We start from the raw sequence: 144,179 nt of genomic DNA on the forward strand, positions 1-144,179 counted from the left end.
CTCTTACCTCACAAGTTGGAGCAGAAGAACCAATCGATTTTATGTAAACACAGTCACCAATATTAGGAGTCACCACCAACTTGCACAGTTCCTTGTTTGCTACATGGGTCCATGGCTTCGTTGGGCCAACACCACATTCGAGCCCCACCATCAACTCTGACCAACTCAGTTCGGGACTCATGTGACAGACCACGGTTTTCCAGTCATCTGGGGTCCAACAGATATGGTCACGAGCCCAGGAAAAGCACTGCAGGCGATGTGTTGTTACCAAAGGCACTCGGGTCGGTTATGTGGTGTCACCGCTAGACACCACACTTCTAGGTGGTAGCTTTAAATCGGCCGCGGTCCATTAGTACATGTCGGACCCGCGTGTCGCCACTGTGTGATCGCAGACCGAGCGCCACCACAAGGCGGGTCTCGAGAGACGGACTAGCACTCGCCCCAGTTGTACGACGACGTTGCTAGCGACTACACTGACGAAGCCTTTCTCTCATTTGCCGAGAGACAGTTAGAATAGCCTTCAGCTAAGTCCATGGCTACGACCTAGCAAGGCGCCATTAGTTACTTCATGAATCTAAAGAGTCTCACTTGTATCATCAAGAATGCTGTATACCAAAGGACGATATAAAAGTTAAGTGTTCTAGTAGCTACGTTCTTTTCTTTATCACATTCATTACGAATTCTGTTCCAGACTTAAGGGGATACGGAATCGGATTTTGGGTTAAAAAATCGAATTTTTTTTTATTGGCGTATTATATTCTGCCATGTTTCCTCTTTAAAATGACGTATCATACATAGCTCTACTACAATTATAACTATTTTATTTTTATATATTTGTGAGATCGGGTATTGCGCTCTTCACAGTGGTATAATGTTCGCTATGTCAAATATCTGGGAGATGGTGACTCTAAAGCATTCAAAGAAGTTTTGGAAAGCAAACCATATGGGAACAGTGTAAATATAAGCAAACTTGAATGTATAGGACATGTGCAGAAGAGAATGGGTGCCAGGCTGAGAAGGTTAAAATCAGTTATGAAAGGGAAAAAACTAGATGATGGGAAAACCTTGGATGGCAGAGGAAGATTGACTGATTCCATAATAGACCACATTCAGAACTGCTATGGCCTTGCAATCAGGCAAAATACAGGCAATCTTGAAGAAATGAGGAGAGCTATATGGGCTTTATATTTCCACACCGCATCCACGGATGAGCATCCACAACATGGTTTGTGCCCCAAAGGTGAAAACAGCTGGTGTAAATACAATAGGGGACTAACAACAGGAGAGAAATACATTCACCACCACAGTCTACCATCAGCCATCATGGCAGAAATAAAGCCCATTTTCAGAGATCTGGCTGACAGAAGTCTTCTGATGAAATGTCTTCACGGAAAAACGCAGAACCCCAACGAGTGCTTGAATAGTGTGATATGGCATCGTCTCCCAAAAACAGTGTTTGTCGGAATTAATACACTACATTTTGGTGTGTATGATGCTGTGGCAACCTTCAATCTTGGAAATATAACTAAATGCCAGGTCCTTCAAAAGTTGGGTATGTGTGTTGGTTCCCGTACGGTACGTGCTATGTTCTTTTTAGATCAGCACAGACTAAGGCATGCTGATAATATAATCAAGACATTAGTGAAAAAAGCAAGACAGGTGCAGAGGGGTGCCAAAAGAAGACTTGAAGATGATTATGAAGACTGTGAAGGGGGTATTAGCTACGGATCAGGAATGTTTTAATCTTCTTTCTCCGTTTCCCGTAAGTTTACTTTTTACTTCATCTAGGAACATTATCTCAGGTACTGGTCAACCTAGAAGTCTGAAATTTTTATGACGTAGTGACATAGGTCCCTATTACATACTGAAACAACGATTTTTTAATTACTTGATTTACAAAAGACTTAGGGGTGATAGTCTAGTAAAAAGCGATGGAAAAAATTTACTTAAAAATAAATGTACAATATCTCTGTAAGAAAATACTTTGACAATAAACTGTTGTTTCAGTATTGTTGTAACATATGAATGCACATACAGTAAAATTTTTACCTCTCTGTCTCCAGTAGTTTGTGAGAAAATGTTCCCTATAGTAGGCATATATTAACATTGCGGGGATAGGTGATTCCGTATCCCCTTAACGCCAGACGGCGTGAGTTGACGCGTGCCCTTTCGGCTACTTCACTGTGGACTGGCTGCCTTAACAGTCCACTACAGGTTATCTGTTACCGCAGCCCACTAACGCCATATTTCTCCGAACTGTTCTAACGTAAACGTTCGTCGTACTTTCTGCACTGATTACTGCGGTTATAGCACGCAGTTTTTCTTGACTGTTAGCACTGATATCTCTACGCAAATGTCGCTGCTCTCGGTCGTTAAGTGAAGGCCGTCGTCGACTGCGTTGTCCGTGGTGTGAGGTATTGCCTGCAATGTGATTTTCTCGGAACACTCTTGACACTGTCGGTGACGGAATAGTGAATTCCCAATTTCCGAGAAGAAATGTCCAATGTGTCTAGGTCCAACTACCATGCCGCGTTCAAAGCCTGTTAATTCACGTCGTGAGGACATAATCACGTCCGAAAACTTTTCACGTGAGTCAAATGAGTAAAAATGACAGCTCTGCCAATGCATTGGCCTTTTATACCTTGTGTACGCGTCATTACCGTCATCTGTTTATGTGAATATATCTATCCCATGACTTTAGTCACCTCAGTGTATAAGCAGTGTCTTACTATGTCCCATATCTGAAGGGAACAATTAATACACAATGGAAGTATGGGGTGCAAAAAATGGATCAAATGACTCTGAGCACTATGGGACTTAACTTCTGGGGCCATCAGTCCCCTAGAACTTAAAACTACTTGAACCTAACTAACCTAAGGACATCACACACATCCATGCCTAAGGCAGGATTCGAACCTGCGACCGTAGCGGTCGCGCGGTTGCAGACTGTCGCGCCTAGAACCGCTTGGCCACCCCGGCCGACCTATGGGGTGCATATGTTCTCATATTGCACTTGTGGAACCCCATATTCTGAAATTTTAACTCACTCATCCGTTGTTGGACTACTGGCGTAGGTTTCAAACAACAATTTTCCGATTAACTTTATCTTTGAAGTCTTTTAGTTGGACCTAGTCTCCATTGGAAAACAACATGAGAACTGTGAGACCGCCTTCATGCATATCACTTTTTGTTATTTATTTACTTATTTATTCCTCAAACTAGTTTCAGCGTCAAATATCGCCATCGTCAGTAGGTTCTTTAAATCTAAAACATACAGAAAATTGCATTGTTATAAAACACTGTAACACAGGTAACAAATTTAAAAAACAAACAGGACAAATTTAATAATGTGTTACAGTGTTTTATAACTATGCTATTTTTTTGCATTTTTAGAGTTAGAGAAATTACTGATGATGGCGATATTTGTCGCTGAAATTAGTTTGGGGAATAAATAAGTAAATAAATAACAAAAAGTGTTTTGCATCAAGGTGAACTCACAGACCATATAATGTTGTTTTTATCAGTTTTCCCCATCAACGGGTCCCTATTTCCACATTTATACCACGCTATTCCTCACTTAACCTCAGTCACTGGAGTCAGTCACGACCGTTAAGTGCCTAGGATTAACTCTTTCGCCACTTAAAACTAGCAACTGGGGCGTCAAATACCACACCAAAATTTATCGGAACGATCTTAGATATTATAGAACACACCGAAATGATTTCTCTAACTAAACATTCGTCGTCTAATTCGTTGACCTAAGATCCGTTACGGGTTAAGAAGACGGATTTGCGTGCATCGTCACGGTTTTGTTTGGTCTTGTCACAGAAACTCTTAAGAAAAAGAATGGGAGACACTACAAAAAGGCGCTTACTATTAATATCTTGAGGGTGTAAAACATGCGACGCATTACTCTATCAATTTGCATCTCATGCAGTTACCGCAATTTCAGAAATCGGAGAAATTTAGGTATATACAAAGGGGCACCAAAATTTTTTCTTCCTGCACAGTTGCGGATGGGACAGGAAGACTGAAGGAGGAGGGGAGCTGTCAAGATTATGGTACTGTGGGTAATCATTAACACAGCAAACTCTGTACGGTGGCTTGTGGACTACAACTCTAGATTAATTATGGTATAGGATACAGCTGTAAATCAGAATCAGATGACCCAAGAGACACCTGTGCTGAGTTACAGGATTCGTCCATTGTTACACAAATCTTAAAAATTACTATCGTAATCCATATCATTTTCAGAAGTCACAGCTGTGTTAACGATATATATTTACGTAAGACATTTCTGTGAACATCAAGGATAACAAAAAATGGTTCAAATGGCTCCGAGCACTATGGGACTTAACATCTATGGTCATCAGTCCCCTAGAGCTTAGAACTACTTAAACCTAACTAACCTAAGGACAGCACACAACACCCAGCCATCACGAGGCAGAGAAAATCCCTGACCCCGCCGGGAATCGGACCCGGGAACCCGGGCGTGGGAAGCGAGAACGCTACCGCACGACCACGAGATGCGGGCCAAGGATAACAATTTGGCTCAACGTGAAGGGGATAATAACTGAAAATAGTAGTACTCTACTGTAGTATAAATTCTACCACTAGAAGTGGTTCTATGTGAAGCGTCCGAGTGCGTTACAAACCGCTGATTGAACAATAAATTTGAGGAAATGCCGTTTGTCCCTACCTATCTAGCACAGAACAGTGCAATGCAAAGACAGCATATATCTCCGGACAAAAGACTACCGATTTCTCTTAGTATTACACCAAAGCCACGAGGTTTCTCCCAGTACGACAGGGAGAACTAGATAATTAATATGGTACCAACGCGCCTGTATATTGCAAGTTATTAGTCACATGAAAGTCTGTCTGTCCAGGACAGGTTGTATTACGATCAGGCTGCGGGTTCGCTGCAAAATTAATTGCAAAGCGAAGTATAGCTGCGTGGTCGTTCCTACTGCTTTCCTGCCCGGAATTCTTTACTAAAGAATCACAACTTTCTTTCTAACCAGATTTGTCTCCTTGCTGTAAATTCCCTGCAAAACGAAGGTAATGACGTGGCACATAGTTTCACTAGCAATAATCGAGACGGACATTACAAGACAAGGATTACAAGAAAGCTCTTTTGCCATTTCAACGCAACCTGATAGAATGAAAAGAATTTAAACAACTTAAAAATTTAAATGCACTCTTGCATGTGTTGTTGAACATATTTTAATGTTATTACTGCTAACAGTTGTGACTTATCAGAGCGATTCACTTTTAGTCAGATGCACGTGATGTTTGGTATTGAAAGTTCTTTGAAAGTTCATTATTTCTCTTCCAACTACGTTATGAAAGTACTTGCCCGAAATCATATTTCCAAATATAGATAGTACAGATTCGGTCACTTTTCCTAAACGCCATGATGCTGTCATATGTCGATTCATCGTTACAAAGAGGTAGGTTACAGTTCATGAAGTAGCAACTGCATAAATCGATGATCACGATGATGACGCTTCACTCGGTTCATCAAAATTTCGGTTCGTAACTTTCACTGTTTGAGTATTGTGAAAATCCCTGTTGTGATGTGGTAATGTCCGGCTTATTTTATGGATTTATTTGGTTTCGATAGTGATATACAAAGAACCAATCACCTAGAAGTTTTAGGGGGACTAGATATACACTCCTGGAAATGGAAAAAAGAACACATTGACACCTGTGTGTCAGACCCACCATACTTGCTCCGGACACTGCGAGAGGGCTGTACAAGCAATGATCACACACACGGCACAGCGGACACACCAGGAACCGCGGTGTTGGTCGTCGAATGGCGCTAGCTGCGCAGCATTTGTGCACCCCCGCCATCAGTGTCAGCCAGTTTGCCGTGGCATACGGAGCTCCATCGCAGTCTTTAACACTGGTAGCATGCCGCGACAGCATGGACGTGAACCGTATGTGCAGTTGACGGACTTTGAGCGAGGGCGTATAGTGGGCATGCGGGAGGCCGGGTGGACGTACCGCCGAATTGCTCAACACGTGGGGCGTGAGGTCTCCACAGTACATCGATGTTGTCGCCAGTGGTCGGCGGAAGGTGCACGTGCCCGTCGACCTGGGACCGGACCGCAGCGACGCACGGATGCACGCCAAGACCGTAGGATCCTACGCAGTGCCGTAGGGGACCGCACCGCCACTTCCCAGCAAATTAGGGACACTGTTGCTCCTGGGGTATCGGCGAGGACCATTCGCAATCGTCTCCATGAAGCTGGGCTACGGTCCCGCACACCGTTAGGCCGTCTTCCGCTCACGCCCCAACATCGTGCAGCCCGCCTCCAGTGGTGTCGCGACAGGCGTGAATGGAGGGACGAATGGAGACGTGTCGTCTTCAGCGATGAGAGTCGCTTCTGCCTTGGTGCCAATGATGGTCGTATGCGTGTTTGGCGCCGTGCAGGTGAGCGCCACAATCAGGACTGCATACGACCGAGGCACACAGGGCCAACACCCGGCATCATGGTGTGGGGAGCGATCTCCTACACTGGCCGTACACCACTGGTGATCGTCGAGGGGACACTGAATAGTGCACGGTACATCCAAACCGTCATCGAACCCATCGTTCTACCATTCCTAGACCGGCAAGGGAACTTGCTGTTCCAACAGGACAATGCACGTCCGCATGTATCCCGTGCCACCCAACGTGCTCTAGAAGGTGTAAGTCAACTACCCTGGTCAGCAAGATCTCCGGATCTGTCCCCCATTGAGCATGTTTGGGACTGGATGAAGCGTCGTCTCACGCGGTCTGCACGTCCAGCACGAACGCTGGTCCAACTGAGGCGCCAGGTGGAAATGGCATGGCAAGCCGTTCCACAGGACTACATCCAGCATCTCTACGATCGTCTCCATGGGAGAATAGCAGCCTGCATTGCTGCGAAAGGTGGATATACACTGTACTATTGCCGACATTGTGCATGCTCTGTTGCCTGTGTCTATGTGCCTGTGGTTCTGTCAGTGTGATCATGTGATGTATCTGACCCCAGGAATGTGTCAATAAAGTTTCCCCTTCCTGGGACAATGAATTCACGGTGTTCTTATTTCAATTTCCAGGAGTGTAGTTATCGATTTAACGTACCAAAGACTATGCTTCTCAGGAAGACACTGTGCCGTGTGGTCAAACATAAATAGTTTGTTCTTTGTTTGAACAAAGAAGTAAAATATTTCATTTAGTGATTAAGCAACTTGGATTATCAGACATAACTGTGATCCAGTGTCTTGGCAATATGGCACAATAGTCCACATCTGTCTCGAACATTCGTCCTGTATCAGCTATGCAATTATGCGAGCGACAGACACTCACAGGTTGGTACTAGACTCTACATATATATCTACATCTACATCCATACTCCGCAAGACACCTGACGGTGTGTGGCGGAGGGTACCTTGAGTACCTCTATCGGTTCTCCCTTCTATTCCAGTCTCGTATTGTTCGTGGAAAGAAGGATTGTCGGTATGCTTCTGTGTGGTGTCTAATCTCTCTGATTTTATCCTCATGGTCTCTTCGCGAGATATACGTCGGAGGGAGCAATATACTGCTTGACTCCTCGGTGAAGGTACGTTCTCGAAAGTTCAACAAAAGCCCGTACCGAGCTACTGAGCGTCTCTCCTGCAGAGTCTTCCACTGGAGTTTATCTATCATCTCCGTATCGCTTTCGCGATTACTAAATGATCCTGTAACGAAGCGCGCTACTCTCTGTTGGATCTTCTCTATCTCTTCTATCAACTCCTAGCGATAAATGGAGGCTCCTCACAATTTGAGGTACGTATCCAACAACGATGGTAGGTCGTGAGTTTCTAATGCTGTCAGTGTATAGTATCGCCATCCCAATAAGAAGTGGCGAAAGTGACACGAACTACTACAGCCGTCCATTTACCATCGAAGAGCAAGAGTCCGCACTTAAATCTCTGAAACCTGGCAAAGCAGCAGGGCTAGACGACCTTAGGAATGAACAGTTCCTTAAATTTGGCGAGTACACGAAAAACTGGCTGCTCCCACTTTTCAATACCTTTGTCCGGCTAAACAACATCCCGAAAATCTGGAGAAAGGGCAAGGTCATAGCCATTCCAAAACCCGGCAAACCATTGGACGAGCCAAAAAATTTCAGACCGGTAACATTACTTTGCTGCTTGTATAAGGTGTTCGAGCGCATGCTGCTGAATCGACTTGTGCCTAATATTGATCATCAGATAATTCCGGAACAGGCGGGGTTTCGCCCTGGGAAAACTTCCACTGGACAGGTCTTGAATTTTACCCAGTTTATAGAGCATGGGTACGAGAACCTTCTAATTACTGGAGCCGTACTTGTCGACCTCTCATCCGCATTCGACACTGTAAATCACAAACTGCTGTTCACTAAAATATACGCTATGACTAATGATTTCGGGCTGATACAAATTATATCAACTCTTCTCAGCAACAGACGGTTCATCGTAAACCTAGGAGGGAAGCGAAGCCGATGGCGTATCCAGAAAAATGGACTACCCCAAGGCAGTGTCCTCGCACCCACTCTTTTCAACATATATGTGAATGATCAACCAGTTGCACCAAGGAATAGGAGCTTTGCTTACGCGGATGAACTTGCAATAGCCGTGCAGGGTCGGAACTTTAACGACATAGAAATTAGCCTTACGAATGCCCTCAACGGTCTAACGCCATACTACGAAGCCAACTGCCTACGCCCGAACGCAGCAAAAACATTATCCTGCCTATTCCATCTTCGAAACCGAGACGCCAAACATACCCTAAACATCACGTGGAACAACCAACGGATCGCGTTCAGCAGCACTCCTTGTTATTTATGCGTCACCCTTTATCGCACACTTACTTACAGACATCATGTAGACAAGGTCAGGGGCAAACTATCAAGAAGAAACAACCTCCTGAGTAAGCTGACCTCCACAAAATGGGGTGCCGACCCACATACTTTACGTACGTCGGCACTTGCACTCTGCTACTCGGTTGCTGAATACGCTGCCCCAGTTTGGGAAAGATCAGCGCATGCGGAACGAGTGGATCCTCTGCTGAACGATGCCTGTCGCGTAATCACGGGATGCCTAAGACCCACTCCGGTTAGACAACTTTATTTGCTTAGTGGCATACCTCCACCCAACATCAGACGAGTTATAGCAAGCGAAGCAGAGCGCCTCAAGCAGCTGCGCGACCGGCGCCATCCTCTCTTCGGACAAAACCCTCCACACACACGTCTAAAATCAAGACAGAGTTTCCTCACCTCAGTTCAACCGCTCGAAACCTCAAAACAAAAGGCCAGAATGTCAAAATGGAAAGCAACACTGCCTACGGGAGACCAGGCACCTCTAATCTCACCCAACGAACAGGAAATGAACTAAAATGACCATTATGGAGAACCCTCAACCGCCTACGAACTGGGGTGGGAAGATGCAACGTAAACATGTGTAAATTTGGATACGGAGACGGGACGGACACGTGCCAGAGCGGACAGACCCAAACAATGGACCACCACCTGGAATGCAGTACCATGTGGGAAGTGTGCAGGAAAGAAGATCTGGCAAACACTACGGCAGTGGCAGTTAAATGCGCTGAATTTTTGCGGGACGTGATATGATATATATACTATGTTTGTCTTTATATTGTAATGTGACTCGCCATTTTGGGTTTGTTTTACTTATACATATGTGTATTGTATTTGTATTTGTGTGTATATGTAATATGTGGGTTGTCTATGGCTTGGACGCGATTAAATAAATAAATAAATAAATTACTGTGTTTGGTTGTCGCTCATACTTATGTGTCGGCTGCAAGTTGGCACGGCAGATGTGACGCAGCAGTTACTGGCGGTGGTAGGAAACTTAAGAATCCCAGATAGTAGATGGCTGTGAATTCAAAAACGCGATATGTTAAAAGTGGCCATTACGGTGCCAAGTTCAAAAATATTCTATAGATCAGAAATTAGTACCATGTTCAAAAATATTCTAGCGATCAATTTTTTTGCTCTGTGTTCAATATCATCCGAATACTTTGAAATTAGCACCATGCTGAAAAATATCTAAATGATCTGAAACCTGCAAAATGTTCAAAAACATCAAAATCATCTGCATTTTTTGCCCCATATTCATAAGTATTTATCGAAAAATTATATAATGGCTGTAACTTTTAGTATTTCCACATCTAGAATACGTAAGTAAACAGTCACACACACACACACACACACACACACACACACACACACACACACAAACCTATACACATAAAAATTGTTGCGTAAAACACGGCTGTGGACTGTCAAATTAAAAGCCCCACATCATTTACCAAATCGATTATGACCACGCCCATAATTGCGCTAAGCACAATTTGGCAGAAATAGTATGCTAAGCAGACAATCACGCAACATATAGCCAGTCTGAATTACTGTCAGCTCCTGGAGGAAAGAATTGAATGTGTGATGACTTAAGGTGACTATGAGCTCTCAAAATAATTGCCAAAACGTTAATTCCAGATCTCAATTGTTCTGCAAAACACATTATGCTTGTCAAGTGTCTCAATAGTGATTCAACACCTAAAATGTCTACAAAAATACATCAGCTACTGGTATTAGAAAACAGTTTTAAGAACCAGCAGCTGACACCATAAACCTTCATAGCTGAGTAATCAGCACAGCTGACTGCCATTTTTATTCCTTGTTCGATTCCTAGTAGTGCCAGGCGTTTTTCTTTGGTGGGGGACGGGAGCGATGTGCACTCAGAGGAGTTACTTGACCAAGTAGTAGCGGCCGCAGGTCACGAAAACTGACAACAGCTGGGAACGTGGTGTACCGCCCCCACGGCCCTATATACCATATCCAATAAAGCCACTGACTTTATGCTTTTGTTAGTAACTCATGCCCCCAAATTTCAAACTGATTGCGTATCTCTGGATTTCCGGAAGGCTCTTGACATTGCACAACAGAAGCGGCTTGTAGTGAAATTGAGTGCTTATGGACTATCGTCTCAGTAATGTGACTGGAGTCGTGATTTCCTGTCAGAGACTTCAGAGATCGTAGTTATTGACGGAAAGTCGTTGAGTAAAACAGAAGTGATTTCTGTCGTTCCTCAACGTAGTGTTATAGGCCCTTTGCTGTTCCTTATTTATAGAAACAATTAGGGAGACAATCTGAGCAGCCGTCTTCGGTTGATTGCAGACGACGCTGTCGTTAATCGACTAGTAAAGTCATCAGAAGATGAAAACAAACTGCAAAACGATTTAGAAAATAGATCTGTGTGGTACGAAAACTGGCTGGCAGTTGACTTTAAATAACGGAAAGTGTGAAGTCATCTACATGAGTGCTAAAAGGAATCCGTTAAACTTCCCTTACACGATAAATCAGTCAAATCTAAAGGCCGTAAATTCCAGTAAATACCTAGGAATTACAATTACAAACAAGTTAAATTGGAAGGAACACATAGAAAATGTTACAGGGAAGGCTAACCAAAGCTTGCGTTTTATTGGCAGGACACTTAGAAAATGTAACATATCTACTAAGGAGACTTCCTACACTACGCCCGTCTGTCCTCTTTTAGAATACTGCTGCGCGGTATGGGATCCTTACCAGATAGGATTCACGGAGTACATCGGAAAACTTCAAAGATGGGCAGCACGTTTTGTACCATGGCGAAATAGGTGAGAGAGTATCACTGAAATGATACAGAATTTGGGATGGACATCATTAAAACAAAGACGTTTTTCGTTGTGGTGGAATTTTCTAACGAAATTACAATCACCAACATTCTCTTCCGAATGCGAGAATATTTTGTTGATGCCGATCTCCATAGGTAGAAACGATCACCATAATAAAATAAGGAAAATCAGAGTTCTCAAATGGCTCTGAGCACTATGGGACTTAACTTCTGAGGTCGTCAGTCCCATAGAACTTAGAACTACTTAAACCTAACTAACCTAAGGACATCACACACAGCCATGCCCGAGGCAGGATTCGAACCTGCGATCGTAGCGGTCATGCGGTTCCAGACTGTAGCGCCTAGAACCGCTTGGCCACCCCGGACGGCTCAGAGTTCTCACCAAAAGACATAGGTGTTCGTTTTTTTCCGCGCCGTACGAGATTGGAATAATAGAGAATTGTGAATGTGGTCCATGAACCTTCGGCTAGGCTCTTAAATGTGATTTGCAGAGTATCCACGTTGATGTAGATGTAAATACTTGATAGACCCACTGCTGCTATGCCCAGTAGTTAATACACCCAAGCTGACACCCCCAGTATCTGACGACACTGTGAACTGACTATCGCTGCGCCCAACTACGTTTTGGGTAATGGTAGTCACCCTGATATTTAACTATCATTGCTCCCGTTCTTCCAACTGGGCTTGGACAATGATATTCACCATGTACGACAGGCGTGCAAAGTAATGCAACACAGATTTTTCCTTGGTAAATTACAGTTGGGAAAATTGAGACTATGTTGTCGGACATCGTGGAAAATTCCCGCTCCAGTCCCTGTAGCTTCATGAAGTTCCGATATGTGGCGCCGCTATACGTTGCCTTCAAAATGGCTTCTGTAAGGAAGGTGCGCTCCAAGCACAGAGCTGTCATTAGTTTCTTTGGCAGAAAACCAGAGCATCATAGATATTCATAGACGTTTGCAGGATATTTACCGAGCCTTGCCAGTTAACAAAAGCACAGCGAGTGGTTGGGAAAATATTCTGTCATCATCCCAACGATATTGCGGAAACCTGTCCCATATCCCGCGTGCTAGCTGGCCGCACACAGCTGTGACTCGCGCAGTGTGGGATAGTGAGGACACATTCATTAGTGGTACAGTCATAGCGACGGTGTTCTGGGACTCTGAAGGGGTTGTTCTGTGTGGTGTCCTCCCTAAAGGTGCAACGATCAACTCTGAATTTTCCCGGGTTCGATTCCCGGCGGGGTCAGGGATTTTCTCTGCCTCGTGATGGCTGGGTGTTGTGTGCTGTCCTTAGGTTAGTTAGGTTTAAGTAGTTCTAAGTTCTAGGGGACTTATGACCACAGCAGTTGAGTCCCATAGTGCTCAGAGCCATTTGGACCATTTTTTGAACTCTGAATTGTATTGTGCTACTCTCACTAAACTGAAGAAACGCCAGCCTCGTGTTCGTCACCACAAAAATGCAAACGAATTTCTCTGTCACAACATAAGGCCTTCTCCGTGACAACGTAAGGTCTCACGCAAATCTGCGCATTCGAGAGGGGCTCACAAAACTTCATTGGAGCGTTCTTCCTCATCCGCCGGCCACGGTGGCCGTGCGGTTCTAGGCACTTCAGTCCGGAATCGCGTGACTGCTACGGTCGCATGTTCGAATCCTGCCTCGGGCATGGATGTGTGTGATGTCCTTAGGTTAGTTAGGTTTAAGTAGTTCTAAGTTCTAGGGGACTGATGACCTCAGATGTTGAGTCCCATAGTGCTCAGAGCCATTTGAACCATCTTCCTCATCCACCCTACAGCGTGGATCTAACACCTTCCGACTTCCATCTGTTAGGCCCAGTGAGGGATGCACTCCACACGAGGCAGTAGGTGGACGTTGGAAAGGTTTTTGATGGAATAGGACAATGGTTCTGACGTCGACAAGTAGAGTGCTACCATGTAGGCATACAGGCTCTCCCAGTAAGATTGTATAACGCCGTTTCATTGAACGGATATTATGTTAAGAAATAGGGTTTTGTAGCCGACAGAGTGGGGCATAATCTGGTGCACTGGAATCCTGAATGAAACCAACCACATTCCACAAAAATAATGAGTTGTATTACGTACTTAATGCCCCTCTTAAACTGTACAATACTGCTCCATTCTGCAAACTAACCATTATTGCTCTAGTACTAGTCACCTTTGCTGTCACATTTCGAGGTGAAGGACAATTTGTTATAATTTTGCTGTAACTTTATGTTGTACCTAAACTGACCATCACTGCCCCCGTTTTGCGCTCTGGGTAATGATAGTCATCCTGTATATTCACCGTCATAACACCCCCTCCTGAACTGCATTCAGGGGGATGATAGTCACCAAAAGTCAGCTGACCATTATTGCCACTACCAGTTGTGCTTTGCGTAACTGAAATCACATTCTAAACGGAGCATCATTGCCCCCAATTGTCTTCAGGGCAATGGAAATTACCCTGTAAATTAAGCATCATTGGCTCCATTTATGTTCAAGGCAATGGTAATCACGACATGTCACCTTACCATCACTGCCCTAATTATATTTGGGGCAATAGCAGTCATCGTATAAACTGACTGTGACTGCCCAAGGGGGATAGTGCTGGTCACCCTGTAAATTTACCATCATTACTCATCAGGCGTAATTGTGGTCGCATGTAAACTGACCATCATTGTATGAGGGGTAATGCCCCCCATGGCATAATGGTGCTAACTCTGTAACCTGATTATCATTGCCCCAAGTTTGTTACAGTTCCGTCTAACAGTGTAGATGTGTGGGCTAAGTCTTGTTACAGTTTTGCTGTAACCATCAATGCTCCAGTTTATTACAATATGACAATGTTTCAAACAGTTCGTTACATTTTTGCTGTGAAATGATGATATAAAAGGAGCGGGGGGAAACACACGAAGTGTCCACATTGTGAGTATGGTGTTCCTATAACGTTTGTCTGATTTTGACATCGGTTTTGGCTGAAGTAAGATGGATAACCGAAAAATTTAGGTCAGTGAATAACATTGTTTACATTGGTAATTCTCGTCAAAAAGTGCACTTTAAGTCTTAAGTTAGATCAGCAGTAGTGCCCATGTGTGTTTTGTAATGATATATAACCCATGTGTGTTTTGTGATGTTAGATAACAAAACTTGATGTACATTTGTTTCTTTAATGGATTGTATGGGAATCAAATAAAACTCATTTCTTAGTTAATAAATTGTTTCAGTTATGTCAATAAGCAAACTCTGTGTATTTTGATAAGTAATACAGACAATCTAGGTGTGGACGTATTTAATTTGAGTGTCCATTGTGCTTGCAACATGTAGTACGGATACAGAACTTAGATCATCAACATGTGCTGCTTGACGTGTAAGTTTTATCGATAGTGTACTCAGCAGCGTATTTGGAATTGCAAATTATAAAATGCCCTTAAAAGACATCTAGTACTCAAAGGCCCAGAAGAATATAAAAAAAATAATGCATATAAAGGACCTCTTAACATTTTAGGCGGGACGAGAGGAAGAACAGTATGTAATTTGTAGATTTCGGGTTAGCCTCGAGCTCCCTCTCGATTAGTAGTCGACGTGTCCCAAAAGAAAGGATTAAGAGGTAAATAAGCGAGGTTTGGTAGACGCCGAAACTGATGTACGTATCCGTGTCACGAAGATACTGCCAGTGGGCAAGAATTCTGTTGCCATCGTGACACAGTGGCCGGAGCGAACGGTGGGAAGTTAAAAGGAAGACGTGAGTTAAAGAGGCGATTGTTGTCCGGACTGTACGAGCGGCGCACGAGGCCGGCGGCGGCGGCGTTGGCGAACATTGTTGGCCGAGGCTGCGCGTGCGCCTGGGGCGGCGGGGCGGGGCGGCGGGGCGGCGGGGCGGCGCGTGGCGGCGTGGCGCGGCGCGGCGCGGCCGGCGGCCGGCAGTCGGTGTCGACATGCCGGCGCTGGTGGTGGTGGTGCTGCTGCTGCGGGCCGCGGCCAGCCCCGGCCGCGCCAGCGAGTTCCCCGAGCGCGAGTGCTGCGACCCCGTGTACCCGCTGGCGGCGCCGCCCGCCTCCACCACGCCCTACCCCTCCGCAGCCACCCCTACCGGACGATCAGGTACGGCCCGCCCCCCACCCCCCCCCCACACACACTATCACACGAGCGCCTCCGCCGTGCACGCTTATGTCCTTTACATTTTTCCCTCAAAGTAGGTGGGGAGTAGTGACGCACCTAGCTCAGCTTCCGCACTCGTTTCCCCGCCACCGGTACATTTTTCCCGCTCCTGTGCAGGGAAGGCGACGTCAACGCGACCTGTCCCGGATCTTATTTCTGACGCCTGCCGGCGTCGCCCTCCGGCCCCACAGGACGCGACACACGCACGACTGCATCCTCGTCGCGACGTCGACGAGTCCCCCAGCCGCCCCGGAGGAGTCGTGCCCGCGGCTCGCGGATGCGCGACTAGCCCGCCTCGCGGCCGCAGCAGCCGCGACACGGAAATCGCGTTTAAAACTCGTTACCTGGCGTCGGCGCGCTCTTAATCCCGCCGCCAGCTCGTCGCTCTGCGATACCCACCGCGATACGTACCTCCTCCGACAGCCGGTGTTTGCGGGAGCGGCTTTCCCTTTTTAAAATGTAAATCGGAGCACCGGCGTCGATTCTTCCCGGATGGTAGTTCTGTCGAGGAAAATTCTTTGCGATATTTTCGTGGTAAATAACGCGTCGGATCGATGGTACGAAAATGGAACTGGTAAATATTCCGGTGGCGCCGGCGGGTCCGCGACTGGCCCGTCCGCCGGCTGATGCGCGCCGCGGGCCTCGCCGCCGCCGCTTCGCCGCCACCGGCCGCGGGACGGCCAATAATGGCTACGTCGTTACTGACACACGTAGTCTCAGAGCTATTCAAAGTAACCTTGCTACAAGTCTCGTAGTTGCCACTATATTCGCATACGCTAAGCTATTAGAAAGCTTCCCACTTGAGCTACTGAAATCTCATCGGCATCTCTAAACAGTCCAAAATGATTTTCCCTACTTTGAACTCTTAAAATAGCTTGTGCCTTTTAAGATACAGGAATACATCTGGTTTATATAACAGATGCAGGTACATAAGCTCCGGAGCTATCCAAAATAATTAATAGAAATTGTCAGCCTGAGACACAAATAACACAAAAGGCGAGAAAACTTGCGAGGTCCCCAGTACGTCCTCTCTCAAACAAGCAACATGGATGCATTGCAAAAGCGGCCGTGTCGACGAATATTTATAATCGCAATATCTTTTTACGGAGATGGCAGAGATTAACATCGGGATGTCCGCGTATTATCCAGGATGACAGTGTCCGGTATCGGGGCGCACAGGCCTCGGGAATCTGACATGCAGCTGTATAACTCATCATATGTTGCAGCCAGATTCAATTTAAGAAAGTAACTCAACAAAGAGCTTCCCTTTAACACTGCCCACATTTCAATTACTTCATTGTCTGACAGGAAGTACGCGAACGAGCGTTTACTTATAACTGGATTGCACACATTAGTGAGATCTGTTTCTTCGTCAAGATCGCTGCAGCCATTGAGAGCATGCAGTTAGCAGATTATATCCGAATAAAACGTGTGGCGATGTAGGTTGTGGTTGTCACTTCAGTGTCGGAGGCAACGCGAGAGAAGAGATGCCAGCGGCTGTACACCGCGCCCCGGTCATCCCCCCTCGCGAAATGAATTCATTACGGAACTTCTTGAGCTCTAAGCAAGTGCTAACGCCACTGCCCGAACTGTGCGCCTGACAAATGGACGCACGGAGTTTATAAAGGCTAATATGAATACATGTCCTTGGAGATAGCGCGGCGTGCATCGGCTTATTAAGATTACATGTATCGGTTGAGCCCAGGGGAGCGGTCAATTCTGCGTACAACTGTCGTGCCAGTACCTGCAGTGCGCCGGCTGTGTCGCCGCCAGCACATCTTCACATTAAAATCTAAATTATGTTTTAATATTCAGAAATCGTCATAGACAGGCAACAAAAGTTAAAGTCTCAAATTCTGAACGTACAGTTTTCAACACCGTATCGCAAAATTAAATTTGTAAGCGAGAAATGATTCTAACGAAAAGAACTCCTTCGGTTACAAATTTCAGTACAGCTACAAATCGTAACCAGTACGCTGTATGCTTAGAGCCGATAGCCTGTACGCAGCATATTATTAAATGCAAATAGGGCAGGCACTGTTACTATGGAGTCATGCGAGTTGTTAAACACAAAAAGAAGATCAGTGATACGTTCCTTCCGTACTTTTGCGATTCCTACTAGAAGGACGATTTGCCCCTTTGAAATACCTCAAATTCACTCGATATTATTGTTATTATACTTTCGAAGTATTATTATCGATATGAAGTACGTAACTCCGCTTTTCTGTTGGAGATTGGTTTGCATATTTCACACAATTCGAAGAGTATCTCCAGCATTCGATGAATACGTAGTTGGAGGTCTTTACCTTTCCGTTATGACACAATTTTCTTACTTAGTTTGTCTACTCCTTATCTACAATATCTGACAAGGTAATCGATTAAAATTAATTCTTCCCGTACAAAAATCCTGTGAAAAACCATGTAAACGCCTTCCTTCTAAATGTGCGTTATATTTTTAGGTGCAGGATGAAATGAAATTAGTTTAACCTTGACGGTATTTGCCGTTTTGACTCTCAGAAGTTGCTTTTTGTAAATGCAATTACGGTGATGAGGAGTACCATCTCTTTGAGTGGTGATGGTAACTTTTACCGTAACAACGTATTTTCTATTTCTCGAAAATTTATATTCGACTTTTTGAGAAAGAATATATATTATTTTATCCACAGATATTTTATCTTCGTGCTAAACGTCAAACAGTGCTGCCCTTTAATAGTCGATTTGATTTTGTGTATGGTCTCGTTTACGCAATTCGATTGTTTAGGCACGTATCCCAAAATTTAGTGCAATTTTCCCAATGGGCAATTTTTCGCTGTTAACCTGAGGAACATTGTCATAACCCGTGCCGCTTTCTAACATTCAGTTCTTTATCAGTTTCTTTAATTGCTGTACGTATTCTCGTCTGAACTATAGACTTCTGTGCTTAAGATGGAAGTGGCAAAGTAAATAGTTTTTTATGTCTGAGCCACACAAAAAAAGAACTAAGTTAATAGTCTGTGTTTAGTTTACAATGAGAGAAGCAACAAGAATGAAAATACATGTAGTCAGCAATTGCCAGTGAATAACGTTTCAGGTTTTACCTCCGAGAAATAAATACTACGCAGCACTACTCGGACACACTTAATAGTGCCAGGTATGGTAATGCGCGGCAGCTCATCCTTAATCATTTGGCCAGGCGTACAGATAATGCGGTGAATAAATCATGTTAAGAGTACAGGCTCTTCCTTTGACGGCAAGATGAAAGAAGCCTCGCGTGTTGATTACAGATTGGTGGCTATTAGCTTAGACCCTAGTCGCTCAAAGGGAATGGGAAGAGACCAGCCTCTCGCATACATAACCAAATGCTCACTCACAATGAGCGCCGACTCCGCCCCTCAGCCACTTCCCTCTGCATTATCAAAAAAAGTCGCACACCCGCAGCATGCATACCAAGTTGCGGGAGACTTCTCGCAAACGCCTTCGGAATTCTTATTTATGCGGCCAGCGGCCAGTGACCATTGTGTGTGTGTGTGCGCGCGCGTGTGTGTGTGTACGTGTATTCGAAAAGAGGAGAGCAGGGCGAGAAACGGTTATTTATGACGATCGAGAGGAGTTGTCACACGCTAAGTTTGTTGTATTCCAGTAGGAGCCAAAACCGGTAGCATACGTAGTCTTAATTCTCTATACATCTGTATTAACACAATTAGCATTTGGGCTTTTGCGAGAGAATCAGACGAAAAACTTTTCGTAGATACTACGATATATTAATTTTTCATTATTTCAGTAATAATGTTTCGTTTAAATCAGCATATTGCTGTAAGTTGCTCGACCACACTAACTGCAAACTACAAAGATTTAGCGGCACTTTATTTTATCACTTAAACAGGAAATAGAGAAACTTGTTTAAAAGCTCTCATACAGTTTGCAGCATTCTTTCCCGTCTCCCACAAACAAACTATTAAAGGTATTTCGTTACTGGTTATGACAACAGGAGAAAGGTGCACTACACGCAGTTTACACACTGACAATGACTATTCACTTCTCAACATCAGTGTTCATTTATTTTAAGTAGTACGTAAATTTAAATGTAATTAGAACTAGTTTTGAGTTTCATCCTTCCTTCTGCTACTACGAAGATAATTACCAGTGGCTATTATACCTGAAAATAAAAACAAAGAAAGAAAGAAATGTAATAACGTAATGTGACAAGACAGACGTGTGTTGATTTCAGAAATATAAGAAAACTCTCAATTCATTACAGTCAGCTTTAAGAATTGCGTATACAATATACGGCAACGCCTATGATGCAGTGCGTCAGCGTGAGGTTTAATACGAGGGCTGTCCAGAAAGTAAGTTACGATTGATCGCGAAATGAAAATCACAGTGAAAATGAGAAATGTTTCATTTGTAACAGTTAGCTACACCTTTCAGCTACTTCTCTACGTAGTCGCCGTTCTGACTCAGACATTCGTCGTAGTGTTGTACCAACTTTCCAATACCCTCATCATAGAAGGCAGCCGCCAGTACTTTCCGCCAATTCTCTACGCTGGCCTAAAGCTCGTTGTCTGTGCCAAAATGTTGTCTTCATAGCCAGCGGTTCATTTGAGCAGAGATGAAACTCAGTGGGAGACAATTACGGGCTGTATTGTGGGTAACCAAACATTTCCATTTGAAACGATGCAGGAACATCTTCATTGCCCCTGCAGAATGAGGCTGAGAATTGTCTTGAAGAAGAAACCGCACGACAGTTATGTAATGTTGGTTGCAGAGCTTCAGGTGAAAATTCTCACCAGGCCCTCGTACTTGGCGGGAGACACTATTTTCTATAACATCTTTACGCGCTCACTAAGAGCTCGGGAACGAAAAGAGCGACATAATTCTACCTAGAGTCATACTAGAGACACTGCCCAACACATCTTTGCAAAGCTTTATCGGATTTTCACAGTCGTTTCCATTTCGCGACCGATCGTAACTTACTTTCTGGACAGCCCTCGTAGAAGAATTAGGACGTTTGGAAGAAGAGTGCCATTTTGGATTGTAGGCAGCAGGAGATAGCCCGAAGAGAGCAGGTTAGGTGGGCGTCGCCCAGATGACCGGTTCAGGCCACGCGCATGCAAAAAATAAGTCGGCCGCCCACTTCATTTATATTCCGCGAGCACGCGTAATTCGTCCTTTTCGGAGTAATGTGTAACTCCCCCGTTCCCGGCACAGGCACCTGCACCGAAACAAATCCGCGTTTCGACACTCTCATTTCGCATCGCTCTCTCTGCATCTCTTCAGGAAGCACTTACCAAATACCGTGGGCGTTACCTTTGCGACATTTTTATTCGCAAATAATGTCTGTTCATTGCTTTCCTCGAACAATTTTTTCTGCAGCCACAGTAGGTCTAGAGCACACCTTAATTACTAGCGCGGTAAATAGCAAACCACATCTGCACACGGAACAGCTAACGTTTATACGAGTAAATTCGGAACTGTTTTACAAACTTGACCTTCATAACAAGTAAGTTTATCGGAAACGAATACTATAAAGCTGCGGGATATGTCACTGCAATTAACAGAATTTTTGTAGTTGTAAGTCGTATAGAAAGTATTCCCCTGAAAACGCGAACAGACGTTATGCCCGATCTACATATGGCGGTTGACGTAGAGGTTGTTTATTATAGCAGTAACATGGAAATATACATTGTGTGTTTGAAGAGGATAACTACTTCATGCATTTTTGGCTACTCAGTGTTTTCAGTAAATTCATGACATGAATTTCAAGAGTGCTTGATACCTGTTTTGGGTTTTCTACTACACGTAAGCTGTTCACTTCTGCAGCCACTGTTTCTTATATAAACCTCAGCAAAACGTTTGAACACACGATTTCTTTAAAGTGTCTGTTAACTCTGAAATACGTCGCACACCTTAATTCAGAATACTGTTCAAATCGAACGTTACTGTGGTCTTAGATAACTGTGCTATGTTTGTTCATCACACATGTAGTACTTATGATGGTGTCAGAAAATGCGAAATATAATATATAATATATGAGGCACCACATTACTTGACGGAAATGCACTCAGTTTCGTTTTAGTTGTACTTCTTTTTTTACTTTAATAATGAACAACAGTAAAGAGGAGAGAAGCGCTGGTTTTTACATATAGGTTGAATAATGGTAGTAAGAGATCGAGTGGAAATTCGTTATGGATAATTATCTTATATTTTCATCTGACTTCAATGCGCGTAAAGAATTAAGGAGGAAGACATTTTCCTGTTCTCACGTAGTTTAATGTACGTAACATTTAGGTACTGAGATATCCTAAGGCGAGGAATTTGTGTCCGTTTACACACTAGTCCCGGTTCGTTACATGCCTTGTTGTCAGGATAGGAAAATCCTCTGTGTCAAGATGATAGATGAGTGAAAGATAGATGACAGCGCTCAAGCATCGTAAGTTAGCACTTCTTTTCACTAAATACTCTGAGACCAATCATGTCAAAAAACTTACAATTAATTCATTATATGCAGCTCTTAAATTTGATCATTTTCACAAACACGTCAGCTTTTAATTTTCTTATATTTAAACTGACCCAGATGTGCTTTCTGTGACAACAGTTTGACACAGTGTACTGTTAATACCGTTAGTGGATCATGCCAGATTTATTCTGTTGTTCAAATTTTATAAGAGGCTAAAAGGAAGAAAATTTAACAGAGGGCAACGAATGCAATGGAATAAAGTATATCCTTGAATAGGGAGTAAGTTGTCCATGGTAGAGTCTTTGTTAACTGTCCCATGACCTAATCGAAACATACGGAAGGCTGAAATAGTCTGAAAGGAAGTATTCAAAATATAATGCAGAATACACAGAAAAATCCATTAGGTATAGTTATGTGCCGAAGATAAACATTCTTAGAAGAGGTGTAACTGTCCGCGTCTTGCCTGAGGAAGTGAGAAAGTAGTGAGATAAGTTAATAATACATCCCCAATTAGCTTCGAAGTAATAGACACTGTGAAGTGACTCCATCTAGACGAACTGTTTGATTACTGCAATTCTTTAGTTAATTTTTTTCTTCGGTCGAATACAAGCTGTATAAAAAATCTTGAATCAAAGTCTGTGACGTACGTTCATTCCCGTTTCTTTGGCTGTCGTCTTCTGGTACCGTGGTTAATTTCTGACAGTAATCAAAACGAATATTTACAAACAGTTATCTTTAAAAACAACTTTTTTGCCGTCTCTGTCCTTTAGAGAGCATTCCAAATGAGGATTCTAGCGTATGATCCACAATATTTTATGAAAATGATACGTAAACAAAAATTAGGTAATTGTTTTTCATATGCTAATCAACATTGCCATTAATAATCCATCTGCCGAACTTTATTCAAACTGGCGACCATAATTCTACATGAACGGAATCTATACAATGAAGGGCAATGTACCGAACTTGCGAAACGCTTCCGGGCTTTGCAATCTGTTTTTAGGGGCTAGATATGTTCTTTCTGTCAACTTTGACGGATCGTTTAATGAGGTTACATGATAATATTAAAAAGGAATTTACTGCTGGTTAGCCCGTGAAAACTAAATTCCAAGTTAATATAAATTATTTAAATAGAAGACTTCAAACTGTAAATTAAAACTCTATATTAGAATTTGAAATCCTATCTCTGAATGCGAATTTCATCATCTGTACCATATGAACTAATAATTTATACAGTAAATAATGAAACTGCAGCAAATATACCTGCAGAATAGCTACTGTTTAACCAACTGCATCTTCATGTAATAAGTAGTCGTCATGAACTCTAGTATAGTTTTATCGCTGTGCAGGGAATATTTCCATAATTTATGTAACTATTCACACTGCGATTAAAGAAAGCCACCAAGAGAGTAACGAAAATGATTTTCTGAAACATGTGCGTAAGAAGAGCAATGCGGTGTTATGACGGTATTTGACGGTACGAGTGAAGTATTGTGTGGTGCTTTCATGTTCCGATATTAAATGGGGGAGAGGCACCGATTGAAGACGTTTACTGATTAAGGTACTAGACTCACATTCACGTTTAGCTCCTCGACCGGCGAGTTTTATTTCGTATTTGCGTAGTTTTTCCAAATTTGTTAGACCAAAATTGGGATGGTTTCTATGAAGACCACACAGTTGTTCCCCATCCCTCTTGCATCCGAACCTGTGCTCCGTCTCTGCTGTCTTTGTCGTTCATGTGACACTAAAGGGTACCTACCTACGTAATGCGTAGTCAATCGTTCCATATTTACATCTATTCTCTCAAAATCATTGTGAAATGTGTACTAAATTAGACGTCATATTGCACCAACGTTGTCGGGAATTCATAGATTTGCACTAAATAACAAACGTAGTATTGATTTTAGAGACTCTATTACAATAATATTTCTCATTTGTGGTATTCTTTACATAGTTTACTAGCTTAGAGAATAAAAATCTATCCTTATTTTCTTTGTGGTGTAGTCGGATATTATTCAGTGTTAAATCCCAGTGCACTAATTACCAGTTTTAGTATCCATAATGGGTTTTGAGAGCCCGGAAAATAGTGCTTTTGAAGGCACGGATGCACTTATCACTTAAAAAACTGATGTAATATGAAGTACGAAATCGGTTGCCCACCGTCAACGGCAACGACAGACTTTTCCTCGCTTCGATATTTTACAGCAACTTGTTAATCCCAGAAGGCGATGGCAACTACTGTTTACACTGTATAACCCGAGGGGTTTGAACCGTGGCGGCTTCTTAAGCCGCGTACACACATCAAAGAAGTTCCGCATTTGAGAAGCAACGATTCTAAAGAGGATGCGAGCGCGTCGCCCGTGGGCGGCTTCTCTACACACTCAGACATCGCAAAGTTTGTCGAGACTCCTGGTCGGCGCCCAGCTATAGATTTTTACCGGGCGGTAGCTGCGAAAATAAGAAAAGCCCGTGAATAGCGTTTAATCTGAACGGCCGGCGCACGCACCTCAATGCGGCGCGTGCGTGCTCGTACAATGAACAGACTTCGACAGCCGACACCGAGCTTTGTTTTCACTTGTGAAAGCATATGCGCCGTGACATTTTTAATTCATGCAGTCCTCCTGTATTGGTGGGCGCAATCGATAGCAAAGATTGCTGCGGAATGGGACTCATGATTATTCAACGAGTCGTTGGCCGGGCTGGCACTTGGCTGTCGAGCTGGCCACGCGCGCATCATCCGCGCATCTTACTCAGCACTAAAGCCGCTCCCTTTGTTTCTGCTTCTCTCCGAGCGTTCCTGGACAACGGATGCCGCCACGTCCTCTGACTAGGCAGAGTACTCCGTGTAGCAGTTTGCCAACTGGGATTGCGCCCCACAGCTCTTCTTAAATCCTCTAGGATTCTGATGTAACACTTACCGTGTTACTGATTTTAGTGGACATTTTACACCTGTTATATAGCATTTAAAATTCTCTCTTAATCAAAGTGAAGCATTATCACCCATTTCTTTCACCCCGGGTCGAGGAAATAGAAAGTAAACGTCTGAACGACTCGGAAACACATCTGGCCCCATTTACTTTTCATCCTTAAGCTCCAGTGGAGCATTTTGTTAAATTAATGTTACAGTTCTCATCCGGTAATCGAAATTTGTGTTGGTTTCCCAAATCGATAAAGGTGACTATCGAGATGGTTCCTTTGGCAAACACACGGCTGGTTCCCTTTCTAAATCGGAAACATCTTACGCCAACGTCGTCATACTCTTCATTCCTTAAGCTTTAGATAGGGTAATGAAACGAAGCCATGTCAGTTAGTCAAGTCAATATTTACCTCCTATCTTATTTCCGACAACCTGCGTCCCGCTCTATACAGAGTGTATCTTTGCAACCCGGGTGCCCGGGTTCCCGGGTTCGATTCCCGGCGGGGTCAGAGATTTTCTCTGCCTCGTGATGGCTGGGTGTTGTGTGCTGTCCTTAGGTTAGTTAGGTTTAAGTAGTTCTAAGTTCTAGGGGACTGATGACCATAGATGTTAAGTCCCATAGTGCTCAGAGCCATTTGAGTGTATCTTTGCAAGACCGGCATGTCTCGTACTTCATTTTTCTGTGCGCCTGACAAGCCGCGTACGGCTCTGAGCGATGGCTAAAAGTGAAGAAATCACCGTGCAGTAATATCAGTAATCGTCGGCCACATATCTCGGTGAGTGAAATAATAATTATCCTTCAATTTAACTCAATTTACAAGTACATATTGACATCGTGTACATTTCAAGTCTTGATATGAGGTTTGCCCACACTAGAACGCATATAAATCAGGCTGTTCCTCGCTTCTGTAAGCATGTCCGTTGCTCAGTACGCTACTTCGTGCTAAATATCTCCATTAAAATTAAAAACGTAGTATGCTAATGCTACTGATGAAAAATTTCAGCAAAGGTGTTGCCTTACCTATCAGCAGCATAAATAGTCAATGGATGAACGTAATTTAGGAATCTAAAGCACTTCGATTGTACTATTCGGAAGTAGTCCTCACTTGTTTTACAATAAGCAGTTATTGAGATACGAGATTTATTTAATGATGACTTGCAACTAATTTCAGTCGCTTTCGTCTCACTATCCGGGATAGGTACAAACAAAAGAGATCCTGAAACTGAACGAAACAAACCAAAAAACCATGCATTAGAGCAGCAGGAGATCGAATAAGACATGCTATCTGCGTGTCAGCGAAGGATACGCTTTGTGCAATAGAAGTAACGCTGTAAAATGGTTAAGGTAATCTGCGCTCAACCCAATATAAAGCGTAGGCCTTTTAGTTATGATCCAAACTTTTGCAGATCATTATAAATACATGTTAACTTTTATTTAAAGATAAAATTTTTTTTCACCAATACTAGTTCTGAACAACTATAAAGAGTAGCAGAGTCGCGAAATGTAGTAGACAGATACATTGCTCATACAATATTTAACGAATTCTTGCCGATTTCAAATACATATATGAATCACTGGTAGTCAGTGAGAGTTTATTCTAGTTCACTGAAATACGCCAAGCGTATCAGGTGACATATAAAGTAGTACATGCGAATGTGGTAAAATTATTACAGTGTAGTATTACAGCTGTATAGATTGCCTAATCTGGACACACGGTTACTTATAAGCAAGGACAATTGCAATGTTGAGCACCGCTACCATCACACCATCTTCATGGTCGTAATTATCGTATCATCATTATCATCATATCGGATGTGTTCCAAGTAACTGCATTGGGTTAGGTATTCGGCTATGGTAGTATGCTTGCGACTTTAAATTTTTAATTTACGAAAGATATATACAAGAGAAGAACTGCAGCTTTAAATGGCTAGTACCGGTTCAGCCAACAATGATTTGGTAGAACCTAACTATGCTTGCCAGAGTGATACGTGAGTGACGGATTTAGGGCGATGATGCGATTGATTTATGGATATTCAGATCAGAAAATCGTGTAATCCACCTGTGTGTATATTACCTGTTTGCTGCTGTTTACTACGTGACGATCCAAGCAGTAGTTATATTACCTTCACCCGTAAAATTTTAGATATCTCCACCACTGGTTATCCTATGGGATGAAAGATTTACATCTCTTTGGTATTATATGAATTCGTGGTGTCTGTTCTTTCGGACATGTCCTAATGTCATGTAACTGATTCACCTCGATGGGCAATGAGTCCACAACCTTCGGTGCGGATGCGCATTAACGTTCGATCTCCAGCGGGAATCTAAAATTATCGAGCATGGACGACACGGAGGAGAGTGCGGATAGGTGGCGTTAGGTGTGAGTAGGCCAGGGACCTCGTCGAGATACTCCATGCATTCGCGATATACACAGTGTCCGGATGGCGCGCTGGTTAACGCAACTACTTGGTAAATAGGAGATCCCTGTTTCTAGTCCCGGTCCAGCACACACATTCGCTCGTCACTGCGGATTCCGCGTAAAGTCATGATCCAGCTGCTATCGTTAGTTCTTTCCCTATACTCTGCTCTCTTCGCCCTCCACTTCAAGTTTACGTAGTATGTATTTTGTAGCTGGATACAACTATCAGCCAATGAAAATTTTGTATTCAGTTAATGATACTAAAGCAAAATAAGAGTTTGTACAAAGGATATTTGTGTCATCAACTGTACAATTTTATGTTTATTCTCGACCGATTTCGATTGTTACAATCATCTCCAAGGAGAAAAACATTGTACATCAATGGATCAAACGTACATTTCCGTCATATATGAGCCACACAAATGTAGAATATGTGTAATTTTCATAACAGTCTGTCTTAAGACAGCGTATATAAATTGTAATTCTGCCCAGGTACAGTGTGTTTATATGGACTGTGTTAAGACAGACTATTATGACAATTATGTAAGAGTAATTTCTACATTTGTGTAGCTCGTATATGACGGAAAGGTATGTCTGTTACATTGATGTACAATGTTAAATTGTATAACTGATGGCACAAATATGTTATTTCCTAGCCGGCCTCTATGGCTGAGCGGTTCTAGGGGCTTCAGTACGGAACGGCGCTGCTGCTACGGTCGCAGGTTCGAATCCTGCCTCGGGCATGGATGTGTGTGATGTCCTTAGGTTAGTTAGGTTTAAGTAGTTCTAAGTCTAGGGGACTGATGACCTCAGTTTTTAAGTTCCATAGTGCGTACAGCCATTTGAACCATTTTTGTTGTTTCCTAATTATTTAAGACTTGCGGAAAATTATCTACGTAAAGCTCAAAATGAGAGTGTGGCACCTGACATTAAATCAGGAAGAGAACAAAATTGTGGAATCCTCGTATAAGAACGATTAGGAAAACTGTTCTGATGACTGAAACATAGACCGTTGTTTTTCAATGTCTGATAAATCAGCGTTCCGAATCTTCCTTAAAGGTTAACTCTTGTCTCTATTTGTGAGATAGTCAGACAGTCGAATAGTCACATCGACTAATGTTATTATTGTCAATTATTTGCGGATTATTTAACACGAAGCACTTATGGCTGTGTGGCTAGTGGCTAGATGGGTCTATGGGTAATTTCAAGACTGCAAAGCCAAAGATACAGGGTTTGGGGCCCAGAGGCTCATAGGGTTCAGAGCAACTACAATGCATACAGTTATGACTTTTCATTGTATTATTTCGTTTTAAATAGTGGACTTTTTTTAAAGATTGCTTCTGTTTGCTCTAAAAGAAAAGATGTTACACCATAAATATTAGACAGTTGTTAAAATTGTCAATTTGTGCTTGGTTTGATTCGTGACAATGTTACAATGCATACGGAATTTTCAGTGCAATAAGTGTATAATTATTAGAAGGTGGAGTAGTAGTTTTATAATATGAGCCTGAAAAACTCTTAACATTTGACCATTGCACTTAAGATGTGTACGTTGTATTCAGCACTTTCTCTCCTCCCCCCCCCCCCCCCCCACACACACACACACTCCCTCCCCCTCTCTCTCTCTCTCTCTCTTTCTCTCTCTCTCTCTCTCTCTCTCTCTCTCTCTCCTCTCTCTCTCACTCACGCACACTCACGCACACACACACACACACACACACACACACACACACACACACACACACACACGAGAGAGAGAGAGAGAGAGAGAAAGAGAAAGAAAGAGAGGGAGTGAGAGAGAGAGATAAGAGGACGGCACTGTACGCTGGTCCTTGTACTTAAATATAATCTTTCACGTACGACTCAGAATCATGTTCTATATTGATTTTACCGTATAACTATGTTTGATACATACATATATACTCTACGAGCCAATATAGTACGTGCGGAGGAGGATTCGACAAAAAAAATGTTGGCAGTTCTCTATCCTGTTCAATCTGCGTATAAAGAGAGGAAAAAGACTCGTAACACGTCCTAACCTCTATTCACTTACAACGGGAGCCGCCAAATCTTCATCGGCGATTACGTTCAAATGTGTGTGAATTCATAATGTACCAAACTGCTGAGGTCATCGGTCCCTAGACTTACACGCTACTTAATCTAACTTAAGAACAACACACACACCCATGCCTGAGGGAGGACTCGAATCTCGGCGGGAGGGGCAACTCAGTCCGTTACATGACACCTTAACCGCGCGGCCACTCCACGCGGCTATCGCCGATTACGTTCAAATTTATGATATATGCAGGGCTTAACAATAAATGAAAGTGACATACGTGGGAGTTCCAGATGACCAAGCGTTTGGAAAAAAATAGCATTTTTAGAGTGGTTCGGGCAAGGAATGAGCCATTTATGTTATCTTAGTTCCCAGGAAGCGGTTGGCGCAGCTGAAAGCGTACAGGTCAGTAATCCGAGGGTCGTGAGGTCGAGTCTGTATGTGGAATCTTCTTCTCTTACTTTCAGTTTTTGTGTTACTTACACTGCAAATAAACTGAAATAATGCTCATTATATTGTATTTATTAATATTTTCACAAAATGCAACCCACGTAGGTCATCCTGATTTAGGTTTTGCATGATTTCCCTAAATCGCTTCAAGCAAATGCCAGGATGGTTCCTTTGAAAGTGCATGACCGAGCTCCTTCCCCATCCTTTCCTAATCCGATGGAACCGATGACCTCTCTTCTGGTCCCTCCCCAAAACCAACCAACCATAAAATGCATGAAAAAGAAAGGCACATGATAATTTGAGATTCCAAATCAATTTCCAGGGATGGATTGTAAGGCGTACACGAGAACTTCGTTTATAAAATCAGATAGTTTTGTTATTTTACAGTTGATGATATACTCGTGCTGGGTTGATAGTCATCGTAAAAACAGGGGAGCAGTAATTTTCTCGACGTATTGCATGCGCACGCCTTAATTTTGCACTTACAAGGTTGTTTTAAAGTTTCCGGCAAACCACCTCCATTAGCACCTTGCCTAGTACGGCGGTGCGGTCTCCGGCATTGTTCCCCTACGCTCTGCTAAGAAGCATGGGACTACATTTCCATTTTAAAGTTTTCTCTCATTGCTCAATTTGACAGCAAACCACTCATAATGCGTCATTTCGCCAAATATTGCCGAGGATTTCTGATGATGTACAGTGGAATGTTTTTGATGCAGTCTACTCGGGATGTCATTACTTTTTGTCTCTCGATAAGATAAAAGTGATCTTGATGCTTCTTCATTATAGTCTTTCGCTGATGACAAAATCAGATGTCGCAGGGTTGCACTAGCGGATCTCAGTTGGGGGAATCACTTTATACTGCACAATTGCCATCCATCTGCATCTTGAAAAATCTCCTCGTGTAATTGCGGATTTGTTTGTCCTCCCCGCCAGTCAGTTAACAAGAAGCAATTTTATCTCCTGTACGTAGATCTTCATCACATCGGTACCGCTTTTGTTAAGTTTCCCAGATTTTGACGAAATAATGACGACATTCCTATATTTTTCCGTGTAGTCGTTGACGGTTTTTTCAGTCCTCGTTCAAAATTACTCTCTTATAAGTGCACGTAGGCTCTTGGTAACCATTTTCCGGAAAGGGTTATAGGATATTATGCTGTATACGAGTGGGTAGCTTTGTTCGTCGAAACACTTTTGCTCCTCGTTAGTCCACGATTCACTTACAAGTCAATTAGTACTGAAAATCTAAAAAGAATATATGAATCTATGTATTGAAATATACGTGACGTTAAAAACTGTATTTCGATTCACGTCGACGAGTAAGAAATCTCGATTTACCTCACACTTTAGTTACTAATTCTTGGAAAGTTATTTTCAGAGCCCTCGTGGACGCTGTAGGTACTATCCCTTCTTGGAAATTTATTAGTAGTTCCAAATTTTCCTTTGTCTCCCTTGCATACCTTTTATAAAATATTAATAAAATTAAAATACTGAGCATTATTTCCTTTCATTTGGAGCGTAAGTAACTTAAGAATTAAAAATAAAAAAAATCACCGAATAGGGACTCGAACTCACGACTCCCAATTACAGTAATGTACTCATTCCGCTGCGCCAAACGCTGCCTAGAAATTTCGACCGACCCGCGCCAGAAATGCTATTTTTATAAACGTTTGGTGATCTGTAGCCTCTAACTTTTGTCCTTTTCATTTCTTGCCACCTCTGCATACAACATAAATCTGAACGAACTCGGTGATGAGGAGTGGCGCGCTCTCCTTGTTAGTCTCATGATGCCTACTCGAGATACGCGATGGAACTGAGAAACGATAGACAGTGATGTTGGTAGATGTCCTATCACTGGATACAATCACCATGTGACACTCATGTTAATGGTACTGGTCTGTTGTATAAAGTTGTTGTTACAAAACCTCAACGTGCATACTACGCGCAATAAAATGCGAACCGTGTGTCTGTCTCACCCTACGGAAGGTGAGATATATATTCGTGGCCAACATCGTAACTGCTAGTCAAGTGAACATTTTCAACGGAGGGTCGCATCTTTTGTAGTCGTATGAAAAATATGCGTATGTTAGAAAATTTATGCGTACTGGTGCCTGAATGTTGAATAAAAATACAGTGAGTGTCTCATATGTGTTTAAGCACGACAACCTTGAAATTTCGCTCGAAACTTTGATATGGGTCGTAATCATGAGACAAAATATGACCAGTAAAGAGAGAATCAGCGTTAATTCGGTCCTAACTATATCTATATCTCGGTCTACTTGTACACACTGGGAAACCTCTGAGGAGCATGACAGAGGACACATCCCACTGTGCAACATATTCTATTATCGTACGCTATGTAAGCAGTCTCCTTTCCAGAATTGCTACATTATCGCAGACCCCTACCAAACAACCATTGTCTGTCACTTGACTGATGTACGACTGATCCTGTCTGAGCAAATAATGTCATACCACCACTAACTACTACAAGATGAGTTTTTCTGAGTCGATTGATATCGATTGTGACTAATTGGTATTTGAGTCATAGGATACAATTTTTTAACGTTTGTTAATTACATTTTTTACATAGTACTTCATCACAGAGCTTCCGCGTCATCTGCAGAGTTTTAGATTACTATTAATATTATTTGTGAAGTCATTAACATACGACATGTAAAGCATAAGTCACAACACACTTTCCTAGGGTAAATCTAACATTACTCCTAGAACCGTCGATGCTTTTCTAAGCAAGCTAACATACGGCGTATTCTCTACCAAGAAATCCTTAAGCAAATAGCACAATTTATTTGTCATAAAACTTGTTCAGTAACCCATAAGAGCCGGCCGGGGTGGCCGAGCGCTCCTAGGCGCTACATTCTGGAACCACGCTACCCCTACGGTCGCAGGTTCGAATCCTGCCTCGGACATGGATGTGTGTGATGCCCTTAGGTTAGTTAGGTTTAAGTAGTTCTAAGTTATAGGGGACTGATGACCTTAGAAGTTAAGTCCCATTGTGCTCAGAGCCATTTGAACCATTTTTAACCCATAAGATCTTTTGATCTTTTCGTTGATAACGGTTCGTGTGCTACTGAGTCAACTTTTTTTTAAAGAAAAGAAATACTGCATCTATCTCATTGTCGTGGTCCATGACTTTCAGTATGTCATATGAGAAAAGCGGGAGTTGAGTGTCACTTGACAGATGTTTTTGAAATTCATTCTGATTGGCATGGAGGAGAACATTCTGTTCGAGACACTTCATTACGTTAGAGCTCATAATTTTTTGTAGGTTTCTACAAAAAAATGATGGAGGCCAACTATAGGAGACTGTAGTTTTGTGGATCATACTGCACTAGTGAGCTACATTGCGTTTCCGTGCTAGCTGCGTTATGGATAACTGAAAAGTGACATTTAAAGTATAAATTGTTTTTAAATGTATTTAATTGATTAGATGTTGTCGGAATCGGGAACCCACGTGAGCGTTCTCCTAGTATAGTTTTAGATCATCTACAGCCAAGCATTGAATATGTTAATTTGCGGTACCCGATAAATTCACATATAGTTTCACACCATCTCTTTACGGTCTGTTCGCCCATTAAGCGAGAGTGACCAGTTTATATGGTGTTTGTATTACTGTTTTACACGATTACAATGAAGAATGCCTTCCTACTGGATGTGTTAAGCAAATGTGCGACAGAAAGAGAAACGGAGGAGGGATGCGAAGGCGTGGCACGCATTAGAGTAGCTGGCGACGTGTGTACCGGGCCGTGATTACGGCCGAGCGCTTCTTCGCATTTATGCACGCTCTGGGAGCAGTCCCAGGCCCGAACGACGCCGTAACCCGCCGCCTGCTCAAACTCGCTGCTAAAATTGTTAAGGAACGCATAAAAATGCCCTAGCTATATTTTACGTCGTTGTTTTTAACAGTTTCCGCCGACACGGACAACGCAACCTGCGGAAGTTCTTAAGGGCCGCAGTGCGGAGCGACAAGCTTGTAGGCAACTTGTATCAACGTTGCTTATACGTGGAGCGGCAACCTTGATAGCCGCTGACTATTGACTATCGGCATCGAACAGTAACATTTAGTTGCATATTAAATGAAAGCAAAACTTTTCCATCTTTTTCTTTAAAATATACACCTATTTGTTAATTCGTAACGTATTTCCAGTGCATTCGAGAAGGTCCAAGTTCTGTTCCCCGTCCTATTTCCTTGCTTCTCTAATATACTTAAAGAAAATACCGGAATGGTTCATTTGGTCAGGAGACATAAAATCTCCTTCGAAATCCTTGTCCAGTGTTTGAGCTTTAACTTCGTCTTCAATGACACTGCCATCGAAGAGACATTAAGTTTTCATCTTCTTTCCTTCCTTTTTTACTATGCGTGTAACCAGTAAACAATCAATAGGGCGAAAATATTTGTAAAATTTATGAATAATGAACGCGCATTTCCCTTTCATAATAATTACGTAAGTGGCACCTGTTTGCGAAACATTCGTTTCTGCATCGAATAGAGACTTCTCTCAACTATCGTTGGACAACAAGAAATCATGCAGGTCATTCCTTAGCACCGTAATCGTAAAATATAAATTTCAGTGTGATCCGCTAGAGCATAGACTCTAGTCGAGTTTTACGCTTCTGATTTTAAAGTGTTTTAAGATAATGTTGCTCTTCATGAAAACAGAATACAGTGTTGATACGTTAACTCTGAGGTCATAACACGATTACGTATAAGGCGGAAAAATATTATGAGGATTACACAAATATATATCTATGACTATGAAGGTGTGTTTGATGAGAAGTCGCTCCGTGCTGCAGTCGTTACCTACAAACATTGCCGCAAGGAATCAGGTCTGGATTGTTCCTGTCGAAGTTCTCCCTACACTGTTTACTGACGAAATGCCGAAACATCGACAGTGCATGCTGTAGGACTATGACGAATAAGTTTCTGACGAACGATATTAACCATATGTTCAGTTGGTTTCATTACAGGCGTGTATGCTAGATAGAAAACAGACCAGCTCGTGTAACATAACGCGCAGCGTCATAGTTTGCGAGACTGGGAAATAAACCAGAACCAGATCGAATCCGCGCGGCAGATTAAGGAGAGTGTGTCACTACCATGGAGAGCCTGAACGTGGTTATCAGGCAGTTTTCCACGCTCATTTAGGTAAACGCTGTGTTGGTTCCTACATTTCTCTTCCGCAAATATGATCCACAAATAACTAAAATACGATAGCTCACAGCATGAACTATTCACGCACAGGTGCCACACAACTTCACACTCTTGGGATACCTTGACAACTATGGCGTCAGGAACAGCATCTGGTCACAAAGTTGAATTTTAAAGAAATGGTAAATCTGTACTAGACGAGATAAACATTAGGGAAAAGAAGAAGGAAAGTGGATGCAATATAGAGCGGCTTTAGTTGCCGCTTTTCTCCGTCATAGGCTTCTAGGTATTGTGACGCTATAATACGGGTTGAAAAGGAGGGGGTGGGAGGGAGCCGTCTCCCAGAGTCAAACACCTTACTTACGTAGGGGTTGCAGTGCACACCTCCCTCACTCAGAAGGAGTCTTGATCAAATGTAAGCCGTCATCACAGTGGGACTGGCAGAAGCAGGCCCCGATGCGCAACAAATTCTGCCATCGCGGCGTTTATGTGCCCTATACAATGTGAGGCGGTTTTGTTTTCTGGACACAAGAAATCGAGGCAATGTCTTGCATATCACCAGTCCATTCTGTAACATAACTCCTTGAAAAGTTGATGCAGACAGGTTCCGCAGTGCTCCAACACTGCGAAAGAATTACGCCAACGTGGGAAGGATACGGCAAAGTCCGTGCTGAAGTCTCATCGTAAGGTTTAGCAACTGCTTATTTGCCGAGCATGGCCCTCTTCTATTCATTGATTCCACTAACGCACTGCTGTAGTAATAGCAACCCCTTTTGATGTTACAACCAAATCACTTCCCAGACACCGACTATTGTACGTACGAAAGCATGCTGAAAAATAAAGCCTCTGAATTTTTTATACTAAAAATCTTAAACACAGTTTATTAACAATCTACATCTTTATTCTTCATGTTTACATATTTATTTCTCAGCCGGCCGCTGTGGCAGAGCGGTTCTAGGAGCTTCAGTCCGGAACCGCGCTGCTGCTACGGTCCTAGGTTCGAATCCTGCCTCGGGCATGGATGTGTGTGATGTCCTTAGGTTGTTCAGGTTTAAGTAGTTCGAAGTCTAGGGGACTAATGACCTCATATGTTTAGTGCTTAGAGCCATCTGAACCATTTATTTCTCAACATGGTCACCCTGATGAAGACCACAGTTATCCCAACAAGAGATGAGTTTGTTGATAACGTAACTGTAGAATATTTGATTTTGTTGGTGGACCCACAGCCTCACTTCTGCTTGCATCACTCCATAGCTATCAAACCGAAGTCCTCGAAGATGTTCTTTAAGTTCTGCAAACAGATGAAAATCGAATGGGGCCAAGTCGCGACTGTATGGAGGACGATCGATGACAATGAACCCAAGGCTTCGGATTGCTGCAGATATCTCAGCGTTTGTGTACGGTCTGGCATCGTCATGCTGAAGGAGAGGGTGCTTCCTGTGTGGACAAACTCATCGAATTTGCAACTGGATTACAGCGCGCTGTTTCTCACGCTCCGACTTAGTTACGTCACACACCGCCATGTTACACGCTAATTCGGAGCCCTCTAGCGACAGACATGAAGAATAAATATATAGTTGGAACTGAATGGCACAGTTTCACGTCGTCGGGAGACAGTGGCTTCGTCTTTCATTTTTGCCCTACTTTGGCGTAACACTGATTGTTTCGTTGACACAAGAGAGGACGCTGCTGGATCGTTGTGTGTCTCATTTCTATTCAGTTTTGCACGTACAGTAGGACGCTGTTATGCCAATACTCCGAGTTGTTATTTAAATTTCAGGTTTAATTACAATGCTAGCACTGAAAACTGTTCTTCCAACTAATGATCTTCTTTCTGCAATTAGTAACGCAGAAATTACTAGCGTGTATCCAACTTCACAGCGAGAAGTGGATAACAGTGTTAAAACATTTATTATAACAACTAGTTTTCATTTTAACTCATTGTGAGTGACAGCTGTGATATTTCCATACGCACTAACCTTAATGTTATTTACTGGAGCTACTATATTATTCAAACATTTTCGATATCTGAGCGAAAATTAAAATACTAAATTAAAAATTGAACCTTTAACCATGTGATATTTCAGGGTTCACTCTCATCATTGTTTTCAGGACTTCCGTAAATTATAGGAACTGTACTTTAATTAACTATGTAGCAATAAACTGGAACAAAGTATCCACACTAAAGCTTAAAATAATTCAGAACCGAGAACGAACTGTCCAGAAGATTCAAAACTCAGTGATACCTTCAATAGAATACTGTCCAGAAATATATGTTCAATACTGCAATACTCCTCGGTCAAGCATCACCTTCTCTAGTATGACCAGAATGGACTATCTTACCTCAACATTAGTTCAGTGAAGAGCGGTGAAGCATAGTGGAAACATTGAGACCAGTGTCAGTATGGCAATTCGACGACAATATGCGTAACATCTGCACCTGAATTCCACTGGTATCATTATTATTGACCTCCGTGAATTACATTATTGTGGGTTTTGTATTTCCGTTGGCCATAAAAGTATTGTTTGGTTACCCGTCTTGCATACGAATGACAGTGATTGATAACTCTCCATTCTGTGAGATGAAAGCTTTATACACTTTGTTCTCACTGATTACCAACTATTTTGTTATGGAGTCAGTGTAGCTGAGCCACTACCAAATAGTCTAGTGCTACCGTAGTGCTTAGAATTAGTACAGAGTGCTCTCTCCGATAGGAGACAAGATGTAATTGTAATACCACTGAAGTGTGATGTAACTATGACTCATCCTTAACTGAATACAGCTAATTGTCAGGTCTGTGAAGTATGACCTGTGCGTTTAATTAAATGATTCTGAAGTGGTCAATAGAAGAGCTTGGTAATGTGATGTCTTCTACCTTCGCTAGTTGTCTGAGGACGTTTTATTTAGTAATTTTTTGCTTCAATGCTGTTGATAAGAACTTTTGTTTTTATGGACATATTTCAGTGGGTTGTAACTACAACTACTGCTTTGACGTGTGGTATATGAACTAGTGTGCAAATGACATGTTCGGGGAGATGCAGGCAACCATAAATGCCAAATCTAAAACTGCCGGTTACTGCGGCTGGAAGGCTCTGTCCTTCCCCTAGCCGCACCTCATTTTGCTTCACACAGTATCAGGATTCGATCCGCATTACTGACAACGATTTTTCCTGACAGAGGAAGTTAAGTAGGATTACACAACATCCATGAAAATATCTGTGTTAATAATTGTCTGAGATGTAACTATTCCGGGTTCAAAAATGTACAATAAGTATTGAGAGAGCGGCATGAGTAACAGTATGCATTTCCAACATTGCTATCCAGTGACAGGCAAAGGGTGCAACAATGGTCATTTTTGGCGTAAAATTTCTTCCCCTTGAGGTCACCATGTAGTATAATATAAAATGAATTTTCAGTATCTTTAAAAATTTATGGAGTATTAACCAATGAAATCTAAAGTAACGTCATCCAAATTTTCTCTACACAGGTAAACTGTTAGTCGTACTTAAAAAAAAAAAAAAGTGGTTCAAATGGCTCTGAGCACTATGGGGCTTAACATCTATGGTCATCAGTCCCCTAGAACTTAGAACTACTTAAACCTAACTAGCCTAAGGACATCACACAACACCCAGTCATTACGAGGCAGAGAAAATCCCTGACCCGCCGGGAATCGAAACCAGGAACACAGGCGCGGGAAGCGAGAACGCTACCGCACGACCACGAGCTGCGGACAGTCGTACTTCGAAATTACTGCAAATTCCCCGACATCAGCTGTATTAGATATAGATACCATACCCAGTACCGACACAAGAAAATCTGTGTCGGACCGGAACTCGAAATTCGAGATACTACATGGAGCATCCGACAAGGCATTGGGTCCACCGACAATCTGGGCTGTTCAACGTTAATATAGTGTTAATAGTTCCACATGTGAATTTTGTGGTTAATTATGTATAACAATTTTATTATTTGAATTCAAGCGTGTGATAACAATAACAATAACTAATGAAAAAATATAAGATGTGTTCACGATACATGAGAATCTAGCATGTTTACTGATTTTTATTTTGTGCTTTATATATCCATGCATGTAATTAAAATTTCTTTGGTTAATTTTTGTTAGTACTTCTCACTTCATGAAACAGTGTACTCTGTACAACATTTTGACAGATTTGACTCCTTATGAGCTCCATTTCCATGATAATTGCAAATACGGCACTAACTGTGAAACACCTAAGCACCTTTTTAAAAGTTAAAACTGTGCGAAAGTATTGATATATGACCATAAAGAAATGGTGGAGGGGAAAGAAATGGCTTTGTATAGGGTGGTCAGAAACAGTTTGAGAAGCTTGTAACGGTGTGGCAGAATAGGTTGTGCTGAGAAATATTTGTGAAGGAAAAAATGGCGATACGTTGCGCTGTTTCCGAGTTCATTAGCTCTGAAGTTAGCCAATAACGTCATTGTGGGAGCAAATTTAAGCGGCTCGCCAGATACAAGTAGTGTCAGTTGTTCTCTTACCGTAGAGCGCTTTTGGCTGGTGTTATATCATTACTACCGTCCCATATCCAATTTTTGTATCTCCCTCTTGTTCGGTTTCTGGAAACCAAATGATGAATACGTCTGGGGACGCCGTCTCTGGCGGGTCGCTTGAACTTTCGTGTGCAAGGGCCTGATTGGCTAACTTCAATGATATTTAAATCGGAAACCACGCAGCAGCTAGATTTTTTTTCGTAACAGTTATTTCTCAGCACAACCTATCCTGCAACATCCTTAAAATCTTTTAAGACTGTTTCTGACCACCCTGTACATTGAAACGCGTTTTCTTGCTGTAAGATAAAGGTGTTTCAGTTTTTAAAACAAATATTTATAGTCTTCCCGCAGAAAATGTGCCCACAAACAAACTGAAAACAGATGGTATGTGATATAAATACGGTTCATCAGATATCTGATCGCATAATAAGAGGATTCTTTTTCAAAGTACAGAATTTGTCCGTGTAAAGTATCCGGCAGCATGTAGTAAATCTAATAAAAATTCTCAGAGATATTGAACGCAAAAAGTCGATGATGACTATATCAAGGAATCTAAGGCCTACTACGACGTATGTGGCTTCATATCTCAATTATTTTCTCAGAGACTTTCATGTTTTTGACGGATTTAAGCTCTACACATGAAGAGTGAAATACATCTAGAATTAATTTACGTGTACTGTGCATCGATTGTGGTACAGATCTCTGGTAAATATTAAGACAAACGTGATACAAGGTCGTGTTACTTAGGGTGGGATCACTCTTTGTTTTTTTTATACCTGATATTTTTTATACCTGTTAGTGATGAGTGCAGTTTAACCAAGCATTATGTCTGTGTCGTTCTGAATGATCATGGAAGATGAAAGGAAGCATAGATTCTGAAAGGAAGGGAGTTGGTGAAATGTTTTGTTGTTTTTCACGTTACTTTTCTCAAAGGGAATCAAAATAGTTGCCGGGGTTGACGTTTCTATCGCGCAGATCTGTTAATATAAAAAATGCCTCGTATTTTGAGTAAACAACGCATTGGCTGTTTTCTTCAATGTAAGGCAGACATCTAGGACAAAATTTACTACTATAGGGCATTGTTCTGGTACATGTCATTCACTAGCGATAAAGTCCCATAATAACTTTTTCGACAAAGAGAATCGAATTTGTTATCAGTTTTTTGAACTACGACTAACGCTTACATGCAGGTCTGAAAGAACAGACACTGTTGACAACTCGATACTTAGAAATTAATTCGCTTACTGCGAATTCCTTGATATTAGCTGTATCAGGAATAAATCTGTTACCCAATATTGGCATATGAAAATATCTGCTGGGCCGGGTTCGAGCCCCAAGAGGGCCAGACCCAGGCTGATCGTTACTAATGCTAGGCGATTAGAGAGTTGGAGAAAACAAACCTCGCTTTTAAAAACATTATGTTTACGTAGCCACGTCTTGAAACATTCGTAAAGTTAAAGAGGCTGTTTGTTAGGTGTTCTCACATTCAGAAATATCTTGACTCTGACATGAAATTGTAAGGTTAAATACGTACTGGAGTATCCGTCAGGTCAAGGTCGGCAGTATACTGTGTAGAGACTGAATAGCACAGAAACGTTGCAAGAGTCCTGTGACAAACCATCACTGAGTACATGCCATCCGGTCTTCATTTCATCTTGGTGTACTTAAAAATGCCGATTGGTCAACATGATGTTTAGGTTACCTAGAATCTTACAAGATATTGTTTTAAGAAATTTCAGTATTCGACCTTGCACCATACTGTGTCATAAGCTGCTTGCAGTTAAACTAAATCTACACCGGTCTTGATTTTCTTCTCGTAGCCAGTTTCTATGTGAATAGCTGAGGAGAGCACTTGCTAACAGTAGCTTCTAAGAGGTGTATATCCTACTTCATCAGATGGTACCACAGAATGAATTTGATCTTTTATTCGGTGTAAGACCATTCTTTCCCACGGTTTGTGAGCACAGCTAAGTAGAGATTCTCGACGAAAGTGTTCTACATCTGTTCCTTTGTATTTTGGATTTTTGATCTCTATAACTTTAACTCATTTAAATTTTGCTGGTAACCTTTCTGAGCGAAGAATTTCCTTAAAAATGCGAGCTAATCATTTACACGTTGTTGGGCCACTGTGCACCAAACTTCTGCGTAGAGCCCTTTTGCATTTGTAGCTTTTTTTACATTTCGTATGGTTAAGGGGTCTCTACAGTTTAGCGATGGAAATTAGCGTTTGGCGTCATTGGCCGGTCGCAGGTTCGAATCCTGCCTCGGGCATGGGTGTGTGTGATGTCAAAAATGGCTCTGAGCACTATGGGACTTAACATCTATGGTCATTAGTCCCCTAGAACTTAGAACTACTTAAACCTAACTAACCTAAGGACATCACACAACACCCAGCCATCACGAGGCAGAGAAAATCCCTGACCCCGCCGGGAATCGAACCCGGGAACCCGGGCGTGGGAAGCGAGAACGCTACCGCACGACCACGAGATGCGGGCTGTGTGATGTCCTTAGGTTAGTTAGGTTTAAGTAGTTCTAAGTTCTAGGGGACTTATGACCTAAGATGTTGAGTCCCATAGTGCTCAGAGCCATTTGAACCATTTGTCATTGGCCGGGAGGCTCCTTGCGGGGCAGGTCCGGTCGCCTTGGTGCTTGTCTTATTACATTCGACGCCACATTCGGCCGGATGGGTATCAAACCATAATGAAGATAGCACAACACTCAGTCCCTGAGTGGAGAAAATCCCCGACCCAACCGGGAACCGAACCCGGGCCCGTAGGACGGCAATCCGTCACGCTGACCACTAAGCTATCGGGGCGGACAGTTTAGTGATTATAAATGCAGAAAATAATTCTGGGTGGAGCTGTAGAGATTTCTTGACCTCAGTAAGGTTTTTTTACTTGCATACTACTTGCTTTATCTGCGCGAACCCTAGAAACTATCACTATGCGACTGTCGCATGAGGCTGTTGGCTTCTATGTGTTGTGGGAAGGGTCGTCTCCCAGCTCCCGAAACAGTGTCCAGGGTTTGCTACCGGCGTGTGTCAAGTCAAAGTTTTTGGTTTCTTTGTGCCATTTTCTCTCCTTGTTCATTCGAGGATTCATAAGATCCTTAGCTGTTGCTTAGTCTCCACTTCTCTTGAATTTATTATATAGCTGATTGACCTCTTCGTTCTATCCATGATTAACCTCTTTACGCCACCCTCTTGGTATACTGATTTTGGCAATACATATCACCGCCCTCAGAAGCTTTGAGTATGAGTGCGGTGCGTTGGAAATCGGTTCTATAGACTCATCCAACGCTTTTGAGTATGTATGCCTTTCTGCTATTTGGAAGTGGTAACGTGATACAGGACGGGATCGTACTGACGGAAGATGTTGGCCGCAGGAAATGAGAATGGGATGGTGTTGATATCTAGAATAATCACGAAGGGCCTTTCTGAAGTTAGTTCCTGAACTACGCCCCGGAGAATCCGCAGATGAAATGCGTAGGTCAGGTATGCTCTCTGTACCCCATTCACTACACTTCAGTGTGCTCTTTCCTTTTGCATTGTTTGCTTCCACCCACTGTACTAGCATTCTTCCTCTTTCATCCTCCTCACATGGCTGTGGCTGTTAAAGTCGCCTACATATACTGCGAGATACTCAAATACTGGAATTTGTTTTGGTTAAGTAGTGGTTTGTAGAAATTTGTTACTTTTATGTTTCCAGTGTGAGACAATCAAGTCTCCTTCTTCGGTTCTATCTTCGAGAATGACTGAGACATTCTTTAAGCCGTTACATTAAAGGTGACAGTCCCATATTGAGGGTAGTTAATAATGGAGATAAGTTTATATTCAGAGAGACGACCTGGCCTTGACAGAACGTTGTCATCTTCTGTGTTTGTCTCCTGTATGGATATGGCGCCCACCTCATACTGACGTAAGATTTATTAGAGTACATTGCTCTTATTTCTGGAGAGTTTCTCGACATTAAGTTGTCAAATTCTGAGTACGTTTACATGTTGACTCTGAAAAGTGACTTTCACATACGAAATCATATTGTTTTATATTTTGTTTTCGATGTTGAAATTATATCTGAAACGCCTGCGTGAGTCAGCCTAATTGGAACTGTCCAGTCAGTTGCCCAGGGAGCACCGACAGTAATCAAAGAACACGGACACGTATTTTAAGGCGAATATAGTGACTGCACACATAGAGATCTGTTGTTTGCTCTCCGTACGCGACCGTGGAAGTCTCGAAAGAAGTTCTTCGACATGTCAGGACACTGAAAAGTCATGTGTTTTTCAGCACACATAGCGTTTATAACTATTTTTCATCAATCGAGGTACTGACACGACCTGTCTATTGTAATGGAACGTTGAATTTTTATAATAGTCATTCGGGAGATCTTGGAAAATGAAGCAGTAGAGAAATGAAATATCTACTGTTAAATCTTTCTGTCCTCACGTTACAGGTCTCTATCTGAACTGATATACAGCCTCACATCGTCAGCGTATTGCACGACACATATTACATATTCGTAATTATGTACTGTTCGTGTATCATTGTTAATGTTTCTTAACGTAGATTTTGGATTAAGACCTACACTACTTTTAAGCAAACGCTTTCAGGAACCATGTTATTATTTTTACTAATGATTGTTATCATCGTTTCCTGGAGATCAAAAGCTATATGCATAGACCTAATCCATGACTTTCGTTCCTCAATAGCTGTCGTAACTAGTACCTGAGTATGCAGGGTGTAACAGTACCAAAATTATACAGATGTTACATCTCGGTGGGCTTGACAAAAAAGTTTAATGAAATATCGTTGCATCGTGTTCATTATTTTTGTATTCCTAAAAGACAGATATTTATAGAATTGATACTAGCAGCGTTTTTGTTTACGTTGCCACCTGACTGTACACGACAATGCATGTGTATTACCGACAGCGACGCGTCTCTCACAGAAAGGTAACGGACGAAGAACCAGAGCAATGTAAACATTGGACGTGTACAACGATGCGGCGCTGAGGTCAGTTGCTACCGAAACAAGCAATATCAACAGTCATTGCGTTGTCAAGAACGAGTAAATCGTTTGGCGTAAACTATGAATTAAATACAACCAGACGTTTTCTCTTTTAATACATTACCATAACGAAGGTCGTGGTAATTAAGAAAAGCTAGTATAAAATAAAATGTGTTTCCTTTAATACAGAATCATCCAGTTACCATGTAATTCGTTGTGCATTAATTACAATCATGTGTTTCATCTTTTTGCAACAATACCACAACGAAAATTAAATTACGATAATTTTCCTTTTGTACAACAATACCATAACAAAAATGAAACCCATATTACTTAGTTTCCTCTTACGCCAACACTACAATATGTGTTCAAATTGTCCATCATTCGATTCGACCCACGCTTCATTACGGTGAACACAGTTTCGTTGCGCTCGTTCACGCACATGCACAGTTGCCTTTATTGTACTGGCAGCACTGAAAATTCTTTGCGTAAGTTCGTCCACATTACTTACCTGCTACACACAAACAAGTTCCTTCATATGGGCTCAAAAGTAGAACTCCAGTGCATTTGAATCGAGACTGCGTGCTGACCATCAACGTGGACCGAAACGTCCTACCCATCATCCCGGAAATCCTCTTTTCAAAAACCTCGTACTCTGTGACCAATGTGGGATGGAGCACCACTATGGGCGAACTACATGTTATGACGTATGGCTAGTGAAATATCTTCCAATAAAGTTGTTAGCAATGTTTCCTGCAGAAAGGTTTAGTAATTGTTACCAATCAATTGCTCAGATAAAACATAAGGCCTAATAATGTAAACATCGATTATACCAGCCCATAAATTTACGGAAAAGTGGCACTGTAAATGTGTTGCTACTACTTGGCGCATATTGTGTACACTCCAAGTGTAGATGTTATGGAAATCAGTTATTCCGTCGTGAATGAAAAACGCTTCATCTGTAACGAGTATTTTGTTTACAAAATCATACTGCGCACTTTCTTACGAAAACCACTCCGAGAATTCTCATCGCGGATGGAAATGTAGCTCTTCAAATGCTTACACGCTTTGAATGTGCTAAGGGCGAAGACACTTCTCTTTCAGAATGTGATGAATGCCAATGTGCTATACACCTACTTGGCGGGCGATGCTTCTAGTACTCAGAGTAGGATCTTCGTGGATGCGGTCCAGAATTTTTTTCCCAGCTTCCAATGCTCATTTTTTGCACTGTGGCTCTCTACCTTCTGCTTGGGGCAGATAAGAACCAGTATCTCTCAATCTATGCAAATTAAATACGTACTCGTAAGTTGTATTCTATCATGATTTACTTAATAACAAAATGAAAGCGTGTAAGAACAGACAATACGTTTCGCATTTATAATTAAATGGAAAAAGATAACGATAGCTACAGTGTTTCGTTACGAATGTATTTCAGAGTAATCGAGTAAAAGAAGAGAATTATGTTGATACAGACCTCTGGTGAACAGCAACAAATGTTAATTGATCAGGAATTCTTCGTTGTGGGAAGTGTTCTCGATAAATTCGTACAGCTGCCCTCGGAACACATTTTGCCTCGCCGTGAATGAAATGAATGTCGCATAGTTTACCGGTAGCGAATCCTCCTTCCATCATAACGTTCAACAGACTTGCAATAACGTCTACAAAGGTAACTCTATAACTGTCGACGATAGGCATATTACAGTCATTCAACCACGCAGGCCGTAGTCACCAATGTGTTTGTAATACGAACCGATTGTTTACATAAGTGTCCCTGTGTTGGGGAAGGGACAACACAGACACGCCGTAGTGTTCTGATCTTGTTTAACGAATTCTCCTGGTCTACCATGCAAAATGTTTACACAAGTCAATCTAATCCGAGTGCTCTCTCTAGTGTCTACTTGTCCAAAGACATTCTCCCAAGATAAATTGTGTTTTTCTGGGACAACAGTAGGAAATGGACAAATTTTTACAAAACATTTAAAATCAGTTGTCTGTGTTCTGCTAGGGGATGTTTTTGGCAGCTTATACCGTTTACACCCTGTATGTATGGATGGTACTTCACGAGTCATTGACTACTACACAGAGACGGCAGACAACTAACGGCACAGATTGCTAATATCATTCTATTTGTCAGTCCTTTTATCTCTTCATTCCAAAAATAAAAGGCGAGAAGGGAAGGTGGTGCATAAGTTCAGATTGGATAAACGTGTCGCAGCAGTTCGGTCCCAGCGTATTCAAAATAATTTTCCCGGCATTAGCGTCAAGTGATATAGCGAAACTATGCAATCGGTAAACTGACCGGACTGTGATTTCAACCCTCGTCTTGCCGAATGTGTATCCATTTTATGAACCACTTGTTCATACCGTTTCATCTCACGAACGTTATTCTTCCTCAATAAAATTTGTTGAAGTTTTTGTTCGTGCTGTTGGTGTTTTTTATTTTTAAGATTACTTTATTGTCAGTTAGTCAATTGTAAACATCCCTGAGGAATATGTTTTGATTTTACTACCAGGAGTTCTGAATTTTTTGAATGAATACAACACGCGGGTGTACCATGGACATACTTTATGATCTCTTCTTTGGCTTGTAATCTCCCACAACCACTCCAGAAACCAGACTCTGCTTCACTGACGATACTGCATTTTATATTGGTATACTATTTTTCATATGTCATGTATTATGTTTCCTCGATAAAAACACAACCTTTCCCTATTTCAGATACTCTACGAACCGACTTGACGTGGACAACTCATTTATTGTGTTTGCTAACGTGTCTTTCGTTCTTGAAGGTTTCGACGTTAAAGTAGTACTGTTGACTTTTTAAATTCTACAATCTGCGACGTAAATGGGGCGGGAAAGAGAGGTCGTAATTCTTAAGAAATCTCGTTTTACAGCCTTTGATTGTGAACTGCAATAAATGATGACCGATTTGAGTCGACGATGACCATCCTCACACTTCGCATTCTTTTCAGCTAACTGAGAAGCACGTTTAAAAAAATCTGCTGAAATAGCACCAACAGTTGGCATAATACTGTACCAAAAATCATTGATTGTGATGTACTGTCAGCATAGTTTAGGCCAATTGATGTTGGTATCTGGTCATCATCGACGGAAAAAATCTTGATGTAACGTAATTTATGGCCAAACATTGAAATAAAAAGCTTTGCCTTTATTTTTGTATATGTTTATGGCGTCATCTGATGAACGTTATTCTACTTATCGTATGCATCTTTACAGACGTTAAAAAGTCCTTAGCAGTTTTTTTGTAATCTCACGGCAAATTTGTAAATATATTGTTCGAAGTCCGTCAGTTTTCAGTACAAAGTTTTTTTTTACATCTTCTCACTTGTAAAAATTTGAAAGTACGAAGTCTTTCGATATCAAGATGTATAAGGTTCGTTTTCTGTTTTGCTTTCTCTTTTTGCTAATTTCTGTTGTTTACTGCAGTTTTGAAGGCTGTGCTATCTAGAAAACTGTGTCTATAAATTCAACAATATATTCATTTCAATTTTTCATGTAGCTACTGTCATAAATTTTCACTGAGTTATGAATATCGTATTTCCGAGAACAATTATTCGCCTTGAGGCATCCAATACACCTAGGACGGTTTTCATACCGAACTGCGAAATGATTCCCATCAAAACGTAACGATGGGCGGAAACTATCTTCTTTTTCCGTCGACCCCAAAGAAACCGCCAGCAGTGAGGAAGAAAATGTGCAAAGGGAAGAAAAAGAAACCCCTCCAGTTTAATGGATGGCTGTGAATATCGAACGAGAGGCCACACGAAAGAGACGCCGTGTCGCACCCAGCAAAAGGCTTATTATATATTCACCTGCAATCACTTCTTGCTCGACAAGTAAGCTAAGATGTTTATTTGACTGCGTTATAGAGGAAAACGTCATCATAAGAGGTTCACGATGCCATCAAAGTTCAAAACATACATAGATATCTAATCATGGTATCCACCTTCGATTATTTATGTAGTTGTCAGCTGCAGGGCATCATTTAGCTGATGTTCTACGAGAATATACTTATTTGTAAAGCTTCTTTCTCCTCCACTACGTATACGGTCGTTGGGGATACTGTATGAGTGCTAATAGATCTTTACGACTATAACCTCACGTTTCCCACGTGCCATTCGAGAGTGGAATGGCAGAGAAGTAGTATGAAAATGGTTCGATGAACCCTCTGCCAGGCACTTAAGTGTGAATTGCAGAGTAGCCATGTAGATGTAGATGTACAAACAAAACACTGCTGTTGAAATTCATTTTATGAAGCTAGGAAAAATTTGGAAAATTGGTTCGTACTATAGAAATACTGTTTATTAGACTTTCTATGGTTTCTTCAAATCCATCGGCCGTAAGTCTGTCAAACTTGAGGCATCACTTTGTAATTATAAACTGATACATTCTGACTTGAACCTTCTATCAGATACCAAGATGTCTTATGCTGTGCTAGTCCACTGATACTGCCGCAAAAACTGCGGCCTGTATGATGTAGGGCACTTGATCGCGCACACATCACACCAACAAAATGGAGTTTTGCTCGCTGGAGACACACAAATTCGCAGAAAAAAACTAAAGGCGACGATGCAGGTGAAGATGTAAGAGGTTTCATTCTTTCGCACACCATCTCTCTGACACAGATTCTGTATGACTTCCCTTGTTCAATCAGATTTTGTAAGTTTCTGCTAACATAAGAAATGAAATCTTCGATAAATATGAGTAATATACAAAATATATCATTCACGATGCAGATTCAGTCCAAACTGAACAGTTAATATCGGGACCGTTAAAACGATGGAATAACTATGATGTATGAAAATTTTACTCTTTTAGAAATGGAATCTATTTACAGAAATTAAATTATTCTTGAAGAATCAAGTTTGCCATGGTCGCTAGTAGTTCCTTTTATTACTATTACCGGTTTTGACAGATCTACGTTATCATCATCGGAACTTGTAACATTATTGGGTATGGTGTGCGTACTGTAAGACCTTCGGTACATACACCATCAGATTATTTGACTTGTCGCTCTAGCGCTCTAGCGAAGTAGGCGACTGTCAGCAATATCTCTCGTGGTCTTATCGTGGCGTGTTTATCTTCTGCCGTTAGTTCAGGCGATAGAAATGCCACTTGCACGCTTAGAGTAGCAGATTGACGGTGACCAACTTTAAACAGAACTTGATTAATTTTCACACACATTTATTAAAATAATAACAAGCATAAAAAAAACTTAACTTGGTTCTGGATGCTATTTACAATTGACAGTCTGAAGTTCCTTTGGTCTTGGTACGTTAATCTTATTCTCGCCTATCTCTGATACTTGACAAAGTGTCTATACATTTATCTTCATGGCTATGTACAGGAATATGGTAATCGTATTAGGCGCAGACTGAAACTTGACTATAGACTGATACAGACTAATGCAGACTGACTAATCGGAGGTCTGTACAATCGTTATAATACCTCGCGCGTTCAGGTATCACTGCGTGAGTGTGATCCGCGAGGAGAAAAGGTTCTACGTTAGCAGCAATCTCATTGGCTGCGAGACATATTAATACGCGGATCGGCGTAAGCAGAATTTTGTCCGTCTCTAAGACAGCGCCATCTCGTAGAGCGGAGATGGACGAGCGCTGTGCCTGCGCTGTTGTGCTTAGCTGGGCGCGCTCTAGTGGGAAAGTTGTGTACGCGCTGACTACGCGGAACTATGTACACAACATTAGGTGTACATGCTTTTTACAACACTGAAAGTCGCATAGTGATGTTGCATCAGACTGTAATAAAAAGTGACACGGAACACTCGCATGTCCCAAATAAAATACTACACAATTCAAACCTACAACATATTGTGCTGATGTCCCAGCATACACCCTAGTGTGTTCATCTGTAGATTTCTTTTTACAAGGATATAGGACATGTCAAAGTATTTCCAAGTTTAGACCAATTTAAAATTATCTAATTCGTACGTATATACATACATTTACAGATTTCTAGTTAGAGACAATCATTAGATTTGCTCCTGGTATACTATACGTTTTTTACAAATAACTCATTAAATAGTGTAATGAAACACTGCTTACTCGTATCTCACTATCAGTCACTGCACACACTATACACACATTGTTTCATAACACTTCACTCACTACACACACACAAACACACACACACACACACACACACGCACATACACACTCACACACACACACACACACACACACACACACTGATTATCTCTGGGCCCTTTTCTGCACCACAACTTCCCATTGGCTATCCTGAAAAACTGAGTCAGGATCCCTTGATAATGAGTGAGATGTTGAGCTCAGAAAGAGGAAGAGGTGTTAGTATTGCGCAATGCTTAGCTTGGGGGTAAGTTTTACTAGAAAAGGAAAAAAAAAACATAGTGGGAAGGTGTTATGTGGAATGTTGGATGTATTATAATCATTATTTATTTGCATAACTTTTATTTACCAAACCTCTACTCTGTTTTATCTAAGTAATCCTTCGTTGTATAAAATGTATTCCTTAACAGGCACTTTTTAGCTGCCTTCTTAAATAAGTGTATTTTTGCAATTTCTTTTATCTCTTTTGGTAATTTATTGTACAGTTTTATTCCTTGGTAGAAAATGCTGTTCTGAGTTTCATGTTTATTTTTTCTTGGCAATGTAAGTTGAATCTAGCTCTTGTTCCATGGTCATGGACAGAACTGTTTCTGCAGTAATTACCAATGTTATTTTTTATGTGTGCAACTGACTGGTAAATGTATTCACACGGAGCAGCTAAAATCCCCAGTGTTTTGAACAGATCTTTGCAAGCAGCTCGACTACCATTTTTGGTTATGATTCTTACGGCTCCTTTATGGAACTTGAAAATTGTGTTTCAATTTTGTGAATTTGTTCTCCAATAAAGAATGCCATAACTAGGAACTGGGTGTATATATCAACAGTATGTGACTAAAAGACACTGTATGTTACATACTGATGATAGAATTCTAAGGGCATAGCATGCTGATGACATTCTGTTTGCAAGTACATTTGTGTGTTCACACCACTTCAACTGAGAATCAATATTGATTCCTAATAATGTTACACCATCCGATGATGACAACGCATACTTGTCGAAACTAGTAATAATAATAAAAAGAAGATGGGACGTTAGACACTAAAACTAATAGTAATAAAGAGAATTAGCTATCGTGACAAACCTGATTCTTCTTCAAGAATAATATAACCCTCAGATCGTCCCCAACGAGTGACTTAATGTCAAACACACTTAATATCAGGAATTCACGGAAGATATAGTCAGAATTTATTAAATTATGTGTTTTGAAATTTTTCTTCCTATCCTAAATTAGGACTCAGAGACATTGGTAAGCGTTCGTGGCAGTGAATTACTAACAGTAATAAAATCATTATTAAAATTGTTTTTGAAAATATCATTGTAGGTAGGGAGGGCTACGTATCCATGGAAAATCAGTCGCTGCACTTAACAAAGAAAAACTAAAGGCTTCGAAGGCATTTCAATGGTGACTTAAGTCCTATAATAAACACAGGGAAGCACATGGCGAAATCTAGCACATTTTCTGAGTTAATAAATCCGAAGATTTACAGCTCCAACGATAGCTAAATCGATGATACGGATTTTCCATTGACGCCTGCTTTCAAGGGTCGTTATTTACGTTTTCTGCCAAATACGTGAAATCTTCCTGTTGTTTATGTTATCAATATTTTCCTGTAACAACAACTGAATCAAAGATATAAATAACAGTTGGTGCCGTCATGATTTTCTCATTCTGAAAATCAAGATATTCGGGTTTATGGCAAGTACTTCGTTCCATACAAGCCTGTACAAAATTTTCCATTACCCTAAACATCCGAAAGTAAACTGTTGTAATGTTCTGTATGGAAGTATTTGTATTCTTAAAAAGTGACAGCTTTTATGTCAGTGAAATATTCTCTCACAAAAGTTGTGAAAATTTCGGTGTGGATGGGTACAGTTTTCCCCATAAACACTAACTCACATGTGTTTGAAGTGGTGTTTTGGATTGTTGTTGAATTAATATGATTTCAGTGTGATGCAAGAAACTGAAAGGAATACATTTACGCACGTGCGTTCGTTTGTATGTGTGTGTGTGTGTGTGTGTGTGTGTGTGTGTGTGTGTGTGTGTGGGTGTGTGTGTGCGTGTGGGTGTGTGGCCGAACAATTTGAATATCTAAAGATGTTCGTGCTTCTCGTTATTGTACCTAACTTGACCGTTTTGTAGTAGAATCTGTCAATCTCCGACCACAGAGAAGTCCTCGTGGTGTCCGCTCGGCGCAACTTTACGGCCGTATCAACTCACAAAGCCAACTTCACGTATCCATCCGATTACAAATTCCGGTCACGTGCGTTTATCCAAGAATGCACTCATCAGAACGGTAGACTTATAAGACTGTCCGATAAAGTTTTGGTTGCAGTTATGGAGACGCAGCGTGCGTAGAAACTCTCATATGCTGCCACTATATCTCCCTCATCTCCACAAAACTCTTCGCGACTATGCATCACCTTCTTTGAGTGAAGTTATTGCGGGTAGTGACAGATCATTGGAAAACTTTCATCTCTTTTCTACGTTAAGTAGCAGATGCACTACAGGTTAGTAAATAGAACCAGTCAGACAACTGGAAAGAAGAAAAAAGAATAAGATTTTCTGAAACTCTTCTCAAGAAACGTAATGCAGTCTTTAACTGTTCAAGTAGTTTTAAATGCTAACGTATGTGTGTCGAGATTAACGACTGCAAGGAGTGAAACTCTATAACCCCTAAACGAATTTTACTTTTTATTGTTGAATAAATTGATCGCGCAATTTAAAATTTTTCTATTATCCTTAATTTTTGCGGAATTTTTTAATTAAAATTCATGTAGTCCGGAAAATGAAGAGTGTAGTGCGTACAACTAATGACAGACACATTCTCACGCGGTTCACTGCATCGGCTTCCAATATTGAGGTGTGAGATTGGCTTCTTCACATCGCCCCTCTGTATCCACTAGAGGTTCCCTGAATTTTAGAGAGTCTCCCTATACTCTCCATTAATAACTTTAAGTGAGGAGGGCACGAAAAGTGTACCAGACTGAAATTGTTTCCTAGCTTTATGTTAATGATCATAATGCAATAGACTCTTCATTCGACTCACACGTCGATTGACGGTAACGTATATACTGCAGTCAACGAAACAGGCCAGCTTTAAGAGCAGTGAATTGAAGGCAATAGCCGTGATTTGACACATCCATCAGCAGTAGTCATCAAAATCTCCTACATAAGATGTTCCTTTTGACTTTTATTTATTTAAATTAAATTTAATTTTTGTATGGACGTTATTATCTCGAAACGTCTAACTGTACGCTTACAATAATTTCAGATTTGGGACAATTCTGAATTAATACATTTCTTTAAAAAATCGATTAATCCTTTTCCGAAAGCCCTTCTTGCTAAAGTTTTGTTTCCAGTGTATAGAGTGAAACTCCAAGATAAAAAATTAAACCTAATTTGCGTGTAAGTGATGATACCCGAAGGAAAACTTTTCTGTAAAATTCATTACATAGGTCTTGTAGAGATAAGCTATATTTTGTCCATAGATTCCTTATCTTTTCACATTTCGTTCCCTTCCTGCAAATTAGAGCACGTTAAATTACCGTTACATTATACTGAAAATATGTTGAACTAAAGGAGTAATATTATTAATTCTTCAACATTGAGGATGAATACTTGATTATGTTACTTCAGAATTTCGAGTCTAAAAGGCTGATTGAAAGTATTCAAATACTGTTTTCCTAAACAGATAATGGTTGTTTGATGATGATATAGAGTAGATCCGCAAGGCTAGTTTAGTTTCCCTTATCGATGTTTTTCTTCTATACAACTTTAACAAAACAAAATATTAACACCTGGAATGTATTCATTTAAAAGCAATCAAACGAATTTTGAAACGACGACATTTAATGCCTATTCGTTGTTTTTTTTTCGGAAACTGCAATGACGGAAAATTGCAGAACGTAATGATTCGAAAGATAAATTAGACTAATTTCAGTAAAATTTGAATAAAGTGCAAGTTCCAACAAACAGAAAAACATGACCTAGCTGAAAACCCGTGTGGTACTAAGACAGCCGTTACGTCGTGACGCGTGCCTGACATGACTGTTACACATTGGAAGCGGTATTAAGAATGGAAATTATTAAGAGCTTCGTTCATTATCGTCATCCACGTGGTGCTTCCCTGGAGTGCTCCCTTCATTGGGTCAAACAGATGGAAGTCGGAGGGTGGGAGAGAATGGTTCAAATGGCTCTGAGCACTATGGGACTTAACTTCTGACGTCATCAGTCCCCTAGAACTTAGAACTACTTAAACCTAACTATCCTAAGGATATCACACACATCCATGCCCGAGGCAGGATTCGAACCTGTGACCATAGCGGTCGCGCGGTTCCAGACTGTAGCGTCTAGAACCGCTCGGCCACCAAGGCCGGTGGAGGGTGGGAGATCCAGGCTGTAGGGTGGATGAGGAAGAACAGTTCCAAGAAGATTTCTGAGCTCTTTTCAGGTGCGCAGACTTGCGTGAGACTTATTTTATCATGGAGAAGGAGAAGATGTTTTGCATTTTTGTAGCGATAAACTCGTTGAACTCGTTTCTTGAATTTGCTGAGGGTAGCACAATACACAGCAAAGTTGATCGTTATACCGCGACGAAGCACATGAGAAATGAAACAGAATGACCCCTCCTGAGTCCCATAAGACCGTCGACATTACTTTAGCGGCTGTGGGGGCGACTTTGAACTTTTTCTTCGGAGGAGAGGTGGTGTTGCGCCGCTCGATGGACTGACGTTTCCTTTCCGATTCAAAGCGATGCATCCATGTTTCATAGCCTGAGACGATGTTCGACAAAAATATTGACTATCAGTCCCGTAATGCGCAGGTAATTACACACTGGTATTCCTTTATGTTCTTCTGTTAGGCGGCGAGGAACACAGCTGGCACACACCTTTGAGTATTTTTTATAGGAATTCGTTTACTATTGTATACACTTGTTATGATATTCATTTATATCTTGTGTACACATTATCCTACAGCCATGTTTTGCATAATTCTTTGAAGTAAAATTACTATTTGACTTCTCGGTTTTGCAATATTTACACAGTTTAGATTGGGTGGCTTCCAGTTATAAAAAAAATTATTAAGAAAAAGTAAATTTTTTGCATTGTACCTTTTCGCATATTTATTACATTGGGAACAAATGCTAATGCTTTAGTGAAATCAATGCCAAATAAAGGTAATGTTATAATGAATTCATTATATTCATAGAATGTATTCTCCTTGATAAATACAACAATCCAATAATCTACCTAAACGAAGACTTTATTCCTGTAGGCACTACTAGAAATTCCCTAGTTATAACACCTCGTCTTTTATATTTAAAATTACATTAATCCATCACCACATGGAGAGGTTCGTTACAGAGTAAAAATGCCCTTCCTGTATATGTGTCTATTACATCATTTAACTTAAAATCTAGACATATTCCTATACTAGGTATTGGCCTGTGATATCTAGGTATGAATTGTAATGTATACATATTTGTCATACATATCATATTGTCAACAAATAAAACAATATCACTGCTTGGTCTTTGATATATTCCCTCTATTATTTGTATATCTTGCATTAAAAATATTACCTATCCACAACCACTTATGATAAAAAATATATATAAAATTCCATTCAGGAATTTTAAGTTATCAAACGTCTTTATTTGACAGGAAGATTGAATTGGTTTAGATGAAACAACTGAAATTCATTTTGGTGCAGATGGCAATATATTTTTATCATGCAACCTTTGAATAGCATACTTATCATCTTTAGGTAATTCTAAATGTGAACCATTATAGTATACACAATATACACACATTATTGCTCCATCAACGTCAATTTGTTCTAAACCTAATACATGACCAATTTCATGAGCCACAACTTAAAATATATTTTTTTTATCCTTTGGTGAATTTCCAACAATCTACAGTTACCAAAACTCTTCATCATCCATATGTATTTCCACTGGGTCATTACTCATATTTGGAAAAAAAACTGCATGACCTAATACATCACCGTGTCCATCTATATCCTGTGGACAACAGTGATCACATATTTCATTACCAGGTACTCCTCTTTTGTTTATTTAAAATATCGGGATTTTGTTATCTTGATGAAACTGAATGTCAATATACTTTTCCCATAAACGAAATGCTGCCTTTGTTACTTGTAATACATTTTTAGTTGCACCTTCATAATACCATTTTATATTTTCCTTATTCCATTATAATACTAATTCTGTAGTCAATATTTGTATCTTTTATGTCGCTTCTAGGTTTATTCATAGAATTTTAATTCACCATTTATTTCAATACTGTGTGTGTCCTAAAATATCAGTAATATCTCTCTAAACACAAGATCACTCACTTGAGTAAGTTTTGTAACGTACTGAATATCTAAATAACCATAATCATTCAAATATGACTTTACTCTTTTCATCAGCAACTACTATTTTCATTAACAACAACAGTAAGAGTAATTTAATTTATATAGATGTAAAGCACTATAAATTAAAAGATATATATTTCTAATAAACACCATTCTTATTAAGTGGAGTCAGTCACTAATTTAATCAAGAACGAGCTACATTTAACAATAAGCAAATGTATATGATTACTGATAAGGAAAATAGTCACAAATGAAAGCTAAGGATGTTTGTGGTATATTGGAACATACAGATAATAAGAGAGCTAGAGGTGACTATGTGTTTTCGATAACTATAGAAAAGAAAAATTGATTAATGATCTGTCCTCTCTTCATCCGGCATAAATTATGTAACATCATTTCTATACACTGGACAAGTAGAATGATCTGGATCCTTTAACCATTTATTAATACATTCGTTATGAAAAACATAATGGCAATGAGTTTTTACAATTTGATAACCTCGATCAGCTAAGCATATAGAACAGTCTTCTTCAGTGCTAGATAATATTTAACAAGGTATAATTACTTTTCTATGAATGATTTAGGTAATTTTTGACTGCTCAAAATATTTTCCAGTTAACTTATCTTTAAATTCTCTTATACAATTTTCAGATAATTTGTGCATGTGTGATATACCATCCCAGTTTAATTTATCCTGAAACTCTCTCATAAGATATTCAGGTAATTTTTGAATATTTGCTATATTATCCCAATTTAATTTATCTTAAAATTTTCACATAAAGTCTTCATATAATTTGTGGTATGTTGACGTATTAACCCAATCCACATTATTCTTATATTCTCTTATAAATTATTTAGATAATATTTGTTTCCTGGAGATATAAGAACAATCTAATTTATCCTGAAATTCTCTTATGAATCTATTAGTCATGTTTCGATATGATATTGCTCTTCATCTTCATCTTGATCTTCTCTTCAGGTATTAGCCATGAATTGCCTGTTACGGTAACCACATCTGTCGTGGCCTTCCTCTGTCTCTTTTCCCATAATTTTTTGCCTTTAAGGGAAGTGTCTCTCTGTCCCTTCTTTGCAGATGTTCATTCCATTTTCTTCTGTAATCTCGAATTTTATCACTGAGGCTAAAGATTTGCAGTTCTTCTCTAATATCTTGATTTATTAGCCTGTCTTCTCTTGTGCAACCTTTAACACCTCTAGGGAACTTCATTTCTTGTGCCTGAATGCGGCTTTCTTGCATCTTGGTAATCACCCATGTCTCACTTCCATTGAGCAGTCTGGGAAATGCAACAGGTTTGTAAAATTTAATTTGAGTGTCTTTCCTGGTTTTGATTTTTAGGTTGCTGTTGTTTGTTGCACAAACCTGACTGAATTTACTAAGCTTAATTTCAATATCTCTGCTGTAGCCATATGTAATTTCATATCTGAGCTAAATGAAATGGTTTACTTCTGATCTATCACTATTCTGGCTCTAATTGTTTCATTCCCCATGAAGGCCATTTTCTTAGTTTTTTTCTTTTGGGATTTCCATGTTAAATTTTGCACTTATTTGTTTTAGCAAGTAGCTTCCTTTCTGAAGGTCATCTTCTTTATCTGTTAGGACCACTGCATCACCAGCATATAGTAAATCATTTGAAAGAATGTTCCTATTTAGGTAGATGCCTTTCTGAAATTCTGACTTCCATATATGTATTATTTCATTAATGTATATGTTGAACAGTATCGATGTTGAACAAAGTTGGAGAGATGCAGCAGCCTTGTCGTACCACTTTGTTAGTTGGTTTGATTTGCCATTGAGATCTAAAGTGATATTTGTGTCTTGATATAAACTTTTTATTGCATTTACTAGATGCTTTGGATATCTGTGATTCGTCATTATTTCCCAAAGTTTCTGTCTATAGACACTGTCAAAAGCTTTTTTAAAGTCAATAAAAGCAATGTGCGTTTTTTATTGCTCTCCAGTCTAATTGGCCTGGAAATCCTCTCATAAAACCTGCAAATACGTTTTGTGTCTATGGTTAACTATGACAATTAATTTTAGCTTTACCTTCTGATCAAAATCTTCAGATGAATCATGGTTTAGGATTTACATAAATTCCCAGTCCTTGTAATTCAGACGTGATCTCTTTAGTTAATGCAAAATCTCCTGAGATAATTTCATTTTTTATTATTACACAGATATCTTATTTAATATAATGAACAATTTTATTTCTATATGTTCCAGTTTTTGATTAATATGTATAATTCCTCAGAACACAAATTTTCAAAATTGTAATTAATCAGTTCAGGAGTTTATGATAGACTTTAAAGCCAACTGCTGTGGCTTTAGCTTTTTGTTACTTTATATTAGAAGCAGTCCCACATTGCATGCAGTCTCTGGAGTGTTGTTAATAACACAATAAGTTGTTGTTTCCTAAGTTTGGAATAATCTCCTATTCCTAATTGTTTTGCTCTAGCTTTTAAATTCCTTGCCTTTAGGCCTTCATTTATAAAACATTTTTTATCACAAAACTATAAAACCGTGTATTTCCAAAAAAAGATATATTTGGCTTGCTGGTATTATGAATAACTTTAGGTATTTAAACATTTACATACCTCGAATAATAAACATTTTCTTAACCAAGGAATTATAAAAAACTTCTTGTAAAATGTTTTTCTATTAAATGGAGTCATTTCTGGATGTTGTAAACAACAGGATTTCATAAAATGGCACACAGGTGTTAATAATTACTGATGAAAATAATAATCATTGGTTCAAAGCTAAAGCTGTATCTAAGGTACTACATTACAGAAAGGCTGCACTTATCAATATTTTTATGCTAAAGATAAGAAACATTATAGTGGACTGAAAAAATGTCATCTAAAGATAAATATATACAGCTCCTTTAGAAAGTGAATTAGGAAAGCTAATAGATGACTTTTATTTGAAAATAAAGTTAATGTCATGATCAAAGGAACAAAAATTAATGGGTATCATTGTCATCTGCTTCAAGAAAGAAAAATTTGAAACACAGTTGTCTACTGCAAATATTGATATGTTGTTGTTGTGGTCTTCAGTCCAGAGACTGGTTTGATACAACTCGCCATGCTACTCTCTCCTGTGCAAGCTTCTTCATGTCACAGTACCTACTGCAACCTACATCCTTCTGAATCTGTTTAGTTTATTCATCTCTTGGCCCCCCTCTACGATTTTTACCCTCCACGCTGCTTTCCAGTACTAAATTGGTGATCCCTTGATACCTCAGAATATGACCTACCAACCAATCCCTTCTTCTAGTCAAATTGCGCCACAAGTTTCTCTTCTCTTCAATTCTATTCAATACCTCCTCTTTCCCTAAATCGTAACCGCGCGGCCGCTACGGTCGCAGGTTCGAATCCTGCCTCGGGCATGGATGTGTGTGATGTCCTTAGGTTAGTTAGGTTTAATTAGTTCTAAGTTCTAGGCGACTCATGACTGCAGAAGTTAAGTCACATAGTGCTCAGAGCCATTTGAACCCTAAATCGTTTCAGGCAAATTCTGGGATGGTTCCTCTGAAAGGGCACGGCCGATTTCCTTCCCCATCCTTCCCTAACCCGAGCTTGTGCTCCGTCTCTAATGATCTCGTTGACGATGGGACATTAAAAAAACACTAACATAACCTAATACCTCCTCCTTAGTTATGTGATCTACCTATCTAATCTTCAGCATTCTTCTGTAGCACCACATTTCGAAAGCTTCTATTCTCTTCTTGTCTAAACTATTTATCGCCCTTGTTTCACTTCCATTCATGGCTACACTCCATACAAATACTTTCAGAAACGACTTAAATCTATACTCGATGGTACCAAATTACTCTTCTTCACAAACGCTTTCCTTGCCATTGATGTAAATTTCAAAAAATATAGAACTGCAGTTGAATGTGATGAAAATAATCATATTGACATAGATATAACAAATCTGAAAGGTAGGAATTCGTAGATGAGCAATTGAAGTGTAAATTTATTTACTTTAATTCTGAAGAAAATTTAATATTTAGGATGTCATTAGTAGAATACATAAAAGGATTTTAAAATGAGTGAAGAAGAATAATTAAGTTGAAGATGGAAAAATGACCACTAGAATATTAATGTAAAAATAAAATTTATGTATAACTTAAATTAACCAACAGTTGTTTTTTAAAGTATTGATAAACAATACAAATTTCTTTTCCACTTAGATTGTACAAGTGGTTCACATTCTCATTAGTTAACTGATTTATGAATATAGAGACTATATCTTCATCATCAGGATAGTATATGGATAGAATATATGAAACTGTTAATTTTGTCTTTCATTGTGAGTGACATACTTCTAAACAAAAATTTTTATAAAACAATTTTTTTCGTCAAGGAGGACAAATCGTCGCCCCTTAAAGAGGTAAAAATATTTTAAAACCACTGCAGAAGAATAACTGATCAATGACTTCCCCTAAGTTTTAATGAAAATATATCTGGGCCCACTGCTTCACTAGGTCTAAGTCATAACGATAAAAAATAGAAATTATATTTATGAATTTGCAACAGTCTTCATTTTAAAATCTTACCATTTACAAAGTAACATTATCCATGCTAACCTAACTATTATGTGAATTATCATATTGCAACCATTTAAAATCTAACCATTTACAAAGTAACATTATCCATGCTAACCTAACTATTATGTGAATTATCATATTGCAACCATTTACCTTACACTTTATCTCCTTTCGTTCTTAAAACTTTCTCAACAAGATATGAATCAGGATGTTATTTCCCGTTATGTTTTCTACATCCAACGCCTTTAACTTATATGTGATCGCATCAATTTCAGAAATTTCTATTGACCATTTAGCTGTATAACATTTTTACAACATTCCTTCAAGTTAGTTGATTCTAATTTTGTCTCCAACTTAATATTTAGGATTATAATTAAATACAAATGGAGTTGGCTTCTAATTTTTTATTAACTTTCTATTGGCTTAATTTTTATTCTTGAATGATTTGTATCACTGTATTCATCAACCAACTTTTCTACTAACTCAGTTCATTTACAATGATTTTGGAGAGCTAATTTTCTTCACATCTTTTCTTTAAGCATTCTATTAAATCTTTCTACAACAGATGATTTCAGTTCAGTAAAAGCTAAATAGTGTTTAATACTATATTTCTTCATTAGTTCTAGAAAATCCTTACTACAGAATTTTTTACTATTATCTGTTTGTAAATTTGTGGGATATCTTTGCTTTAAATTTTTTTACAAAGTTCCTGAAATAATTATATTAGTTTTATCTTTAACTGTAACAGATCTAGCGTATGTTAAAAAAACGCCAATAACAGTTAATAAATATTTATATCCTTTATTTGTTTTTGAAATCTGTTTCAATTTACCAGAATGCATTTCTACATGATCAGCTTGCCATAAAGCAACTATACTAAGAGAAATGACGTTTCTTCTTTTAAAATTTTCTTCATTGGCTTATGTAATACATTAATAATTTCTTCATGAATATTAGGAGTTAGATTTTTGAAAACTGTTGTAGTGACATAGTTACTAAGTTGTTTTAGAATACTTGTCTTGTGTGTTTTTGTAACATATCCTTTTTTCAAGTATTTTTTAGTTAATGCACCATAACGATTTGCACGATCTTTTATATTTACCAATCTTATGCCTTTAAAAGCAATACAAAGTTTATTTAATGTTCCTTAATTCCATCACAATAAGTTTAAATAAGTTATCTATTTTTGGATTAATGTTACCTAATTTGTTAAGAATTTTTCTGTTTTTGATTCTAAAGATTGCAATTCCACAGACTTTATTTTGATTTTTCACTTTATTTTTTCAGTGCTGTGGTTATTTATTTCCACAACTGTCAGTTTCCTATATTCATAATTATCCAACATCAGATTCAAAATAGACATCAACAAAATAGCCATAAATTACTTCATTAAAATGCTCACTTGAGCCAAGATAATTAACCACTTCCTTAAAAATATTTCCTCCAAATGCATCAAACACACTTTTTTCTTTATTATAATAATAGAACCATTGTGAGCCAACATGATGAGATGTATTTAAATTAACTATTCCAGATTCATATTCTCTAGGATGATTAGGTAATTCATCAGTCATAAGAACACCATGAAATATTAGTCTTTTAATTGTTTAGCAAGTTTCTCTATATTACAATAACTTAATGCATTACGATACATATAAATTATTTCTTCACAATTTTTTAGTCCAGTGCTTCTTTCCTTCTCCATTGCTTAATTATATCTTTTTTCTAATTCTTTATCACCTTTTTTCTCGTCCATTGCTGCTTTTGCAAAACCAGCTGCCCAACAACTTGTGAAACAGCTGTTGCTAGATATGGTAACATTCCCAATACTACAGGAAGAAATTCTGAATCTTCCTACATTTTTGTTAGGTATTTGATATTTTTTTCACAACAGGTATACCTAATGCTATCAGCAAATTACCATCAGCTTTAATCTCTTTTTTTATACATCAGTTGAACAAATATCAGTAATATGTAACTGATCATTCCTAAATTTAATTTGAACATACCTTAGTACCTAGTGGTAAAATAAAGCAAAACCAATTCAATGTCGAAGTTTTACATTTATATAGATAAAAAATTTTATATGGATAAATATTTTTATAGTCCACAACCATTATCATCAACATCTAAACCCATAACTAAATTTCTCTTTCCACACATTATCCCTAGAACTACAATTGCTGCTATTTTTTCTCCAGTTGAAGCATAAGAAGCATGCATTCTTTCTTTTGCAGCTATCTGAAATTCTTTATCTGCTTTGTGTCTTTTTTGAAGATCTTTTTCTATCTCTGTACCCAATATCATGTTCTTTGCAAACTTCATCTTGTGGATTTATGCCTTGTTTCCTTCGAGCCAATCTTTCTTCTACTTTTGTTCCTGGTGCACAATACTTACAACTATGGAGATCATCTGTAATTTTAATTTGTTAATTGAAATATTATCTTAACCTTTTCCATATTTTAAATTTTTCCAAAATGTGTGTGGAAGATTACTCACAAATTTTGTCAAATTTATGATTCCTTTTGGATCTTTCACAGTAAAACCACTAAATTTATTTGTTAACAAGTGTATAATTCCCACTTTTCGAGAATGATATTTTTTATTTCCATGAATAACAGCTAATCTAACGATTAAATCTCTAACTTAAGTCTTCTGAATATATTCACTTGGTTTATGTGTACATTTTTAAAGCCTTCACCTAGTTTCTCATCTTCACTTGACTCTAAATATAATTCTGAAGAATTTGTACATTTATATTTCATATAACCAACTATTAATTTATCTCCATCAAATTTACTGAAAATAAAAATCATTATGTAATTTATTTTTAATGTATAGATTTATAAAAAGTAAACAACGTAATGCACTCTGCTTTTTCATTTATCGAGATATATAGCAATCACATATATGTGGCCCACATTTAGCTTCTTCAGTAGCCTATGAACAATTAGTATAATGTTGTCTAAATTCTTCTTATTTTTTATATTCTGTGATATAGTCACGAGTTTCGTTAAATTCATTTGCATATCCATGTAAAATACGATCAGCATGGTTTTCTAATAGATATGCAATATCATTTCTTAGAGAACTCATTTAATAAGGAAATCTATTGTATGGTGCCCTTTTCCCTTCATTATGTTTCCCTGTCATATCTACTGTAAAAAACAATCAATTTCATCACTCCAAAATTTACTACAAATTTCTTTAAAATCATCAAATTTTAAATCACCACTGACAAACTCATGCTTGATATGATTTAAATTTGTATCACCTTGTCTAATATATTAAAAAATTTTAATAATCGCTTACTTATTGTTTTGCTATTTTTTAATATCTCTGAGATAAATAAAAACAATACATTCTTTATATGTTCCTCTAGTCAACTATTCATTAAGTACATACTGGTTTTCAGGAATGAAATCATTCAATACTGCAAATGAATTGTCTTCACATTGATCTAGTGGTGTAATTTCATCATTGTTTGCAACAAATTTAGTACTCTTCTTATTAGTTTTATCTGCAACTACTTTAAATACTTTTATATTCTCTTCATATTTTGGTTGATCTAAATGTTTAAAATGTACATGCAAGTGGTTTATCTTATTCCAATTTAGCCATCCTGGAGCTAGAATGTAATTGTCAATTATTAATGTTGTTTTTCCACAGCCACTCGAGCCCATTATAGCGCATTGAGTAGAATTAGGTAAAAGCTTACTGTGTTTTTTCTTGATTTCCTGTACAGAATTCATTGTTTTGGTTCCCAATGTGTTTTCATTTAATCAAATAAAATTTTGTTAACATTTAATGAGCCACCTACTTCAAATGAGTTGTATGTAAGCCATCTGTTCTCAAAAAACGATTGGCTGTACCTATACAAGAAAGTTATAGCAGTGTTGCACTGGTTGGTTGTTTTACAACAGTCGAACTCCAAATATTGTGCAAAAACGAATAAATTATATTGTGATCGAGATACAACATAAATTCCTGGTGGCTAATATGGTTTGAAAATCTTGGAAAAAGTTAATCATTCAAAAATCCTACTATACACATTACAACAATTTAAACTTTAAATAGATTTATTATTGAGAGAGATGTTAAATTATTTGTGGACGTAGAATGTAGTATTGGAAGTGTGCTAGGATTTAGTGGTCCAGCTATTGAAGCTAATGAAAAGTCAATTGCTCATGATGTTCCTAAATTTATTCTTTCAAGTTCATCAACATAAATTTTAATGTACCTGAATGAATGTATGTGAAGCGTACTGATCATTTTCATTGAGAAACTAATAGTATTACTTCATTCAAACCTAATGGTAAAATTGGTGGTGCAGTAATTCTTGAAAAACAATATCCTGTATAAATTCCAGTTTTTAATACTATAGAGGTATTAAAAATAACTGTAACTGGTGGAAATAATAATGTGATTGACTTCAATGGTGCTACTGTAACTGTTATTTTAGAAATGCTTTAATATATTTATATCTTTAATAAATAACGAACAAAATGGAGAACTGTCTACTGAATTTTTTACAGAGGTGCAAACCATTTCAGAAAGGAAAGATTAAATAAAGTAGGTGGTGGTGTGTTTGTGTCTGTTGATAGTAGTTTATCTTGTAGTGGAGTTGAAATAGATAGTTCCTGCAAATTACTATGGGTAGAGATTGTGCTCAACAGCCATACCAAAACAATAATTGGCTTCTACCGACCCCCTTCTCAGATGATATAATAGAAGGTTCAAAGAAAACTTGAATCTCATCACAAATAAGTACCCCACTCATACAGTTATAATTGGTGAAGACTTCAATTTACCCTCGATTTGTTGACGACAATATATGTTCAGAGCCGGTGGAAGACAGAAAACATCTTCCGAATTTGTACGAAGTGCTTTCTCTGAGAATTACTTGGAATAATTAGTTCATGAGCCCACACGAATTGTAAATCGTTGCGAAAACACACATGACCTCTTACCCACAAATAATCCTAATCTAATAGAGAGCGTCATGACGGATACAGGGATTAGTGAACACAAGGTCACTGTAGCGAGACTCAAAACCATTAAAAATAAACGCAAAATATATCTATTTAAACAGCAGATAAAAATTCGCTTCATGCCTTCCTAAGAGAGAGTCTTCATTCTTTCCAAGCTAATTATGTATGTGTAGACCAGATGTGACTCAAATTTAGAGATACAGTATCGACAGCAATAGATAGATTCATACCGGATAAGTTAATAAGAGATGGGACTGATCCACCTTGATACACAAAACACGTCGGAACACTGTTGCACAACCGACGAAAAAAGCATGCGAAATTCAGAAGAAATCAAAGTCCCCAAGACCAACTGTTTCACGGAAGCTCGAAATTTAGTGCAGACATCAATGGGAGATGCCTTTAATATCTTCCACAATGAAACATGTCTCAAAATATGGTAGAAAAGCCAAAGAGATTCTGGTCGTATGTAAAGTACACCAGTGGCAAAAAAAAAAAAAAAAAAAAAAAGGTCAATACCGTCACTGCACGATAGTGAAGGAAATGTTACCGATGATGGTGCCACTAAAGCGGAGTTACTAAATACAGTTTTCCGTAATTCCTTCACTAAAGAAGACGAATTAAATATTTCAGAATTCGAAACCAGAACAGCTGCTAGCATGAGTGACATAAAGGTAGATACCTTAGGTGTTGCGAAACAACTCAAATCACGTAAGAAAGGCAAGTCTTACGGTCCAGATGGTATACCAATCAGGTTCCTTTCAGAATATGCAGACACAATAGCGCCTTTCTTAGCAATCATATACAACCGCTCACTTGACGAAAGATCTGTTCTAAACACTGGAAAGTAGCACAGGTCACACCAATATTCAAGAATGGAAATAGGAGTAACGCATTGAATTACAGACCTATATCACTGACCTCAATTTGCAGTAGGATTTTGGAGCATATGCTGTACTCGAACATTATGAATCACCTTGAAGAAAAGACGGATTGATACATAACCAACACGGACTCAGAAAATATCGTTTTCATGAAACAGAGCTAGGTCTTTATTCCCATGAAGTAATGAGAGCTGTCGACAAGGGATCTCAGATCGATTCCATATTCCTAGATTTCCAGAAGGCTTTTCATACAGTTCCTCACAAGCGACTATTAATCAAATCCCGTGCTTATGGAGTATCGTCTCAGTTGTGTGATTGGATTCGTGATTTCCTCTCAGAGAGCTCACAGTTCGTAGTGATAGACGGTAAATCATCGAGTAGAACAGAAGTGATATCTGGCGTTCGTTCCGAAAGTTAGTGCCATTGGCCCTCTGCTGTTCCTGATTTATGTAAATGATCTAGGAGATAATCTGAACAGCCCCCCTTAGATTGTTTGCAGATGACACTGTAATTTACCGTCTAGTAAAATCATCAGACGATCAATTCAAATTACAAAATGATCTATAGAGAATTTCTGTATGGTGCGAAAAGTGGTAACTGCCACTCCAACGCGAGTTGGGGTGGCAGTCAATGAAAAAAAGGCGGTGTTCTTGAGGCGAGATCTATTTACGAAATTTCAATCAACTACGTTCTCTTCCGAATGCGAAAATATTTTGTTGACACCCACGTACGTAGGGAGAAATGATCATCATAATAAAATACGTGAAATCGGAGCTCTAACGGAAAGATTTAGGTGTTCCTTTTCCCACCTGCCACTAGAGAGTGGAATGGTAGAGAAGTAGTATGAAAATAGTTCGATGAACCCTCTGCCAGGCCCTTAAGTGTGAATTGCGGAGTAACCATGTAGATGCAGAAGTGGATGTAGATAAATGTGTGAGATGCGTGGCTTGATCCTAATCATGCTCAGTTGTACATGAGCTTCAGATTTTGGAGCTGATGGTGCAGATTATCCAACTTATAATGGAAAATGTAATAAAATCTAATAAAAGAACAAATAATAATCATTTGGCAAAGCTATATGATTTTGTAGCCATACAGAAATGAATTAGTACTATACCTAGAATTGAGCATCCTTTTGTTTCATCTTTAGTGTTGTTGTATTTGACTTCATCTGTTAATGATAAAATAAATTTGGAAGGACACATATTTAATAATGTTAAAGTAAAGAGAAAGGAAAATGAAGTACTTTATCCACTGAATATGCTTTGTGATTTCCTTTGGGACTATAAAGAAATATTATGGGAAGGGGTCTACTGTAACTTATACTTGGAGTTCCAGTGCTGGAGATGCTCTTCTTAGATAGCTTGACTACAATAATGCTGTAGTTGAACTAACTGACACACTTCCAACATACGGTAAAATTGTAGAGAGAGCCTATGGATATTCGTGTACCTACTCTTAAATATAAACCAAATTATGAGCTTGAACAATGAGAAAATGTACTGAAAAATCCTAAAATTCCAATATCTTTCTATGAATTATAGACAGTTGAGGTAGCAGGATGAAGTGGGAAGAAAAATTTAAGGCTACAGCTCGCATACTGGTGTGACTCATTGGAATGTGACATGCCTTATTTTATTTTTATCGTGTTTCAAACTAACTGAATAACAATCCAATTGGATGATTCATCACTGTTTGATCATATAAAGCTACGTAATCTATATTTGAAAAACGAAATAAACCAAGTATTTCTTCAAGAAGCGTGACATTTAGAACCACCAGATAATTATTTGAAAACTTATGATGCTTTTATCGATTTTAAACAAGTTACTCAACTGAAAGGAGATGTTCATATAATCCTTAAAGTTTCATAAAAATTTTCCTGTGTATGTGGTTAACGTGACATGTTTCAAGTCAAAAGACAACTGTGAAACTGATGGGTACATTTAATGATAATGTACCAACATGCACACTTCTCTAAATAGTCATGTACAGTAAGAAGAAAATGACGTGGCATTCTTAAAACAGAACATCAACTGAGAAGTTTTAAAGTGAAAAAATGTGTTCAATTTCATTCATTGTTATATTTCTGAGCATCACTTTTCATGTAGATTATGTTAGAATTTTGAATTTTTAAATCGGTTGAAATTTGGCTGAGAAATTAACGAAAATTGATCTACTCAGTAGGCAAGCACGCGGGAAATACTGCATAGCTTCTGTTTCTAGAGCGGCTCGCCACTGACTGAATTTTTTATTGCTGTGCAGCATGGCAAAAGTTCGCGCCGTGCTATCAAGCAACAGTAACCTGGATGGCCTAAGCAGCTGGAGATGGTTCAGGAAACTGCTAACAGATATTTCATTTTTGTTGTTGAATCAACTCCATTCCTCAAATACGAACTATATATACGATTTGTGAACGTTATTTCCATCTCCTGCTGGACAGAGTTGAATAGCTTTTGGAATGGTTCGCCCAGACAATACTATTGTTATTTGCTATCATCCTCAACTGCTCGACCACATATGGAAGGACAAGAACATCAGCTGTCAACAGCTCTTCTGTGTACATGCCAGTGTGTAACTAACCAAGACGCAGCCGTAAGAAAAAAGGTGGGTCGTCAGCATCCAAGTTGCAGCCCAACAATGACGTTCAGCAAAAAACCCGGTGGGGTGAAATGAAATAAAGAGAGTACCACCACAAAAAAAACCGCTGGGTTTCCTTTCAAAAGGCGCTGAACGGATTTGCTGAAATTTTGTATAATTTTGTGTCCCAATTTATTTTTAAATTTTATAGTACGCTGAAAAAACTCATCATTTTCAACTAAACTTTTATTTCACTAAAGTGCGCTCACAACTGGCTTAGATTTTTATATATAGTAGTAAGTGGATACATTGAGAACACTTGGCGTGTTTTTAATGCATAACTTTTTTATGTATTACGTTATATTATATTATATTTATTATAATTATAAAGATTTTAATATAATGTAATTTAATATAATATAATTAATTTAATTAATTCGTAAAAAAGTTATGCATTAAAACACCCCAGTGCGCTTAGTGTACCCATTTACTACTTCCATATCACTAAGGTCGATTTGCAATAGGATTGTCGAATGTATACTGTGCTCGAACATTATCAATTGCTTCGAAGAAAACTATTTATTGACAAGTAGCCAATATAGTTTCAGAAAATACCATTCTTGAGAAACAGAACTAGCTCGTTATTCTCATGAAATTTCTCCCGCTCGCTGTTTGTGAGTGGAACAGTAGAGAAGTAGCTTAAAGGTAGTTCAATGAACTCTTGACCAGGCACTTAATTGCTGACTGCAGAGTAATCCTGTAGGTGTAGATCTAGATGTATATTTAGATTTAGATGAGGACTTCACTTAGACAGTGATGAAGCGGTGCAAGTAGAGGTTAGGTTGTTGCTCCGTCAACGAAGTCGAACATGCCACAGCGATAGCATGAACAAACTGGTCTCTCGTTGGGGGAAATGTGTTCGTCACCAGGGTGATTATGTTGAGAAATAAATAAGTAGACGTGAAGAATGTTAATGAAGCTTACATTATTTAAGAAGCTTCCAAGGGTTTCCTCATAAAAAATTCGGAAGCACGCCCCGTTACATTCCGAAACGAATATCACTTGATGTAGCCTTTAACTTACTGGTCATTGAGAGCTCTAACACCAAATAATCAACATCATTATTGTCGTAATCTTCAACTTCTCCACACAAAGATTTATCTGTCTTTATTTGCCTTTGTAGCCTACAGTTGACGTGTAAGTTAGCGGTGAGAACGCGATTGAGTTTGTAATTATCGCAGCATGCCACTTTTCTAGATCTCACGGTATGGAGACAATGAACTACGAAGATGGAGAATGGATGAGCAAATCGTTGATTATAAAATTTATTGTCAAAATAAAAGATTATGGGAACTATCGATTCCCTGCGAGAATACTTAATAATGTAATTCTTAGCGATATTCACACATTTTAGTGGACAGTCGAGGGGGTGTTCCGGTCTTGGAGCCTTATTTTACATTCACGTTCAACATTTTTGCTGCAAAAAATAATTTCTTCGTACAAATATTTATTGAAAAACATATCCTAAATGCTACGTAAAATGTTTTCGCCTGTTAAATTGATGAACCTATGTAGCACAAAATCTGCGTCAAAATACCTCTGCAGGGACTATTGAAGTAAGCGGTTCGCACGATTGAGGGTGAAGTATAGGTCTGCGGTCAGTATCAAACATATGTTCATTATTAGAATTTAATCCCCTACGGCGTGAACCTCGAAAATCAAATTTTCTGAAGTGCATTTTAAAATGGCGGCAACTTGAAAACGTACCTTGTATTGCATCTAAATGCAAATAAAGAACTAACACGATGAGAAATATAATATTTCTTGAGGTTAATGCCAAAATTACAAGTGTCTGTTTTATTAGATCCAACACGGTATCGAATTGTAGTTAGCAGCTATTTTTATATGTCATGAGCAACCACTTTACAAAACGTTGTCTAGAGAAATACGAATTTAATTTTTTGAGTTCGACTTTTGTGTATATAAGCTTAAAATTTTTCAACATACCATTAATATGCTATTCTTGGACCATACAGCAAAACTTCCCCGCCTTCGAAGATCTCATTGTCTAAAGAAGAAACGTCTCTAGCCCAGTTTCTGCCTCAGCGTTGCTCTGGAACGAGCGCCGGTCCGAACGCTTTAGGCGTTTCTCTTCTCTTTTCGTGGGGAATGAGCAAGCCTTGCTGCCGATAACGACTCCCATGACTTTTACATTATACAAGACATCCTTAATCAAATGACGCATACCTGATTGTTAGCAATTTGGTGCCTTTTGCGCTCGAGAACAAAGGTCCAAATAATGAATTGAGTGCATTGTTGTTCCACGTATAGGCTCCAAGGCATCTCTCCATCAAATTGTCGTCAGTGAGATGTTTGCACACGACAGCAATAGCTTCAATAACTCCACTCTTCAGTGATGGCTTATGATCGAACATATCCAGTCGCCCTTTCATCACAGCTTACTTCCATTCACGCCAAATTTCAGAACAGTAATTCTTCAGCGGATTATCATTCGTACACCACCTGCGATAAAGTGTCGTCATAAACATTTCTTTCGTCTCACTTTTGCCGAAAGCATACACTTGAGACAACTGGTGGGCAAGTACAACACCAATATCGATATTGTCTTCACCGCTGAATGGTAAAATATCTTTACAGGGAAATAGATGTCGATCGGAGTCGCATCCGTGAGCGGATAGAGTGAGTCTTTGTGCGCTTCCATTGAATGGTAATTTTCAGGTATGAAGAATAATTTCCCGAAAACATCCTTTTGATCATATTTTCGTAAGACTATAAGAAATCAAAATATTTAAAACAAAAAGAAAGATTTTTTGAAACCTCGTGACCGGAAAACGCCTTAAGTGTACTTTCCTAAGGGGATATTTATAGTTCGAGCATAACAGCGAAATTCTAGGTTAGCAAATAATAAGCATCTTAAAAGTGAGTGGACTTTGCCGTAAAGCAGACTGAACAATGCTTATAGTTTATCCATTCTGCATTCACCGATTAATTCTTATTCCTCTCAAACAAAATGTTGTATTACCTGTGTAAACAAGTTATCTTACAAGGGGAGGCCGCCAATTGTGAAATTCAGATTCGATTCATACTGCGCATAATAAATGCTCATGGCCAGAGGTGTAATGTGGCAAAGCACCAAGACGCACTTCTCAGCCATTGTCGAGAAAATCGAAAGTTAAAAGAAACCGCTGCGGTGAAATACTCTCTACGATTAACAATTTACTACAGCATCGTGGCGCAGCGGTAAGCGCTCGGGATCGCAATCCGAAGGTCACCGGATCGAATCTCGCGCCATGCATTCTTTTTTTTTTTAGTATTTGTTTTTTGTAATTCAAATGTGTGTATACACACACACACACACACACACATATATATATATATATATATATATATATATATATATATATATATATATATATATATATATATATATATTCCCGGCAATCTGTTGCAACAATTATGCATATAATAAGTTGTCGAAAGTCGTTTGTCGTGGAAAAACTGGCGACTTCGAAGATCATGATGTTTTCCGCAAACAAAGTTGTATTTCATAAATGTTATTAATTGTCCTCATAATGTTAAGCACGTATAGTTAACGGAAGACGTAGAAACTATATTCCGAAACAAATACATATAGCGTAAGTCAAACATTCGAATTAGAATAGAGACCCCACGAACACAAATTTGCTGTGGCAGGTATGAAATATAAACTCCGTTACTCGCTCGTTACACTTGAAGGACAGGTGTTGAATGGGCCGAAACGAGCCGCCGCACAACAGCGTAGTTGCCTGCTAACTTCGAAAGAAGGTAGATGCGGTCCCTAGCGCAACTTATAACATCGTCTAAAATTGGTGCGGACGTGAGAGCTTTGGTACACCCTGTTAAACAAACGGAAAAATGGAGGCGGTACAATTGGAGAGCGATCTGCCTTCACCAACATGCATAAGCAATTCACTAATAGTTTATATATATATATATATATATATATATATATATATATATATGAATTACAAAAAACTAATAATAAAAAAATCGCATGGGGCGAGATTCGATCCCGCGACCCTTGGGTTACGAACCCGAGCGCTTACCGCTGCGCCCAATACGCTGCAGATAATTATTAATCGTAGAGAGTATTTCACCGCAGCGGTTTCTTTTAACCGTCGATTTTCTCGACAACGGCTGAGAAATGCATCTTGGTGCTTTGCCACATTACACCTCTGGCCATGAGCTTTTATTATGCGCAGTATGAATCGAATCTGAATTTCACAATTGGCGGCCTCCCCTTGTTAGTGTGGTTGCCGTACCGTTGACCGCCGTTTTATCTTTACATTTTACATGAGGCAGCACACGAAATGTATTTTTAATTCCTTGTATGCTGATTTCCTGATGAAAGCAAGTAACAAGAAATGTTTCAGCTGCTCTGAATGTTTACTTACTGCCTTCTCGAAGAGTAATGTTTCTTCTGAGACGTTTAGTTATAGGTTTTCTTCCCTTCCCTTGCCCCTCAATGGCAAATAATCTGACAGTCTGACGAATTCCCACCTTAGCTCTGGGTATTACAATCTAAGGCCATTTAAGTCTCTGGAAATATATAAGGGACAGTCAAATGAAAACGAAACAAATGGCAAAAAAACTAACGCACAATTGTAGGTGGACATTTATCAAATACGTTTCATCAAGTCCAGCCGCGCAGCAACGTTGACGGACGGAATCATTCTGTTGCAGGATAATACCAGCTCACAAACTGCGAAGGTTGTTTTGACTCCGCTGCAGAAGATTCGTTGGGAGGCCCTTGCACATCCTCCCTGCAGTCCCGACCTCTCCCCATGCAATTTCCATATTTTTGGTGCCTGAAGAAAGAGATTCCCCGTTGTAGATTTGCTTCGGACGAGAGGTACACGCCTCGTTACGATCATGGCTCCTTCGGTAACCGCAGACATTTTTCGACGAAGGCATTGACCGCCTTGCCACACAGTGCTATCAATGTAGTAACAGCTATAATGATTGCTTTGAAATAGGAAACAGTTTCCTTACTTTCTTCTATCTGTCTGGTTTTCATTTGACTGCGCCTTATTGTAATACAGGTAATCTAGTTGTTGAGTGTGGATGTGTTTGCAAAGGATAGTGAAAAAGTACTTCGGCGATACGTGTTCGGGTTTCGCTATAGACGTTAGCAGAATTTTCTTCTGCACATTTGCTGCGGGCACATTGACTTTTGTGGCATGTCGACGGCAGCTGTGTATGATACTGACCGTATAACCATGTCGTGTTTATTCATTGAGAAGGAGAGATTGATGCATACGTAAATTACATCAAATGGAAATAACTTGAACACCTCGTACGTTACATTGTTGTAATGTACATTAAAGCATTGGCCTTGCGTTCGGGAGACTCGGAGTTCAAATGCCCCTCCGGTTGTCACGTCATACAGTTTCAAAGGTTCCCTTAAATCACAGAAGGTGAATATCGGAGGGTTCCTTCGCTAACATCACGGTAATATTCCTGTCAGATCCGAGCTTGTTCTGAACTCGTCATCGGTGTGACGCCGCTAAGCTTCAAACTACCTTCGTTTAATATGACTGTAACTCGCATTTATGCTCAAGAGATGTCCATAATACTTTCTAATTGAGTTTCCCTTCTTTTCATGTTTTGCTTATGTTACATCCGAATGCTAGTTACTTTTAGTGTTCGTTCCAGAGGTAGCCAGATCGAAAGTTGGGAGTTTATGACTGTTTATCTTCTAACTTATCGAGAAAGGGAAGCTCAGAAGGCGGAATACACAACCGGATCACCAACTTTCGCTTCAATATGTTAGATTAAGTTAAAAAACTTGCCTGTATTGCGGTGTATTATCTAGCGGAGGAATAGCTATGTCTGTTACGTCTACGTTTTTGCCAAGTTTTTGTGCGCCAGTCTCACATTCTCATATCGTGGTTGTTGTTTTGAGGTCATTGTGTCAAGAACCATGGAAGGTACGAATATCGTTCTCTACTAAGTAATGCTTATTTTGGGCACATTTCCTCTACAGTATTTACTTTTTCTCTCAATGTTGTCAGAATCTATAGTGAAAACAAGATATCATAACTGAATTATTAGAAAGAAACAATGTTTGAATACTAAAAATCGGTGACTCGTGAGAAACAGTTGCCATAGTATTTGTAATGATAGTCAGTAACAATACGCGCAAAAATATCTTATTTCTCACCTTTATGTACGACAATGCTTTGAATGTCACTGAGAAATTTAACAGAACCGCTGACAAGTCGTTCAAGGATTACAATGTCAGACTGTTAAAACTAGAAGATTGATGAAAGTGGCTGAAACTCATAGTGGTGAATAGCGAAACATCACGAAGAAAAACATGAACAACAGATGTGTATATTGACGTAACGCTACTGGCAGAGACAAAATTGACTTCATTTTGTGATAAAAATAAAAAGAAGGAGAAATACAATGTGGGAGGAAAGTCCCATCACGTAGTTAGATTCTATAGCCATCCACAACGAAAAGGAAGCACAAGTTTCTTACGAGAACCTGTGCCATATGACAAGAGTTTTGTTAATCGATAAGTCGTAATTTGTATGTAGCGGCCGCACATTGCTTAGTGACGATGTCGTTAGGACTAATTACCGCATGCAGGCCGGCGCAACTGAGAAGCAACTTGTGCCAGGCCAACTATTTATCCGCTCATAACGTGCCCCAGGAATATACAGCAGCCTACTCGGCAAATTTCTGCTTCAGCAAAACAGCAATTAAGCGCGCCGGTTTTTAAGCGATTGCCCGAAGCGGATTCAGCGCTGCTTATGTGCTCCGTGAGTTCGATACCCATCGTCCGTAACATAAATAAACGCGATTGACGGCCGCGGTGCAACCTGTCTGTCGTATTGATCTAGTTGCGGGGGCGTCTATTTTTATTTTCGCACCGAGGACTAAATAGGTCGGTGTTAACACCGTAACTCCGGTAAATCGCTTTCGAACTTCGTACCCTGCAGGGTAAAAGTACATTATAGTGAACTGTCTACTTTTCACCAGAAGGGTACAATCTTCCCACTTACTCGGTTGGCCTTAGTCTGCAACTCATTTTCTGTTAATTTTAGGCTTCTGAATATCGCTCTAACAGCATTATTTGAAGTAACAACACAATATTTTTAAAAAACTGAATGTATATACTGGAAAACGTAACGTCGTCTCTAACAATGAAGCAGGTTCCGCACACACAAAAGTGCATTCTTTGTTCATGTAGATTCCTTACGATGAGTTGACGATTTTTTGGAAATTTATGGTAAGTTCCTGTGTGACCAATCTGCTGAGGTCATCGGTCCCTAGGCTTGATGATGATGATGAAGTCCCATACTCCGTGATGGAGCGTAGGGGAACGATTCGGGAGACCCGCACTGCCGTACTAGGCAAGGTCCTAGCGGAGGTGGTTTGCCACTGCCTTCCTCCGACTGTAATGGGGATGAATGATGATGATGAAGACGACACAACACCCAGTCATCTCGAGGCAGGAAAAATCCTCGACCCCGCCGGGAATCGAACCCGGGAAGCGAGAACCCTACCGCGAGACCACGAGCAGCGGACTCCCTAGGCTTACAAACTATTTAACCTAACTTAAACTAACTTATGCTAAGGACAACACACACACTCATTCTCGCGGGAGCCGAGGGAGGACTCGAACCTCCGACGGGGGAGCCGCGCGGACCGTGGCAACGTGCCTCAAACCACGCTGCTACTCCGCGCGGCTTGACGATTTTGTCTTGCTGTATTCCACTGTAATTAAGTATGAATTAGCGTATGCTGTCGTAGTCGTAGACATTGCTTTGGTGCGTACATAAACGGAAAAGCTGTTATGTAAACTTCCAAAATATACTCAGTTTTGTATCACATGTTCCGGATGGAATGTTCAGTTCCATTGCATCCTCGGTTTCAACGAAATAATGATTTATCTGACGTAGAGTCTGATTTTGTGTCGTCGTCCTGCACCCTTTCGCTAAGATCATCTTCGACTTACTGAAATATTTCATAACGTATGTGTATATTTTCACCAGATTTGAAGTATCTCGCCATCTATACATTATATTAAAAAGTTTGTTTGCACGGTCATTATCCTCAGCAAGCACAGAACATTCGTTTTGTAAATAAAAACCGCCATTTTCTTGCTCCAGTGTATTTTACCTATTCCAGATACGTTTCGCTTTGTTACTTTTAAGGCACCCTCAGTGGAATAGTTATTCGGGTTTCTGGCTGAAATCTCATCTGGTCACATGCTGCAAGTCGCACTAGAACTTCACTTACGAAACATAAGTACACTTTCGCGTTACGAACATGTGTCTTTGCAGTTTTCATGTTCTTTGCGCTAGTTGCTGTGGAGCACTATTATTCTTCTGTCTTATCTACAGCTAGTGACTGAAGAATAGTAGTGCTCCACAGGAATTAGCGCAAAGAACATGAAAATTGAGAAGAAAAATGTTCGTAACGTGGAAGTGTGTTATGTTTTCCAAGTGAAGTTGTAGTGCAATCTCCAGCACGTGATTAGATGAGAGGAAACGCAGATGCCAGCTAAAACTCGAATAACTATTTCATTGAAGATGTCTTAAAGTAAAAACGGGAAACGTGTCTAGTACGAATTAAAACATTTCAGCAAGAGAAGGGCTGTTCTTATATACAAAATGAATGTATATTATATTGTATGTTTTACATGAACAACAATGTGCCCATGAGACTTCCATGAAACAATGTTGTGGATATAGGTCTTACTTATTGTTTAGCTGACTGAAAGACATTATAGGACAGATCGAGAATCATAAATCCTTTTATTAAAAGCTTTACATATTGGTATACATCTGAAAGTATATTATTTTTCTGATTTTATTTACTTCGTATACCGTAACTTTGTACTGCTTACACAGGTTTTCCATCTGAACGATTTCGTCGCTGTCAATTTATCTGTCACGGAGTATTCATGCAATTAAATCTACTAACTCAACCACTGAACAGCACCCAGTATTTTTTTCTTTGTTACTGATAATGCTAAACGAAACCCTAAACCGATAACACTAACTTTAGGATGATAGCTAGTAAATCAATTGTCAACTTGTGGGGAGAATCTCGCACTCTTCAGCAGAAACGAGAGAGTGGTATCTTACATACCTAAATGGGGTGACAAGATGAATTTTGCTCTTATATATGAAATGATGCTGCAGGACAGCATACACAACGAATATCTTTCTACAGTCACAATTTATATAACTTTATGTGAGAAAAGTGCAAAGTTTAACTAATTGCGATTGGTACGTGAGGGATATAATATCTAAGTAGAGTTTTAACATACGCCGAAGTACCATTCGTTTAACTGTTGTCTGCAATATTTATAATCAAAATCTATTGTCCTTGTGTAGAAGATACAATGAAATTGTATGTTGTATGAATTAGCTCCTGCAGAACGATCGCTACCATGAGGCTAAATCGAACAAGTGGTGTTTAGTGTTTCCTTTTCCAGACATTCCCTGCACCAAAATACTTAAATGAGAAGTCGGTAGGGTAGAAAGTTGGGTAGAACGACTCTGCCCCGTATAAAACTGCAGATCACAGTTTACCTGCGAATTATTTCTGAGCAGCAGGTCAATACTGGAAAAGCTTGTAGTAGAGACGTAAGATGCATAACTCACGCACAGTTTGATGGAAATATCTTCAAACATTAACGTCTCGGAGGAAAACTTAAATTATATTCAGAAATGTAAAGTATCAGAGATTGTCCAACATTATGAAAACTGATGTAAAAATTCAATTCCAATCGCTCAGTTCATCGAAAAATTGAATTTAAGAATGTGTTATGTTTGTCGAAAGAACCATGAATTGCCAGTCTATACGCCATGGTTATATTTCAGCTTCAGAGTTGTCGCTAGTTGACAATGAGAACTATTTCACGTCAGGAAATACTTTCACTCAACCTGTTACAGGTGCCTTAATCGCCCACTGACGCTACAATATTGAAACATGTAGCCAAACCGATATTAGATTTTGCTGTAATTGTCAACTAATACCGTGCTCGCTACAATTTGCTGTATTTGCAAAATTTTAGAGTACCATTAACTTAAAGACGTTTGGAATGTTTCTTTTCTTTTAATTCCATTATTATGATAAACAAAGAATTCAATCGCTATTACCTCCTACCTTCGTAGCAAGGGCTACGTTTCTACTAGGTAAACAGTTTAACAGTGGCTGTTAGAGAAACAAGATAAATGCCAGAATTACTAATTTGTGATTGCTGTAACATGCTCATGCTAGAAAGGTGTTTTCAACTCGACAGCAACCTTTCAAAACGAACTACCAAGCCATGACTTGCTGGCTCTGGCCGCCAAAGGACTACTACGGCAGTGGATGACCGCTACCTACGGATAATGGCTTGGAAGAACCCTGACAGTAACGCCTCTATGTTGAATAATGCTTTTCGTGCAGCCACAGAACGTCGTGTTATGACTCAAACTGTGCACAATAGGCTGCATGATGCTCAACTTCACTCCCGAAGTCCATGGCGAGGTCCATCATTGCAACCACGACAGCATGCAGTGCGGTACAGATGAGCGCAACAACGTGCCGTATGGACCGCTCAGGATTGACACCACATTCTCTTCACCGATGATTGTCGCATATGCCTTCAACCAGACAATCGTCGGAGACGTGTTTGGAGGCAACCGGGTCAGGTTGAACGCCTTAGCCTTAATGTCCAACGAATGCAGCAAGGTGGAAGTTCCCTGCTGTTGTGGGGTGTCATTATGTTGAGCCGACGTACGCCGCTGGTGGTCATGGAAGGCGCCGTAACTGCTGTACGATACGTGAATGCTATCCTCCGATCGATAGTGCAGCCATATCGGCAGCATATTGGGAGGCATTTGTCTTCATGGTTGACAGCTCCCGCCCCCATCGTGCACATCTTGTGAATGACTTCCTTCAGGATAACGACATCCCTCGACCAGAGTGGCCAGCATGTTCTCCAGACATGAACCCTATCGAACATGACTGGGATAGATTGAAAAGGGCTGTTTACGGGCGACGTGACCCACCAACCACTCTGAGTGGTCTACGTCGAATTGCCATTGAGCAGTAGGACAATCTGGACCAACAGTGCTTTGATGAATATCTGAATAGTATACCACGACGAATAGATCCATGCATTAATGCAAGAGGACATGCTGCTGGATATTAGAGGTACCGGTGTGTACAGCAATCTGGACCACTGAAGTTCTCGTTGTATGATGGTACAACATACACTGTGTGGTTCTCATGAGCAATAAAAAGGGCGGAAATGACGTTTATGTTGATGTCTATTCCAGTTTCCTGTACAGATTCCGGAATTCTCGGAACCGAGGTGATGCAAAACATTTTTTGATGTGTGTATTTGATATTTTTCGCGTTATATTCAGTAAATAAGTGTGAAGTATTACTTAATCAGGAATGACTTGGTGAAACATAAATCAGTTCATAGGAAAGTTGACTGTTGTAGTGAAAATAGTGCAGTACAAAAATACATGGATGCTCATTGTATGCTTGGATGGAGATCACACTGAGACAGAGGTTGTGAGATGGAAACCTGTTCGCCCTTTTGTTGTCCGCAGAGCGAAGCAACATTTTATAACCACAGGTTACACATCCAGAAGGTTGAGCTAAAGGCTATGATGAGCGACGACGATGGATGTTTATGAATGATACAATCTAAGGGCCGCAGGGTGAGCCCCAATACAGCCGGCCTCTGCTGCAGAGACCGAAGTTGTGATATCTCCAGACACTGCGTGAAGAAGGATCCAAGAGGTGTATGCTTCTCAGGGCCCGACACTACAGAACATACCAGGTACAAGGCAATGTAGCATGCTATGTCACATGAGAGATTTGTCTGGGGGGGGGGGGTGATATTTATCTCGAGTTTCGTACACATATCTTCATGTCCTTCAACGTAAAACTTAAATGGCAGAAATCTATAATGGTGATACCCTTTATTCATATGTAGCTCTTTTGGTCGGTGCAATATGTGATGATTTCATCCTGTGAGACAAAAACGTTCAAAGGGTCTTGTTGATGAATATCTTCAAACGGCAAATCGTTAGTCGTGTCGAGTGGACGATATTCAGTCTTCCACAGACCCTTGCCATGAGAGGTTCTACCGTGGCGTATTAGTCACTTTCTCTTTCTGTCCAGCTCAAAGACACCAGCAGCAAATCACTCATGGCTGTATGTGATATATAGGCTCTCAGGGTACTGAATCTATTTTCCAAACATGCACTGCAGTGCTCCTACAGGTAGTGAAATCACGTTTCAAAACTATTCTAAATTATAAAGTAAATTCTTGGGCTGGAATTTTGTGTTTATATTGTATGTGCACTTTGTTACGTCCCTATAATACGATACATTAGGTTACGTACGAAACACGACCTTTTTATAGTTATTTTTGATTTACAGAAACCATCGTACATGATTTCGGATTACGATTTATACAAAATGCAAACGGAAGATTTTCGATTGAAAATACATCCTGTTTTGGTACTCAAAGAATACCTTACCAGTTTCCAGTCTTTGGATCACAACTGAAACTTTGCGCTAATTGCTAAATTACAATATTTTGCTCCTAGGCTGTATTTATATCTTCCTACAAGGAAGCCTTTTTGCTCATACACCTCGACTCAGCTACTACTTTGAGAACGAAAGCGCTACTGTAGGGAAGCTCTTACAACGAGAGAGTGAAGTTTAGGGTTAGTTGTAGCTGCTCAGCGTATATGCTATCGATCGTAAGGAACTGCACCACGTAAAGTCATCCAGTAGCTACTCACGCAGAAGAAAAGTACAGGCGACACGCAGCCTATAAAGCAGGTTATGTGCTGACTGGGGGCCGCTCTATTTTCACATCACACAAAGCATTTCGAGAAGATAAATAGTTCTTATAATTTTATTTACAATTCCTCATATCAACAATCGTGCGCTGAGTATGTATTGCATTGTGTCAGAACATTCTACGGTAGGCAGTGATATGTTCTCTCTCATTTCTTGTAACAAAAAAAATGGCTCTGAGCACTATGGGACTCAACTTCTGAGGTCATCAGTCCCCTAGAGCTTAGAACTACTGAAACCTAACTAACCTAAGAACATCACTCACATCCATGCCCGTGGCAGGATTCGAAACTGCGACCGTAGTGGTCGCGCGGTTCCAGACTCTAGCGCCTAGAACCGCTCGGCCACCTCGGCCGGCTCTTGTAACATGGCATAATGTGTAACTTTTATTCCGTATCAGAGACAAATAACACTGAATGATACGCAGCATTACTGTCAGTGAAGAAGAAACCTTCAACTTGTCAGTAAAATCAGTCCCCAAGAAATCTTTTGTATTCACTTAACTCAATTTTCTCGCTCTCGATCATTCCTTACAAAAGTACTCCCTCAAATGTGAAGCTGTTATGTACAGTCAAATGCTGGTCAGATTGTTGTCGGTGCATTGTGTTTGATTAGTAGAAGGAATATCAGTTCTGAGAATTAGAATATGATCCAAGTAGCCTGTAATCTGTTCGTTATCCGTGCAAGTGGCAAGATTCAACCGCTGGTCGTTTCCAAGCGCGTATTTTAAGCTTCACATTTCATTGGATATTCTAATATGTTGCTGGTACATGTGGACAGGTATGTGTCGAATTTCTGTGCGTATGCGTCACAAAAACAATGCAACAGAGTACACGATTACGTACCTGTCCACATGGACCAGCAATGTATTAGTATATGAAATGAAGCGTGAAACTTAAAATATGTGCTTGAAAATGACCCACGGTTAACATTGGCCAGTTCTACGGATAATAAAGAGATTACAGCCTACCTGGTCAATATTTTTGTGGTGTCATCGCCAGACACCACACTTGCTAGGTGGTAGCCTTTAAATCGGCCGCGGTCCGTTAGTATACGTCGGACCCGCGTGTCGCCACTATCAGTGATTGCAGACCGAGCGCCGCCACACAAAATGTTGTGGATTGGCATGAGAGCCAACCCACTAATGGTAGAGGAAGCCGAAAGCCACGCGTTTTAGCTCACGCAGGCTGCCGTGAGGTCTGGAACAGGACAAGGAATTTAGAGCCGGCCGCGGTGGTCTCGCGGTTAAGGCGCTCAGTCCGGAACCGCGCGACTGCTACGGTCGCAGGTTCGAATCCTGCCTCGGGCATGGATGTGTGTGATGTCCATAGGTTAGTTAGGTTTAAGTAGTTCTAAGCTCTAGGGGACTGATGACCACAGATGTTAAGTCCCATAGTGCTCAGAGCCATTTGAACCATTTGAAGGAATTTAGACTAGAAAAAAAGGATGTAGCTGGTGGAATACTTAACTTTAATCAATTAATGTTGAACGTAGCTCTTGTCTGTACATTCTTTACAATATCAATAGCAACTGATAATGGGACCTTGCTAGGTCGTAGCAAATGACGTAGCTGAAGGCTATGCTGACTATCGTCTCGGCAAATGAGAGCTTATTTTGTCAGTGAACCATCGCTAGCAAAGTCGGTTGTACAATTGGGGCGAGTGCTGGGAAGTTTCTCTAGACCTGCCGTGTGGCGGCGCTCGGTCTGCAATCACTGATAGTGGCTACACGCGGGTCCGACGTATACTAACGGACCGTGGCCGATTTAAAGGCTACCACCTAGCAAGTGTGGTGTCTGGCGATGACACCACAATTTTTCATTCTCATACCACGTTGAGGCTTTGGGCCCCACAAAAAATAAAATTTTAGAAACAATATCAGTTGGTTGCTTCTTTATAAGAATTTGACACGGATATACCAGCAACAAGAAACTATGTGCTCAGAAAAATAACATTCTGTAACAGAATCCAGACTAAACTGTACTAGCCTTAAAGACAGTATAACTGATAGGTCAGATATTACTGCTTCTGAACATTGTTCCAATAACTGGGCGCAAAGTAAAACAACGTTTAATGTCATGTCCTCCAGCTCGCGGGTTGATGCATTTCTTTACATGTTCGAGTTTAGAATAAGACAAATTTCCTATAGTATTCGGAGCGAGATTGGAGAGCAACTGTTGCAAGTCGCAAATGTCGAGGGACGAACTCCCCAACTGCCCCAGAAATGCTAGAATGTCTAAAAATGAATGCCACAGTAGAGTAGGAGTGCGGAGTAACCAGACTGAAAACCCCGTCCCGTCTGCTGGTCTATTTCAAAGTAACCGTGATATTGTGAAGGAGGTATCCATCGAATCACTTTTAGTGGCAAGCCTTGATGACAATTAATGGCTTTCCGAGCCATTATCCAATGCAATGTTTTGGAATAGAGTTATACTATCAGGAGCGTATGGTCGTTTGTCAGAGATAGACGAAAGGTCAAAAAGTGAACGACGATAGAGCTGCGTCATCTTACTGACGTAAGTGTGGTATCCAAATTGTCACCGTTGTTTTTATGTTGATTTTTGCATAACGTTCGTTCTCCAAGTCATGTCTTCGCTCGAATCGGCAGTAACTGCGCTCATTACAGATGAAGTTGAGTCATAAATCACACGCTAATTATCAACAGGTGCCTACAGAACTAACTTGCAGAATCAGAGAATATAAATGTGAAAGCACAACGCGTTACTTCTGACTGCAATGCTTGCTTGTTGCCTCCGTCTGCGCTTCCACCTGTAGACTCTGCCCCGTCATTAGTGTTTATGTGTTTGATCAACAACGAAACAAGATTCCGCTTGTTTACAAGTCGTATCTCAAGTCATCCACAAGTATTTGCAAACTTTTCGTTTGATTTCATTTGCTTCCGAGCGTGCCAAAACAGAGTGTGAAGTACTTGATTGAAGAAATCCTTGCTGAAAACTTGTTCAGTAAACAGGGACTGATCTTAAGTTGCGAAAAATGTTACAGCATCCATCACGGTGACGAGGTCGTTAGCAGAGTGCTGCAGCGCTGTATGTTTGACCGGTTACGGCTCGCCTGCTGAAGGGGGGCAGAGGCTCTCGTGTCGGGGCCCTCATGACTGCTCGGCCAAGTACTCGCCCCATGTCTGTTGTCCGGACTACGGGCATGCGAAAAAGAGAGCATGACCGGTCATCGCTGACGTCTCACTTCATCTTGCCTCGTCGGACTGTACAAATCGAACCCCTCGCTCTGTCTACCTTTTCCCTCTCTCGTTCTTTTCTCTCTCATATCTTGACACGAAAGTAACGTTTCCAAGAACTCTTATGTAACGCGGTTAACTTCATACAGCATGTAGAAAATAATCTGATATTCACTACAAGCAAAGATAAAAAGATTTATTTCCAAACAGACGATTTAATATGCTTGTCAGTAATAGGAAACTCTGCTACATACTATCCCTCGAATCTAGGAGACGGCTGTCTGTATAAAGACCACATCTACATCTACATCTACGTGATTACTCTGCTAATCACAATAAAGTGCCTAGCAGAGGGTTCAATGAACCACCTTCATGCTGTCTCTCTACCGTTCCACGCGGGAAAAACGAGCACTTAAATACCGAAGAAATTCTATATTCACGACTATAACTATTCACACTTTTCACCTGAAGTAAATTTATAGCTACTGTTGATCATCAGTACATCATTAACGCAGTATGGATTTAATTGATATCGGCGATTCGTTAATAGCCCGTTAGCTTTGCCAAAGCACCGTTCACAAGGTGCGCTTGCTGCTGGGATATATAAAATACGTCTTGTAACTGCAGCCATCGCTGGTAGATCCTGTTCTTGTCTGTCCCACCACTTTAATGTGTAATTGTCATTTCCAGCGTTTGTTAAAATATAGAGCTTTACTTTATGTACAGTAGAGAATTTGTTATTTTCCCATTTGTTCAAACGATCTCTGGATGGCGACGATATTGCACGTCACGGCCCTGTCATAATAAACAACAGAGAGAGAAGTAACACAGTACTGCATGAAGGTGTACCTTGGAAATTATTGTAAAAATTATAATATTTCCGGTTGGCAATAATGCAAGACGTACTAACTATGCAAGAACGATTACGTGAACGTTTGCATATAGTACCTGTAGAACTAGCAGACTTTAGTCACACATTTCTAATAATTTCCGGCTTACCATTTGTGTCAAGCATCTTGATATCACGAAAAGACAAGCAAAAGAAAGTAGCAGTTTTATGGGGACGTAATTACTATCTTCCTACATACAAAATTCAGTGCTCAATTTCTTAACCCTTGTATTTCGTATTTAAAAAAAGCATGTGTTATTATCCATCAATTAAGCTAGATAATTACTAATCTATCCTTTCTATTTACCACAATGATAAGCTACTTGCAACTGCAGTAATAAAACACACCTCACAGTATTTGACAGTCACTTTCATTGACATGACAGATTAGTTGGCAAGTCAAAGAAAAACTAATTAGATTGCAGGTTCTTTTTCGCCTTCTAGATCATCAGCCTCCTCTGAAAATGGTTTCAGAAAATCCATAGTTAATCCTGTAAACTCATTATTATATCCCTGTGAGAAGAATTTTTTTGTCATTAAAGCAGCAAATTCGTTATAATGAGTATGTATGGACTTCAGAGTTGTGTACTAGCTATCCGGTGTGTACTGACCTCTTCTTTCGAAGATTATTTCAAATACATTATGTGATCAAAAGTATCCGGACACCCCCAAAAACATACTTTTTCATATTAGGTGCACTGTGCTGCCACCTACTGCCAGGTACTCCGTATCAGCGACCTCAGTGGTCATTATACAGCGTGAGAGAGCAAAATGGGGCGCTCCGCGGAACTCACGGACTTGGAACGTGGTTAGGTGATTGGGTGTCACTTTTTTCATACGTCTGTACGCGACATTTACACACTCCTAAACATCTCTAGGTCCACTGTTTCCAATGTGATAGTATTAGTGGTAGTAGTAGTAGTAGTAGTAGTAGTAGTAGCTTTATTCATCTGTAGATCTCTTTTTAAAATGATATAGGACATGTCAAAGTATTTACAAGATTAGACCAATTAAAAATAAGCTAATTCGTATATACATACTTTTACAGATTACTAGTTAGAGACAATCATTAGATTTACTCCTGGTATACAATACTTTTTTTACAAATAACGTATTAAATAATGTAATGCCACGCTGGTCACTCATATCTCACCATCAGTCACTGCACACACTATACGCACATTGTTTCATAACACTTCACTCACTACACACACAAACACACACACACTGGTGATCTCTGGACCATTTTCTGTACCACAACTTCCCATTTGCTATCCTGAAAAAAGGAGTCAGCATCCATTTACAATGAGTGAGATATTCAGCTCAGAAAGAGGAAGAGGTGTCAGTATCGTGCAATGCATAGCTTGGGGATAAGAGTTTCTAGAACAGGAAAAAAGAAAAAAAAAACATAGTGTGAAGGTGTTATGTGGAATATTGGATGTTATACAATCATTATTATTTATCTGTATAACTTTTTTTTACGAAACTCCTACTCTTTTTTATCTAAGTAATCCTTCAATTTATAAAATGTATTGCATAATAGGTAGTTTTTAGCTGCCTTTTAAATAATTTTTGCAAATTCTTTTATCTCTTTCAATAATTTATTGTTCAGTTTTATTCCTGGTATAAAATGCTGTTTTGGGTTTTATGTTTATTTTTTCTTCCCAAATGTAAGTTCAGTGTGAAGTGGAAACGTGAAGGGACACGTACGGCATAAAAGCATACAGGCCGACCTCGTCTGTTGACTGACAGAGACCGCTGACAGTTAAAGAGAGTCGTAATGTGTAATAGGCAGACATCTATCCAGACCATAACACAGGAATTCCAAACTGCATTAGGATCCACTGCAAGTATTATGACAGTCAGGCAGGAGGTGAGAAACTTGGATTTCATAGTAAAGCGGCTGCTCATAAGCCACGCATCACGCCGGTAAATACCAAAGGACGCCTCGCTTGGTGTAGGGAGCGTAAACACAGGACGATTGAACAGTGGAGAAACGTTGTGTGGAGTATCGAATCACGGTACACAATGTGGCGATCCGTTGGCAGGGTTGGGTACGGCGAATGACCGGTGAACGTCATCTACCAGCGTGTGTAGTGCCAAAAGTAAAATTCGGAGGCGGTGATGTTATGGTGTGGAAGTGTTTTTCATGGAGGGGCTTGCACCCCTTGCTGTTTTGCGTGGGCATTATCACAGCACAGGCCAACATTGATGTTTTAAGCAACTTCTTGCTTACTACTGTTGAAGAGCAATTCGGGGATGTCGATTGCATCTTTCAACACGATCGAGCACCTGTTCCTAATGCACCACCTGTGGCGGAGTCGTTACAGGATAATAAAATTCCTGTAATGGAGTGGCTTGCACAGAGTTCTGGGATGTCTTGCATCGCCGACTTTGTGCGAGGCCTCCCCGACCGACATCGATACCTCTCGTCAGTGCAGCACTCCGTGAACAATGGGCTGCCATTCCCCAAGAAACCTTCCGGAACCTTACTGAAGTACGCCTGCGAGAGTGAAAGCTGTAATCAAAGCTAAGGGTTGCCAACACCATATTGAATTTCAGCATTACCGATGGAAGGGGCCACGAACTTGTAAGTCATTTTCACCCATGTGTCCGTATACTTTTGATCACATAGTGTACTTCCATACTCAGCAAACCAGTGTGGATTGCATGGCAGACGGTTACTTCCCATAATTCAATGTATTACGGTCTCTTCTTGTTCCATTCACGAACGGAGTTGGGAACAATGACCGAATAAATGCGTCTGTCCATGATTTGACTTGTCCAGTCTTGTCTTCTTAGGTCCCTATGTGAACTATACGAAAGGGACTTCAGTATGTTCCTAAATTCTTTGTTTAGTGATGTTTCCTGGCACTTCGTAAGTAGACTTTGGCGGAATAGTTGGTAGCTATTCAAGAGTTTGCAGTTCACATACTACAGAATTTCTGTGATACTCACCTAAAGGTCAAATAAACCTGCGACCAATGGTTCTAACGTTCTTTGTACACGTTCAGTATCCCCTGTTAGACCTACTTGATATGCGTCCCGCACACCTCAGAACTATTCTATGATGGGTCATACGAGAGTTTGTAAGTAGTCTGTTTTCTAGACTGATTACAGTTTAACAGTATCCCACCAATAAACCGATGTCTGGCACCTGCTGTCCCCTCGACTGAGTCTCTGTGATCATTCCACTTATTATCACCACAAATTGTTTCACCTACATGTGTCTATGATTTGACTAATTCCAATTGAGACTCACTGATACTATAGTCATACAATACTAAGTATCTGCGTTTTGGAACCTCCACATTTTTACATTTATCAACATTTAAAACAATTTGCCATCTTTGCCACAATGTGAAACCTTATCAAGACGTGATACAATACATCCTGAAACAAAGAGAGAACTCACCACGAAGGAATTATCCGAGTGGGACAAAAATCTGCTGATGTGATGTACATCTATACACAAACATATTATTACAATTTCAGAAACATTGGATGATTTACTGAAGAGAAAGAGTTTCGAAAACTGAGCAAGTCAATAACATGTTGGTCAACCTCTGGCCCTTAAGCAGGCAGTACTTTGGCCTGGTACTGATAGACAGAAATGGTTCAAATGGCTCTAAGCACTATGGGACTTAACATCTGAGGTCATCAGTCCCCTAGAACTGCTTCAACCTAACTAACCTAAGAACATCACACACATCCATGCCCGGGGCAGGATTCGAATCTGCGACCGTAGCAGCAGCGCGGTTCCGGACTGAAGCACCTAGAACCGGTCGGCCACAGCGGCTGGCGACTGATTGACAGAGCTATTGGTTGTCCTCCTGAGGGATGCCAAATTCTGTCAGCGTTAGATCGCCAAAATCTCGAGATGTTTGTAGGGCCCTGCCCATAATGCTCCAAACGTTCTCAGCTGCGGAGAGATCCGGTGACCTTGCTGGCCAAGCACGAAGACAAGCAGCAGGAGCTCTCGCCGTGTGCGGGTGAGCATTAGTTTGCTGAAACGTAAGCCGCGGATAGCTTGCCATGAAGGGAACCAAAACGAGGCCTGAATATCCTCAAACCAGTCATAAAATGTCGTTCCTATTTCGTTCCTATTTTCATTTATGATCGTTGTTTTGGTATAGGGTCAGCTGCTTTACTGACGCAAATATATACTGGCGAGCCAAAAAATCGGCTCAATAGCTTTTTTGTCCGTCTTTGGAGCGAAATAAATCTGTGATTTTGCGTATCACGGATCCGACAGTTTGTTGGTAGGTTTTCGGAGTTATGTGGCATTAGATTTCTACACACAGGTCATGTAATTCGCGGAAATAACGTGCCCCTGATTTGAGTATGCGGTGATGGCGTCCTATAGAGACCAAGATGGGTTTCGTAAAATTTATATCAGGTGAATTTCGTCGCCGAGACATCAACGTGAGTTCACTGTAATCCTCCTGAAACCATTGCAGCATGGCTCTGGTCCGAGACACGGATAATTATACGGCTGAAAGATGACATCGCCGTCGGGAACGACATCAAGTATGCAGGGATGCAGGTGGTTTGCAGCTGTCAACGTGAGCACAGGTACCATGCAAGAGCAGGAGAATGTGTCTCATAGCAAAATATTGCTCCCAGCAGCTTGCGTCCGTGGCGCGCTGCACGTTTCGAGCCGCCGTTCACCTCCATGACGACGTTTGTGGAGACGGCCATCGATCTATTGTAGCAAAAATGTGATGCACCTGAAGAGCCGATTAATAGTATGCATTTAAATGGCACCAAACAGCGTGACTTAATGAAACGAAACATTTAACCTATTTGCATAACCAGAGCCACGTGTTAATAATTATTTGTTAGTGTTGCATTACAATCGTGGCAGTAGTGTTTAATGCAAGATCTCACAAGTGGCAAAAACCCGTTAAGATATGTATTTTGTTTAGCTTGGAAAACAACTATAGATAGACGGAGCACAAGGTTTTCAGCATCTTCTACACAGACATCACACGTAAGTCTTCTCTATGTAACTCTCCTTGCGTCGTTAGAAATTTAGGTGGTAAAAGTTACAGCTGGTTTTAACCGCATCGTGCCCGTTTGCTGTTCGTACAAGTATGTGTTTTAGAGGCCACTGAGCATAAATATTGTGCACAATACTCGCAAACCTCTAGCTAATATAATTTAAGCCGTGAGGTGTGTTTACTACCTCCATAACAACCACTACTTTCATTATCCTGAATGCAGTTCCCCACCGCCACAAAATGAACAAGATACGAGTGTATAGAATATCAGTCCAGCTGTGCGAATTGACTGAAGAGTCTCTAGCAGACAGAGCACAGTATGTCGTTGTTAATGGAGAGAAGCCTTCAGACGGAAACGTAACATCGGGCGTGTCCCATTACTTTTCACAACCAACAGGATGGTTTTAATTAATCTTCCGCTACTTCAGACGACCTCCATGAAATACGAGTGATCGTAGGTCAACGAAACTTTGTAGAAACATTTGTAACGACATGCGGAAGAGAAACAACGAATAAACCATTGAAAGAAACACATTTTCATTTCCACAAGAGAGTGCAACATTTGTTAGCTCTGTGCCATGTTTATGTCCCAGCTTACAAAAGTTGCCCAATTTGACGACCATCTGCATCCACGACAGCCTGGAACACCACTGGAGATGCGATTTCACAATTGCCAAGAGAACTTTTCGAACTGTGGACCATGGAATGTCCAGCTGTCATGCCACAGCACGTACATTGGTTGTCCAGCGTTCTCAGCCATGGCAACAGTAACTTCTTCATCAATGTATGACACTGTTGGCTATCGGAGCCTCCCAGGAGCGATTCCCAAATCGCCAATTAATACGAACTCCCGAATCATGTTCCTGAACCCCAAGGCGGAAAGAGGACCCCTCCGTAATCGTTTAAAGCGTCGATACTCGCGAAGAGCAGCAGCACTGTTGCTGTTGTTCTGGTAAAACATTTTTACGAGTAAAGCCATGCTCACTTTGTGTTGACTGCCTGCACCTGTAAAGCACACTCATGCTAGTGTTTCAACCCGACGTCGCCCTACCAGTACCGGATGGTAACGGCAAGTCATGACATTAATAGTATTAACAATGCAAATCCTGCACGCACAGTCTGAATATCATTCCTATGAAGTGGGGTACCCACACGGTAAAGTGTTTTCCGTCCAATCTGGCTCAAGCGCCGAAAATTTAGTTATAACGACCCTGTATGTAAATGACCCAGAAGATGACGTCGTAAGTTCCACGAGACTTTTCGCGAATGATGCAGCTGTAAACAGAGACGTCGGAACGCTATAAAATTGTAGAAACATGCAGGCAGACCAGCAGGGAGTGACAACAGACTCTCAACATATACAAATGTAATGTATTGCGAATAGGTAGACAGAAAGACCGTTTATTGTATGATTACACTATCGCAGAACAACCACAGGAGGCAGTTAGTTAGAATATCTGGGAGTGTGCGTACAGAGAGATGTGAAGTGGAGCGGTCACAAAGTATCAATCACGGGTAAGGTAGACGCCGAAGAGTTATTAGGAAATGTAGTCCTTCAGGAAAGGAAGCTTACAAAACACTCGTTCGACCAATACCTGAATACTTCTCGGCAGTCAAGGATCAGCATCAGATATGATTGATCAAGGGAAATCTACAGCATGATGAGAAAGAGTTCATCTGTTTCTTCACGCAGTATTACGTGTTTCCTATCAGTCCCATCCAACCGAATCGGCCCCTTCAAAAAGATCATAATACAAAGGAAAGAGACTCTCATATAAGTAATTCGATCTTCACGAAGATTACGTTGTTCTTTGATCTCTTTTCGTAACTTGTAATCGGCAGAACACAAGCAACATAATCACAAACGAAGAAGACGTACATTTTTGTTGTGTTTTTGCATTCAGTGTATTGGAAATGGTTTATATTCGTCCACAATATTTAAGTTACTGTATCTCTTGGTGTGTACGAATCAAACAAACCACTGCATGCTATAAACAATAACTCATACGGACAGCAAAGGCATCACATTTCATAGAAGAGTGTACTTCATAAAACGACGTATTGGCCATTTGAAGATGATAGCTAGCTGCCGATAACACCATTGGAAAAAAAGGATAAAAGAAACAGTTAGAATTCTGTATTAAGAACAAAATTTTTATCCAATTCTCGAAGAACTACAAAGTATCACTTAGCTTTATATAGTGAAAAATTATAACTTTCGCCTGTTCTTCTAGAAAATTGTGAGAAAGTGATGTAGTTAGGTATTGACAGAATTCTGAAGCTTTTCTGTTCGTCTGTGTTGAGAGAGAAGAACTGAAAGCTGTCAGTAATTCTTCTTGGAGAGTAATAAATATCAAGTACAATGGTGGGTGGTTGGCGCTGCTCCTGATTTGTGTCACAATGCCGTTGCCCTGCATAGTCACACACCATTGCTCTCGTCTACAATTCAGATGAACCTCCTATGTTAGGTCGCCACTTCGAAGCAGCTTCGATCGCATTTACACTTACAAATTTAAAAAAAGAAAAGAACATAGTTGCCCCTGGGTGCGCAAAATTAATCACCGAGGTACCTCGACCAAGCACGTAAGGTGTTCGAAGAGATGGAAGCTATGTCTTGATTACTCAATCTGTATAATATTGAGACACAGCTTAAATCACTGTAATACTATTTTTTATGCGTAACTGTGGATAATTGTTGTACACGATTCGTAACAGCAGTTTATTTCCTTAGGAACAAAGAGCGCAAAGCTGCGTATCTGAGAGATATCTGTGTAGAATGATACAAAGTACTACTGATTAGTGTTTGTTGGAAACGAAGTGTATAGTTGTAAACCAAAGTATGGCCTAAAATCTTCCTCGTCCAAGAACCCCAAATTTTTATGTCACTTGACAAACATTAGCGGCCGGCCGCGGTGGTCTCGCGGTTCTAGGCGCGCAGTCCGGAACAGTGCGACTGCTACGGTCGCAGGTTCGAATCCTGCCTCGGGCATGGATGTGTGTGATGTCCTTAGGTTAGTTAGGTTTAAGTAGTTCTAAGTTCTAGGGGACTAATGACCACAGCAGTTGAGTCCCATAGTGCTCAGAGCCATTTGAACCAGCCAAACATTAGCGTAGACAGAAAAGTAGACATGAGAGGAAATCCTGATATTGGATATTTCTCAAATGTCATTTGCTTTAGACTGACATAATGTGAGAGAAATGTTCCTCCCTCCGCCATGTCACGTTTTTAGATAAAATGGTGAATAAATATGCAATGATCATTGAGTAAGAGCCTTTGTGTATTCTAAATTACTTCACTTTTACAGTCTTTAGTAGGATATCCTTGGAATTCATCTACTTACTGATTGGTTGTTGGATATAGTATACATATTTCGGTTTAACCCTAAACTACATGTACTTGTGGTGTAATGATAGGAAGGGAAGTAGTTCAGACATGGCTACCTCTCAACCCTCTGACTGCTGCCTAATCTATCTTCGCTGAGTGCCGTACGTTCGGTCAGATAACAGGTGCTGAGTATTTCGGGAGCGCATGCAGTGACGGTTCCTGTGCCTGAAGTTTTGTCACCACCAGGACTAACAAAATGCAGTAACCATTATAAAGTGTAATTACGAAACCACAGACGTATTAGAAGTGATTTTCCATTGAGAACTACATGTTTATCGACATGTTCTACATGGTTTCGCTGTGACGAAACCGACTTCTTGTTTGCGATTCATTTCAGCTGTTGATTACTCCTTCTTTCCTATCTGACAATAAGGCGTGTTGCTCTACATCTACACTTCACTTCACTTACTCGAGAACTGAATAAATGTGTTAATGACGTTTCTTGATGGAGCTCAAATTATATTACTTGATATGTTGCGTGTTAGGGTCATGGACTAGACCTTTCCTGGCTTACTCGAGAGTATTATTGTAGTCAAACCATCCTACTGAGTCGAACAATGAACGAGATGTGCAGACCATTCATGACTCGCTCTACCACATTTTTGTTCATTGAGATCTACAGTACTCTTCTGCTTAATTTTTTATTGATATCTGTTTGATAGCTTCACGCAAAATTAATTCCTTATAATCTAGCAGAATAAGTGCTTCGCCTCAGGAGAAGTACACAGCAATTATCTGGAAAAAGTACGCTTTGAGCATTGAAAGACCTAAGCCGAAACAAAGAGCATGAAGTACAAGGCATTCGCACAGAATTATTAAAATTTTTAAGGAACGAACGACAAGTTAACTATTCCACCTGGTATGAGACACACGAGACAGAAGACGTACTCTTAGACTTCAAAAGGACAGAATAATTCCTACTACAAAGAAGGCAGTTGCTGATAGATGTAGATCTTACCGAACAATCAGTTAAGTAAGTCATGACTGCACAACAGTGACCAGAATTTTCTACAGAATATTGAAATAAAACACGCGACGCAGTACCTACACTATGTGATCAAAAGTATCCAGAAACCTGGCTGAAAAAGACTGAAAAGATCGTGGCGCCCTCCATCGGTATTGCTGCAATTGAATATGGTGTTGGCCCACCCTTAGCTTTGATGACAGCTTCCACTCTCGCAGGTATACGTTCAATCAGGTGCTGGAAGGTTTCTTGGGGAATGGCAGCCCATTGTTCATGGAGTGCTGCACTGACGAGAGGTATCGATGCCTGACGGTGAGGTCTGGCACTACGTCGGCGTTGCAAAACATCCCAAAGGTGTTCTATAGAATTCCGTTCAGGACACGGTGCATGCCAGACCATTACAGGTTCAGAATGGTCCAAATGGTTCTGAGCACTATGGGACTTAACATCTGTGGTCATCAGTCCCCTAGAACTTAGAACTACTTAAACCTAACTAACCTAAGGACCTCACACACATCCATGCCCGAGGCAGGATTCGAACCTACGACCGTAGCAGTCGTGCGGTTCCGGACTGCGCGCCTAGAACCGCTAGACCACCGCGGCCGGCGGGTCCATTACAGGGATGTTATTGTCGTGTAACGACTCCGCCATAGGCTGTGCATTATGAACAGGTGCTTGATCGTGTTGAAAGATGCAGTCGCCATCCCCAAATTGCTCTTCAACAGTGGGAAGCAAGAAGTTGCTTAAAACATCCATGTAGGCCTGTGCTGTGATATTACCCACGCAAAACAGCAACGGGTGCAAGGCCCCCCCCCCCATGAAAAACACGATGGCACCATAACATTACCGCCCCCGAATTTTACTTTTGGCACTACACACGCTGATAGATGACGTTCACCGGGCATTCGCCATACCCACATCCTGCCAGTGGATCGCCACATTGTGTACCGTGATTTGTCACTCCACACAATGTCTTTCCACTGTTCAATCGTCCAATGTTTACGCTCCTTACACCAAGCCAGGCGTCGTTTGGCATTTACCACCGCGATGTGTGGCTTATGAGCGGCTGCTCGACTATGAAATGCACGTTTTCTCACCTCCCGCCTAACTGTCACAGTACTTGCAGTGGATCCGGATGCAGTTTGGAATTCCTGTGTGATGGTCTGGAGAGATGTCTGCTTATTACACATTATGACGCTCTTCAACTGTCAGCGGTCTCTGTCAGTCAACAGACGAGGTCGGCCTGTACGCTTTTGTACTGAACGTGTCCTTCACGTTTCCACTTCACTATCACATTGGAAACAGTGGATCTAGGGATGTTGAGGAGTGTACAAATCTCGCGTGCAGACGTATGACGCAAGTGACACCCAATCACCTGACCACGTTGCAAGTCCGTGAGTTCCGCGGAGTGTCCCATTCTGCTCTCTCACGATGTGTAAAGACCACTGAGGTCGCTGATATGGAGTTTCTGGCAGTAGGTGGCAGCTCAATGCAGGTAATACGGAAAACGTATCTTTTCGTGGTGTTCAGACACTTTTGATCTCGTAGTGTATCTTGGAAGATAGGGCCGGCCGAAGTGGCCGCGCGGTTCTGGCGCTGCAGTCTGGAACCGCGAGACCGCTACGGTCGCAGGTTCGAATCCTGCCTCGGGCATGGATGTGTGTGATGTCCTTAGGTTAGTTAGGTTTAACTAGTTCTAAGTTCTAGGGGACTAATGACCTCAGCAGTTGAGTCCCATAGTGCTCAGAGCCATTTGAACCATTTTTTGGAAGATAGGTTGAATAACGGCGTACCTTCATTTATAGCGTTTGTAGATTCAAAGAACGCGTTTGCTAATGTTTACTAGAATATACTGTCTGAAAATCTGAAGATGCCAAGGATAAAATTACAGGAGCCAAAGTTTATCTACAAGTTGTACAGAAATCAGACTGCAGTTATAAGAGCCGCGTTACGTGAAAGACGGACGATTTAAAAGGCTCCAAGCACTATGGGACTTAACATCTGAGGTCATCAGTCCCCTAGACTTAGAACTAATTGAACCTAACTGACCTAAGGACATCACACACTTCCATGCCCGAGGCAGGATTCGAACCTGCGACCGTAGTAGCAGTGCAGTTCCGGACTGAAGCGCTTAGAACCGCATGGCTACAACGGCCGGCTAAAGACGGACGGTAGTTAAGACAGGTTTATATCCTCTCCCACATGCCATACAATCTATACTTCGAGCAGGCACTAAACGAAGTCAAAAAGAAATCTGGAAAGAAATGGAAGTTCATGGCACAGGAATAAAACTTTAAAGTTCGGTCAAACAGAGGGCCTTGTTGCCCGCTGCGCTCGTCTGCGGAAGAGCAGCGATGCACATCTCGAATTTAGTCAGTCATCTGCTGAGCAGTAAACACGAATATCCGCTCTTGCAATTATTTGCAAGTATTGGAGTTATCTAAGGAGGTATTTTTTTTTACCGGTTTTCGGGACGTGTCCATACAGCCATCTCAATAGTGGAATGCCAATTATGACGATACGAACGTAAGGACAATACAGTACCCAGTCTCCGAGCGGAGAAAATCTCCGACCCGGTTGGGAATCGAACCCCGGCCGCTTCGGACAGCAATCCGCACTGTCCGAGCAGCTACTAATGCGGATATATAGGGCGGTTCTTACATGATATTCATAGTAAACCAGAAGACTACGGTGAAATTAACCGTCTTTGCAAGAAATTATGGTAATGTGAAGACCATATTTTCCTGTGTCTTGTGAAGAATACTAAACGTTACACAACCTCCCTGAGTATACAGTCTTGATCAACTCCAGATATGCATCATTAATCGCGTAGTCAAAGATAGGAAGAAACTAACTATTATTAAATATGTCTGTACAGGTCTAGTCTCTTCATTGGAATAATTATGATATAGAAATGTTAGATTTAATTTCATGCAAGTATATTATTATATCAACTGAACAATATTTTACACATAAATGTACATGTGTTAGTATGCATGGTCCAAGTATGTATTTATATATAAATATATGAACTAAATTCATACCTCCAGAATGAATTTTCGTCCTCTGGTGGAGTGTGTGCTAGTTTGAAAATTCCTGGAATGGCCCTATTAAAAGTGTGTGCTGAATGGAGACTCAAATCTGGGACATTTTACTTTCGTGGGCAAGTGCTCTACCGACTGAGGTATTGAAATTTATGTGTTTCATTCATACTTGCTGCTATTTCTTTCCACATTGTCGCCTTTTTCGACACTTTTGTATTCAGTAAAGCGTGTATAGTACAAAAATACGTCTATTTGTGTGCACCAACTCAATTATTCGGTTTCCTCCGGTATTTCTCACACTCTCCTGCCGCAGTCTCTTCAGAATATCACAACTAGCAGAGGCAGGTCACGGGCAAGAACGGTCTAGCGCGGACGCGTACCTGTGACTAGCTGGGCAAGGTGAGAACAGGCATCCACCTGCATTATCACCAGATTTACAATGACGTCATGCATTCTTGGCTCATTGCCCTATGTATAAAATAGCAGCAATCTCAAACATGGGTGGAAAATTTAAAAACTAGCCCAGTTTCTCTAGTTGGTTTTTCCCCTCCACTCATATGAATTACTGAGGAAGTTGGGCTGTTGTCCTCAGTATGAATTGGAGAGAAATTAAAAAATCCAAGTTGTCACATTGTCATGCAGGTAGTAGTATGTCACTTGTGCTATGTGTAAAATTCAAGATAACTGGCCTGGAATACCGGTACAGCTCTATCACCTCACAATCCAAGATGATGGGCGTGGGATGCTCACACAGACTTACCATGACATCAGTATCCAATATGCGTGGACAAAAGGAAGCACCTTGTCTTGTATAAAGCGGCCAGTCCTGTACAGACCTGTTGGGCTATTTATAGCTGACAAGTCACTTATTCTATGTGCGTAATTCCATACTGTCTCACTAGAGTTAAGCAATTCCTTTCTGACATCACTATTTAAACAATTGTTTTAGTTTGGTGGGAGTTCAAAATGACGAGCATGTATGTCATAGAGCATTGTGTTACTTCAGCTCAAAAATCATAGAGCTATTACCCTAAGTTAAAGTCCAAACTTTAACACTGTGTGCTGTGTAGTAGCACCTCCGCAGTCACAAACTTCAACGACAGCTCTGCCGAAGCATGCAGGGGCTGTGTTTAGCACTGAGCCATACTGGAGGGCCCGTAAAACCCCTGCACCACTGCTCCTACTGGTAATGCCTCGTAGCAAGTATAAGAGTCCAACACAACACCAGCAAGGTAACCGGGAATCACGTCAATATCAGCCCTTCACAACTAAGCATGAAGGGATATTGGACACATGCAACCGATTCGATAGCCTGACGCAAAGTATTGAATAGTAGTCCCGATTTTCTCTAGTAGAGAAGTGTTTGTGTTGGCGTTACAAACACAACCCAGTGTTATCTAAGATAAAATGGCGGGGATAATTTCAAACGCAAGCTTCACAGCTTCACACATATGTTTCAACCCACGCCGACTTAGAAGTTGAGTCACAGCCAACAAAAACGCGGCTAATGCAAATAATGAGTCAGTATATTATTCTACGAGAGTATTTGCCAGTACACTACTTGTGCAGCACATTTAGAGGAAAAAAAGAAGAAAAAATTATACCAGAATTCTCGCTATTTGATGGACATTAATACACTATGTGATCAAAAGTATCCGGATACCTAGCTGAAAATGACTTACAAGATCGTGGCGCCCCCCATGGGTAATGCTGCAATTCAATATAGCTTTGCCCCCCCCCCCCTTACCCTTAATGACGGCTAACACTCTCGCAGGCATCAGGTGCTGGGGAATGGCAGCCCATTCTTGACGGAGTGCCGCACTGACGAGAGGTATCGATGTCCGACGGTGAGGTCTGGCACGACGTCGGCGTTCCAAAACATCACAAAGGTGTTCTATAGGATGCAGGTCAGGACTCGGTGCAGGCCAGTCCATTACAGGGATGTTATTGTCGTGTAACCACTCCGCCACAGTCCGTGCATTATGAATAGGTGCTCGATCGTGTTGAAACACGCAATCGCCATCCCCGAATTGCTCTTCAACAGTGGGAAGCGAGAACGCGCTTAAAACATCAATGTAGGCTACAAAATGGTTCAAATGGCTCTGAGCACTATGGGACTTAACATCTGAGGTCATCAGTCCCCTAGAACGTAGAACTACTTAAACCTAACTAACCTAAGGACGTCACACACATCCATGCCCGAGGCAGGATTCGAACCTGCGACCGTAGCGGTCGCACGGTACCAGACCGTAGCGCCTAGAACCGCTCGGCCGGTGCTGTGACAGTGCCACGCAAAACAACAAGGGGGAGCAAGCCACTCCATGAAAAACGCAACCACATCATAACACCACCGTCTCCCAATTTTACTGTTGGCACTACACACGCTGGCAGATGACGTCCACCGGGCATTCGCCATATCCACACCCTGCCTGCGGATCGCCATATTGTGTACCGTGATTCGTAACTCCACACATCGTTCTTCCACTCTTCAGTCATCCAGTGTTTACGCTCCTTACACCAAGCGAGGCGTCGTTTGGCATTTACCAGCGTGATGTGTGGCTTATGAGCAGCCGCTCGAAATGGCTCTGAGCACTATGGGACTCAACATCTTAGGTCATAAGTCCCCTAGAACTTAGAACTACTTAAACCTAACTAACCTAAGGACATCACACACACCCATGCCCGAGGCAGGATTCGAACCTGCGACCGTAGCAGTCCCGCGGTTCCGGACTGCAGCGCCAGAACCGCTAGACCACCGCGGCCGGCCGCAGCCGCTCGACCTCCCGCCTAACTGTCATAGAGTGGATCCTGATTCAGTTTGGAATCCCTGTGTGATGGTCTGGATAGATGTCTGCTTATTACACATTACGAACCTCTGTCACTCAACAGACGAGATGGGGCTGTATCCTCTTGTGCTGTACGTGTCCCCTCATGTTTCCATTTCACTATCACATCAGAAGCAGTGGACGCAGGGATGTTTAGGAGTGCGGAAACCTTGCGTACAGATGCATGACACAAGTGACACCGCATCAGCTGACCACGTTGCTAGTCCGTGAGTTCCGCGGAGAGCCCCATTCTGCTCTCGCATGATGTCTAATGACTACTGACAAGGGAACCTCCCCATCGCGCCCCCCTCAGATTTAGTTATAAGTTGGCACAGGGATAGGCCTTGAAAAACTGAACACAGATCAATCGAGAAAACAGGAAGAAGTTGTGTGGAACTATGAAAAAAATAAGCAAAATATACAAACTGAGTAGTCCATGCGCAAGGTAGGCAACATCAAGGAGAGCGTTGGCTTACGAGCGCCGTGGTCCCGTGGTTAGCGCGAGCAGCTGTGGAACGACAGGTCCTTGGTTCAAATCTTCTCTCGGGTGAAAATTTTAATTTTTTATTTTCAGATAATTATCAAAGTTCAGGCACTCACACATAATCAACTTCGCTCTCCAAAATTCCAGGACATGTTCAGATTTGCTTGGACATATACAGAATTTGACGTTCTACGCACGGAAACATTTGAAAACGTAAAAAACATATGTTTTGACAGAGCACAGGGAAAACTGTGCGACTCTGAAACTGTTGCATTCATTTGATGCAGTTTATGTTACAAACTCTTATGTTTTCATCACTTTTTTTGGATTGATTATCACATCCACAAGAAAACCTAAATCGGGCAAGGTAGAAGAATCTTTTTACCCATTCGCCAAGTGTGCAAGTTAGGTGGGTCGACAACATATTCCTGTCATGTGACGCACATGCCCTCACCAGTGTCGTAAAGAATATATCAGACGTGTTTTCCTGTGGAGGAATCGGTTGACCTATGACCTTGCGATCAAATGTTTTCGGTTCCTATTGGAGAGGAACGTCCTTTCGTCTACTAATCGCACGGTTTGGCGGTGCGGTCGCAAAACACAGACACTAAACTTATTACAGTGAACAGAGACGTCAATGAATGAACGGACAGATCGTAACTTTGCGAAAATAAAGAAAGTAAAATTTTCACTCGAGGGAGGACTCGAACAAAGGACCTTTCGTTCCGCAGTTGCTCACTCTAACCACGAGACCATGGCGCTCAGCGGCTAATATTCTCCTTTTGTTGCCTATCTTGCACATGGACTACTCAGTTTGTATATTTTGCTTATTTTTTCATAGTTCCACACAACTTCTTCCTGTTTTCTCGATTGATCTGTGTTCAGTTTTTCAAGGCCTATCCACTGTGTCAATTTATAACTAAATCTGAGGGGGGTGCGATGGGGAGGTTCCCTTGTGAGGTCGCTGATGTGGAATACCTGGCAGCAGGTGGCGGCATAATGCACCTAACATGAAAAACGTATGTATTTGGTGGTGTCGGGATACTTTTGATCACATAGTTTTTGTATTCAAGAGCCTTCAACAACAGCCATTTGCCCTCGAACGGGAATTATGCGAGAACGTGCTAGTTGGCTGCATGTCGAGCGTATGATTGATGCGCCAGCAACACAACAATCCGACGCCACCTATAGCCGCCAGGCTCTTCGGGTAACGCGCGCCTTCCGAGACCATGAGTCTCCACTGGCCTCCCCATAGCCACGTCCGATATGTCCAATATTTTTCTTGCCGTAACCGGTCGGTGGTGGCTGATACTCTAAGTATCGAAGTTTCACATCCGTTTTATGCTGAAATCAATGAATATTGCACCTAAAGAAATGAAATTTTTACCTAAAGAAGCGTAAAGTCTCTTCGCAACTCTAGTCTTATACTTTACATTGAATATCGTAACGACAGCACTGAATCCCGTTTTCAAATCAACGAATTTACTAAAAATATTCAATTTTCTACGTAAATCAGACTATGTTAAGGTCAAATCAATGCCCCCGCCGTTGGACATATACATTGAAGGATCGAATGTACTTACCCACTCAGCAAATGACACATGATAGCAACTACGTAGCAGAAAGTCACAACTAAGGGTTCCCACGTAACCATGTGTTCCACGCTGCACACGAACATCACACGTCTCTAGAGAATTTGTGAATGGAGGCAGCTGACATACATACAGAAAAACATTGAATGTGCGTCAGAATTGACTAGTTTTGTGCTGAAATCGATGAATAGTGTACCCAAAGAAGTGAATTTTGCATCATTTTACTACACCTTTGTGAGGGCTATACATAACTATTATGATCCTTGCAGAGTATCTCCGACTTCGTTTCATATCAGTTATCATACACTCTAAAATTGATCGCAGTAGCATCATCCTCTACCGAGTATCCCTCCTCTTTTCACACTGTCTTCATCATGCAGGAGAAATGGTTTGCAGCCTTGACAGAGATGACTTTGAGAAGTGTATCAAGCAGATAGCTTTTAAATGTACCATGCACATTTAAAAGTATTTGTCAGTTGTCCTATCAAGAAGTTATAGGCTGTTAGACACTTTAGAGCAGAAGAAGCATACGTGATGGATCACAGTGGCGTGTAACTGTTATAATATGTATCGAACGGATTGGAATTAATGTATGAACAGGTGAAACACAAAATGAGCTTGTGGCAGGGAGGAAGACTGTTCCCACGAGTGTTACTGTTATGTATGGGTAGTACAGTGCATTAGCCGGACAGTATAGTATGGTGTTCTAGTCGAACGTGGTTTTGGACGAGGTAGTACAGAGCAGTCGGCCGACGGTATGGTATAGCGCTGTACTCGAACGCGATTCGGGATGCAGTATTGCAGTGCATTAGCCGGATAATGTAGTATAGCAGTGTTTACGAACGTGATGGAGAGATTTTGTGGTACGGGATAGGCTGACGTTCGCGAGGAGCAGTCTCCACCCCTGCGCCAAACACCTTGTGCGAATGACGTCTGCCACTGTCTCATGCACTAGCAGAGGGGGCGTTGCCTGTGGCGGCAATCACTACATATCATGTTGCAGCACAGTCAGTCTGAAACTGCCAGTCATGTACACGCACGATCGCGGCAGTCCCGCGAATGCACATCGATGAATGTTGCGGTCTGTTCACGTCCCCTATAGTTGTTTAAATATATAAAAAACGTTTATACCACAGGGCAAAACAGCTTCAGCGGGACTTTGCAGCATTCGGGGCGGATGGTGTAGTGATCCGGACATGAGGCATTTGTTTAGATAAATAAACGTTTCTGCTGCGTCTGTCCTACAACATACACACACATACACACTTCGGTAATAACGTGTACTGTAACGGAAAACGCTAGTACAATCAGTTCTGTGGTGAATGACGACAGATATCGAAAGAAATCAGAGACACTCTGCTAGGATCATAACGGTTATGTATAGCCCTGACGAAGTTGTAGTGGTATGACGCATAATTCAATTATTTACGCAGAATATTCATAGATTTTAGCACAGAGTTGGCCAGTTTCGATGTACATTCAATGGTTTTCTGTAAGTATGTCAGCTGCCTCCATTTAAAGAGCTGGATTCTTTCATGTGTCGTTTTCTGAGTCGGCAGCTACATTGGATTCTTCGATGTATATGTCCAACGGTAGAGGAGTAGATCTGAATTGAAAATTCTCTGATTTGCTTTGAAAAGTGATTATTTTGTAGTATATTCACAGATTTCAACGCAGGATTCAGTGTTGTCGGTACAATATCCGTCGTAAAATGAGTGAGACTACATCTGAAGAGGAACGTTGCTATTCTTCATGAACATACTTCATTTATTTAGGTACAATATGCGTTGATTTCAGCATAAAATTGACGTGAAACTACGGTAGTTTGAATAATCACACACCACTAGTCGATGACAGCCACGGAAATATTCCACAAATCGAACCCGGCTAATAGCAGCGCAGCTGTGAACCCTGGCCGTCGTCAGTACGTGTGACCCAGTGAGGCTCGCAAAGGGACTCGCGGCTACATACTATGTCCAATATGTTACGTGGTGACTGCTACGGACGCAGTTTCGAATCCTGCCTCGGGCATGGATGTGTGTGATGTCCTTAGGTTAGTTAGGTTTAAGTAGTTCTAAGTTCTAGGGGACTTATGACCACAGATGTTGAGTCCCATAGTGCTCAGAGCCATTTGAACCATTTTGTTACGTGGTGTTCTGCTGGTGAAGGCAGTACAGTTTTGTTTTTCGTCTTTAAATGTAGTGCAACGTAGGATAGTAACAAATATTGTCACAGGAAATATTATACTTTCCGGTCAGACGTATCTACCACGTTTTCTTGTTTCTGTGATTCGGCTTGTAAGTAAGTATAAGCGTGTTTCATTCTCAAATGTGTTTCAGGCATAAGTGCATATAAGGAAAATTGCTTCATGTCAGAGCTGGGTCTTTGCTGTGAAGAATGCACCCCACTGCTTGTTTTAATGGCTGGTCACCAATCCCACACAATCACGCTTTGTGATGAATTTTGCAAACATTGCACCTAACTTTGCATTGCTGAAGTTCTGCTCACAGGCCTAGTGCGCATGACCCCCTGATTTTTAAATTTCCCCTGCAGGTCATGTGTGTGTCATTTTGAGTTACCTACCAGTTTTCAGTATGTTTGCCAACAGTATACTAGCGTCGAAAATCAAGACTCATGTTTCACGCTCGGTGTAAGGCTATCGAATCGGTGGTGTGTATGGAGTGTACCAGTCATGGGATGACGTTGATGTGAGTCTCAGTTACTTGGATGGTGTTGTATCAGAATATTATGTCTGTAGCAACAGCGGCGCAGGGGTCTTACTGGCCACCCCAGTACGGCTCAGCACCAAATGTGGACCTAGCAAGGCTCAGCGCAGCTATCAGTAAAGTTTGCGACTGCAGAGGAAGGCAGGAAGGAAAGAAGAAAGTTTGGGACTAACGTCCCGTCGACATCGAGATCATTGGACCACAAGATCGGATTGTGTCAAGGATGGGAAGGAAATCGGCCATGCCCGGTCAGAGCAATCATCCCGGCATTTGCCTGAAGCAATTAAGGGAAATCACGGGAAACCTAAATCTGGATGACCAGAAGTGGGGTTGAAACATTGTCCTTTCGAATGCGAGTCCAATGTGCTAACCACTGTTCCACTTAGCTCGGGGACTGCAGAGGCATGAGCAGCGGATGGCTCTTCACGCCAGTATAGGTCCGAATAAAAAAAGTCGCAGCTGCTCTTACTACACAGCATACACTATAACTTAAGGGAATAATTAGGTTTACGAGTTTAGAAGTGAAGTAATACGATGCTGTATGACATATGTGCTGGTCATTTTAACATCTCGCCAAGCTTTCCGTGTTTAAATGGCGACGTCAGAGGGGAATTTCTTAACTCTGGAGAGATAGTATGGAATTACACAATTACAAGTGACATGGCTACTATAAGCAGCCCTACAGATCTCCACAGGACTCAGCACATTCTTGCACACACGGTAGTCCCCTCTGTACTAGTACAGCTGTGCCAGTAAACCATTCAGTCGTCTTGGCTTCTGCTGTCATAGTAAGGCTCACCAGTATCCCAGGTTAGTTATCTGGGGTTCTGAACTTATAGAGCTGCACCAGTATTCCAGGTCGGCTGTTTTGAATTCTAAACTTAGCACAAGTGGCATATTTTCACCAACATGACTATGTGCCATCTTGGTTTTTTGTATTTGCTGGAAATTTGCATTTAAGACAACAGCCCTACTTCCACAATGATGTCACAAGAGTCTGATTGTGTGTGTGTGGGAGGGGGGGGGGGGAATCCGACCAGCAATAACTATATTCGAATTTCGTGCCAATATTTGAATTTCCATAACGCAATGGGGTGTGGGCGCTGCCAGCATGGACTGCCTGCTCTGTGTCTGATGGCCCTTAGAGGTTTCTTATTGACACTGCAAGTCTGACAGAAATGACAAAGCACTTGTAAGTTGAACACAATCGGTAGTGCATGGAGAACAGTTACTCATAATGATTTCAATATCACCCCAAAACATAAATTTGTGTAAGGTTTTTCGTTTATTTGCAGATACGCGTCTACATACTGAAATCCCTGCGCCAAAGTACTCTTGCACGCCACCAATTAAAATGAAACCATATGACTGGCTCACATCCACTTTATCAATGGTCTGCACCATTTTGTTTTAGCTCCTATAGCAAAGTACTACGGGGCTTTAAGGGTTGTATTTTAATGACTAGCGGGACTGTATTTATTTATGTATTTATTTATTCAACGTGACTAGATTATGGCCTTCAGCTCATCTCTTATATCAGACGCGAGTTTAACACATATAGTACCTTTTTAACATCATAGTTGCTTAAGTAATGATTTGAGTGTCTGCAGAGATAATGTAATTAAATAGTGTTGACTAAGAACCAACAAAGTTAATATTGGCAGTACTTCTACTACTGCTACTGCTGCTGCCACTAATAATATTAGTAATAATAATAACAATAGTGGGAGACATAAAGAATTTATAGACCTAGAAAATAGATATTTTCTGAAATATCGAGTTCTGGGGAAGGAAAATTTAAGGAGACTGCACCAGCTAAGAACGCTGGAAAATGAGTAAGATATTGATGGAATGAAGGATGTAACGAGGGAACGAGTGCGGAGAGGGACAATAGTAGTCATTATTTTCCTTCGGTATATATGTCATAACTGTCTTCCGTAACTGGAGATGTTATTCCAGAGTACGGTTCCACCAACTGAAAAGGTCTTTGAGGAAGTGGGTTAGCGATGGAGTGGGATAGAAAGGATTTTGCTCTGCTGGCAACAGGTGTTTCTGCCATGTTGTTGAGACAAGAGCGTTAACTTCGAAGAGAGATATGAGGGACAGTATATATTAAAACTACATTAAAGGAGGCAGAGTGTGTGGAAATCTCAGCCAGGATAGCTGTGCATATTTTGGTGAAATATGATCGAAGAGTTAAACGTCACATATATATCGGACACAGACGTTCGTAACCAGTTCCAGGTGTCATAAGCTTTCCTGAGTAAGACTTTGTAGGATAACATATCTGTAATCGGAAATATCTATGTTTGTGCAAGTTTCTATTTTAGGTCTAGAGGGGAGAGTTTTTAATATTTTTGTGGGCCCTGGAGAGATGCTGAAGCCTTCTTGCACATTGCAGTCACTTGCTCAGTCCAATTAAGATTTTCGTCTATTATTACTCCTAGATCCTTTTCTGAGGGAGAGAAGTTGATATTTCTCCCATTTAGGATTAAAGATGGTATGGATTCCCGATATTTTGGGCTAATGAGCCTAGGATGGCCAATCATTACCGCTTGGCTTATGGATAGGTTGAGCTTTAACTCTATATTCTGTGCCAATTTTGACAGTGCACACAGGTCAGTATTGAAATTATCGGCAGCTGTCTTCAGGTTTATTGGTTTTACACTTAGATACAACTGGAGATCATCTGCATACATGTTGTATTTGAGGTAGGACAAAACTGATGACACGTCATGACTGTATACACATACCTGCAAACAAAACAAAGAAAAATGCGTAACTTTATACTTTCCAGTTGATAATTAAAACCTTATGACTATTCCTTGTAGGCTAGAAGATAAATGCCAACAAACGTAAAACACTGAGCGAGGTGGCGCAGTGGTTAGCACACTGGACTCTCATTCTAGAGGACGACGGTTCAAACACGCGTCCGGCCACCCTGACTTAGGTTTTCAATACGACGGGACCGATGAACTTGCTGTTTGGTCCCCTGCCTCAAATCAGCCAGCCAGCCATCAATCGTGAAACAAGGGTAATGGATTACGGTAGAATTAAATCATATGATGGTAAGGGAAATGAGACACTAACAGTGGTAGACGAGTGTTGCTATTTACACACTGAGATAACAGACGATATCCGAAGTAGAAAAGATATGAAATGCAGATTGCCAATAGCAAGAAAAGCTTTTCTCAAAAATAATAAACACTTAAATATCTAGTGTAAATTTAATTGTTGACAATTCTTTGCTGAAAGTGAATCTGGGGTTTAGCATTATGTGGAAGTGAAACGTCGATGATACGCAGTAAAGACAAGTAGAGAATATAAGCTTTTGAAATGTGGCACTGCAGACGATTAGATGGCCAGATCGAATAAGTAATGAGCGGACACTGAATAGAACTGGGTAGAAAAATTTTATGACACAACGTGACGAAAAGAAAAGATCGGTTTATAGGATACATCCATAGTCAACACAGGATAGCCATTTTAGTTATGGAGGGAGGTATTGGAGGAGAAGGGTAAACACTGTAGAGAGGTTACACCGCTTGACTACAGTAAGCAGGTTCAAGTGACGCAGGCTGCAATAGTCATGCAAAGATGAAGATGACTGCAAGGATGAAACGCAATTCGTTCTTCGTGCTGAAGACTACAACAGCAACACATTTACTATGTAAACGGTGTGATAAAGTAATAGCTTTGTTCGTCCTTCTTAGTGGCTTATTAAAGGTCTTCTTAACTTTCGAATAATTTATTTGTATTGGGTACTGACAACTGACTATACCGAGCACCGCCTCAGCCTGCGCTTATTATTTCTGAAGTTCTAGATATGATGCTTTCTTTTTACATTTACTCAACTTATGAAATAAATGCTGCATTATCCGAAATATCCAATCTCTTATTTTCTTCTGTGAGCACAATAATACATTCATAGGCGGTACTAAAAACTAAGATGTATGATTCTCTGGTCAGAAAATTCCCATAGATTTTGAGTGGATAAACACAAGTTTTTACATTTACTCAACTTATGAAATAAATGCTGCGTTATCCGTAATATTCAGTCTCTGTTTTTCTTCTGTGAGCACAATGATACATTCATAGACAGTATTAAAAACTAAGATGTATGATTCTCTGGTCAGAAAATGCCCATAGGTTTTGAGTGGATAAACATAAGTAACTTTACAAAGCCAAAATGTAAACATTTTTCACTACTTTTTGTAGATATAAAATCAATTTCGAAACGGGCTTCGACATTAGCTTGTTTCATTTTAACTAAATGTTGTTTACTTGGTTTATTTTATTTCACGGATGAAATATATAGCAGCTCAGACGTCCAGTCTGTGAGTTGTTCACGGGAGAAATTCATCAAGAGACAAATTCAAGTAGAAAAACTCGAAGTATCCTATTACAGTTTACACGCACAATATACACTAAAGCGCCAAAGAAACTCGCATAGGCAAGCGTATTCAAATACAGAGATATGTAAACAGGCAGAATACGGCGTTCGTGGTTGAAGACACACAAACATGTCGACGCTTGTATGCCAGTCTTCAGCATTAAAAAATCGTAATTTTAACCCAATAAAATGTATGTAAGGTAACAAATTTTGAACAGTAATAAGAATTTCGTCAATGAAAAGCTTTCAATGCGGAGAACACTCACTGTTAAAACTTCAGTGTTGACATTCCTAATTTTGAAATGACCTTCTCCTCCGATACTGGCAGAATTGTGCCTGATGTGAAGCATTCTCACCAGCAACGTAAAACACAGTCCAAACATGGTTCTTTGATAACTGAAGTGTTCAAAGATACATCTCTCGAGCAGTGATCACTAACTTATCGGCAAAGGCCTGATAAGACAAATGTACAGGAGGAAATAAGGTTTATTCAATCATATATATTTCCACTTTGGCATCTGCGAGTTACTGATTTTAGCTTGCTCGCCATGGTGTAAAAATAAAACCGACTGGTTTCTCTTACTATAAACATCGTCAGTTTTTGCGTAAGAAATGTCATGAAAGATGACCATTACCTGAGTGACACTTGTGTGTGGAAGTTAAGTCGTAAAACGTGCACGTAGATTGCCGAAACTTTGTGACCACGGCTTGATACTCTCCTGAAAGTTTTTATCATATCTTTCACAGTCACTGGATCCCTAAAAACTGCTAACTCATCTGCTGTAGAATGAATAATGTGTTGTAGTACAACTGCTGACGTATACAGCTCAGGCCCGTTACTCCGGGATCTGTGAAGGAGTCTTCAGAAACTTCGATGCTGAAAAATCTATCCACTCTCATTAGTAATTTCTCTAGCATCACTTCCTCAGACCAGAAAGTACTATGATGTTCCATTTTCGTAGCGAAACATATTTTTTCTCCCTGTGTAGCCAAGGATGACAGGGAGAGTTATACTGTTAATACAATTACTGACGAATAGCCAGAAATATGCGGAAAAATCGAAAGCATGAACACATTTCACCTTCGGCAAATCCACTAATCCTGAAAAAAAATCTGAATTTATCTAATGCCATTTCGAATGATAGTACTGATTAGGAACTAATAGCAATAATATTAACGTTACTATTTTACTACTACCGCTAATGATATAGAAAGACTAATGACAGAGAAGCCAGAAAATGTAGTTTTGGTAATACACAACTGAGATTTTATGGAATAGCCAGTCCAGAGAAACAAAAAAATCAGACTGACTACACCAGTTAGGGACTTTGGAAAATGGAGAATGTCAGGTTTGACAGAAAGGTAGTAGTAATGCTGTAAGGGCTGCGGACGCAGCAAGAGCAGACATTGTTTCGCATAGTCGATATTTCATTATCTATGTTTTGAAGGTGCAGATGTTATTTAGTTTTTTGATAATCTTATCGAAAAATCTGTGAAGTATAGCAGTTTATGTACATAGGACTGACGATAGACTCATCTAGACATGTGGCTGGAGTGGAAAAGATTGATATACACGTATTACCTCATAGCAGCAGACTGGGGAGAAGACGTAAGGAAAGATAGGTGCCGGCCGGGGTGGCCGAGCGGTTCTAGGTGCTACAGTCTCGAATCCTGCCTCGGGCATGGATGTGTGTGATGGCGTTAGGTTTAATTAGTTATAAGTTCTAAGGGACTGATGGCCTTTGAAGTTAAGTCCCATAGTGCTCAGAACCATTTGAACCATTTTGAAAGATAGGTAGCCGAAGGGAGACAAGACCTACGAATGCTTGGATTCAGGAATAACACATGAGAATTGCAGGAAACAGAACGGAGTGGAGAAAATTAATCCCCAGGACATGATCGCCAAAGAGAAGAAATCTGACTTATGTATTACATCTAATTTTTTATTTTGCTAGTGAAGTCCGATAAATGTCTCACATAATCATTTCAGGTCATAGCGCCTTTGTCTGAAAGTAATCTAAAATAAAAGTTGAAGATGAAGATGATGATTAAGAAAAGAAGAAGGCAGAGTGAAAATGAAAAAAGTTTCTTGTAAATATCAAATTATGGATCAGGTACAGTAACTGAATGACACTGTTCTTCCTATAAGATTAACCTCTTCTTTCTATGTCACTGCAACTAAAACTAAACTCCGTCCACAAGGCCTTGGAATTCCCGACGGTACCGACCGGCCGCCGTGTCATCCTCAGCCCATAGGCGTCACTGGACGCGGATATAGAGGAGCATGTGGTCATCACACCGCTCTCCCGACCCTATGTCAGTGTACGATACTGGTGCCACTACTTCTTAGTCAAGTAGCTCCTCAGTTTTCCTCACAAGGGCTGAGTGCACCCCGCTTGCCAACAGCGCTCGGCAGACCGGATGGTCACCAGTCCTAGTGCTAGCCCAGCCCGACAGCGCTTAACTTCTGTGATCGGACGGGAATGTCACTTTAACTGTAAGGTTTTTGTCAACATCCATTCTATTAACCCCTATGGTGTTATATTGTGGGCGACATAGTGTATTCGTGAGTAATATTGTTAACACAGGTACTGACGGTCAGAACAATATGCAGTATCGGTCCGCGAACTTCAAGAAATTCATTATTCAGACGTCTCGGAATTCTATTTCTTTCATGTAGTCGCTTATGGGCTTTATGATTACTTGTATTTACTTATCCAAAGGGGCTGTAACACATTCAGGGGTGAAATAATTTTCAGTGTGACAGTGCTTCCTGAACTATACAGAAAATTGTGCTCTGTTCAGGAAGTCCCATTTTCGAAAGGCTTTCACCGGAGGATTTTGAACGATAGTTAGGTCTCAATATTTTATGTATTTTTATATGCTACCGGATATCTTACGGTTTCGTTACTTCTACCATTTAAATTTCTAAGCATTAAAAGTTTTATCGGCATTACGTAAATTAAATAGCGATTCGTTTCACCACCAGTTTCGCTTATGCTGTCAAACGGAACCTGAGAAATGAATCCGCACTTACTATAAAAATGTATGTATGTACATATGTTCCACATCTCCCCCTGAACCACTAGATCGATTTCACCTAAAGCGCCCACATTATTTACTATATGGTAAGAAATACTGCGGGGGTAAGGCCACGAACCTCTTGTTGGGCTGTGGATGATAACGTGGTGATGAACCGAAAAGGAGGGTGAGGAGTAGATGAACAGACAGAGTGGGGGGAGTAGGAGATTAACACAGACAGGGTGGAGGAGGAAATGGAGAGAGACGGAGAGACGGGGGAGGAAACGGTCAGAGAGAGAGGGCAGCAGGAGACGGACAGAGAGATGAGGAATGAGGAGAAGCATGGAGCGAGGGAAGCTGGAGTATAGAGGGAGATGGAGGAGGAAATGGACCGAGAGAGAGCGAAAGAGGAGACGGATTAATAGATGATTAGAATAAACACATAGGCGGGCAACACGGCATACTGAGGCAGTAATGCAAATAAAGCCGATGTAAAGTGATATTCGAGCCACAGTATCAGAGGCATATTCTTCATATTCTCCAAAACTACATTCGTCATTCCAAGTTTTGGTACTTTTTCCTCTCTTCCTTGATGACCAATCGTTAGATAGGCCAGCTGTACCGCAACTAATATGACATAATTTGAGTGTAGATTACTCCATTTCGTAACATTCTTTTCTGATCTTTATTGTGTATGTTCTGCGTTTTTGAAACAAAAAGCCGGCCGAAGTGGCCGTGCGGTTAAAGGCGCTGCAGTCTGGAACCGCAAGACCGCTACGGTCGCAGGTTCGAATCCTGCCTCGGGCATGGATGTTTGTGATGTCCTTAGGTTAGTTAGGTTTAACTAGTTCTAAGTTCTAGGGGACTAATGACCTCAGCAGTTGAGTCCCATAGTGCTCAGAGCCATTTGAACCATTTTTTTTTAAACAAAAATCCCCGGATATTTAAAGTCAACCGAATCGACGGGAATACTGTTCGAAGCAAGAGCTCCTTCAAGGGATCTAGAAGCTTACCAAGCTACTCTATAATCACAGGATGCATCCGAAGACAATCTTCAGAGTGTACTGCAACAGGGAATCGTTCTTGTCCTAGTACAGAAATAAAATCACCGTGCTACTGAATGCATTAGCTTTTCGACGACACTGTGCAGAAGCGGGTTGCACATTGGGCCTAACCACAGAGTAACAAAGAGCAGGGTATTTTGCCGGAGTGGTGTCTCATCTCCTCTCCAGCAAGCATTCCTTTAAGGGCACTGGCGTCGTTTGTCGAGGAGTATTGATGGCTCTACTTCGCCTGAGAAGGGAGGGATGCCGATACTTTTATCCGCTGGGGGAAGAAATGAACGTCGACGGTGAGATCTGGAGAGCCGATATTGGCCGCAGCACGAACCGTGTCGCCGTTTGCTCTGCAGCATAACAAAATGAGTGTCCGCTGGCCGCAGATAAGCTCAATTAGGCCGCGCCTCTGCGTCATAATTCTGATTGCGGCGCATAGTGCGAGCCGCGAGCCGTGGCCTAAGTTGGAGACGGCATTACGCATTCCCTGTGATGTCGGACTCCGGGTTTGAAGCGTCACGTGATGAGGTTTCACGGTTAACACAATTTGTCCGGCTGCTGCGGTGCCGGCCGCAATAACAGTGGCCAGTCCACCCCACTGGTCTGACGAGCCCATTTCATAGCTCGCCGGAGCCTTTCTGTTTCGTCGCGCTTCCACATTGCGAGCAAAACTGCTCGGTAGCTGCCGTATCTCCTTCGGCTATGTTTCACCTCATCGGTTTCTGTGGCTTTCATTGCCTTATTCGTTTCTGGGAAATCACAATTGTTTCTTTGGCGTCCCAGAAACTTCGACGAACATTTCAAACATATAATTTTTTCTACTCCCGGATTAGTCCCAGTAATATCGGGAGCGCTGCGTCAAGAATAACATCAGTTCGAAACTATATCGCAATGGTCGATTATGAAGAATTTTCATTTTTCTTTCTATTACTATCGGCGATTTTTGTGATTCGTTAAGGGCTGTTTCAAGGAAACCCATCAATTTTGCGATTGTGTAGATTAGGGCCAATTAAAATACATCTGTCAACTTCTGCAGCCCTTTCACTACAAATATTTATTTTTGGCGTGGCAACTGCAACGTCCAAAATACTGTTTCTTAGGCATTGATCTCTTTTTTATTAACAAATTAGGATTAATAATGTTTGTCACGGACTACTTAGTTTTCGTGATAGGACGCACATACAGGGTGTCTCTCCTAAGAGTCGTCGGGCACATCTTCTCTGATGTTTCAGTGGACATTTGCAATTTCGTTTTTGCATTGTGTAGGTGGAGTCAGTCTAAACAAATAGTGCTCATCACGTCTCTCATGCGACGCCCACTGTCGACGGAAAACGTCGGTTTGTTTCCCGTTACAACTTTTTTTAAGCGGAATTTTACGTGCCCATTCGATAGAGATGTCCCAGGTACGTTTAGTGCGATATTTTTTCCTCGATATGTATTGACACGGACAGCAAAACTAGAATAGTAACCAGTACTCCAGCAGAGACAGGTCTGACCTGGCCCGCGCTGACTGCTACCGCCAGTCTTGCTGCTCTCCATGTTAATAAATATCGATAAAACAATAATTGCACTAAAGCGATTTGAGAGTGCTCTATAGAGTGGGCACGTAAAATTCCGCTTTAAAAATAATTTGCTTGTAACGGGAAACAAACCTACGCTTTCCGTGGACACTGGACGCAAAAACGAAAGTCCATATATCTGCCGAAAGACCAGATAAAATACACCAGAACCCTCTTAGGAGATTCAAATGGTTCAAATGGCTCTGAGCACTATGGGACTCAACTGCTGTGGTCATTAGTCCCCTAGAACTTAGAACTACTTAAACCTATCTAACCTGAGGACATCACTAAGATCCATGCCCGAGGCAGGATTCGAACCTGCGACCGTAGCAGTCGCACGGTTCCGGACTGCGCGCCTAGAACCGCGAGACCACCGCGGCCGGCTCCTCTTAGGAGAAACGCTCGGTATAATGGGCGATGAAAAAGTTTCCATTCGAAACTTGTACAGTCCGTAATCTATACGGTCCGACAAGAAGCGTCAACATTTCAAGTCTTTTTTTTTAACAAACCGAAGGCGTTATAATCGCTCTGGGGGGGAGGGGGGGGGGAGATCAGTACTGTAGGGCTGGTGCTCGAGTGTCTCCCACTTGTGTTGACGTTACTTCTGCGTTACTTATTTGCAATATAGAGGCACCCCTTGTAGCAGTTTTCCCTGACGTTCCGCCTTAATTGCACGCCGTAATTTCTCCATCGTTGCGAAGTACTGTACCCAAGTGATGGAGACCAGTTTCCTTGAAATCAATAATGCATCCTTCTGACCTTCAAGATCGACCGGCGTCTTGTGTCGAATCGCTACCAGCAAGGAACTTAGAGCACCATTTTACAACGGTGGTTTTCGGTAGACATGCTGCCCCATACAGATTCTTCAATCTCCGATGAATGTGTAACGGTGTTTGCCCTTGAGCAGCCAAGTAAAGAATAACATCACGTTGGTTCTGTTTGGACGCATTTGATAATAACGTCGTCATAGTTCACGTATCCATATTTACCGCGTGCACTTCGGAAAGACACGAATGTCGCACTGATCCCTTGCGTATATATCGCTGCTTATATACCCGCATCTGAGTCGCGCTACGCTGCATATCCGCTGCAGCAGCACACTTAACTTTCTCATCGCTTATTATATGCTCTTATTGTATATTTCAGTCCGAAATCTAATTTGATGAAAGTCTCAAAGTTAATCTCTCCTGTGCAAGTCTCTACACTTCTGCATAACTGTTGCAACCTACATCCACGTGAACCTCTTTTACTGTAGTCAAGTCTCCCTCTACAAGTCTCCCAACCCCTGTCCTCTCATTGACCCAATCCCATTCACCCTGCCCCCATATTCCAAAACAGACACACACTCCTCACTCCGATATATTCTTCTGCAGCATCATATTTCATAATCTTCTATTCCGTTCTTGTTCAAATGGCTCTGAGTACTATGGGACTTAACATCTCAGGTCATCAGTCCCCTAGAACTGAGAACTACTTAAACCTAACTAACCTAAGGACATCACACACATCCATGCTCGAAGCAGGATTCGAACCTGCGAACGTAGCGGTCGCGCGGTTCCAGACTGAAGCGCCGAGAACCGGTCGGCCACAGCGACCGGCTCCGTTCTTGTCTGTACTGTTTATATTCGATGTTGCAGTTTCATGTAAGACTACACGGGAGAAAAACAATTTCAGAGACGATGCCCTAATGCTTGAATGTCCGCCCCCGGTAGGTGAATGGTAAGCCTGACGGATTGTCAATCGTCTGAGCCCGGGTTCAATTCCCGGCTGGGTCGGGGAATTTTCTCCGCCCAGGGACTGGGTCTTGTGCTGTCCTTATCATCATGCTATCATCCTCATCGACTGCAGGTTGCCGAAGTGGCGTCAAAATGAAAGACCGGCACAAGGCGAACGGCCTGCCAAACGTGGGGCCCTGGCCATACGATTAAATTAAACAAATGCTTAAATTTATGATAGATGATAACAGTCTGCGTCGTATGTCAACATGTTACTCCAAAACCAGGTATCATTATGAGTTTTCTGCTAGATCTGTTAAACCTCCATTACAATTACACAGTAACGTGATGTAGTCGTTCTGGATTCTTATTCAGAAGGTAACAACTTTCAGTCGCCGTCTGGTCATTCTGAATTCAGGCGGATGTTACAGTTGTTCTTTCAGTAACGCCTTGCATTCTACAATGCAGCTAGTGCTCAATTCAGCGTGACATCGATGCCAAAAAGATGTTAAGCACTATCCTTCCTTCCATTGAAATATTTTCCTTTTTTGTTTCACTAATTGCTACAAATAGTTCAAACGCAATTTCTAACGCTCGTTTGTTGTCAGCCTCGAGTCTCAGTACCTGGATTCTTAGTCTGAAAGTGAATCCTTTTGACACGGAATTTTACGAAGTTTTGCCCACTAAAGCTATTCATACACTAGAAACGGGAAACTTTTTGCCATGATGTCTATCGAGCAGGCTCTGAAAGCATTCGTTTAGATCAGCAGTAAATGATATTGTCAGTTTTCTGCATTACTATGTAAGTTAGTAAAGGCTTCAAAATTAGATGGTTCTTCGTTTGATATTTGCTTTCATATTTAAGAAAACATCTGTTTGGATTACATTTTTTTCATCGTAATGTAGGTGTCACATATAGTAATATTATGTATGCTGAGTTTTAAAAATATTCAGAATGTGGACAGAAATGATCAGCCTTTATAAGGACAAACATCATTGAGAGCTCAAGGCATAACAGCTAGCTTGATAATGCGCTGCTTTATCATTTGTCCAGCGAGTTGTCTCTTCGGTCTGAAAGAAGGATATGTGATACCCTGAAACAAATAACTTGGAAAAAGAGTAATCATATCCTTCTTAAGGATAATCAGTATATATCTAAATTATTAAGTACGCTGCCATAGCCAATAAAATTACTGCCTTTTCGCTAAATTGCTTCTGCTGCTTAAACGTTAGCGTCCGCAATTTTCCGGATTTTATTGCCAAAGAAACATTTACTTTTTAAAAATTTTCGTATCGCATACCTTTCCCGCTTTCGATAACAGACGAAAATAGCTGTCCCTTTCCATACTATCTTGCCCTAGTTTGCGTACGGTGTGTGCGTATGTGTGCGTGCGAGCGCGCGCGCGCGCGCGCGCGTGTGTGTGTGTGTTTTCCTGTGTTACGTCTCGTGTATGCAGCTGAACGCTGTGGGGAATTACTTTGTGGCAAGTTACCAGGGAACCCGATGACTTCTGCAGTAAGACATTATATTTCTTAATTGGAAACCGCTGGGATGGAAAGTCGAGGTTTGAGCAATACACGTCAAAAAGTTTTCCAGAGAACGTTGAGCGCATCATGCGCACAGGGATAACTTTGTGAAAGTATGTTATTCGGGACCAAAAAACAGTAAGGAAGAATAAGCGTGAGGAGGAAACAAGCAGAAAGGAGCAGTGGCGGTGTTATTTTCAGAGAAAAAACTTTCGCGAGGAACATAGGCTGCGGCAGGTGGAGGCTGCAGCAGAACATAGCCGGCGCGTCCCGACTTCCGCTTCCGAATTTAAAATTAGCGCCGTCGGAATTGAGGGAGTTACTACTTACTGTGTCATCTTTCCCTACATCAGAAGGTTAATGACAGAGCAGCCATGGTGAGGACGGCACCACCAAATGAGTACACATACAGTGGTTTCCTAATGTCATTTGTTTGTTTCCGGTCAGTTGTGGCCGCTAATGCGACCGAGAAGAGTGTGGACGCGACGTAGTGATAAAGCCACATTGCCGACACATTCCGATTTCAGTGGCGTACCAACGTTGAACAGTGTACGATTTACATTTTTCCTAGCTTCTAATGCGGTGAGTTTATCACCGGAGATTCGCCGATTATTACAAGAGTTTGTTTGACTGTAAGAAATTTGCCAGAATGTTTACAGGTGGCTAAACTAGGTCCTTCCTTTGTAAACGATAATCGCTAACATACCCTTGTGCTAAAATATACACGAACTCATCGTAGTCACCTGTTCTTAAGAATTTGAAAAGGAAGCCGCACAACTGGCACCATTTAGGAATCGTTCAGATGGCTCTGAGCACTATGGGACTTAACTGCTGAGGTCATCAGTCCCCTAGACTTAGAACTACTTAAACCTAACTAACCTAAGGACATCACACACAGCTATGCCCGAGGCAGGATTAGAACCTGCGACCGTAGCAGCACTGCGGTTCCGGACTGAAGCGCCTAGAACCCCTCGGCCACAGCGGCCGGCACCAGTTAGGAGACACAATGAGTTCACATGGCCGATAGGCACACGATATCAATAGCTACAAGACCTTTCCCAAATTTTTCCAGCAGAACTTTAGTATATGATTAGTCCCTTAGCGATTGTAAAATTCGCCTTGCGTGATTTCCGGAGTGCTGGAAACACAGCGACATTTAAATTTTTGAGAAGTCCAGCTATTTGATAAATGCAGTCTGCAGCTGTTAACCAGTCGAACCATTTTTTGAAGGAACATCCTTGCTCTCTGTGGCACGCTAAACTGTACACCTGCAGCAAGGCAAATGTATAGTTCAAAAGTTTTGAACTGATGACGACAGCGGTAGAAACCTCGTAGTAAACGAAAATGTATTAAGCGCTCTAGAACGTTTCATTCACAAAATTCGCCAATGATTGCAGGATAATTTACAGATTTTATTTCTCTTATTAAGATACTGCTATTGGATTTGGTGATGAATCACAGGCACACTATTTGTTATGATCTAAAGCCCGTGGCCGCAAACATTGTATCCTTGGCGTTCCACCATAATTCTTTAGGATTCTGCACTGTCAGAGAAGAACTTGGTTTGTCCAGAAATTGGTATCTCCAACGAAAAATTAAGCATACAGTCCTATTGGTGTGTCCATTATCAGGCGCTGTTTAATAAGTTCACTCTGATATCATTCCGTGATATCCGCTATTTTAAGGCTGTTTCTCATACTGTTTCTGATACTAAGGAATATGACATACAAAAATATTATGTTTGGCGCAGGGGACTACCACATACTATATTTACAGAGTACAGAACAGTAACGTCTAACTAAATAAACTTAAAATCAACATAAAATGCAAAATATCCACGGTCTCCCCGAAACTGAGCTATCACAAGACATCATAACATCTATCGAGATATCGAATAAGTTCCCCACCAGGTGAAAGCAATTATCATTTTCCTGAATGGAACACCGAACATTTTTAATAGTGTTCGAGAACTCCTGAAGACAGGAAAGCAGCGAAATAGCTCTCCGGAACATTTATTGTAGAATATTTGGTAAAAAAAGAGACGTCTTCTGTACCGTTTTCGTCGGGTGGAAGAATTAATACGAGCTTCACGACATGTTTTCGCGTCATTATGTGCATTTCCATCTACAATCTGCATGTATTGGGCAAAAGAAATGGATGGAACAGTCCAGATCATCTAAGGTCGAAGATCAATCCTTATCTCTAAGATCCGCTGTCAATGTCCTTCGTTCTGAGATAATTTTGAGACTTATCTTCAAGGTAATGGGTCAACGTCCTCATTGGAACAAGGTGTCCATTATTCTTTACAAGTCACCCAGATGGCCTTAACCTATTAATGACCTCTCATAATTTATCGACCATATTTACGAATTAGTATAATTTATTACCCTATTACTGTAATTAATGACATATCCCTTTTATTACCATTACTTTGGTCCCATAATTTTAAGAAGGTAAGTTCAAACAAAGTTTTGAATGGACAAATATTAATTAATTTGTACCAAACACGCAGTTTCGAGCTTGTATAGTAGGACAGGTGCTGGGACAAGAAATGTTTAACCACTATTTCGAAAGAACTTATTTATTTTTTTAAATACCAGTGACAGGTAATTAGGTAATTTCACAGTTTCAACTAACTGAACTCTCTTGAACTGTAAGTAATGCGTTCTCATTACTAAACCATAACAGTTAAAATTCAAATTTAAGTAAACTTCGTAATGGAAGAAATATCCAAATTTTTAATTTAAACTTTGCAATAAATAAAGGAACATCAAACATTCAAAACTTTCAGCTTTCAGTGGTTTCATAGCTTTAAAAAAATCTTAGGTGACACTTTACGAAACATTAAAAAAACAAGATATCCAAAATTGATCAACAAATTTAATTCATTTAATTAAAATAAGCAACGAAATGTCAAGTAGACGAATCCATTCAACCGTAGTGGAAATCAGGCGATTTGTTCCCAAAAGAAACCCCATTTGCATGGTGGCATTTACTCTACATTGGGCACTCGGCTTGTATCAATTATAGACGCCACCTCTATGGCTTCCAGGTTGGCCTTAGATTAATTTTAGTGACACAGCTTCAGCACATAATAACAGCTCCTGAAGTAGAACAGCTGTTAAGCACTTACAGTTATTGGGCAATGTGAATAAAATATTTTTAACCTTTAAACCACCAGGGCATGGTGCAGTTAGCAGATTTTCAGCAAGGAAATTTACTAAGGATGTTTATTGCTAAACGAGAGATGGAGATAGACAAATTAATTAACAAAATTACCTAGGAAATTTAAATATTGATGAACAGATTCCAAATCATTTGGCACACTGAACTTCTTAAATTTAAAGAAAAGTCTTGTCCATTGCTTTACTACTCGAACACTGAAACTAAACCAATGTCTGGTATCCAGGATGGCGAACTTCACACTGTTTTACTTCCACGCGTATATTTTCACCAGAAAATTGGTTGTAATAATGAAACTCTCTCTTCGCCCTTCATCGCTCGAGCAGTAAATCCATTCCCACATACAGAAGCCACGCCTTGAGACCCATTCAAAGCTGACCGCTTTCCACACTACCGGCAATAGCTTGTCCCACAAGCTGTATCTGGAGCCGTGCCTTAAAGAGGAACAATCAGCAACTGCATTTCCCGAAAGTACGATTCGCAATTGGAACTAAGCCAGGTCCCTCCCCCCCCCCCCCCCCCGAGTGCAGACACTCAGATACTGTGTACTTCCTTAAACTTGGAAGAACCAAACACCGCTATAAACGAGTGCCAGTGTGCACTGGACACAACACAGCCAGTGGTATATAGGTAGTTTCACGGTGGTTCCATCTCTTCTCTCCGCGAGAAAGTATCCGCTCTCCGGTCTCTCTCTCGCTCAGCTCCACTATGCTCGGCCTTCGAAGTCTAGCCGCGACAGAATTCCACTATTACTCAGAGCTTCAATTTAGCGCGAGATATCGAACCAAGATAAACAATGAAACATGGTTTACCGTGACACGGCACATATTATTACCTGATTATGGTGATTTATATATAAAAAATGCCTGTCTAGGATTTTAGGCCAACTGCTTGAGTCTCGTCACTTGTATTATGTTCAGCGAAGTGGGAGGTTCATGACTAACCAGCCGAAATATCGCATTCGGATATGGATGACAGGAAATCAGCTCACCTCAGGCGAATGCAAAAATTCGTTGATTGGGGATACAGAATGACGTAAACAAAATTTCTCTATGCCGTATTGAATGGTAGCTTGCTACAGATGTACATGGGCGCGCTAAAAAGAAGTGGTGGTCCAGATTGCTGTACACACCGGTAACTATAATACCCAATAGTACGTCCTCCTGCATTGATGCATGCCTGTATTTGTCGTGGCATACTATTCACATATTCATCAAGGCACTGTTGATCCAGATTGTCCCACTCCTCAACGGCGTATCGGCGTAGATCCCTCAGAGTGGTTGGTGGATCACGTCATCCATACACAGCCCTTTTCAATCTATCCCAGACATGTTCGATAGGGTTCATGTCTGGAGAACATACTGGCCACTCTGGTCGAGCGATGTCGTTATCCTGAAGGAAGTCATTCACAAGATGTGCACGATTGGGGCGGGAAAGACGAATGCCTCCCAATATGCTGCCAATATGGCTGCACTATCGGTCGGAAGATGGCATTCACGTATCGTACAGCCGTTACGGCGCCTTCCACGACTACCAGCGGCGTACGTCGGCCCAACATAATGTCACCCCAAAACAGCAGGGAACCTCCACCTTGCTGCACTCGTTGGGCATTGTGTCTAAGGCGTTCAGCCTGACCGGGTTACCTCCAAACACGTCTCCGACGATTGTCTGGTTGAAGACGTATGTGACTCATCAGTGAAGAGAACGTCTTGCCAATCCTGAGCAGTCGATTCGGCAAGTTGATGGGCCCATCTGTACCGCGCTGCATGGTGTCGCGCTTGCAAAGATGGACCTCGCCATGGACGTCGGTAGTGAAGTTGCGCATCATGCAGCCTATTGTGCACAGTTCCAGTCATAACACGACGTTCTGTGGCTGCACGAAAAATATTATTCAACATAGAGGCGTTGCTGTCAGGGTTCCTCCGACCCATTATCCGTAGGTATCGGTCATCCACTGCAGTAATAGTATAACGTGCGCGTGGGGCACACAATACTCATTAAAGCCTGTACTATGGCAAGTGAGCGGGGTTCACCTTAGGAGACAGGATTTTCGTATAGATATTGACCGCGTGTACCTGAATGGTGGCAAATCAGACTTACACCCACTCTGTAATAACAATGATCCGTCAAGTAAGTTCAGAATGCAATTACACGTCAAGATGGACCAAAAGTAACACTGAAGATGCTACCAATTTGATAATAATACGGTCGCCAGCCTAATTAGGCATTAACTGAGTTTCTTCCCTGTACAACTTAGTGTATATTGATGCAAAACAACACGTAGTAACACTGCATAATATAGTAAAATTTTAGAAACAGAAAATCGATTCAACTGGTAGTTTCACGTTCTGTACTGTTATGGAAAAACCATAAATACATAACACCACACTATAATGTATACTACAAAACTTCGTACTGTCTATTGATCTGATTAAAATCGGGCATAGGTTACCCTAGAAATAGCACTTTCGAGCCACACACAAAATGTCAGTTTTGATAAAGGTAAAACACTGATAAATTTTGACTTATATATTGACTTTAACTTTTGCTGCTCAAACCAATGTGGAACACTTCAGAATTCAAATGAATAAAAGGGAGGGGGGGGGGGGGACCCTGAAACTGTTATGATCACTATATTTAAAAAATTGATTACTGAAATTATCATGCGTTCAAGATTTCCAGTACATGCGTTACTACTCTTTTTATCTTATTTATTCTCATTTAATTACCTTTATATCTGTCTCGAAATAATTAAACTTCATTACTATATCAATATTAAAGTTATCTTTCGCCTTCGTTAGACCTTCGTTATTCATTTACTGGTTCATTAACAAAACAGTTCTTTAAACACCATTCTAACATAACTAGGTCTGCAAGTAATTATTATTAACACAAAATTTAATTTTTCATTTCGGGACACTCGGATTGCACAACATTTGGAAAGGACCCTGTCTAGGTTAGTTGTGAGGATAATTTAATGAGGGGAAAGTTCTGGTAAAATTTAGGTTATTATTGAACAGTTCACTCTATGGTCCATACGAATACAGCACTAAAAGTTTCAACCTGCTTGTATCGATGCGGCGGTTGGCGAGCGGCGAGATGGCAAGGCACAGAGCACACATACAACCACAGCTATGGCTCTTGACGTATCGGCACTTTAATTCTTCTTAGCGTCGCAATACTTTTCCATTTAGTGCCTATGGAATTTTGCCATGCTGTGAGGGCGTTGGAACAGCATACCCGAGGCTCAGTGAAACTACGTCTTCCAGGAGAGCCTCCTCGCTCCAGAAGGTGTTGCTCAGACCAATGCCAAACTCCAACTACTACTGCTGAGCCCGTTGTGCCGTGCAGTGCCCGTGCGCATTTTCCCGCGCTCGCCTGCCATCCACCTTTTACCGCTCCCTGACAGACCGGCTATTCACCCGAGGTTTTGCATTCTACATAGCCTAACACATTGCCTACGTATGGACCAGACGCACATTTACAATTTTAAACATCTTACAACAGTTTCAAAATTGGTTACATTTCAATTCTATCACAATATTACTTGACATTTGACATAAACATTAATCTTCACATTGAAACTTGTTTACAGTTTTCTTAACACAATGGCATGAAAAAAAAATGAAATCAGAACATCAATTACACTAGTTTATCGAAAAATCAGATGGAAAAAAAATTACTTATATGTACAATAGTACAGCGTCGTTGTTGTTGTTGCAGTAGCCCTTGGGCGGCCAGAGCGAGGTATGTCATCGACAGTCCCTGTCACTCTGTCTCTCCTCCATGTCCGAACAACATCGCTTTGGTTCACTCCGGGACGCTCACACACTTCCCTTGTTGAGATCCCTACCTGGCACAAACTATTCAATGCGGACGCGATCGAACCGCGGTACTGACCCTGTAGGCAAGGTTGAACTGCAGACAACACGAGCCGTGTACCTCCTTCCTGGTGGAATGACTGGAACTGATCGGCTGTCGGACCCCGTCCGTCTAATAGGCGCTGCTCATGCATGGTTGTTTACATCTTTGGACGGGTTATGTGACATCTCTGAACAGTCAGAGAGACTGTGTCTATGATACACTATCCACAGTCAACGTCTATCTTGATGGGTTCTGGGAACTGGGGTGATGCAAAACTGCCGCGCGGGACTAGCCGAGCGGTCTTGGTCGCTGCAGTCACGGACTGTGCGACTGGTCCCGGCGGAGGTTCGAGTCCTCCCTCGGGAATGGGTGTGTGGGTGTTTGTCCTTAGAATGATTTAGCTTAAGTAGTGTGTAAGCTTAGGGACTGATGACCTTAGCATTTAAGTCCCATAAGATGTCACACACATTTGAACATTTTGATGCAAATCTTTTATTGGTGTGTGTATATGTAGACATGAAGAAAAAATGTAAAATCTAAATAACATTTGACTGATTTAAAAACGTTGTAGGAGTTTTCACATAAAGAATTCGGCGCATTGCTTTTAGCACCCCCTCGTATAGAAGAAGTTGGGTAATATAGATGAATAGGAAAAATCAATCCTGTAATTTTCTAATACTGTTTAATGTAGTCACATCGATTAAATATCTGGAAGTAACACTTGTAAACCGATATGAAATGGAACGATGGTACAAGGTCGTTTGGGAGAAAGTCAAATGGTCGTCATTGGTTTACTATAAAAATTCTAGAAACTGTAGGTCATCTATATACAGACCACTTCTTTGCGATCCATTCTTACTAAGTAGCGTCGCGTGTTTGTGAAACACATGAGAGCTGATATCAAATATGAATGATGTTTTATAACATATAATGCTACTCGCTGTTCTGCAGAAGCCATTGGAACCCGCCAAATTCGTAGTTGTGGGTTAGTACAGTATTGGCTGATTGCCACACTGTGATGTAATGATTACGGAGAAAGAGGAGTGATGATGGCCATAAGCATGGAATGTATCGAATAGATTTAAGCAAGTCTCTTTTAAAGAAATTACCTCTAAGTTCCTGCGACAGATGTTTGAGATACTCAATAACATGTCCTAACTCCTGCATCAGAGTCCTTCCACTTTCGAATAACAAGTGGGAAAAAATTAGCAATACGCTAAATCCTAAGATATATCCTTAATGTGTGTTTAATATTGTCAAGCTAAGCGTATCTCGTCTTGTATGTTTTAGAGGATGTTTGGGAGTCATTTTAGTGGTCTTTTTGTATCCTAAACGCATAATGTGCGGTGAAATACTATTTATATGTAGAGATGGGACTCTAAGCAACGTCTATATTGTAGTGTAGCATTGTGAACGCATATTACGGTACTGTCTCGAAACGAGATACTTAAAATGCATCTTAAATTCCTCGCACTTGTCTAGACCTCACCAGCCACGAATTTTCTGTTTTTAAGTACGATGTGTGACTCGACCAGTGGACATTACAATGTACCCTCCACCATGCCCTCTACAGTGGCATTTGGAGTATTTGTTTAGATGTAACCTTGTCGCTGGCGATACTGTCCTCTATGGCAAAGCTGCAAGAGAAGTAGGCTGTAGCGATTTGCAGGAAGAGCTGCAAAGGGATAACGATCACTATTGCGTTGATACTGGCTTAACATTGTGTCCCCGGTGTCTTTCGTGACGGCATACACGAGTAAAACGTTCTCGGTTTTCAAGCCGCGTCAGTTCGAATAAAATCCTCGAGGTTTCGATGATCATCTCCGCCATCGTCGTCAGGAGTTCACTGACTTCCGGGGCTGCTACAGTTTCTCTCACATATAGGCATGATGACATCATCAGCAGCCAATGAGATAGACCCAATGTGGCGCGCGAGTGTAAGTCGACCCAGGCAGCTAGAGGAGCTGTTGCCCATAGCAGCACCGGTGACGTCAGGTGGCGCCAGGGGCAGGCGCCGCGTTTGAAACTGCCGCTCCCGCGTCGCCCATCTGTCTTCGCTTTCTTTCAATGTCCAACGCCCGCCCCCATGCCCTATTGAATGTGTACCCCTGGTCTCTGTTGAAATTGTTGTTGTTAAACGAATCTCGGCCTCTTCCTTTATAACGGTGTACCAATATCTAAATGCATGAGCCAACACTTTTGAATTTTCAAACTGTATTTTATGTCCGTTTTCTAGGTAATGCTCCGCTATGGCCGACTTGTCAAGCTCCCTTTGTTTTATGTGGCGCTTTTGCTCAGTACAACGCTCCGAAACCGTGCGAATTCAAAAATGGCTCTGAGCACTATGGGACTCAACTGCTGTGGTCATCAGTCCCCTAGAACTTAGAACTACCTAAACCTAACTAACCTAAGGACATCACACACATCCATGCCCGAGGCAGGATTCGAACCTGCGACCGTAGCAGTCGCACGGTTCCGGACTGCGCGCCTAGAACCGCGAGACCACCGCGGCCGGCCCGTGCGAATTGTTTGTCCGATAAACATGCTACCACATTCACAGGGTACACCATACACGCCGGACACTCGAAGAGCAATGTCGTCTTTAACAGGGCGCAACATATCTCGTATCTTGGGGGCGGGCCGGAACACTGGTCTTAGCCCATGTTTCTGCAGCAGACGTCCTAACTTGCTGCTAGGTGCTCCACAGTATGGTAGGAATGCAGTCCTTTTGGCCTCTTCTACTGATTCACCAGGTGTCTTTTGTCGGCGGCCCTTGAAAGCTTTTGCGATGTCTCTTTTGCTGTATCCATTTTCCCTGAAAACACGTTTTAAGTTCTGCAATTCAGATTGTAGGTCGTCGTCGTCAGAGATAATCTTGGCTCTATGAACCAACGTGTTCAGGACCGCTTTCTTGTGTACAGGGTGGTGGAAACTCTTGGCGTTCAAGTACCGATCAGTGTGTGTTGGTTTCCGGTACATTGAATGACCAAGCTGGCCTCCTGCCTTCCGCTCAACCAAAACATCCAAGAATGGTAGCTTGCCGTGATTCTCCATCTCGACAGTAAATTTATTGTTGGAATGGACACCATTCATCTGATCGACGAACTGCGGTAGTGTATCTGCACCATGAGACCATATCAGGAAGGTGTCATCAACGTATCGTAGAAAGCAAGACGGCCGTAATTTCGCAGTTTGCAGAGCCTGCTCATCAAAGGGCTCCGTGAAGAAATTTGCGACTGCTGGGGACAGTGGTGATCTTATGGCTGTTCCGTCCATCACGTCATAATATTCATCGCAGTACAAAAAGTACGTTGTCGTTAGGACATGACGGAACAACTTAATGATTCCACATGGACAATGAGATCCAGCGTATCTTGTATTGGCACCCTTGTAAAAAGTGACACAACGTCCAGGCTAACCATTATCTCGTTTGGGCCTATTTTCATTCTCTTGAGTGTCTCAACAAATTTCTGAGGGTTGACAACATGGTGTTCCTAATGTACCAATTTTGGTGCTAATAATCCTGCCAGATGTTTAGCAAGTCTGTAGGTGGGCAAACTGATTGCACTAACAATGCCGTCGTCTGGGTACGATTCGAGTGGAGTGTTTCACGAACACTTTGGAGGCCACATCCCGACTTTTTGCCTTTTTTTCGTTTTTAGTAAAGTGAATTCCCCCCCCCCCCCTGGTAACAGCAGTTTAAATTAGTATTGTATTGTGTTTTTGCCTGGATTGTGTGACATGACCGGAGAAAATTTCTTAATTCCAATTGTTTTTCTACAAGAACACAGGAATTTAATTGTGATAGACTACTCTTAGGCGACCTGATACTGCGTGGACCATTGTTGTTAACACACCTAAGCTCCAGGTTAGTACACGTCTAATCGATGTTATTTATTAATATCTGAGATCATAGTACGCTGTCAATTGTTTAAACGTAAAATATCTTTGTAAATTGTTTAAATAATGCACTTTGGTATTTGTTAAACATTAAAGGCTTCTTCGGAAAATCAGAAAAATTGGAACAGATAGGTTCAAAACAGTAGAGAGTTTGGAGAACTGACATTGGGCACTATACTCGGCTGCAAATTTAAAAAAAAAAAAAGTGCATAGAGGGTCGAGGCACACGTCAGGTGTGCAGATAAGCGGATCATGAGTAAGGAGTCTGAATGGTTACTCACGAATCTTCCGCTTTGGTGAACAGAACACAAGTAGAGAGACTCACGCCAATTGGCCTAAAACCTTAGGCACACACATTTGGAATATAATTCTATACAAGTAGGTAAACTAATGGTGATAAATTACGCTAATAAACTATGGCTGATCATAAATTAAAGTGATGACACCAAGTGGCTGACTTCTGGAGAGCAATGTACCAGCTGTCCCAGAGAGGACATTGACCTGTGGCCTTGGACGTAAGTCACACAGCTGCCTCAGAGCGAAGGACATTGGCCCCTGATGTTTTTGATAAGGACTGGCCTTTGACTTAGTATCATCCTCACTGTTCCAGCTTTCTCTGTGGTCCACTTCGGCTGAAACCCCTGTGAGGTGCACGGCAGGGGATCCTTAGCATGGTATCACGTGTTTGGATTTCTTTCCGTTCCAATCACGTATGGAACACCTCTTGTCTTTGTGATACCTATGGGACTGATATGTAGGGGGTTGTGGTATATTCCTTTACTCGTCCAATAATGTAGGTTACTTTTCGTCTGTCTATAATTATGTGTCAATTAAGTTCTTTCAACATATCCGTGATACTCTCCCATGGATCAAAGAAATCAGTGACTATTCGTGCTGCCCTTCTTTATATACGTTCAGTAGCCCCTATTCGTCCTACTTGGTATGGGTCCCACAAATATGAGCAGTATTCTAGAACGGGTAGCATGAGTGTTTTGTATGCAATCTCCTTTATACACTTGTTTCATTTACTTAGTATTGTACCAATGAACTTCATTGTATTACCTATTTCACTTACAACTGAAGATTTCATATCTTTGCGGATTGTTAGACCTATCAGTTGACCGACTCCAGCTGCAACTCACCAATATTTCAGTCGTAGGATACTACGCCTCTTCGTTTTGTGAATCGTACAATTTTACATTTCTGACAGTTTCAAGTAACTGGGCACTCTTTTCACCAGTTTGAAATCTTATCAAGGTATAACTGAATATTTGTGCAATTTACTTTCAGACAGTGCGTCATTATAAATAACTACATCATCTGCAAAGAATCCGAGGGTACCATTATGTTGTGTTCAAGGTCATTAACGTATAACAAGAATGACAAGGGTCCCAACACATTACGTGGAGTTACTTCCACTTCTGTAGATGACTCTCTATCCAAAAAAACATTTTATGTCTTCCACAATAATAAATCCTCAGCCCAGTCTCAAATCTCGCTCGATGTCCCATTTGATAATATTTTAGATATTAAGCGTTTGTGTGGTACTGAGTCAGATGCATTTCAGGTGTTAAGAGATACTGCAATTTACCTGACTGTTTTTATCCACAGATTTCAGGATATCATGCGAGAAAAGTATGCGAGCTAACATCCCAAAGATGTTCGGGCTCACATGCGGTTCCTCTTCGTCGAAATGTTTTGGCTCAAACTCGTCTAGGGCACGTGCCGCATTAGACGCCCTAAATTAGACAGATGGCTCTGAGCACTATGGGACTTAACATCTGAGGTCATCAGTCCCCTAGAACTTAGAACTACTTAAACCTAACTAACCTAAGGACATTACACACATCCATGCCCGAGGCAGGATTCGAACCTGCGACCGTAGCGGTCGCGTGGTTCCAGATTGAAGCGCTTAGAACCGCTCGGCCACACCGTCCGGCTAAATTAGACACTTGTGATCCTTTGGTTAAATTGTCTGGCTGATGACAAGTTTACGAAATTGTATGAAACATATAACGTTAATATAACATATAACAACATTAATAATAATATCGTGAGTTAAATTAACGACCCATATATGATGTAGGCCACACTGTTGCGATTTGTCTAGAATAATGTTTACTCATAAGGCAAACTAATAGAGAAAGTGGTCGTATTTAGAATTACTATTACACTCGAGCGCATATCCATTTGACACAGTTCGATCATTCAAAATCTCATTGCGAATTACAAGCCCAGTACTCCACCTCGGTAACTACGCGGAAAGAGTTCACTCCAGGCGCGCGGCTGCTTACCGCTCAGAGACTAAGTCCCTCGATACCACACAACGCGAAATTTTCTATAAGTCATTTCACTTCTTAACTACCTAAAGACCGACCGGCCACTTTCACGTCTCCACCAGCAATCTCTCTCTGCCCATCCCCGGCCGCGTTTCCCGCGCGCCGGACATCCTCGCTCAACTGACTAGGGCAATTCCCTTTCCTGAAGCCGTCCAACTGATTGGCTACAGCTTATTCTACATTTTAACATATTTAAATAATCAAAGCTTGACCACTTTCACGTTCTAAATAAAGTAACAATAATATCCATTGCATACTAAACGTTAAATACGTTTACATAAAACCGATACAATTTCCTTGTTAACTTTGAATGTCACGGCCAGTAGCCTTGCACCAATGTGCAGTCTGATAAATAAATAGAGAACAAAAATAACTATTATACATAAAAACTTACAACAAATATTCTATTACCTAATGATTCAATAAGGTGTCATGCTGTCATCGTTCAATGTGCTTCGTGTGAAGGAAATGATGATCTGATGCTTTACTGAAAATACTGATAATTTAAATTTAATATATCTTTTAAACAAATAAATTACAGAGTTGATTATTACAACATTTGTCATATTAATGGTGCGCTTCCATATGAAATGTCGATCGTTAAGATCGACCATAGCGTTCAGGTTTTAGCATTCAGATCTTTGTTACAAAACTTGTTAATTTCACTTGAACAGTAAATCCTAAACTATTATAGATATGATCAATATTCAAGTTTTATTGGGATCACCATGAGAGTTTATGAATTATAGTAGACTGAAATTACTGTGGCTTCATTCCCTGAATTACTACAGAATTAAATAGTTTTCATAAATGTTTCTCTTTATGGCCAATCTTAGGTCCGCCATATTTTACACTGCTACGTCTCCCTGGCCACAGACTGCTTCTACGGGGTTTCACTATGACGTAGGTTCTCATCTGTTTCCCCATCTCGTGGCGAATCTGCGCTCTTTGTGGCACACGGTCATGGACGAAAGGGTTCGTTTCACATGTCCTAAAGGCCGACTCTTTCTGCCATATACTTAAATGAGAGCGAAATGCTCGTTAACTCACAAGTACAAGTTGAATTTCACATTATCGGTGTTTTCGGAATCCATGGTGATAAGTGCGGAGGATGCTACTCTATTCGAAATATGTCATTACATTTGAACTCCGAATATGGTCTAAGATTCTATAGCAAAAGGATGGCAATGAAACTGGACGATAGTTTTGTACATTACTTCTCCCGCACTTCTTGTAGACGGGTATGACCTGTGCTTTCTATCACCCACTGATAAAGTTTCTTGTTGGAAGGATCTAAAGTATATGATGGTTAAAAGAGGATCTAGCTCGGTCGCTAATTCGGTATATGTTCTTACAGGTATTCCATCAGGCCATGGAGCTTTATTTAATTTTATCGCTTTCGGCTGTTTCTCAACACAATTTACACTAATCTCTATTGCCGGCCGCGGTGGTCTAGCGGTTCTAGGCGCTCAGTCCGGAACCGCGCGGCTGCTACGGTCGCAGGTTCGAATCCTGCCTCGGGCATGGATGTGTGTGATGTCCTTAGGTTAGTTAGGTTTAAGTAGTTCTAAGTTCTAGGGGACTGATGACCACAGATGTTAAGTCCCATAGTGCTCAGAGCCATTTGAACCATTTGCACTAATCTCTATTTCACTCATCTTTACAGTGGCACGAGAATTAAACTGGAGTAATAATCCTGGATTTTCCTTCACAAAGGAACATTCGACAAACGGGATAAGCATTTCTGCTTTCGCTTTGCTACTTTCAATACCACTTTCTGACTACTCCATGAATGTCTGGAAACTAACTTTGATGCCACCAACGCTGTTTACATACGACCAGGATTTCTTCGGGTTTTGTGAGAGGTCTCTATATAATATTCTGCTACGGTATCCATTGAAGGTTTCACGCATTGCCTGCAAAACACGTTATTACGCAGTAGCCTATTTTTTTCATTTTTTTATTACGGTTCGTGTATACGATGTAGGATCGCTTCCATCATGAATTTTTCTATTTGTTACGTATCTAACCATTGCAAGGTCAACTATTCCTTTAAGCTTGAACCATTGTTCTTCTGCAGGCTCCTGTTGTGAGCTAAGAGTTTCAGGTTCCTCAGTTGCCATTTAGTAATCAATGTTGCTTCAGCTGCCTCATGGCCACCAATACCAGTATTAATGTGGGTACCTCAGAGAGGTCATGTCCGTCTGTTGCCATCTCATCCAATACAGGGTGTAGTCCTACAGAAGACAGCACTGTTCGAGACTGGCAGGAAATTTTATGTAATAATGCGTCCGGAAAGCAATACCTGTTGAGATACTGGTCGTTGAAGATCCGCGCTTCGTATCTTGCATTCTATTTACAGAAATCACACGGTTAATTATCACAATATTCACTTGCAGCCGTATGCAAATCCTATAGGAATCATGGAGGTAGGGCATCAGGTTTTCATCAATATCAATGTATGGACAGGAATTTTCGGTGATAGGCTCATAGAGGCAGTCACTTTACGGAACAGATGAACGGGTGCTGTGTATCACTGATTTCTGCGACATGAATTAACTATTGGACAACGTTATCCCTGTAGGACTACGACTGTGGCTTATGCACGAGCGGACACCACTCCGTTTTAATCGTATCGTGAGACAGTACATCACGACGACGTTTATTTTCCGATGTGTTGGTCGATGAAGTCCGGCAGCCACCCCTGGTCACTAGACCTCAATCCCATAGATTTGTAGGTATGGACACATTTAAAGGCGTTGTCGTATACTCTACCGATCAACAATGTGCAGACGTTACAGGAGAGTATGACCAAGGCACGCTACGAAAGCCGAAAAATTCCAGATGTATCTGAAAGATTGCGTGATTGACTGCGAATAAGGGCTGTAAGAATGAGTCAGCATGCATTGTAACCACAGGCAGCACTGCCTATAGTGTATACCTCTACGTAACAGACAGATGGAAATCAGGAGACAGATTGATCCATATCTCAACAGACATTGCTTTCTGGACATATCGTTATCGGAACTTTTCTTCTTGCTTTGACCAACACTACCTTTAGGAATATGTGGGACTTTTTTAAGCACCCTGTATATTTATGTCAATTGTGGGGTTCCTTACCATTTGTCCTAGAAAGTTTTCCAAGAAGACATTTATTAATATATCTCATCACCAACGAAACTGTGATTAACCCATTTGATTATAGGATGAGAAAGTTTTTCAGCGACCGCTACTATTGTTTCAAGGTATCAAAGGCTTTTTCAGAGACCACTACCAATCACTGAATTTGTTGACTACTTAAGTTATTTAATGAACGAACATGTTTCGAGGTAACAATGGCAATACAACAACGTTTGACAAAATTACACACAGATATTATAGTGGTTCTTTACAGCCTTGGCATATACTGCCGTTATGCTGTGGAGTAAGTGAAGGATAACGCTGCTTGAGGGAATATTCGCTGCGCATGTTGGTCTGCTGTTCACATTTTTATTTAAATAACCACAAACTTCCTTCACTGAAATGGCTGCCTGCTTGTATTGGGTGCAGTTACCACTGTTACTATGGCTCCTTCTATTTTGTTTAAAACTGTTCATAATTTTGCAAAGAGTCCTAAACCCACATCATAGCCAACTCTTTTTTATTTTTTATGTGATCAGCAGACTAACATATGAAGTAAATATTTCCTCATATTGGGTTATAATTCAGAATGTCAACAGAATGGCCACAGCACATGCCAAGGCTATGCAGAAAAACTTTAATGTCCATGTGTACTTCTTCCCAAAGTCTGTGAATTGACATTGCAGCCTGAAGATCAGATTTATACCTTGAAACATGTTGCTTCATTAAATCATTTAAGTATTATACAGATTTTATGACTGGTAGTGGTCTCTAAAAAAACTTTTCGTATTTTTAAATAGTCATAGTCGATTGACAAGCAACAAGGCCTCAAGTTTATAACTGGATGATTAAAGTCTCCGCCACTGATTACAGAATAATTAGTGAACTTATCTACTAGTGAACTGAGGTTTTCTCTAAAGTTTTTGGTTTCGTTAGTGTATAAATCTGATGGTCGAGAGAACGATTAAATTATGAGTTTATACCCACCCCTGATACTGACTTTTGTCCAAAAAATTCCAATGCATCTTCAATTTCTATGTCGGTGGATTTGATTTCTTATCTACTGTAACAAATACACCACCAGCATTTCCCATTAGCTTGTTCTTTCGATATAGACGTGAAAGTAAGCTATACTTATACCAGTGTTCGTACCCACGCGGAATACATCACGGATTTTCTTCCTGCCTATTTGTGGACGGTTTGCGACGCTCGTGCCTTGGATATTCTGTTGATCATCTACGATTTGTAAAACATCACCTCCCAGGTTTTAGCTGAATGCCGGCCATAAATTTCAATACAAATAGAGTTATCTATGAGAGTTCTTGAAGATAAGCTAAGATTAGTTATTTGCAAGACGATTACCGTTCTCTGACTGTGAGACGCAATGGCGAAGAAGTACGTTGGAGATGGAACGTAAAACTTTCTTAATCTTTTAAGCACGCCATATATTCCATTCAGCAGATGACCCTGTCAATGCAAGACAAAAATTCGCGATCACAGTTTTGGTGAGATATGGAACACTTTTCTTCTAAGAATGAACACAGGTTGGAAACATACAAACAGAAATTAGTCAGTATAATACTACGTGTATTTCTGTACACTACCTCCTTTCGTACTGTGTAAATAATCCCTATATATCTGTGCGTCTGTGTTTTTAGATGTACTGCGACGAAGCTATTGACTTTATCAACAATCGAAATGAATGGCGTGAATGCAACCTGTCTAACTTCACCATGAAGTAGTTCCCACTACCGCAGTCAGAATAAGAAAAGGTATTACCGCTGTCGTGCGCCCAGCTGGTTGGCCGACAATAAGGCAAGAAAGGCAAGAAGTGTGTGTGTGTGTGTGTGTGTGTGTGTGTGTGTGTGTGTGAGTGAGTCGGTGGAGAAGTATCGATTGGACGCGATACATTAGTTGGGAGCTGGCGTGCGACCGCATTGTGGCGCGTGCAGTGAGAGCCACGTTCGCGTGACCGTCCGGCTCCCTGAATGCATTATTAATAATCCCTCCCATTATAGCGGCCGCAACAACGGGACAAGTGTTGGTATTTTCTTCCAAGGAGTACCACTTGAGCGGGAACTGTCGCGGCATTCATTGGCTGTGCGCCTGAGTTGTTCATTTGAAGCGAGTTGTGGTGCCTCGCGCCATTCAGACCTGCTAAGCCGCGTTCTGCGCTACACCTCTAAAACGCGAGTCCACGATTTCGTCCTCGTCACATGCAAGACCTAGGTGACTTTTATAAAATTAGTTTTCTTTCTGCTTAAAATTTAAGATGCTGGTGGTCATAGTGAAACTAGCAGAAATCTAACCTAGCTTGCCATTAAAGAGGCAATAAAACGTCAACCACTGTCACTGAAGGATGGGAAGAAGAATGTTGCGTTGAAAACCATATGATTGGTACATGTTTGCCTCTGTTGTGAGTAGTGACACTGACTTTGCAGTTCCAGTTTGCTGCTGGATAGCCTCGAAGTTGTCTCACGTAAACTTTTAGACATTTACTGATTGCAGTCCTTACGTACTTCATTTCATAAGCCGAGCGGTTCTAGGCGCTTCAGTGCGGAACGGCGCTGCTGCTACGATCGCAGGTTCGAAACCTGCCTCGGGCATGGATGTGTGTGATGTCCTTAGGTTAGTTAGTTTCAAGTAGTTCTAAGTCTAGGGGACTGATGACGTCAGATGATAACTCCCATAGTGCTTAGAGCCATGTGAACCATTTTCATTTCACAAATTTACCAGTAATGAACACTATTTTCCACGGCTGCAAAATGGGGAATGTACTGCACTAAATGGCACATGGTAATTGTCCTGGCAAGGTACTTGGAAGGAAACCGTCATATCTTAGTTTATTATGGACCACAGCCTAATCTCTCAAGTGCCGGTTTACAACACTACGAAATTTCAACGTGACTTGCTGTGTTAGGTATACGGTGTATGGCCAAATGGTTCAAATGGCTCTGAGCACTATGGGACTTAACTTCTGTGGTCACCAGTCCCCTAGAACTTAGAACTACTTAAACCTAACTAACCTAAGGACATCACACACATCCATGCCCGAGGCAGGATTCGAACCTGCGACCGTAGCAGTCGCGCGGTTCCGGACTGAGCGCCTAGAACCGCGAGACCACCGCGGCCGGCTAATATCGGGTCTGTTGGAACGTATTATGTGCATCTGTCACCATACATCCCTGGTAGAAAACGTTCTTGACTGCTTACATTTAAATGATCGGTGATGTGACTCAGAGTACACCATCGATCGCCCCTTATGACTCTACGGAGGTAACGTGACTTCCATTTTGCAAGAAATTGTGGCCGTTCTGTGTGGGGGTTTGCGCTTATGGAAACAGTTTCTCTGAGAAACTAGGGGCCCACACTAGTCACTGCTTACATCGGAAATCCGAATTCTTATTTATTAACAGATACACTGTGTCCTTTACGTCTTATATAGCTTGTATCAAACTGCTCAGATATCGTGTCTAATGTCGTACCATACGCCGCGACATTCGGGCATCATACACGGCATATCTTCAAATGCGACAACCCTTACCTATACTTTTGGCCACGCAGTTTATTTCAGATTGCACTGTCAGTTTTAAATTGCAACAAAAAACCTCTCCGATGTTCTTGGGTAAGATTACCGCAATTACAGCACACTGGGTTCTTGTAGCTTTGAATAATAAGGAACTTCTAGCGCATGATGAAAGTATAATGCGAGTCCTTGCCAGTTCTTCATTACACGCTCTGCGTATGTTCCCAAAATCCGGTAGAAATATATGCTGAACAAGAAAATAAACACACCCACACTCCGAGAGAGAGAGAGAGGGAGAGAGGGGGAGAGGGAGAGAGAGAGAGGGGGGGGGGAGAGAGAGAGACAGAGAGAGATTATAATTATTCGACAGGCAAGCTCCACATTCTAAGGTTGCGCTTAGTTCCCAATTAGTTTACAGCTGACGTGCAGTAATAGGCTGGCTCAAGATCAAAAAGATTACAAATATTGCGAAACAAGTGCGTACACTAACATCTGCTGGACTTGTTAACCTTATTTGGATGTTATTTTCTCAAAATTCGTGTTATAAAATTAGACTTTCTGTTTGCCAAGCAAACGTCATGCTACCTGGCGACGATATTGCACTCTATATCTGCAAAGGAAATGGGGAAGCCTATGTACGATGACACATGTCCGGTTAACAGTCGGAGAAATGATTTTGTAATGCAGATTTGGGAAACAACACTTTCATTAGTAATAAAGGTTTCTGTATTCTGCACGTATCACGAGCCGTTGTGTTTTCTTAATTTACGTTACTTTTTTCCTCCCTATTTCCTTCTTCACAAGATTTGTAACTGATTGCTGAACGAAGTGTCATAAAACATATTTGAGGCAACACCGACGGATAATTCGAAGAACGTGAGATAGTACCATTGAAAACTTAGCGTCATACCTCGTTTCTAATTACCTGAGTGATCTTATTTTGCTTTCCTGAAATAATCTATGACAGCCGTATGAAAACCTGCGTGTGACGCATATACGATTCTTTCGGGCTGTATAGTTTCCTGTGTAGAAAGTATGGGTGTTCTTTGGTGAAGGTTTGTTGGGGCAGGGTAAGTCTAAAGTGTTTCGATGACAATGGAAGTCTTTTATTTACTTGCCAAGAGTTCATATTTGAAAGTCATGTCTACATTGAAACCTGGGTGACGGACGTCGAACCCACAGACCTCGTCAGCGACGTGCTGTGAAGACGGACGTCGCCGATAGCTGCTATTCCCAATTCGGGTCAACGATGGACCGCACTTTCGACGCTACAATTTCTGGCCGTGCGGTTGGGCAGTGTCAGAAGATGATGTGGGATACTGGTACAGAGAAACGGAATTCAGCCTGCCCCCAGCTGTGACGAGTGACGGGAACTAAGGGTGCGAAACCCAGACCGGCGTCCTAATGGAAATTTCTGGCACTGTTGGGAGTCGATTGGCTCGGTGGCTTGGAGGACCTCAGTTCAGCCCTTCACCTATCAGTGCTGCGGCTGAATCCCCAAGACGGCGGTCCTACCAGGATAACAGTTGAGCAGTTACGACTTCACGGTGGAAGCTCACAGTACAGCGGACACCGACTCGATGACTCGACGATTCAAGCTCCAGCCTGGCCGGACAGTCAGTATTTATAGGTGCAAAAGCAGCTTTTTATGGTCGGTGCAGATGTCACATATATTGTGCTTTGGATTTGTTGTGTGTTGAAGCGTTACTGGTTAAGATAACTCTCCGGTTACCGACCGGCAGTTCGGCTGCGGTGCATAGGCAGGCACAGCGGCGTAATGCTGCACCAGCGTGATATGGGAAATGGCTTCTTTACTGCAATGAGCCCTCTTGCCTTTGTCTCGTGCAGTTACACTCTTCGCCTCTTAGAATAATTCAACTCTCTGAATTTTCTGTATCGTTTTACCTGGAACTGACTTTTCACAGTTCATTTCTGGAAAATTCGGTTAGTCTTTGCCGTACATTCTTTACAGGAGTCCTTTGCGACTCTTCAACAGCTAAGCTACTTCCTCATGGGTGCTGACACTATTGTTATTAACCTGCAAGTGGAAGGATGGTGAGGGCGGGATGTGTGCGACTCTGCACTTGAGTTAGCTATGTGATGACTGTTATTACGAGTGAGGCCGACATGTAGGATCCCGACCTGATGAGTGTAAAAAGCGTTCTCTTATTCTTTTTTGAACTATTAAGAGTATGGGAAGCCTCGTCATATTCTAATTCCATAAGTGCAATGTCGTGTGAAATCTTTGAAATAATATGGGCCATTAAATTATATCAATTCCATAACGTAAATTTATATCACGATTTGAACACGACGGTGCAGAAAATGGATTATATCACACATTCAGCAATAATTTCTCTATGCCACGAAATAAACATTTATTGGTTTGTAAGCTCTCCTTTATTAACTTGCTCAACAAGTACCAAAAACAGGGCCAACTTATTGATATGTTTCCTTAAAGTGGGGTGGTTTTTCCAATAAAAATCATAATCAACAAGGCATCTTTAACCGCAGTGGATAATTCACGGCTGCTCTTGGGAATGTAATAAGCTCTACTATTCGTAATAGCTCAATATCTACACCGAATAACAAGAAGCTGCAGCAGGAAAGAACACCATTAGAGAGGGATCAGTGGAGGCCCAAATACTATGTTCACCATGGTGGATAAAATTCCGCTAATCCCAAACTGCATACATCTCCTGTGGCTTGCACCCAGCGAGGTGGCACAGTGGCTAGCGCAGTGGACGACGTTTCAAACCTGCGTCCGGCCATCCTGAATTAGGTTTTCCGTGATTTCCCTAAATCGGTGGTTCCTTTGAATGGGCACTGCCGATTTCCGTCCTCATCCTTTCACAATACGAGTTTGTCCTCAGTCTCTCATTGTCGACAGGACGTTAACCACCAGTCTCCTATTCCATGGCTTGCAAGTATTCATGATGACCAAGAATTTACGAAGAAGAAACCTGTATGGTTCTATCATTGGTGGTACATCACTTTAAGTTCGATCTCCCAAAAACATAGAAAAAATTGTAAAAACCAGAACACACAAATTTGGGCTCTGGTCAGGTATTCAGTCTACTCAGATACGAACACTCTGATTAATTATTAGGGTGAGAATTGGCTCAATGAGATCACAAACATACTTCGCAAACGGAAAGGCAACATCTTAGAAAACACTTGACTTTAGACATCATCAAAGATAATTTATTCTCCTGGTGGGTGAATTTAAATGATAAAATGATTACCTACAATGACTTATGAACTAACGATCGAACATAAACTGAAAAATAGCATACTACATAAGCTCATAACAGCACGCCTTACTCACCATGCCGCCACAGCCAAAGTGCTGGCTCACAACTTTTTAGAAATCTTCGTTAGCCGCCGTGGGACCAACGCATCTTCACAGAGTAGGGGTGTTAGCCGTCCCATCTGCACAATGGTCAGGAGGCAGCAGCAGCTTACCCACTCATGTGGCAGATAGTAAACCGCCGGTGAAGTTTACATGAAAAAGTTTGATCAGAGAATAACTTGGAGATTTCCACAGCTTCCTGCGTTGTTTTTTACGTGATCAACGGCAAACAGTAATTTTAAAAAGAGTGATACTCACATT

This window comes from Schistocerca nitens, chromosome 3, assembly GCF_023898315.1.
Source record: "Schistocerca nitens isolate TAMUIC-IGC-003100 chromosome 3, iqSchNite1.1, whole genome shotgun sequence".
In the NCBI taxonomy this organism is placed as follows: Eukaryota; Metazoa; Arthropoda; class Insecta; order Orthoptera; family Acrididae; genus Schistocerca; species Schistocerca nitens.